This window comes from Nicotiana sylvestris, chromosome 3, assembly GCF_000393655.2.
Source record: "Nicotiana sylvestris chromosome 3, ASM39365v2, whole genome shotgun sequence".
Classification (NCBI taxonomy): Eukaryota; Viridiplantae; Streptophyta; class Magnoliopsida; order Solanales; family Solanaceae; genus Nicotiana; species Nicotiana sylvestris.
Window position 1 is genome coordinate 9,055,950 of NC_091059.1, and position 126,737 is coordinate 9,182,686.

The 126,737-nt window shown below is 38.2% G+C and overlaps 5 protein-coding genes across 7 annotated transcripts; 3 read left to right on the forward strand and 2 right to left on the reverse strand.

Moving 5' to 3' along the window:
• The first annotated feature begins 41,551 nt into the window (after nt 1-41,551).
• On the forward strand, nt 41,552-42,658 carry LOC104224927 (NAC domain-containing protein 40-like). The gene has a single exon (XM_009776656.1). It carries the CDS (start codon nt 41,552-41,554, stop codon nt 42,656-42,658), a length of 1,107 nt encoding a protein of 368 aa, XP_009774958.1.
• A 692-nt stretch (nt 42,659-43,350) lies between these two features.
• Nucleotides 43,351-49,947, reverse strand: LOC104224859 (putative methylesterase 14, chloroplastic). Its single transcript, XM_009776576.2, has 5 exons — nt 49,217-49,947; nt 46,642-46,881; nt 46,414-46,557; nt 45,056-45,190; nt 43,351-43,975 (listed from the first exon to the last, which is right to left on the reverse strand). The coding sequence occupies exons 1-5, from the start codon at nt 49,472-49,474 to the stop codon at nt 43,703-43,705; spliced, it is 1,050 nt and encodes a 349-aa protein (XP_009774878.1). The 5' UTR covers nt 49,475-49,947; the 3' UTR covers nt 43,351-43,702.
• A 13,644-nt stretch (nt 49,948-63,591) lies between these two features.
• On the forward strand, nt 63,592-65,885 carry LOC104224867 (cytochrome P450 714C2-like). The gene is made up of 5 exons (XM_009776589.2): nt 63,592-63,982; nt 64,098-64,321; nt 64,412-64,665; nt 64,741-65,095; nt 65,197-65,885. Exons 1-5 carry the CDS (start codon nt 63,688-63,690, stop codon nt 65,620-65,622), a joined length of 1,554 nt encoding a protein of 517 aa, XP_009774891.1. The 5' UTR covers nt 63,592-63,687; the 3' UTR covers nt 65,623-65,885.
• Nucleotides 65,886-78,143: 12,258 nt separating this feature from the next.
• On the forward strand, nt 78,144-84,084 carry LOC104224876 (immune-associated nucleotide-binding protein 9). Of its 2 annotated transcripts, none has more exons than XM_009776600.2 (6): nt 78,144-78,338; nt 80,463-80,688; nt 81,423-81,700; nt 82,498-82,662; nt 82,742-82,876; nt 83,615-84,084. In XM_009776600.2, exons 2-6 carry the CDS (start codon nt 80,463-80,465, stop codon nt 83,828-83,830), a joined length of 1,020 nt encoding a protein of 339 aa, XP_009774902.1. In that variant the 5' UTR covers nt 78,144-78,338; the 3' UTR covers nt 83,831-84,084. The 2 variants fall into 2 exon arrangements, with proteins under 2 accessions (XP_009774902.1, XP_009774901.1); XM_009776599.2 differs by having other exon boundaries at nt 78,173-78,338; nt 80,458-80,688.
• Nucleotides 84,085-87,177: 3,093 nt separating this feature from the next.
• Nucleotides 87,178-103,362, reverse strand: LOC104224893 (agamous-like MADS-box protein AGL11). Of its 2 annotated transcripts, none has more exons than XM_009776620.2 (9): nt 102,506-102,734; nt 102,238-102,420; nt 97,409-97,490; nt 96,964-97,025; nt 96,699-96,798; nt 90,219-90,260; nt 89,048-89,089; nt 87,789-87,982; nt 87,178-87,445 (listed from the first exon to the last, which is right to left on the reverse strand). In XM_009776620.2, the coding sequence occupies exons 2-8, from the start codon at nt 102,417-102,419 to the stop codon at nt 87,794-87,796; spliced, it is 699 nt and encodes a 232-aa protein (XP_009774922.1). In that variant the 5' UTR covers nt 102,420; nt 102,506-102,734; the 3' UTR covers nt 87,178-87,445; nt 87,789-87,793. The 2 variants fall into 2 exon arrangements, with proteins under 2 accessions (XP_009774922.1, XP_009774915.1); XM_009776613.2 differs by lacking the exon at nt 102,506-102,734 and adding an exon at nt 103,174-103,362 and having other exon boundaries at nt 87,179-87,445.
• Between the last annotated feature and the right edge of the window lie 23,375 nt (nt 103,363-126,737).

Consider the following 126,737-nt stretch of genomic DNA (forward strand, 5'->3'; position numbering starts at 1 on the left):
CTGAATTAATCTTCTATCATATTCTGCCTTGTGCGTGTTTGCCTTGGCTCCATAGGTGCAGGTGCAATTGCATTGAGCCTCTGCATTTAGGGTACTAAGTTCTTCCCAAAGTTTCTTCATTTTGGTAAAGTAGCCAGTGATATCGAGAGTTCCCTGGCTTAAGTCACTGATTTCCTTCTAAAGCTGATATAGCTTAGTACCGTTAGTTTGGTCATATATATCTTCCAATTCCCGCCACAATTACTTCATATCCCTAACATATTGCAGACTATCAGCCAAATCCTTCGACAGTGAGTTGAGAATCAACAAAGTAATCATATTATCACATCGTTCCCATAGTGTGACTCGCATCTGGTTTTTTAACCTTTCCGGTGATAAATCCAACCTTGTTCTTCACTGAAAATGCCCTAATTACTCCTCTCCTTCGGGATCTATAACCTGTGCCATTGAAGCCACCGGTACCAACATCGTTCAGGCGTTCTATGACGGATGCATGTATAGAGGGCTAGTCGAATCCAAAGTTTCTTTGTCTCCTGCCATGAATCGAAATGTAGAAATCTAATCGCAATCGAATAGAGATCAAAATTAGTGGAAATGATTTTTCCTCATACGATCCCTGCCCTAATTGAACTAAATCAGTAATTTGTGAAGAGAAAAAAAAGAGAGGATTAATTGAAGCAAATATCGAGGATCGGAGCCTATGCTCTGATACCATGACAAAATACTGGGGATTGACAGTGTAATTGAGCTCAAATTGAGCTCCAATGGAGGAAAGGGGAGAGTAATCCAACTCTGGGAAGCTTCGAGAAGAAGACTCAAGCAAAAATGAAACATACTTACTTTCCAAAATATTTGTACAATGTATTTATACACGTGCACAACTGTCACCAGCTCTAACCTCCACTACTCTAACTACCTTATTACATTATAGACTAAATATTTACAGAAATGGCCTATGTAAAATGAATACAAGATAACTAACTATTAAATAATCTCAACGAAATGATTAAAACTATTTATATTTCTAAATTTATTATATTTCTTGTCTAACATCTTTTACAATTCCTGGAGAGATGGTTCATTAATAGATCGAGGGATAAGTCATTCGACTTATTCACATTCGGATCGTAAATATTTGGAATCCATATCATGCAAGGAGACATTAAACACCTCAAACCTACCATCTTTCAAGGGGACAATAGATTTCTAGATGAGGGGAGGAAGAATTATTTGTTAAGCAAAGAAAGTTGCAAGTCTTTAAGAAGGAACGCGGAAGTGATATGTACAAGAATTTCTTCCGGCATATAGGAGCTGTCTATTGAGAATAAATGTAGGTATGAGAAATTAACTTGACCCTGAAATTTCACTTTGCAAGTAGAAAAAGGGCAGTCTGGTACACCAGCGCGAGATCCGAGAAAGGGCTGAAGCACAAGGGTCTATTGTACGCAACATTACCCTGCATTTCTGCAACATGTTATTTTCACGGCTCGAACCCATGACCTCCTGGTCACATGACAACTACGGATTTACTAGTTTTACTTTGCAAGCAAAAAAGATAGGAAATACAACTTACCTTCATCTACAAAGTGACATCAACGAGATCCAATTTTAATGCATATCCGTACTCATCTTCGTACATTTCTTCTAAGTTGATAAAGGAATATATGTGGATACAAGATGCAAATAAGCAAAACAAGGTAAACAATGAAAAAACTTTCCATTTGCATCCTAGAATCAAGGGCATTAATGTCTTCAACCATTAAGGAGGAGAATTTGTTAGGAATATGAATGTACTCATTTTCCTTTAATGTAGGAACTGGGCCCAAATTTATGCCCGTCGGCGAGAGGTTGTCAGAGGAGTAAATAGTTATTAGGTCTTGAGAAGATGAAACATTAGAGGTATCAATTATTCTTAGGTCTTAGAGGAAACATTAAATGGGTCATGTTTTTTAGCTTTATAAAATAATTTTTGAGTGTTGATATACTTACATGATGCCGCAATTCTACGCAAAGTCTCGCGTATCGACCCCTTAGTGTGGCACTGGTACATACATTATTTTTAAGAAGTTTCACAATAGAGTTACTAATTTTTCGTAGGATTATGCCATCGTAGAACTCAGTAGGTAATTGCGGAAGGTGTACCCAAATAGTCGTATGCACTTGTTTTGCTTTTCCGACTATAAAATTTGGTTCCTATTGTTTAATGGATAGCAAGTAACCATTAATGAACCATGGTCCATTTTGAAGGGCTTCTGTGATATTCCTTCTTTGGTGAATTTGATAACAAAATAGTCGTGATCCAGATCGATTAAAGGGAAGGGTTATGTGGGTTTTCAAAGTTGGGTAATTTTTTCTTTTAGATATTGGTGTAAGATACGTTTGCCAATAAGCTTGATTATAGGGAATATTTCCATGGGGAGTACATATGATTTCGATCTTCCTTCATTAATTAAATTTCTTTGATACCTTTGGTATTACTGGTTGTGTTGGTACCATGGATCACTTCTTTGGTGAATTTGTTAACAAACACAATAACAGAGGGAGTGTAGAGTCAAATAGAAAATAGCTTAATTTTCTAATCATTCATCGCAACAAAAATGATTAATAACAGTGAAAAGTGTTGCTTAATAAAAATTAGCAAAAATCAGAGTTTACAATTTCATAAATACTCATACGAAGTAACAAAGGAAAAAATTTCCTAGTAAATCTGCAAATTTGTAGTCATCATTTATCTTTTAATAGGATCCAAATTAATTAACCAACTTCACTGTGCATTTATTCTAGTAGGAATTGAAAATGCTTAGGTGGTGATTAAGAAATTCATTTCAATTTTCACATTTTATAGCCATCATTTACTCTTTAATAGGATCCTAAATTAATTAAGCAACTTTATCGTGCATAAACAGATAGACTACACTAAATTCTCGGTAGATAGATACATAGAACTTCATGCCATTTCCAATTGGAATTGTGCATTCTTAGCCTCCGTTACTGCTAACTTCGCCTCCTTCCTAGCCTTCTTATACCCTGCTCTATTCTCCCTCCTCTCCTCCTCGTCGGTTCTCTCTACTAATTTCAAGTACGCCGCTTTCTTTGTTTCTACTTTTCCTTGGACCCCTTCATTCCACCATCAGTCTCATCTGTGCCCGTCAGAGTAACCCTTTGAGACCCTTAACACCTCTCTCGCAACCTTCCTAGCTAATATAGTTCGTCGTCATTGATCACATAACACTTGTGTCCCCCCTACTCATCCAAGACCCCATAGCCATCAACTTCCTCTCAAACTCCTGCGCTTTATCCTTAGACAAGGCTCCCCACCTGATCTTCGGGCGGCCCTTAGCGACCCGCTTCTTACTTTTTATCATGATGCCGACGTCCAGCACCAAGGGCCTATGATGTGTTGCGAGGGACTCATTCAGGATAACCTTGCAATTCTTGCACAGATCTTTATCACATCTCTTGAGGAGGAGATAATCAATCTGCACCATGTAGGAAATTCTAGTAATAAATAAACTCACAACCCGCTTCTTCCTTTATATATATAACACAATAGGAATTACTCAAAATATTGATAATTTTTTTATAAAAAATAAAAGGTTTATCTCTTATACTTTTGATGAATTTAAAATTATAATATAGTAAGAAAATTATATCATTAATTAATTTTGTAGTAAAATACAAAATGAGAAAACTAATCAAATATTACAATAGAGAAGACCGTACAAAGAGAGGGGGATAAATATAATTTTATGATATTTATAATGTAAGTTAATTAAAAAATAAAAATAAGTAAATAACACTCAACTTTTTTTAGTTGATAAATTTAGACAATTAAATAATTTTGATCAGTATAACATAAGTTTTAAAAAAAATATTTTCAGAGTAATAAAATATATATCTATGTTATATTAAAAGAGAAGTAGTATCAAAATATTAAGTCAATATAATTGACAAGTTAATAAAAAGTCACATTAGTAAGTGTATCGTATTAAGTACTTGCTAATTTAATAAAGAATAAATAAGGAACATACAATCTATTTGATCAACTTTTGTATGGATTTTGTTATATATATGCACACTACATTAAAAAATAATATAACAACTAATGTTTATTAAAATACTATGATATATTGGATCATAATTTTATAAAATTAATATTCTGTCAAATTAACACTAGTTTCTACATTAATACTTAACTCTATAATTAAGGAAGTAAAACTACTACTTCTCTTATTATCAGATATATACAAAGGTTTACATCTTAATAGCTATATGTGTTGCTTTGGTTGGGAAAAAAGGGTTTCTTTTATTTTTTCAATATTAAAAAAGGATTTTCACATCAAAACTTTCTATATGTGTTGCTTTGGTTGGAAGACATTCTTCAGAAAGCTGTATAAATTTTTTTCAGAAAGTTGTATAAATTTTTTAAGTCCTTTCCTTCCTTTAAGTTGGTTTTTCATCAAATTTATGTACTTATTAATGCAGAAGCATTACACCAAGGTATGAGGGCTAAGCGTTATAGAGAAAATCGCAATACCAATGAACAGTTTTGAACAATCATTTGGGAAATTATTTTTAGTTCAGAATGGAAAATTTTCCTATTATTAATATCTGCATGCAGCACTTGTATTCTCGAGTTGTTGTTTCTTTTTCTTTTTCGTTTTCCTTTGTATCATAAATATTTTGCTGCTTCTGTTTTTGCTTCCTATATATAGTGTTGTCTGTGTTAAAATAGGTGCTTAATTTTCTCTTGATGTTCTGCTTTGGTCTTTTCTTTGTTTAAAGAATATTCTTCTTCACTATTTTGTGTTGTTGTGTATAGCTTATTTTGTGTTCTAGTAGATGAAGGGTTGAGCATTTAGTAATGTATAAGATTGTATTTGTTTTAGTTTTTTAATAAAAGGCCAACTCAGAGAAACTCAGAGATCACATAATAGCAGGAGAGTTTAGAACTGCACTGACTTTTCGTCAGTATGATCCTTAACATAAAGACCAGAACCAATGATTACAATGTTAGTCAATCATCTGTTAATTATGACAACAGAATGATTAGTGTCAATTGCCATTGTCACCTGTGTTAATAGAGCAACTAATAATAGAAGAAAATTACAAGTTGGATAGCTATAACCAAATGTTTTTCATTCTTTAAAAAAAAAAATGAAACTAATTGAGTATGAAACTGGATATGGAACATGACAACCACCCTCTCTCCAAGTCCCTCGCAAAGAAAGGGAAAGGTGTTTGTTGTGTGTGTGTTGGGGGGGGGGGGGGGTGAGTTGATGCATCTGCAGTTCTTTTTAGTACTAATAGACTCCTGCATGAAAAGCTCTGCAGACCCAAGCTGCAAAGTAAACACATCATGATGGAGGATAGATATATAACAATAATTGACACTATAATAGTAATAGCATTTTAGAATTATTCTGGGGAGTGAATGATTCCTCTTTTGAGATATTCAATTGATCGGTTGTAATGAATGAGGCTTACGAACCAACCAGTGGTTTAATGATACATATACTGTCCTCTTTATCCCATAAAGACGATCACATAAATATTGATCTAATCGGATTACTAATGTCCAAATTAATAATCCTACGATCAAGAACAAATTTAGATTAAATTATAAGAAACTTCACTCTCATTATCATGATCTCCATCACAATGTCAAGTCTCAAAATTTAATCAAGGACCTTATCAAATTAATCAAGCAATTAATAACAATGATAAAAGAATATCAAATGCCATATATATTTTATAAAAATATGTTCAAAACATCAAATGTGATATTGGATCTAGGGCATATCTACTATATCCCTAACAATCTCCCACTTGCACTAGAGCCAATCGCTCTTGTACTTCATTCCCAATTTCCACTTGTGCTTGTCAAACTCCTTTGCGCCAAGAGCTTTAGTGAATGGGTCTGCAGCATTTTCTTTTCCATCAACCTTTTGAATCTCGACGTCTCCACGTTCAATGATCTCTCTTATCAAGTGATACCTTCGCAGAACGTGTTTGGACTTTTGGTGTGATCTTGGTTCTTTTGCTTAAGCAATGGCTCCAGTATTGTCACACAACAGTGGAACCGCACCTTCTATTGAAGGAACCACACCAAGTTTAGTTAAGAACTTTTTCATCCATACAGCTTCCTTAGCAGTTTCACTAGCTGCTATATATTCTGCTTCAGTCACTGAATCAGCTACTGTAGCTTGTTTGGAACTTTTCCAACTCACTGCACCACCATTTAAGGTGAATACATAACCAGAAATAGATTTGCTATCATCTCTATCTGAAGAGAAACTTGCATCAGTATAACCTTCAAGTTTCAACTCAGAATCTCCATAGATGAGGAATTGGTATTTAGTCCTTCTTAAGTACTTAAGAATGGTCTTCACCACCTTCCAATGTTTCTCACCAGGATCTGCCTGATAGCGGCTAGTCACTCCAAGTTCATAAGCCACATCAGGACGTGTACATGTCATGGTATACATGATAGCTCCCACTGCACTAACGTATGGGATCCTACTCATGCGTTCTCTGTCTTTAGGTGTTTTAGGACAATCCTCCCTACTGAGAGTAATTCCAGTGCCTATCGGTAGATAGCCTCTTTTGGAATTATCCATATTATACCTCTTTAAGATGGTATCAATGTACAAAGACTGGGAAAGTCCAAGCAGCTTCCTAGATCTATCTCTATAGATCTTTATTCCTAATATATAAGCTGCTTCTCCCAAGTCTTTCATGGAGAACTGTTCAGATAGCCAAATTTTGGTACTTTGCAATGCCGGTATATCATTTCCTATGAGCAATATATCATCAACATACAACACTAAGAATATAATTGTGCTCCCACTAAACTTTTTGTACACACAAGGTTCTTCTACGCATCTAACAAAATTGAACTTTTCAATTGTCTTGTTAAATCGAATATTCCAACTTCGAGAAGCTTGCTTTAATCCATAAATGGATCTTTGTAGCTTACAAATTTTAATATGATCAGACGGAGATGTGAAACCTTCAGGTTGTGTCATGTACACATCCTCTTCTAGCTCACCATTAAGGAAAGCTGTTTTCACATCCATTTGCCATATTTCATAATCATAGTATGCTGCTATAGCAAGCAAAATCCGAATTGATTTGAGCGTTGCCACGGGAGAGAAAGTCTCGTCATAGTCGACTCCTTCTTTCTGATGATATCCCTTGGCAACAAGACGGGCTTTATAGGTCTCCACCTTTCCGTCTGCTCCAATCTTTTTCTTAAAAACCCATTTACAACCTATAGGTTTTATATCCTTTGAAGGTTCAACTAAAGTCCATACTTTATTTTCGTTCATAGATTCCATTTCGGATTCCATGGCCTTTTGCCACTTTTCATAATCAGAACTTTGTATAGCCTCTTCATAGGTCTTAGGGTCATCATCATTATGATCAACCTCATTTGATACATCATCTTGTACCAATAAATTTAATCTAGTTGGTACATGACGTTCTCGTGTAGACCTTCTAAGAGGTACTTGTACAACCTCTTCACCTTGTGCTGGATTTGGTTGTTGTTCAATTTGGTTTAGAACTGGTTCATTAACCTGTTCTTGAACTTCAGTTAGTTCTTGAACTTCAACCGTTGAAGATGGCAACTTCCTTGGCAACTTTAAAACATCCAATAAAGGTTCTTCAACTTGGGTCTCATGATCTTTATATTGTGTTGATTCATTAGTTTCTTGAACTTCATCAAGTTCTATTTCTCCATTATAATTTCCTTCTAAAAGAAATTCCCTTTCCAAAAAGGTTGCTCCTCTGGCAACAAACACTTTATGGTCAGAAGGGTGATAGAAATAATATCCCATTGTTTCCTTGGGATACCCAATGAACCTACACTTATCTGATCTTGAGTCAAGTTTATCAGACTGTAGTCTCTTAACATAAGCTGGACAACCCCAAACTTTAATATGTTTAAGGTTAGGCTTACATCTTTTCCATATCTCATATGGTGTTGTAGAGACTGACTTAGTGGGAACTTTATTAAGTACGTATGTTGCTGCTTCCAAAGCATATCCCCATAAAATTTATTGGAAGATCAGTGAACCCCATCATAGATCTCACCATATCTAATAAGGTTCGATTTCTCCTTTCAGACACACCATTGTGTTGTGGGGTACCTGGAGGTGTCCACTGTGAGAGAATCCCATTCTCTCTGAGATATCTGGTAAAATCTTCACTAATATATTCTCCTCCTCTATCAGACCTTAGTACTTTGATACTTGTACCAGTCTGCTTCTCAACTTCACTACGGAACTTTTTGAACATTTCAAAAGATTCAAACTTGTGTTTCATAAGATACACAAATCCATATCTTGACATATCATCAGTGAAGGTGATGAAGTAAGAATATCCACCTCTAGCTTGAATTTTCATGGGTCCACAAACATCTGTATATATTAGTCCCAATAATTCAGAAGCTCTTTCTCCACTTCCAATAAATGGAGATTTGGTCATTTTTCCTTTGAGACAAGATTCACAAGTTGGATATGATTCAAAATCATATTTGTCAAGGTACCCTTCCTTGTACAACTTGTTAATTATTTTCTCTCCAATATGACCAAGCCTACAATGCCAAAGGTATGCATGATTTACTTGATCATCTCTTTTCCTCTTAAGACTTGAAACATGCATAATCGAATTAGCATTCACATTAGGTAAGACATAAACGTCATGTTGGAGATAGCCATTCACATATAAATTATCACTATAATAAATAGAGCAAATACCATTGCCTATATTAATGCAAAAACCACGTTTGTCTAACATAGAAGCTGAAATTATGTTCGAAACAAATTTAGGAACGTAATAACAATCATCCAACATAAGTACTTTGCCCGTAGGCATTATTAAAGAAATCGATCCTACAGCTACGGCCGCAACTTTTGCACCATTTCCAACTTGTAGATTAACTTCTCCTTTCTTTAGCCTCCTACTTATCTTAAACCCTTGATTCATATTACAGATGTTATAACCACTGCCAGTATCTAATACCCACAGTGAAGAATTAGTAGTAGCTAAAGAGATCTTGAAAATATTTTTCATTAATATCTCACCTTGTTTCTTGTCTTTTAGAGTTGCAAGATACTCCTTGCAATTTCTCTTCCAATGCCTTTTCTTCTTATAGTGAAAACATTCAGCATCATATACTGACTGCAAGATCAAATCTTCAGAAAGCTCTTTACCAAGCTTGTACCCCAACTTCTCATGTTCTTCTATAAGAACAATCATATAATTGACAAGGGGTATAACTGGAGAGTTTTCAATGTCCAATTGTGTATCAACCATCTTCTTAAGATATTCAATGATTGCAATTGGATCCATATTCTGATGTTTCCTCTGGAGTTCAGAACTCATAGAAGCGAGAATGATGTGTTTAATAGCAAGGCATTCTTCCAAGTATTTCTGATAAACCTTGGTGCCTTGAACATCATTCTCTGGTGGGATTATCTTTGCAGGCTTATCGATCACATCAATGAGCTTTTCATGCATGAGAACAATTCTCAAATTTCTATACCAGTCATCAAAGTTTGGTCCTACCAACTTGTTGGTCTCAAGTATTTCGCGCAGTGATATAACAGACATATTGAGAAATCTAAAATATAGAAAAGAAAAGGCAATAATATAAGAACATATTTGCATATATCATAAAGACATGGACTTTTATCTAAATGATATTTCCACTAATTATTTTAAACTATTTACCCTCATTATAGTTTACGAAATCTTTATTTCTATTAGTGGAGTAAAGGAATCCTTTAACAATATGTATGAGCCCCTTGGAAGTCAAGTCGTTTCTCACATATATTTTAAAGGTAGGTACTCTTACCAATTGTATCCCCATACAATTTCCTTAAATAGCTCTATGTCAAATAGCCCCCTGGTAGTCAGGTCGATCCTATTGGCATAGTTGAGTTCAACCATCATGATAGCAAAGAACTTATTAAATTTTATACTCCCCCGGGTGGTCCAGGCGTTTAGTGTAAAATTGAATAATTCTTTCAATCCATACATCTAATGCAACAAATAATTTTAACATATTCTCAAACTATAAGTCTCCTGGTAGTCAGGACGCTCCTTATAAACAAGAAATAAGTAAAATTATTTACCTTGATGGATAGCTCCAGAATAAAATATCTTATATTTTATTATTTAAGAACTCAAATTTTAGTAAGAGGGAATTGTTACTAAAATAATTTTTAATAACATGAAGATTAAATCTTTTATAGCGTGTGAATTTAGTTCAAGTTGTCTACACGCTTAGTCCTTAATTAATCTACATCACATGTAATAAATAATTCAAAATTATGTAATGAACAAGCACATGACATAAAAACGAAATTCAACATCCTCAAACATGTTTATCTTATATATCACATAAAAGAATGCATGCCAGAATATTATTATTAATTAACATCTCATGAATTAATAACAATTAAAATAACAATAGAATCATGTAACCGATTATAGATTCCCATCGTATCTAATACATAATTTCAAATTCAAGTTATGAACTATCTCAATAGTTATATGAATACATATTTTATCTACAATAAAATAATATTCAACATTCAAACGATTTGACTATCGCACAAGACACATGTATTATGGTTTGAACTTTTCAAATATGATATTAAAATATTTCGTAAATAAATTTTAGACACAATAAACCACTGCTCTGATACCACTGAAGGATTGCGTATAGGTGTTCGTAACACGCAGCGGAAGACAATAACAATCCTAGGCAGATCTTTTCATGTTTAAAATTTATTTACATATCAATAGATCGGATCTAAGACGTACCTGGTGAAGAAAGTCTTGTTTCAAATTCTTCGATAGTGCGAGACTCTATGTGTATCCACACTGAGACTAATCCTTGCTATCAACTCTTTGATCAACGAAACCCACGAACAAATTGAACGGAAAACTTGTGCTGAAAGTTTTCTCAAAAATCTCAACTCAAAGATAGAAGAACAAGAAACACTTTTCTTGTAATTGTATTTTCTCTCTTGGCTTTGTATTGCACTCTCACTTTCACAAAGTGTTTTTCTTCTCAAGAATAATAATATGCCGGCAAATTTTCTCCATCACCCTTTATGTAGCATCACCTATAAACCCTTTTCCTATTTGGGTGAGGTAATGATTTACTTAGGGTAAATTTATTCCAAAAATAAACTTTGTATAATTTTCCACAGAAATTCGAATCCCATTCAAATGGGTTTTGCCGAACAGTCACGTGATTGTTCCAACTCAAAATTGGAATCAGTTGTTTTCATATTTACAAAATATTAATCCCATTCCAAATGGGATTAATTGCACGTGAAATAATCCAATTCCAAATTGGAATTACTTACCAAGCCATTTATTAATATTATATTTTATATACATCTTATACAAAATAATACTGGGTCGTTGTTGTTGTTGTTGTTGTTTTTGCTTATACAAAATAAATATTAATTATATATATATATATATATATATATATATATATATATATATATATATATCATATTATATATATATATATATTTCAACCAAGAGATATAATTCAATTTCTATTCCAAATAGAAAATTTCAATTTGTTCACAATATTAATTATATCTTCTGTGCTAGCAAAGATTATAATAATATTTTATTTGGACTAATAATTTATTTGACTAATTAAATTCTATAATTTAATCATCAAATAACAAAATAATAAATCCTTTAGCAAAGATCAGAACACTCGTTAGTGTGCGACCCCATAGGTTCAATACTAAACCGGTAGTAAATTGATCACATCAATATACTAATCAAGGGTGGCGTCTAGCAACACTCCTTAACGACCGGATAGAATGAAGTATATAATTTGCTCTCAAGAACCAGTAGAAGAATAATGTAGTAATTCCTTCTGTCCTTATAACTCTGGATCACCCTAGGATTTGGTTCAACTGTCAAATCCTAATAGGCGACCAACTATGTGTCCATGTCAAATATATTCGACCATTGAATGATCTAAGAAACTCTTTTCTTCTTTCATTCAATTGCCCTGGCCAAGGTCTTAGTTTGGTCGTTTATAATTCAAGACAACATGGAGCTTAAACTCATTACCAAGAGCTGACAGATTTCATCTTGATCAATCACTAATTCTACAAGCATTTAATCATACCCAATATCATTTCAACTATCGTCCTAGGGCCATAGGTGTCTAGTATCAAAGCACAATAAATAACTTGTCAATATGATGATCTCATGTCAAAGGAAACGGTTACGTCACATTCTTCAAGAGAATATGCTATTGACAGTTTATGGTAATTCTAACCATTAGGAATTATCCAATGAGTCGGTTCAATGATCATATCTCGATATGCATCATCTATCTATGTAATTTAGTTAATGAGATCAACTAATCTTTATCCCATAAAGACGATCACATAAATATTGATCTAATCGGATTACTAATGTCCAAATTAATAATCCTACGATCAAGAACAAATTTAGATTAAATTATAAGAAACTTCACTCTCATTATCATGATCTCCATCACAATGTCAAGTCTCAAAATTTAATCAAGGACCTTATCAAATTAATCAAGCAATTAATAACAATGATAAAAAAATATCAAATGCCATATATATTTTATAAAAATATGTTCAAAACATCAAATGTAATATTGGATCTAGGGCATATCTACTATATCCATAACAATGTACCTCTTTGGAAAACACATCAAAAGGCCTCTGTCCATCAGATATCATCGTAGCACATATCAATACTGCTTTGGCAATTTTCTGTGGGTAAAGCTCCAAAGCATAGGAAACACAAGCACCTCCAACACTATGACCTTACCATGATGTGTCAGCACATGATCCAATCCAACGCTTGAAGCGTCACAATAAATAATATAACCATCGGTCCCTTCTAGGAGCAGTAGAACCCGTGCTGAAGTTAATCTGTCCTTCAATGCCCGAAAACTTCGTTCGCAAGGATTGGTCCATTGAAACTTAGTTCCCTTCTGAGTTAACTTACATGGGTATCCTAGTCTTTTACAATTAATGAAATTCCCCTCTTCGAAGGCCCAAATTTTATCCTTTATCCATCACAATTACGCCCTTATCCCACTATTAGGGCAGCATTTCATGTATTCTAAACGTTACTAGTCTTAGACTCATTTGAGTTCATTTGGGCTATACTAAACTTTCTATAAATTAAATAAACCACCATCTCTCTTATGAACTTATTCCCAAGGACTTATCCATTCTCGTCACCTTTTCACTCATCTTTTCTTATCCTTCCTCCTGTCTTCCTAAAACCTTGCCGCTTTACCCTACTTTAGCTTGCGAACTACACATATCTATTTATACTTATTTGCAACATTTATTCAACTTACTTGCATCATAGATTTCCTTATGTTATTCCGGAACATTAAGCGAGACACCACATACCACTTTGGTCGAAAGTGCTTAGAAGAGAAGAAAATTTCGTTACAAGTTTCCTGTAATAACCTGCCAAACGGAGAAGCTACGAACCTCCGTCGGTGTTGTGGGCCTAGGCCAAGTCTTCAATGCCTCACTCTTTTGTGTATCCACCCGGATGCCTTCACCCGAAATGATATGCCCAAGGAAAGCTACAGAGTTCAACCAGAATTTATATTTAGAGAATTTTGCATACAACTTCCCTTTTTGTAGAACTCTGAGCACGGTATGCAAGTGATCTGCATGCTCACCCCCTGAACGAGCATATACCGATATATATCATCGATAAATACGATTATGAACAGATCTTAAAAAGGGCCTGAACACACGGTTCATCGAATCCATGAATACTATTGGGGCATTGGTCAAACCAAACAACATAACATGAAACTCAAAATGCCCGTATCTGGTCTTGAATGTTGTCTTCGGAATATCTTCCTCCTTAACACTTACCTGATGGTAATCGGACCTCAAGTCTATCTTTAAAAAACACTTGGCACCTTGTAACTGATAAAATAAATCATCAATCCTTGGGAGCGGGTACTTATTCTTGATCGTCACCTTATTCAACTGCCTATAATCAATACACATTCGTAAGGAACCATCCTTCTTTCTCACAAACAACACAGATGCTCCCCACGGTGACGTATTAGGTCTGATAAAACCTTTTTCAAGCAAGCCCCTTAGTTGTTCCTTTAATTCTTTCAGCTCTGCGAGGTCCATTCTATATGGAGGAATAGATATAGGATGCGTATCTTGTAGTAGGTCAATAACAACTCAATTTCTTGCTCTGGCGGAATACCCTAATGTTCATCGGGAAAAACATCGGGAAGACTCATTAACTACAGGGAAGGAATGAATGGTTGGTAACTCTACTTTTACATCTCAAACCCAAACTCAGTGATAAATATAGTCCTTTCTGATCATCTTTCTTGCCTTGAGGTAGGAGATAAATTTACCTCTAGGCGATTACCGTATTACCTTTCCATTCTAAAACAGGTTCTCCTGGGAACTGAAATCAAACCATTCTTTGATCTACACTTGATGTTAGCATAATAAAAGGCCAACCAATCCATACCCATTATAATATCAAGTTCTACCCAACTGAACATCATGTACCTTATACTTGTTTATTATCAAATCTATCACGGGCCATTTTGGGCCACATCCATATATATAGATACCAATATTAAAACATAACTTGCACAACTAACTTACAAAAAGGTTTATATACATGAGGGTCGACTAGGTCGTAGACATGTCATACCCAAAACTATACACAAGGTAATATTTGTAAAACCTTTAAGTATGCATAACCATAATATACGGGGCTCCCTACGTCCTGATAAAACAACCTAACACATTTAGAATCCTGAATTGGTAATATTCCAAGAAGAGGTGAAACTCACCAACCAAAAGCTGACACCTGGAGGAAGTCTACAGTAGAGGGTCATTGCCTCGTCCTATATAAGAACCTCGATCAGACACACTTCGAAGCAGAACCTTCATATCCTTATCGGTTACTTTCCTCCTCTTGGCCCGACTACTATCCTCTTCCTTTGCATATCCCATAACATACACTGGCGAACCTTGATTAATGGACTCCCAAGATTGTGGACTATCTAGAATCTCAGAAGAGCTGGTGTCCGCAAATGGTTTGACATAGTTTTGAGCCTGAGGGAAACCCGGTTGTGCCAATCCATGCACTACTCCCCTCATACCCTGATCAACGGCCTGTGATAATGAAACTATGGCCCTTGGCGAGGTAGGAATTCCTCTCACCCCATCTGTCACACCTCCTTTTTACATACCCGAGAGGGTACAAGGGAGTTTTTTTCAGTTAAAGGACAATCGAAACGGGATTTATTTATTTATTTCAGAGTCGCCACTTGGGAGATTTAGGGTGTCCCAAGTCACCAATTTTAATCTCGAATCGAGGAAAAGAATGACTCCATATTACAGTCTGCGTACCAGAAATCCGGATAAGGAATTCTGTTAACCCGGGAGAAGGTGTTAGGCATTCCCGAGTTCCGTGGTTCTAGCACGGTTGCTCAACTGTTATATTTGGCTTGATTATCTGATTATATACAAATATGAACTTATGTGCAAATTTGAACTTTTACCGCTTTTATTATATTTTAAAAGTAATGTGAACATTGTTTAAAAACATGTCTTTGGATTGCGTCACATGAAATACACCCGCGATCCGGAACGTATTTTTATTCAATGTTTTAGGATTTGGATTTGGGTCGCATGAAATGCACACCCGAGTTTAAGAAGGTAAGATTATTAAAATACGCGCCTAAAGCGATTAGCGTATTATGATTTCTGGGTGAGGCCGTGGAACTTTGCTAAACGGCCGATCCCGAGTAGCTGTATTGATGTTTAGACTACAAAACTCTATATGCCCTTATTCAGCTCCAAACTCATCATTACATCAGTGAATTTAGAATGTGTACCTGGATATTAGGACAATAAGAAGAGGAAGAGAAAGAGTAGCAGCAGCAGGCAACTAACAACAACAACAACTTAGTCACAACACAGCAACAACAATGCAGCCCACAGATGATCGAGCATCAAACAGTCAAATCCCAGAAACAGAGTAGAAAAACAACAGCGGGAAGCCCAGAATATTGAATGTAACAGCACCAACAGTTTAACAATCACACACAGTTCGGCAAATAACCAACAGCAATTGGCCAAGACAGCTTGGCCAGCTTAAATTCTTATGTTGTTTTCAGACAGTCTTTGTTACAATGTTCTGAGATTTCTTTTTTGTTTCTTTCTTTCAGCTTTTTAAGAAAACCTCCTCTCCAGGCTCCAAAATCCTCTTCTTTTCTAATGGAAGGTCTGCCTCTTTTATAGCCTAAACTCAATACTTTACAGTCTGTTTGACAACTCAGAATTTCCCCCTCCCTGCTGTTTTTCCCACTCAGCTATTTAAACTAAACAAAAACTCCCACGAGATTCCCTGACAGCTCCTCTCTATTTGGTTATTAAAGTGGCCTAATCTCTTATTCATTTAGTAAAGCATGGGCAGCAGGAATATAATCTGACAGCACATGCTGTCCAATTATTTAAATTCCTTAATCAGCTGACCAAGCACATGCTGCCCAAAATCTGAACCAAGTAAACATGCCATCCATTTAAGACCAAAGTCTGAACTGCCATTATAACTTACCCCCTAAATGTTTTTTGATTCAAATTGAACAAAATTAATAGGCAACACACTTCAATTCCTAATGGAATACAAATACGATCACAGCAGAAACAAACAGCATGAATCAAATTGTTACCATTTAATGGCTGAAACTAATTGACGACATACATCAACTCGACTATATTAATCGTGATATATGACAATTAATCAACCCAACAAAACAACACAAAACAAAGTGTACCAACTCTCTTGGCAATTTGCAATGATACAGGAAAACAGACGGACATTATCGGTTTGACGAATACCAACTGAATTGAAATAAACACACTACCACATGAACTTAACATAACAGAATAAACTAAACGAAAGGTCTTGTATAGATGGGGAGACAAACTGCTAACAGAAATCCTAGAACTAGACAAACAACTAAACATGCTAACAAATTAATCCGAATAACAAAATGGATGATAAAAGGGACACATGAACAAACCTGAAAAACTTTAAACATAGCTGAACCCAGGCCCGAGCTTGATTTGTTCGTTTAAAGTCGAACAAATCCTAACCAAGGTGTTCTCGACCAAGAACACTTCGATTAGGGTTTACTAGACTACAAACTTGTCTAAATTCAAACAGACCCCACAAAATCTTTATGTTATAAGATTTGACTTTTCCAGATTTGGTTTTTTGGATTTATGGGTGGATTCGAACCAAACCAAACATGGTTTGGTCACGAGGGATGTTAGGGGAGTATCTAGTGTGAATCTGGGGTAGATTGGTGTAGATCGAGTTTTGTCTCGAATCTTCCAATGAAGATTCGAGAAGGTGGAGGAGGATTTGAGGCTAGGGGATAACAGATTTGGGTTCGGGGTGGTGAGATGCATCAAGGGTGTTAAGGTGGTGGTCACCGGCATCCTTGCCCCGGGTTCTGGTGAAAGGGAAGCCATGGCGGCTGCTAGGGTTTCGGGGGTTTGGGATCCCTTCTGAGAGAGACGAAGGAACGGGGGTGGGTGTTTGGATAGGGGCGGGGTAGAAGGGTTAGGTTTATATATGCCTTGGAGGTTTAGATCCTGGCCGTTGGATCAAATAAGATCTAAGGCCAGGATCTATTCACTTAGGAAAGACGGTGTCATTTGGGTGTGATGGTGGGTGAGATCGGGTAAGGCTGGATCGGGTCAAAATTTGACGGGTTTAGGGGAAAGCCTGGGTCCGTTGGATCAAAGGGGCTGGACGGCTCATATCAACTTGCCTGAAATGGCGTCGTTGAGGTGAAGTGAGCAACCTGATCAGGACCGTTCGTTTGAGTCAGATCAACGGCTCCAATAGGGACGCTGATACGGCGTCGTTTGAGTCAGTGCTTGGGCAGGCCTGACTTGGACTGGACCTGTGTGCTGGTTTTGGGCCTCATTTTGGGGCCCAATCTGATTTTCCACAACCATTTTTCTTTAAGGACCAAATTTAAACAAAATTCTTAAGTAAATTGTAAAACTTAGAAAAATTAACAAATAAAATTACACACATATTGGTTAACCCCTATAACAATTATCACAAGATTTAACATTAAGTACGACTCACTAAATGACAAGACATATATTTTTTGATTTTCTTTTCTTTTGGAGTAATTCCCGTGAAGCAAAAATCACGTGCTTACAGCTGCCCCTCTTTGCTCAAAGACACGAAGGGTTTTCGCGCAAAGATAAAGCGGGCAATTTTTGCTCGTCCGAGTACTCCGTGTGAAGCATTTTTCGAAAAAGATTTGACCGAACCTTTGCTTCAGAGGTTTCCTACATATCCTGGGCTGAACAGGAATCAGGTCAATGTAGTTCGGGAAATTTTGGTAGCTGGGACTACCGTATGACTGTAGTGTTCGCTGCTGTTGTGCGCTGTTGCATGCCGCTGTAGGATGCTACCACTCACCGATCTCCTTGTTACATCGTTCTAAAAGGAAAAACAAGAAGCTAGGCTAGACTGTGGATCATAAGATCTCATCCATCTTCAACTTGTTCTTGCCGCCTTGCTTTCTTGTCGGCTAGCGCTTTCCTCCGATGCCTTTATTTTATGAACTTGGGGGATGATACTGGTCTTTCGCCTTTTTTCTGAATGCCAGTTTTCATCACTTCGCCTGGTCTCCTGACATGGCACTCTTCCTTAAGCCTTTCAATGGTTTCTTCAGTGGTATGGCTTTCTTCATCAAAATTTTTATGCTGGGCATGCTATAGCGTTCCCAAGCTGCTTCTTTCAAGATGCGTCCCTTCTTCCTTTTGAATCGCGCGCTTGCCTTTGCAGCCTTCTGCTTCTTGGTGCTGGGGATTTTATTGTTTCCTGCTCTGGGATCTCTGTTGTAACCTTCCGCCTTCTGGTGGGGTTACTAATTCCAAAATCTGTAATATAAGACCAAAAGTTGTTTAAATGCAAAATTATGAAATGCATGCCCGCATTTTACTGGTGGGCGGCCTAGAACTGAAATGTATTCCCGCATTTTGCTGGTGGGCGACCTAGAATTGAAAAGTATTCCCGTATTTTACTGGTGGGCGACCTAGAATTGAAAAGTATTCCCGCATTTTACTGGTGGGCGACCTAGAACTGAAATGTATTCCCGCATTTTACTGGTGGGCGACCTAGAGCTGAAAAGTATTCCCGCATTTTACTGGTGGGCGACCTAGAACTGAAAAGTATTCCCGCATTTTACTGGTGGGCGACCTAGAACTGAAATGTATTCCCGCATTTTACTGGGCGACCTAGAACTGAAATGTATTCCCGCATTTTACTGGTGGGCGACCTAGAGCTGAAAAGTATTCCCGCATTTTACTGGTGGGCGACCTAGAGCTGAAAAGTATTCCCGCATTTTACTGGTGGGCGACCTAGAACTGAAAAGTATTCCCGCATTTTACTGGTGGGCGACCTAGAGCTGAAAAGTATTCCCACATTTTACTGGTGGGCGACCTAGAGCTGAAAAGTATTCCCGCATTTTACTGGTGGGCGACCTAGAACTGAAAGTATTCCCGCATTTTACTGGTGAGCGACCTAGAACTGAAAGTATTCCCGCATTTTACTGGTGGGCGACCTAGAGCTGAAAGTATTCCCGCATTTTACTGGTGGGCGACCTAGAACTGAAATGTATTCCCACATTTTACTGGTGGACGACCTAGAACTGAAATGTATTCCCACATTTTACTGGTGGGCAACCTAGAACTGAAATGTATTCCCGCATTTTACTGGTGGGCGACCTAGAACTGAAAGTATTCCCACATTTTACTGGTGGGCGACCTAGAACTGAAAGTATTCCCGCATTTTACTGGTGGGCGACCTAGAACTAAAAGTATTCCCGCATTTTACTGGTGGGCGACCTAGAGCTGAAAGTATTAAAATTGTTTCCTCGTTCTTCTTGAGAAAATTTTTGACAATCGACAGAAAATTTTCTGCCCCGGTTTTGGTGATTTCCCTGGCATCGCGTCCTGCTGCCATCATCAATCCTTTGTTTTCTTGCAGCAGACAAAAAGGATTTAGTTAGTTTTAATCATGGTGGGAGGAGGTGCCTTTCCGGTGGATGATTTTTCCTCTCTTTCCCTTTTCTTGCTCTGTGCCCCCATAACTGGTTGGTGGACAAAGTTGCTTGCTGGGGGTTTCCGGCCTGCTGGGGATTGGTTTTCAATTTATCCCCTTTTCTGCTTTCTCTTTACAGTACATGCTGTGGGAGTCTGCTTTTACTCCCGAAACCTCTCCCTTTAAGAGTTTACTTCTTCCAAAACTGCAGGGCACAACATTGCATTGCCTGGGGCTAGCCTTTAGGACTGTTGGGGTTACCCTGCATCGGATGAATTCCTCTTCGGTCTCTGGTAGTAAGCTTTGAAAAATCCTTTTCAAGACAAATTTTTAGAAAGAGAAATAAAAAGATAGAAAAAGAGAAAATCTTTCTGAACCAATACTTGGTGGGAAAAGAAATTCAAAAGAACTTATCTGGATGACATGACTGGTCCCCGTGATTATGACGTGCACTATAGATTCCCGACCCAGTCTATTTGTATCAATCGACTTGCCCGATGGTCTGACTTGCTGGGGATAAATGAGTGTCCATTTCTTTGCGAATGTGGACGCTTTTGTTGATCTGTCTTGTCGCCTCATAGTGCCCTTCGAGGGGTTTTCACTAATGGGACTCTCTCTTTTCTCTCAGCTCCCGGTGTCTTATGGTGCCTGTGAAAGTTTTCACCGATAAGGCTCTCTCATTTCATATCTCTCATCTTTCGTCGTCTTGTGGTGCCTGCGAAGGTTTTCACCGCCAAGACTCTCTCATTTTATTTCTTCATCGAGGAATCGGGGTGTTGTCGATACGACCCTCTCTTCTGGAGATCCCTTTTGACCATCAATTTATTCTCAGTCTTATGATCCTCTTCTTTGCTGGGGATCAGTGTATTATTCTCGGTTTTATTTGCCTGACTTGGCATCTCTTGGATATTGATCGGGAGGTCTTTTGGACGTCGATGTTGGTTTTGGTATGGGGCTAAAAGAAAGGCTATCAAAAAAATGAAATAACTTTGATGGGGGATCCGCTACAACTTTTGGAATCAAACCTTGGTTGGAATTTTAAAACATAACCTCAGCCCCAATTTTCTTGCTTGGGGGATTCTATTTTTTTGCTCTATGTTGAGCTGTGTGCGTTACGCACACTGTGCCTATTACACACACTTATGGGCGTTATACCCCCCTATGACCGAGCCGTGAGGTGCCTACGTATCCTCTTTGAGGAATCAGGTCAAACGTAGTTCCCACGGTTTTGTATTTCTTATGATTTTTATCTTCTTTTTCTTTTCTTTCTCCTTTTTTTTTCATTTTCCTTTAAAGATTTTTTTTCTCTTTTTTTTTCTTTTTCTTTCATATCTTTTCCATTAGTGATTCCAAAAGAGGGGTATGAAAGAATAACTTAAGGCTCAAAAGGGGGAAACAAGGGTTAAAAGTGTTTGGATAGAAGAAAGAACTGCCTCTGTCATTTCATTATCCAATAAGCACCAAGTACAAACAAACGAACCGATAATTGCCATAATTAAAGAAATTACGCATAATATCGCTTGACTGCATCAGAATTGATAGCCATGTCGACACATCTCCCCTCGACATCTGTCAAACACAAAGCAGCGTTGGACAACACTCTGGTCACAATATAAGGCCCTTGCCAATTTGGGGCGAACTTGCCTTTTGCCTCAACCTGATGCGGGAGGATTCTCTTTAACACCTGCTGCCCTACTTCGAACTTCCTGAGACGTACCTTCTTATTATATGTTCTCGCCATTCTCTTCTGATACAGCTGACCATGGCACACTGCTGCCAATCTTTTCTCGTCTATCAAGCTCAATTGTTCCAATGGAGCTTTGACCCATTCATTGTCATCAATCTCGGCTTCAGCGACAATCCGGAGGGATGGAATTTCGACCTCCGCTGGTATTACAACCTCAGTTCCGTACACCAACAAATAAGGCGTTGCACCTACGGAAGTCCGGACGGTAGTGCGGTAACCCAACAAAGCAAAGGGTAATCTCTCGTGCCATTGTCTATATCCTTCCACCATCTTTCGCAGTATCTTCTTGATGTTCTTATTGGCTGCTTCGACCGCTCCATTCGCCTTGGACGATATGGGGTGGAATTGCGGTGTGTAATCTTGAATTGTTGGCATACTTCTCTCATCAGGCTGCTGTTAAGATTCGCACCGTTATCCGTGATGATCACTTTTGGGATCCCAAATCTGCAGATGATATGGGAGTGCACAAAATCCACCACTGCCTTTTTAGTTACCGACTTGAAGGTTTTAGCCTCAACCCATTTGGTGAAGTAGTCAATGGTTACTAGAATGAACCTATGACCGTTGGATGCTGCTGGCTCGATAGGTCCAATGACATCCATGCCCCAGGCCACAAACGGCCAGGGTGCTGACATCGTGTGTAACTCTGTTGGCGGGGAATGAATCATATCTCCATGTATCTGACACTGATGGCACTTTCTTACGAAAGAGATACAGTCATGCTCCATGGTAAGACAATAATACCCTGCTCGAAGGATCTTCCTTGCCAATACATATCCGCTCATATGTGGCCCGCAAACTCCAGCGTGTACCTCTGCCATAACCGTCATGGCTTGATCGGCATCTATGCATTTCAACAATCCCAAATCCGGGGTTCTTCTGTACAAAACTCCTGCGCTGAGGAAGAAACCATTTGACAAACGCCGAAGGGCTCTTTTTTGGTCTCCGGTGGCATGTTCCGGATATATCCCCATTCTGAGGTATTCCTTGATATCATGAAACCAGGGCTCGCCATCTGGTTCCTCTTCTACGGCGTTGCAATAAGCGTGCTGATCACGGACCTGGATGTGCAGAGGATCAACATACATTTTGTCAGGGTGGTGCAGCATTGATGCTAAGGTAGCCAATGCATCCGCAACCTCGTTATGAACTTTTGGATATGTTTGAACTTCACCGATCGAAATCGCTTGCTCAGATCATGCAAGCATTGTCGATATGGTATGAGCTTTAGATCCCGCGTTTCCCATTCACCCTGAATCTGATGTACCAAGAGGTCCGAGTCTCCTAAGACCAAGACGTCTTGGACATCCATGTCCGCAGCCAATCGCAGACCCAAAATGCAAGCTTCATATTCGGCCATATTGTTGGTGCAATAGAAGCGTAGTTGAGCCGTAACAGGATAATGGTGTCTTGTTTCAGAAATGAGTACTGCTCCTATTCCAACCCCTTTCGCGTTTGCAGCTCCATCGAAGAAAAGCTTCCAACCCGGTTCCTCGGGTAACTCCAACTCATTTTTATGCATTACCTTTTCGTCGGGAAAATACGTTCTTAAGGGTTCGTATTTTTCATCAACGGGATTCTCTTCCAAATGGTCGGCCAGCGCCTGGGCTTTCATGGCTGTCCTCGTCACATAGACGATATCGAACTCTGTGAGCAGAATTTGCCATTTTGCCAACCTCCACGTGGGCATAGGTTTCTGAAAGATATACTTCAATGGGTCCAAACGGGATATGAGATAAGTAGTATACGAAGACAGGTAGTGTTTCAACTTCTGAGCTACCCAAGTTAGGGCGCAACATGTTTTCTCGAGTTGAGTGTACTTGACCTCATGTACTGTGAATTTCTTGCTAAGATAGTAGATGGCTTGCTCCTTCCTTCCTGTGTCATCATGTTGCCCCAATACACAACCAAATGAATTTTCCAAGACCGTCAGGTAAAGAATTAGGGGCTTCCCGGGCTTAGGCGGGACCAATACGGGTGGATTAGACAGATACCCTTTGATTTGGTCGAAAGCCTCCTGACACTCTGCCGTCCAACCTACCGCAGCATCCTTTCTCAGCAGCCGAAATATGGGCTCACAAGTTGCTGTGAGTTGAGCGATGAACCTGCTGATGTAATTGAGTCTACCCAGCAAACTCATTACCTCTGTTTTGTTCTTTGGCGGTGGCAAATCTCGGATGGATTCAATTTTGGATGGGTCTAACTCAATCCCCCGTCGACTGACGATGAATCCTAGCAGCTTTCCTGATGGAACCCCGAATGCGCATTTGGCCGGGTTGAGCTTGATATCATACCTTCGAGTCTTTGGAAAAATCTCCTTATGTCTGCTACATGATCTTCCTGATGCCAAGACTTTATGATCACATCATCTACGTACACCTCAATTTCTTTGTGTATCATATCGTGAAACACAGCAGTCATTGCTCGCATGTACGTTGCCCCGGCGTTCTTCAATCCGAACGGCATTACCCGATAGCAGTAAGTTCCCCATGGCGTAATAAATGTTGTCTTTTCCGCATCTTCCTCGTCCATCAGGATCTGATGATAACCCACATAACAATCCACAAATGATCCGATCTCGCGCCCAGCGCAATTATCGATCAGGATATGGATGTTGGGTAACGGAAAATTGTCCTTGGGACTTGCTTTGTTGAGATTGCGGTAGTCGACGCACACCCTGATTTTTCCATCCTTCTTTGGGACTGGTACCACATTGGCCAACCACTCGGGATATCGAGTGACCCGAATGACCTTCGCCTGCAACTGCTTAATAACCTCTTCTTTGATCTTTACACTCATTTCTGTTTTAAATTTCCTTAGCTTTTGCTTGACCGGAGGGTATGCCGGGTCGGTGGACAATTTGTGAACCACTAAATTGGTGCTTAATCCCGGCATATCATCATATGACCATGCAAAAACATCTTTCAATTCCACGAGGGTTTTGATCAATTCTTCCCTGACATTCGGTTCAATATGGATGCTAATTTTGGTTTCTCGGATATTATCGGCGTCCCCTAGATTCACAGCCTCAGTGTCAGTTAGGTTAGGTTTGGGTTTTTCTTCGAATTGGCACAGTTCTCGGTTTATCTCTTCGAAGGCTTTATCCTCGTCATATTCGGATTCATCGTCACAAACAACCTTTTGTATCATTGAGTCAGATTCAGATTGATTTATTAGACTAGGTCGAAGATCCGTTGTGCATGCCATGTCATTAGAACCAGTAAAAAGAGAACTGTTCAGAAAGAAAAAAAACAAAACAAAATTAAAATGGGACCAAAGAAGAGAACTTTATTAAACTTGCGGGATAAAAGGGTTCACACTTTTTACAAAAAGTAAACTTTGGATTACACCCTGGAATAATCCGAACAAAACAAAACATAAATCAAAGCCTACTACCAAGACTCCCTCGGACAGGAAGAGGAGTAACTGTCCAATTGTTGGTTTTGGCCTCAGGCCCCACAAACTATATCTCTGCTCTGCTGGAACCTTCTCCAGCTTCTACCATACTGACATCAGCGAATAGCTTCTCGAAACTCTGATTCAGGTCCCCATCCTTACCAATCAATGGTCCTAGAATCTTCGGGACTGGCGACCCCTTGGCACTTGCTCTGACAAAAGACCTTGAGAGACGTGGCACCGGTTTGGGTAGAAACCAAACCCTCTTCTTCATTTTTCGCGCTTGCTTCATATCTGCTACGGTTGGTTTGAACCCCAATCCGAAAGTTTCCAGATTTTTAGGCAAGGAGACAGGTTGGACAATCCCCTGAAGCTCGACTCCCAGGCCCTTTCCCGGCACGAATCCATTACCCAGCATTTCCGAGATCATCATGACTGTTGCGGCAGCGATCCTAGGGTGCGGGATGATTTCTCCTTCAGAAATTTTGTTTGCCGACACTGTATCAAAAATCTGGTAGACCCAAGGACCTTTGTCATCAGTGGTCTCTATGAAAGGTACAATGGCGCCACTCATGGTGCATGACGTATCCTCGCCGTGTAGCACGACCTCTTGTCTTTCCCACTCGAACTTTACCATCTGATGTAGGGTGGAGGGGACTGCTTTGGCTGCATGAATCCACGGTCGTCCTAACAGAAGGTTGTAAGAAACTATGGCATCTAACACCTGGAACTCCATGGTGAATAGGACTGGACCGATGGTCAATTCAAGTACAACATCCCCTACAGTGGCTGTTCCATTTCCGTCAAACCCTCGGACGCAGATGCTATTCTTGTGGATTCTTCCGTGGTCGATCTTTAACTGGTTCAGAGTGGATAATGGACAGATATTGGCACTTGAACCGTTATCTACCAATACCCGAGTAACTACCGAGTTTTCACATTTGACAGTTAGGTAGAGAGCTTTATTGTGCTCCGTACCTTCCATCGGCAGGTCATCATCTGAGAATGTTACCCTGTTCACCTCGAAAATCTTGTTGGCAACGGTTTCCAGGTGGTTTATAGAAATCTCGTTGGGCACATGAGCTTCGTTCAAGATCTTCATCAGGGCCCGACGATGCTCCTCAGAATGGATCAGTAATGATAGTAGCGAGATCTGGGCCGGTGTTTTCCTCAGCTGTTCGACCACGGAGTAGTCATGTACCTTCATCTTTCTCAGGAACTCCTCAGCCTCTTCTTCGGATACAGGTTTCTTGGTTGCAGTTGGGTTGGTTCTTCTTAACTTCACCGGAACAAAACACCGACCTGATCGAGTCAGCCCTTGCGCTTCGCAACTAACTTCCTCTACCTGTTTTCTTTTGTACATCACCACTGCCTTCTCGTATTTCCAAGGCACAGCCTTGCTATCAATCATCGGTAGCTGGACTACAGGCTTTATAGTGACCAGTTCCCTGTACACCCCTTTCAACACAACTGCAGGCGTGGGTGGAGTCCCTGATATTACCAACTTGTTTGGCTCGGGTTTTCTTGTTATGGCGGACGGACTCTTTCCTAATATCACCACTGGCTTGACGCCTTCTTTCTGCGATTTTACCCCGGTTCCTCCACTGGTTGAACCTTCTTTCGGGGCGGCCTGGATCATCATCACTGTTTGTGAGGGTTTTCTCAACTCTCCTCCTTCATACACCAACTCAATCATGTGAGCCTCGTGGTGCGCTGGCAGTGGGTTCTGGTTGATGTTAGGAGCCTCCGGTGTCTGGACCTCGATCTTATTGGTGTCAATAAGATCCTGTATGGCATGCCTCAATTTCCAACACTTTTCAGTATCATGCCCCAGCATCCCTGATCAGTATTCACAACTTATTGATCGATCCAAATTCTGGGGTAGGGGATTTGGTTCTCGAGTCTGGACAGGACTAACCAAACCCAGATGCCTCAATTTGTGGAACAAAGCGGTGTAGGTTTCTCCCAACTCCGTGAAAGTTCTGTGTTTCCGCAGCCTGTCATTCCAAGCATCTGGATTTCCCCGAAAGCCTGCCCCTGGCGGGTTTCTATACGCCTTCGGTGGAGGATAGGTGTTTGGTGGTGGTGCATACGTGTTCTGGGGAGCCGGCGCACGCCATTGCGGGCGAACCGGAGGCTGAGTGTATGTCTGGGCCTGGTGTACGGAACAATGTGGTTCTCGAGGTGGATAGCAATGTTGTGGTGGGTTGTATGGGTAGTTTGGCCTGTGAGGTCTGGGTTGGTTGTAGTGTGGCTTGCCAGCCCTGGACCAACTGTCTGCCTCAATCGTGGCAATTTCTTCTTTCTTTCTTCTTCCTAACGCACCTCCGGTGCCGCTCTGAATAGCTTGGGTCGTGGCCTTGAGTGCCGAATAATTCATGATTTTGTCAGACCTCAGCCCTTCTTCTATCATGACCCCTATCTTGACCACCTCGTTGAAGGATTTTCCAACCGTTGTCACCAAGTGACCAAAGTAGGTTGGATCCAATGTTTGTAAGAAATAATCCACCATCTCTCCCTCTCTCATGGGAGGATCGAATCTGGCTGTTTGCTCTTTCCAGCGGAACCCGAACTCGCGAAAGCTTTCCCCAGGTTTCTTCCCAGTTCTCAATAATGTGAGACGGTCAGGGACTATCTCGAGATTGTATTGGAAATGACCCACGAAAGCCTGCGCCAGATCATCCCAAGTGTACCATCTACTGGAATCCTGCCTGGTATACCATTCTAGTGCAGGTCCGCTCAGACTTTGGCCGAAATAAGCTATCAGCATCTCATCTTTGCCGCCTGCCCCTCTCATTTTGCTACAGAATCCCCGCAAATGTGCCATGGGATCACCGTGCCCTTCGTACAAATCAAACTTAGGCATCTTGAACCCAGCCGGGAGTTGGACGTCCGGGAAAGGGCATAGATCTTTGTAAGCTACGCTGACTTGGTTGCCCAATCCGTGCAGGTTCCTGAAGGACTGCTCCAGGCTTTTGAACTTTCTCAATACCTCATCCTGTTCAGGGGCTTTAACCGGCTATTCAATCTCTGCCGGTACCTCCAAGTGTGGATTGTAGGCCTGTGGTTCGGGGGCATGGAATGTAGGCTCAGGGGGATAGTATTGCGTATCGTGATCCTGAAACAATGGCTCACTGGTCGTTCTTTGCAGGGTGGCTGATGTGGGTCCCACAAAAATGGGAATATTTGGTGTTGGGAGAGGTTGATGGGGTGGTGGAGCTTGGGAATCATGTGGGCTTCTTTCCTGATGATAACGGGGATTCGGAAGGCTTGTTGAAGGGCCGGAATGAGGGTATTCCGGCATGTGCCCCAGTGGCTCAGGGCTCTTTTGTGCTTTGGCTAGAGCTAGCTGCATTGCATTCATCTCTAGTCCCATCCTTTCAATCTTTTCCATCGCTTCTTTTAACAACTCGCTCATCGGCCTTTCTTCCTCATTACTATTTTTTGAAGTAGTCATGCTTGTTGCTACCGGTCCTTTGGATCTGGTTTGGTAAGAGTGTGTTTCCAGAATTCTTTAACAACTAACTGTTTGGATTCAGACAACAACAAACTTTGTTAGCGTTAGAGCTTAACAGATTTGATCATAACACATAGAGGATGCAATGCTCCTAGGCAGTTAACTATTTCTACATGCTTTGCTTCAAACAACATGCGTCATCCCGGCTTGCTCATTTGTCCTTTTTTAAAGTACTTTGGGAAACCCTGTGTTTTATTTTATTTTTGTATTTTCTTTTCTTTCTTTATTAAAAGCGGTCGAATCTTATGGGGATTGCCTATGTATCACGTCCCCACGCGAATCAGACCAGGCGTAGTTCTGCCACAAAGTAAAGACACATAAAAAATTCTTCTGGAGTCACTTAATTTCATTATCAAAATTTGCTATTACACATTACTTCAAACAAAAATAGCAACAGTACAGACTCCACAGTTTTTAACTTGGTTCGACTAAAAGAAAAGAAAACAACATACAGGAAAGCAACAAAGCCAAATAAACAGGACTCGACCAAAGATTAATTTTCCAACTTAAGGGCCCGCGAGGCATCATTCGGCCTTTTCGCGGCTCTATGTGTGAGGTCTCTCTGCAAGCTTTTCAATTCATTCATGATCCGGTGGACGCAGCCCATGATGGAATCAAGGAGGGTTTTCCGAGGCATTTGCTCGCATGTTAGGCATCTCATGTAGATGTAGTGTCCAATCTCGTCGATCCTTCCTCGAATGTTGTCCCTTTCAGCCAATAATTGCTCTATTTGCCGGTTCTTTAATCCCAGTGCTTGAGCATTGTTGGCAAGTCGATCCTGGAACAACTCCATTTGTCTTTCCATGCAGGCCATTGCATCGTAACAATGTCTTCTGTCGGTCTGGGCATCTCGTGTTTGTTTGATGATCCGATCATGTAAAGTGGAGTTCGTTTTCCTTAATATCCCGACGCTCATTTCATAATCCCTTATGACCTGTTACAGACGCTGCCTCCGGGCCATTGTGCATTTTGCCCATCTGTCCTTTATCCTGGCTACGCGAGCTTCTGATTGCTCTAATTCTTCTTGGCTTTGGACGACCTGATTTTTCAAACCTGCTATCAACCTTTCGTCGGAGCGACGTCTCTGTTGGTCCATGTTACTTTTGCTGGCTTGGCGTAGGCGGGCCTTTAGTGTCTGGTTATCTTGGGCTAGCTTGTTTCTTTCAGCCTGTTCCGAGGCGACTTGCACGTTGTTCTCAAATACAAGCCTTTCAACTTGTTGCTTTAGCTTCCCGATTTCAACCCGGTAACCTTCTTCCCTTTTTAACCATCCCCATTGCTCCTGTGAATCATCCGTGAATTGTTGGATGTGAGCTCTTTTAGCAGGTCTCTGTCGAATCTGGAATCTTCTTTCGAACCAAGCATCGTACTTTGGCTCTACCTCACCTTTAGCTAGTTCTCGCACCATGGTCTTGGGTTCCAAGAATCTACACTCGTGCCACAGCTTTCTAATCTTTCCCTCGGGAAATATGACTCTCGGGCTTAGCTCAATGGCGTGCTTGCTCAGATCTTCATCAGTAGGGATTACCTGAAACCTGCCCAGCTGTCGTAATACCCGATGAGGAGCATATGGCTGGATGCTGCGAAGTCCCATTAAGAGAACATGACATTCTTCAGCCGACATGTAGATCACCTCAGTATCAATTAACCAACCGAATGCCCATTCAATTTGGTCAGCTGTTGTTGACCTTAACCGTGTAAACCATGCTTCGACACCTTCAAGAAATCTGGCGCCTGTTATGCACTTCTCGAAACCGCTGATACAATTCCTATCGGTCAACCCGTGGTTCATGTATCCTACTCGGTGATGGAGGTGTTCTTGCATCCATAACTGAACTAACAGATTGTAACCCTGGAAGAACTTGCCTCCTTCTCGGCATATAGTCAAAGCTCAATAAATTTCGGACAAAATCAAAGGAACCACAGTACTGTCGGCTCTTTTGATTGCGACGTCGGCCATCCCTACAAGGCCTATCTCTACCTTTTTATCCTTCCTAGGACAGACCATGACTCCCAAGAATGCTGTGATGAAAGCCAAATTACGTCTTGCTTCCCATTTGTTTCTGTTCCCGCCATGAGTTAGTCCCAGGTTTGGTTCCTTGAAACCTTGCAGAGTTCCGTACCATTGATACAAAAAATGGAGATCACAACATCCTTTCGATAAATCATCATGTTGTATCTTTCGACTGATGCTTAGCAGATCCAGAAACGCATGCGGAGATACCAGCCTTGGCGAAAGTAGGTATTGCCCTCTTAACCTCCCATTCAATCCTGCATATCCGGCGACTTCCTCCAGTGTTGGTGAAAGTTCACAGTCAACGAAACGGAATACATTGCGGGTTGGGTCCCAAAATGGTATTAGAGCTTCAAGAATATCTGTCCTTGGCCTAACACTCAGCAAATCGACAAATCCTCCCAATACTCTTCCCGCTATTTCTTTGCTATCGGCTTCCAAGTCATTCCACTACATGTGGAGTTGTAGAGGGACCTCGCTGAGGGCCGAGAATGGTTCATTTTGCCCTGTGCTCATCCTGCACGTTTATTAAGGTGTTTTTTTTAGGCGAAAGCAAAAATCTTTATTTTGATTCCAAACAAAAAAAAATCTTTGAAAAAACAATATACGTGCATATATACACGTGTATATATATATATATATATATATATATATATATATATATATATATATATATATATATACATATATACTTTATTATGTATCATTATTGGTAAAAATGAAAACAAGGAGTTGGACCTGATGAGGGTTACCTACGTATCCCACATCCGGTGAGAATCAAACCGACGTAGTTCGGGTAATAAACTAACTAGTTTATTCGAAAATAAAGCACATATGGGAATTCCAAGACTTCTTGGATTCCACAAATGTTCCCCATGTGTTTTCCCAAAAAGCAAGCGTGGGGGACATAGGGAATTCCAAGGCTTCTTGGATTCCACAAATGTTCCCCATGCTTTGATTAAAATAACATCATGCTGGAAATGACCAAATGACCCATTCGCCCTTGACTGAATACAACATGTAGCACATAGGATGCCATAAGATGGTCTATTATTTTCAGGTTGCTTGTCCTAGACGGACCCAACCCCTGTGTTGAGTCCCCTAAGTCAAATGCACATGATGCAAATAAACGTTCCTACTAGGGATCCGGCATGTGGCTTTGTTATACTAGGTTCAGAACCTGGGTGTTTGTTCTAGACCTGGCTTACCCGAGCGGACAGCTCGAGCCGAGGGGGGGCAGCGTACCGGGAATACAGAAGCTTCACCGGCTTAGCAACTTGTCCGAACCTCGTTCTAAATTGGGATTTGACACTATACAGAAAAGAAGTCGTACGAAGTACACCCTTCTTCATGATTCAGAAGACTCAGAGAGGATATGGGTTTCGGCACAATTTATATACAGTTCACAAAATATCAAAGCGGTAAGAGCAGTTAGTTAGCACATTGAGCATAGATCATGTAACAAAATCAGATAAAGCTGAATATAACAATTTATTTAAGCTCGAATTTCTAACCCTGAACCAGTGGTTCTGGGTTCCGATAATCCCCAGCAGAGTCGCCAGAGCTGTCACACCTCCTTTTTACATACCCGAGAGGGTACAAGGGAGTTTTTTTCAATTAAAGGACAATCGAAACGGGATTTATTTATTTATTTCAGAGTCGCCACTTGGGAGATTTAGGGTGTCCCAAGTCACCAATTTTAATCCCGAATCGAGGAAAAGAATGACTCCATATTACAGTCTGCGTACCAGAAATTCGGATAAGGAATTCTGTTAACCCGGGAGAAGGTGTTAGGCATTCCCGAGTTCCGTGGTTCTAGCACGGTCGCTCAACTGTTATATTCGGCTTGATTATCTGATTTTATACAAATATGAACTTATGTGCAAATTTTAACTTTTACCGCTTTTATTATATTTTAAAAGTAATGTGAACATTGTTTAAAACATGTCTTTGGATTGCGTCACATGAAATGCACCTGTGATCCGGAACGTATTTTTATTCAATGTTTTAGGATTTGGATTTGGGTCGCATGAAATGCACACCCGAGTTTAAGAAGGTAAGATTATTAAAATACGCGCCTAAAGCGATTAGCGTATTATTATTTCTGGGTGAGGCCGTGGAACTTTGCTAAACGGCCGATCCCGAGTTCTAAGTAATTAAAGCACACATTTTTTTTAGGGCCCCGCAATCTGTGCATTTTATTTGGCGAGGCTCGTCTCATTTTATTTAAAAGGATAAACCTATAGTAACTACACTTCTTATATTAAGTTTGTCTCTAAAAATAAAAGAAAACTTTCTTAATTATTTACATGCTAAAAAACGTAGCTTATTAATTATTGATTTACGGTTGATACAAATGGAGAATCGCAACGGAGTTTGTACAAAGAAATGTTGTTTTTGTTCTATATTCTATTATTCAAGGAAAATTGAAACACGAGATTAACGTACAATGATATCGAAGCAGATTATTTTATGTGAGGAGGTTAGACATATTCGGCCTTGTTCATCATACGGACGGGGTTCAGTTAATTACTCCTTACATGCTTGATGCTTGAAAAACGAGGCATTTGAAACGAACCTATCTAACTTAATGTAATATTACTACATGTTTGACTACACGATTTTTCCTTTTTGCTTTAACCCAAATTGCTTCGTGCATTCGAATTGTGCATTACCAACTGATGAGTTAAGGTGAAGCTAATGTGCTTAATGCATTTCCAATTCAACAGACTCTATGTGAAACCACTGTTGCCCGATAATCGTTACTATCCAACTAGCTTCTTCCTGATTTATATACAACCATAGATTACCAGACTAAATTCCTTAATGAACACTGTTTTATTACATGGTTTAAAAGCCAGTCTCTACCTGTTGAACACACAAATATTCTACACTACCAGCAGCAGAATAAAGGCAACTGTATTGATGTTTAGACTACAAAACTCTATATGCCCTTATTTAGCTCCAAACTCATCATTACATCAGTGAATTTAGAATGTGTACCTGGATATTAGGACAATAAGAAGAGGAAGAGAAAGAGTATCAGCAGCAGGCAACTAATAGCAACAACAACTTAGTCACAACACAGCAACAACAATACAGCCCACAGATGATCGAGCATCAAACAGTCAAATCCCAGAAACAGAGTAGAAAAACAACAGTGAGAAGCCCAGAATATTGAATGTAACAGCACCAAAAGTTTAACAATCACACACAGTTCGGCAAATAACCAACAACAATTGGCCAAGACAGCTTGGCCAGCTTAAATTCTTATGCTGTTTTCAGACAGTCTTTGTTACAATGTTCTGAGATTTCTTTTTGTTTCTTTCTTTCAGCTTTTTAAGAAAACCTCCTCTCCAGGCTCCAAAATCCTCTCCTTTTCTAATGAAAGGTCTGCCTCTTTTATAGCCTAAACTCAACACTTTACAGTCTGTTTGACAACTCAGAATTTCCCCCTCCCTGCTGTTTTTCCCACTCAGCTATTTAAACTAAACAAAAACTCCCACGAGATTCCCTGACAGCTCCTCTCTTTTTGGTTGTTAAATTGGCCTAATCTCTTATTCATTTAGTAAAGCATGGGCAGCAGGAATATAATCTGACAGCACATGCTGTCCAATTATTTAAATTCCTTAATCAGCTGACCAAGCACATGCTGCCCAAAATCTGAACCAAGTAAACATGCCATCCATTTAAGACCAAAGTCTCAACTGCCATTATCACTTACCCCCTAAATATTTTTTGATTCAAATTGAACAAAATCAATAGGCAACACACTTCAATTCCTAATGGAATTCAAATACGATCACAGCATGAATCAAATTGTTACCATTTAATGGCTGAAACTAATTGACGACATACATCAACTCGACTATATTAATCGTGATATATGACAATTAATCAACCCAACAAAACAACACAAAACAAAGTGTACCAACTCTCTTGGCAATTTGCAACGATACAGGAAAACAGACGGACATTATCGGTTTGACGAATACCAACTGAATTGAAATAAACACACTACCACATGAACTTAACATAACAGAATAAACTAAACGAAAGGTCTTGTATAGATGGGGAGACAAACTGCTAACAGAAATCCCAGAACTAGACAAACAACTAAACATGCTAACAAATTAATCCGAATAACAAAATGGACGATAAAAGGGACACATGAACAAACCTGAAAAACTTTAAACATAGCTGAACCCAGGCCCGAGCTTGATTTGTTCGTTTAAAGTCGAACAAATCCTAGCCGAGGTGTTCTCGACCAAGAACACTTCGATTAGGGTTTACTAGACTACAAACTTGTCTAAATTCAAACAGACCCCACAAAATCTTTATGTTCTAAGATTTGACTTTTCCAGATTTGGTTTTTTTGGATTTATGGGTGGATTCGGACCAAACCAAACATGGTTTGGTCACGAGGGATGTTAGGGGAGTATCTAGTGTGAATCTGGGGTAGATTGGTGTAGATCGAGTTTTGTCTCGAATCTTCCAATGAAAATTCGAGAAGGTGGAGGAGGATTCGAGGCTAGGGGATAACAGATTTGGGTTCGGGGTGGTGAGATGCATCAAGGGTGTTAAGGGGGTGGTCACCAGCATCCTTGCCGCCGGGTTCTGGTGAAAGGGAAGCCATGGCGGCTGCTAGGGTTTCGGGGGTTTGGGATCCCTTCTGAGAGAGACGAAGGAACGGAGGTGGGTGTTTGGATAGGGGGCGGGGTAGAAGGGTTAGGTTTATATATGCCTTGGAGGTTTAGATCCTGGCCGTTGGATCAAATAAGATCTAAGGCCAGGATCTATTCACTTAGGAGAGACGGTGTCGTTTGGGTGTGATGGTGGGTGAGACCGGGTAAGGCTGGATCGGGTCAAAATTTGACGGGTTTAGGGGAAAACCTGGGTCCGTTGGATCAAAGGGGTTGGATGGCTCAGATCAACTTGCCTGAAACGGCGTCGTTGAGGTGAAGTGAGCAACCTGATCAGGACCGTTCGTTTGAGTCAGATCAACGGCTCCAATAGGGACGCTGATACGGCGTCGTTTGAGTCAGTGCTTGGGCAGGCCTGACTTGGACTGGACCTGTGTGCCGGTTTTGGGCCTCAATTTGGGGCCCAATCTGATTTTCCACAACCATTTTTCTTTAAGGACCAAATTTAAACAAAATTCTTAAGTAAATTGTACAACTTAGAAAAATTAACAAATAAAATTACACATATATTGGTTAACCCCTATTACAATTATCACAAGATTTAACATTAAGTACGACTCACTATAAGTGTGGTGCACAACACACCCATAAACAACACTCCACTAGATATGGTCTGTAGAAAATCCTAGAATAGAACTGCTCTAATACCACTTTTGTCACGACACAAACTGATGGGCCGCGACAGGTGCCTGAGTCCTACCTGTATAATATCTGTTGAATTATGAAGGTAACATACATGAAGGAAACCTTCCAACAAGGCATATGTACGTATACATGCAGAATACAGTGGGCGAGCCGACAAGGCTACAATAGACAACTATACATACAATAACTGAAAGCCGACAAGGACACATACAACCCAACTAGACATAATGTCTACAAACCTCTAATAGAAACATAATTGTACAAAGACGGGACTAAGCCACGTCATCCCCATATATATATACAAATGTATCGCACCAAAATCAAAAGTAGCTCCGGATCAAGTGGAGCACTCCAACTCTCGCTGATTAGGGATCCTAAGAAGGGAGACCGTCAGCTTGCCTACCTACACCTGCGGGCATGAAACGCAGGCCCCTACAAAAAATGTACTGATTATGTAAGGCATGAAAATTAGTACGTAAAAGACATAGATGAAATGTGGAATAAAGAAACACGTCTTTAAATATGAATAACTTTGTAAATTCTGAAACATATATAATGTCATGCACGTGCGTAAAAAAAACCATGTCATGCATAGGTATGAGTGTACATAACATCATCAAGCCACTGAGGGTATCCCATCATATCGTCTCGGCCACTATGGGCAACATCATCAACATATACTAGCTGATCAGGTGGTGATGCGTATATAACGTCGTAGCCTTTTCCCATATCCCATATACACATATTTACATATATACGCGAATATAATGTCATCTGGTCATGGGCCAATGCACATGTATAAATGGGTGAAATGCATGAAAAATATGTAATAATCTCAATTTTTCTTCTGGATAAACTTTTTCAACTGCGTACTATTTTGAGACCCATGAACAGAAGATAATAATAATCCTCATAGGGGATCAAGAATATAGACACCCCTAGTATTTCTATGAATATAGTAATTTATGAAAACTGTACTTTTTCTCGTTTCTTCTGTATAATTTGGACCGTGCCAAAACAAAGAAGGGATGGCCTTAACATACCTGGAGTAGGAAAAACTCCGTATAATATTCTTGGCAAAGATTGCACCGTATTCTTTTAGAACAGCAAAATTTGGATGGAATTAAGCTTCTGCTCGTTGAAGTGTTTGAACGATTGAGCTTTAGTTCTTGGCGTTAAAATGTTTGAACGATTATGCTCCTGTTCTTGGCATTGAAATGTTTGAACAATTATGCTCTTGTTCTTGGCATTAAAATGTTTGATCCAAGAATGAAAGGTCCTTGCTTTAGGAATTTTTTGGTCATTTCTTGGTAGTGGCAGCGTTAGACATATTGTTTGAAAGCCATTTTTTAGTCTTTTAATTGTAGTAAGTATGACTCTATTTTTGGATGATATATAAATACAAGTATGAGATGTCTTTTGCTTTGATCCTTGGTTGCCACATATTGAATAACTAAGGAGTCATTGTGGCCAACTGTCACATTTTTGGAGGATAGGTTTTATAAATTTTTATCTACTCATTAATTAATCGGGTATTGTCCCGTTACCCGGTAATTAACCAATTACCCGCATATTTAAAAATTACCACAAATTACTTAAAATTCTACTTACTTTTAATATACTTCGTATATACTTTATACATTATACTACCATGGTCATATGGTACCTTGCGTGGTACTAGTCCATAATTAACGGGTATTATCGCTCGACCCGTATTTTATCCCAAATTGGCCACTTTTAACGAAACTTGTTTTCTTTAATTCGTGTACCATTTATCCTTCATGACACTTCTTTATCTCTTGTTATAAATAGTATAAATACGTTAACGTCAAGATGATCTCATCCCCGAGTCTACGTCAATTAACTGAAGACGAAACTTTTAACGTACGAAAATATGAGATGTAACACCTGGCTTCTCCTTTGTGTTTCCTATTTTAAGCTTTTCCAGAATTCTGAGAAGATGTCCATAATGTTCTTGAAATAGGTGCTGCATAATCCTTCCCTGTTCATGAGGACCTCCTTCGATTTCTGGAACACTAGGCCCTCCATTTGGTGCCCTAAATACATTTGATGCAACTCTATACCTTTTATTATTGTTGTCGTAACTAGGATACTTTGAATTCTGAGGGTACCCATAGAGTTTGAAGTACTTGTCTTTAGTATGTCTTCGATTCTTGCAATACTCACAAAATAGACGAGATTTGTTTGATGATATCCTCCCCTATTTGCATTGTTCCCGGTATTATATCCACTGTACTATAATTGGTCTTGAAATTGTTATTTCCAGCACTTGCATTAGGAGATGCATATTCCATCACAAATTGATTGTGTGGCTTAACTTATCTTTGTTTTTCCTCTTGAATGAGTATAGAAAATGCTTGTGCAGTGCAAGGTAGCGGGTTTATCATTAAAATACTACCTCTTACCACAATGTATACCTCATTCAGCCCCATTAAGAACTGAATTAATCTTCTATCATATTCTGCCTTGTGCGTGTTTGCCTTGGATCCAGAGGTGCAGGTGCAATTGCATTGAGCCTCTGCATTTAGGGTATTAAGTTCTTCCCAAAGTTTCTTCATTTTGGTATAGTAGCCAGTGATATCGAGAGTTCCCTAGGTTAAGTAATTGATTTCCTTCTAAAGTTGATATAGCTTAGCACCGTTAGTTTGGTCATATATATCTTCCAATTCCTGCCACAATTACTTCGCATCCCTAACATATTGCAGACTATCAGCCAAATCCTTCGACAGTGAGTTGAGAATCAACAAAGTAATCATATTATCACAGCGTTCCCATAGTATGACTCGCATCTGGTTTCTTAACCTTTCCGGTGATAAATCTGACCTTGTTCTTCGCTGAAAATGCCTTAATTACTCCTCTCCTTCGGGATATAACCCGTGCCATTGAAAGCCACCGGTACCAACATCGTTCAAGCGTTCTATGACGGATGCATGTATAGAGGGCTAGTCGAATCCAAAGTTTCTTTGTCTCCTGCCATGAATCGAAATGTGGAAATCTAATCGCAATCGAATAGAGATCAAAATTAGTGGAAGTGATTTTTCCTCCTACGATCCCTACCCTAATTGAACTAAATCGGTAATTTGTGAAGAAAAAAAGAGATGATTGATTGAAGCAAATATCGAGGATCGGAGCCTATGCTCTGATACCATGACAAAATTCTGGGGATTGACAGTGTAATTGAGCTCAAATTGAGCTCCAATGGAGGAAAGGGGAGAGTAATCCCACTCTGGAAAGCTTCGAGAAGCAGACTGAAGCAAAAATGAAACTTACTTACTTTCCAAAATATTTGTACAATGTATTTATACACGTGCACAACTGTCACCAGCTCTAACCTCCACTAACTACTACTCTAACTGCCTTATTACATTATAGCCTAAATGTTTACAGAAATGGCCTATGTAAAATGAATACAAGATGACTAACTATTAAATAATCTCAACGAAATGATTAAAACTATTTATATTTCTAAATTTATTACATATCTAGTCTAACATCTTTTACAATCCCTTGAGAGATGGTTCACTAATAGATCGAGGGATAAGTCATTTGACTTATTCACATTCGGATCATGAATATTTGAAATCCATATCATGCGAGGAGACATTAAACACCTCAAACCTACCATATTTCAAGGGGACAATAGATTTCCAGATGAGGGGAGGAAGAATTATTTGTTAAGCAAAGAAAGTTGCAAGTCTTTAAGAAGGAACGCCGAAGTGATATGTACAAGAATTTCTTCTGGCATATAGGAGCTATATATTGAGAATAAATGTAGGTATGAGAAATTAACTTGACCCTTAAATTTTACTTTGCAAGTAGAAAAAGGGCAGTCCGGTGCACCAGCGCGGGATTCGAGAAAGGGCTGGAGCACAAGGGTCTATTGTACGCAACCTTACCCTGCATTTCTGCAACATTTTGTTTTCACGGCTCGAACCCATGACCTCCTGGTCACATGGAAGCTACGGATTTACTAGTTTTACTTTGCAAGCAAAAAAGATAGGAAATACAACTTACCTTCATCTACAAAGTGACATCAACGAGATCCAATTTTAATGCATATCCGAACTCATCTTCGTACATTTCTTCTAAGTTGATAAAGGAATATACGTGGATACAAGATGCACATAAGCAAAACAAGGTAAGCAATGAAAAAACTTTCCATTTGCATCCTAGAATCAAGGGCATTAATGTCTTCAACCATTAAGGAGGTGAATTTGTTAGGAATATGCCCGTCGGCGAGAGGTTGTCAGAGGAGTAAATAGTTATTAGGTCTTGAGACGATGAAACATTAGAGGTATCAATTATTCTTAGGTCTTGAGAAGAGGAAACATTAAATGGGTCATGTTTTTTAGCTTTATAAAATAATTTTTGAGTGTTGATATACTTACATGATGCCGCAATTCTACACAAAGTCTCGCGTATCGACCCCTTAGTGTGGCACTGGTACATACATTAATTTTAAGAAGTTTCACAATAGAGTTACTAATTTTTCGTAGGATTATGCCATCGTAAAACTCAGTAGGTAATTGCGGAAGGTGTACCCAAATAGTCGTATGCACTTGTTTTGCTTTTCCGACTATAAAATTTGGTTCCTATTGTTTAATGGATAGCAAGTAACCATTAATGAACCATGGTCCATATATATATATATATATAACACAATAGGAATTACTCAAAATATTGATAATTTTTTTATAAAAAATAAAAATTTTATCTCTTATACTTTTGATGAATTTAAAATTATAATATAGTAAGAAAATTACATCATTAATTAATTTTGTAGTAAAATACAAAATGAGAAAACTAATCAAATATTACAATAGAGAAGACCGTACAAAGAGAGGGGGATAAATATAATTTTATGATATTTATAATTTAAGTTAATTAAAAAATAAAAATAAGTAAATAACACTCAATTTTTTTTAGTTTCCATGTATATTTGGTGGGAAAAAAGGGTTTCTTTTATTTTTTCAATATTAAAAAAGGATTTTCACATCAAAACTTTCTATATGTGTTGCTTTGGTTGGAAGAAATTAAATTAACTTTGTGCCAAGTAATTAGTTAATTTCTTAAATGGAAACTGAGCACCCTGGCATCAAAATTCACGTGAACACTCACAAATTTTCCATATATATGTTCTTTGTTTAAGAATGTTTCTATATATATATTTGTAAAAATATAAAGGAAGTTTCCATATAATTAACCAACGAAACTTGTTGCCCACTTAATCTCCTAAGGAAACCTATAAAACCTCATTAATCCTTCCTTCCTTACTGCCTCTCCGCAAGTTATTGTGTTGTTTCACTTGTTGAGATTATTCCATGGAACACTTAAAGTTCGAGGAGGGATTTCGTTTTCGCCCCACAGATTCAGAAGGACTTACGTTCTTGTTGAGATTCGTCGCTGGACAAGAGATGCATGATTCTGGATTTATTACCACTAACGTTGATGTCTATGGCAAACAAGAACCTTGGGAGATTTACGACAGCGGAGTACCCTGTGGTGATGATGAGGACAACAGTAGTTATCGCTACTTTATCACAAAGTTGAAGAAGAAAAGCAACGCGAGGTATCATCGTTCTGTCGGAAACAAGGGAACTTGGAAACAGGACAACAAGGGCAAACCAGTTCACTACAAAAATATGGGGAACTCATCTTCAGTGGTTAATATTGGATCCAAGACGAGTTTGTCTTACAAGAATAAAAAGTTTTACCCTGAAGATCAGAAAGACGGACATTGGCTGATGAAGGAGTACGAGCTTTCTAAGGTTATTCTTCACAAGTTCGACCAAGACCGTAGAGATTATGTTCTCTGCGCCATCAAGAAGCTGAAGCACGTTAACAGTTCATCCGAAACTTCCACAATCACGACGTTGAATAATGTTTCCGAAGGAACTGATGAGGTAACGAGTTCTGTTGATGACCTGTTGGCTACTAATAATTGCAAGGGTTATTATAATCTGGAACACTCTGAAACGTTGGCTTTTCAAGAATCAATGGTGATGAATAATAGTGTTTTTGAACCATTACAAGTAGTGGCCGAACCAGCTGAATTTCCTGATTACTTGTATCAATGGGATGGACCGGAATTAAATCAGATATTAGATGGTGTACCCGAGGTTGATGTAGCAGTGGATATTGTTGAGCCATTACCAGCAGCAGCGGAACCTACAGAGGCGACTTATACTTATGGGCAACATTCTGTTGAAGCCACAGCCAGATATGATCCTTCGATGCCAGATATGAGCATCAATTCAGCGCATATTGAACATTCAAAAGTGGCTAATATGTCTCAAATGAATTTGATGAGCTTTGATCAGTCAGTGCCCGAAGATGTGCTTGGCTTGGATCCATGGGATATAATGGACTCGAATGAGTTAAATCGGATGTTAGAAGATGTATCTGAGTGTTGTCCAGATGGATGCTGAGGATCAACAACAACATGTACACGACGACAAGGTTGTGCTGCAAAGGATGACCAGCTATTTTTTGTTGGAGCCAAAGACCACTATTATTAATGTTAAGCTGTATTTGTAGACATTCTTCAGAAAGCTGTATAAATTTTTTTCAGAAAGTTGTATAAACTTTTTAAGTCCTTTCCTTCCTTTAAGTTGGTTTTTCATCAAATTTATGTACTTATTAATGCAGAAGCATTACACCAAGGTATGAGGGCTAAGCGTTAGAGAAAATGGCAATACCAATGAACAGTGTTGAACAATCATTTGGGAAATTATTTTTAGTTCAGAGTGGAAAATTTTCCTATTATTAATATCTGCATGCAGCACTTGTATTCTCGAGTTGTTGTTTCTTTATCGTTTTCCAGTGTACTTATTTTGTGTTCTAGTAGATGAAGGATTGAGCATTTAGTAATGTATAAGATTGTATTCGTTTTAGTTTTTTAATAAAGGCCAACTCAGAGAAACTCAGAGATCACATAATAGCAGGAGAGTTTAGAACTGCAAGCCAAAAGTCAGTATGATCCTTAACATAAAGAGCAGAACCAATGATTACAATGTTAGTCAATCATCTGTTAATTATGACAAGAGAATGATTAGTGTCAATTGCCATTGTCACCTGTGTTAATAGAGCAACTAATAATAGAAGAAAATTACAAGTTGGATAGCTATAACCAAATGTATTTCATTCTTTAAAAAAAATAAATGAAACTAATTGAGTATGAAACTGGATATGGAACATGACAACCTAACTAAATTTCTTCTATACAACCAACAGCCTCATGGAACAGATTCTACAGCCTCTAAAAGAACCAACAAAAGCTATTTTCCCTAAGAAGTAAAAGCTCTCCTCTGGTTTCTTTTTCTTTTTTTTTTTCTTTTTTGATAACCGTGGTGCCCGGACCAGCTTGAGCGCACCTCGACTAATTCCACGGATACCTGCCACCTCCCATCAGCAACAGGTACTAGGTAACTCTATCCACCAAGCTCCTCTGGTTTCTTTTCTTATGTACAATCCTATGGAATCTGAGCAATCTCAACCAAAATTTTATGCAGCGACTGTGGCTTCGAAAAGAAGGGACAATGGTCACTGCCTTTGATCTTGAAGACACCTTCAGGAGGGTTTTCCCTCACAAGCTTTTCTTGGACATCTGGTGAAAGAGCACGATCATCCAATGTCTGGATATAAAATCTACGACTTGTTCCATATTTTTCAGGTGTCAACGATAGCTTCTCCATTATTGGACCAAGAGGAATTGGTCTCATCGATACCATCGCCAGAGCAACATCCTACAGAAAATGACAGCATCATAAACATCTGGAGAAACATCAAATACTTTCCACACCTTTCTTCATAATAATTTAGTTTCCAAAGTAGTGTTATTTGACTGTGGGAAGATTAAGTCAGCAATCAGACAAGAGACTGTCCCGCTTCTCTATAGTTTTATCACAAGGGACCAAAATTGAAAAGTTCAGTTATCTAAGCATATCCTTCAGTAGAGACAAAGCTATTTCCTCCCTCTCTTTTTTATGCTTTACTATATAGTCAGCTAGGTGCTTTTAGTATCACTTCTATGATATTGTGCTTGAAACCAGCGCAAAAATAAAATCTCACTCATACTCTCAGATAAGTTGCTTTGGAAGTAGTTGTGCATACTTTTATGGAAACACTACTTCCTATTGGAACTGCTTATGTCAACAAGCATAAACAACATTGTCATACAATTCAGAACAACGAGAACACACTCTAATATAATTTTTTGTTAAATAAGCATGAAATAAAAATTATGTACCCCCTTGATCAAAAATATTTTCTCCATTTTGACTACTCAAAAGCCAAATTAAAATTCGGCCAAGGGCATCTTTAAATAGATGATGCAACTTTAGAAAATTCTAAGCCAATTACATTTCTGTGTTAGTTTATTACTTTTATTTTTCATCCTACAATTTTTTTATACTTAGTCCTAAAGCTGAATGCCGAGTTGATCTTTGAAAGTCCGAATCTGGGGCAAACATTTTGGGACGGAAGGAGTGCTTCACCCACACTGAATGTTGGAAGTGCTTCTATTACTTTACTATTATTTTTCTTCTATTCTTTTGACATGGAATTGCGTTAATGTCCATGACCCCAGAAATGCTTATGCCATCACCAAAAATATTCTGCCCTACTACCACCCTCTCTCCCAGTCCCTCGCAAAGAAAGGGAAAGGTGTTTGTTGTGTGTGTGTTGGGGGGGGGGGGAGTGAGTTGATGCATCTGCAGTTCTTTTTAGTACTAATAGCATAGCTTAACACATTAGAAAGCAAGTGCATTTGCAGCGCACTGGGAATGATAAACTAGCATGGTTTGCTGATTGTATAATGGAAGTACCTTTGCAGGAGATTGATTGAAATATAGTCCATGCATCTGCTCCTTCTTAAACATGAAGCCAGTAGGAGGCTTCTCTTTACCGTTTCCATAAATTAAAAACTTAGACTCCTGCATGAAAAGCTCTGCAGACCCAAGCTGCAAAGTAAACACATCATGATGGAGGATAGATATATAACGATAATTGACACTATAATAGTAATAGCATTTTAGAATTATTCTGGGGAGTGAATGATTCCTCTTTTGAGATATTCAATTGATCGGTTGTAATGAACGAGGCTTACGAACCAACCAGTGGTTTAATGATACATATACTGTCCTCTTTGACCTCATCAATTTTGCATGATGCATATTAAGACATGGATGAACTGAGATTTTCATTCAGTGTTCAAACTCATTCGTTCCTATTCCACTTTGCAAAAGATTTAAATTCCAACTTTCAACACATTATAATAGATCGCTGAAGAACATGAACAGGTCAGTATGAGGCTGGATTGTGACGTGAACAGTTTAAATGCTGAGAATTCTGATCAAAAGCTTACACCACTCATGTTACCATTTTCAGTTGTTTTGCTTTTTCTTCCCATGTTCCGGGGTTTATTCTCTTGTAGAGGCCTCTATATATTTGTGTGTTTATACGTCATCAAGATAAGATGATCTATCAAAAGTACAATCAATGTCTGTCTCATTAAAACAAGGACAAAATTTTAGGAAAGGGAAATAACTTTTGTAAAAGCTTGAACAGGCTTTCAGCCAAGAAAACTTGGTAAGGCTCAAGGTAGAGAAGAAGCACCACAGCAACTTGTCGCCAAAAAGAAAAGAATCAATTTTTTATTACATTGGCTCTCTGATATTATTAGCTCTACTTCAACAACAAATAAAAAGTCCCAATGTTGTATGGAGCTGACTACTCATACAAAGAATTTGCTTAAAATGAAGTGTTCTGGAGCCGGTGCTAATGTGTAACATATTTAAGAAAAACTAAAATGTTTTAAAAGGGGATCAGTGAACTCTTAATCCCTCCCCCCCCCCCTCCTTTACGCACACACAAAAAAAAAAGATCTAGTATACCAACTCTATGAAATCTCAACCAAAATGAAATGGTGCTTTCAGGAACCATGACTGCAAACTCGGGACCAATCTCATGGTGTGGTATCTGTATCTTTTTCCACATACACAACTGGAGCAATTTTTATTCTGCTCAAAGTACTTCTAGACGACTACATCTAAAAAAAAATCTTTTAAAAAAGCTATGATTTGCAATAAAACAAAATCGTTCAACAGGTTAGCAAATCAGGAACAAGTTGCCAACAATCGTTTTTCTAGTATTTTTTACGTTTTTGGTCGTACGGGATATGTACCTCTTCGGAAAACACATCAAAAGGCCTCTGTCCATCAGATATCATTGTAGCACATATAAATACTGCTTTGGCAATTTTCTGTGGGTAAAGCTCCAAAGCATAGGAAACACAAGCACCTCCAACACTGTGACCTACCAAAATTACCTAAAGGAGGACACAAATCATTTTTAGGTAAACATACAAAGTTAATCTTTCATAGTAAAAAATCAAAAAGAATTCTGCTCATACCTTTTCATCCTCCGGCAAGTTCTCCAGATAATCAATCAATGGTTTGGAGTATTCCGCCAGTGTTGTAACATTTTTTGTATCTGTTAGCTCGATCCCAGATCCAGTGAGATCTATGGCCGTGGGCAGCAATCCAGTTTCCTCCAATAGAGCAATATTTTTGTACCAACACCAAGCTCCAAATCCTTCTCCGTGTACCAAAACGAACTTCTTTGTCTTGATGCTCTCCAAAAATTCTGGTAACTTTACAGCATAAATATTTGTAAGGCAACTAATAGCGACACATGATATTTTACAAATAAATAAAAAGGAGTGACACGGGAACATTGTCTGGAGTTTTTCTAAAAGATGTTGAAGGTTCTTGTATCATCAATCTGATGAAAGTGTAGTCCCGCCACTTCCTCATCAATTTACATGAAATTCTAAACGTGTACTGTTTTTTCATTACCTCTGGTTAAGCACAATAAACACATTATGCAGTGCCAAGATTTCCCATTTTCCACAACCAATTAGCCTTCAGCTACAGCAAAACTATTTCTACTTTAAATAAACAAATTGAGTATTCTATTTTTTATCAAGTCAAGTTTTGATTGCTGAACACCAAGCAGTATCAAAAGTATGTACAAGTTGTTTTTGTGTCTAAAAGATATACATATTCAGTATTTTCTTTTTATCTTTTCACAACAACTGCTGTGTAAAAGCCCATAAAAAGTTGTCTCGACTAGAGCTAATTTATATTCTTCCTGTAAGTTGTTTTTATTACATCACATAATTTAGGTCAGCGAAAATAGAGAACGCGGAACAATAATCTAAGAATTAACAAATAAAAGAGGAACCTTGTACAGGATAGGATAGCAACTATATCAAGGTATAAACTAGAAATCGATGAGTGAGCTACTCTGGAACAGTCCAACCTAGATATCCTGAATGGCATATAATATATAAGCTCTGCACTGAAATCTGAAGTAATTTTGTTACTGTTTAACCATTGCAGTAGATTAATGACAAAGCAAGGTGCAATTATATATAAAGGTGAATCGCTGCTACTCACATAATCTGCACCGGGTATACTGATGGTGCTACTATTTCTTGTGACAAAGCAAGAATAAAGGGACATTGCTTTTGCTTTTGGTTCCTCATATCAAACATACACAAAGAAAAACTACTGTATAACAATAACAACCCAGGTTTGAGGAAGTAGAGTGTACACGGACCTTGGTCCTACCCCGGAGAGCAGAGAGGCGGTTTCGTAAAATAATATAATATAATATAATATAATATGTAATAAAAAGAAAAAGAAAAGAAAAGTAAAAAGAAACTGTTCAAACATTTTTCAGGCCCCGGGAATATTCACCTAACACTAGTTATATGAGACAACCTTTTTGTCTCACCGTTTTGTGGACCTAGAAGTATAAGATTGAGATCCACAAATTTGTGAGACAAAAAGGAGTCTCATACAACTAGTGTCAGTTGTACGGGACACAAAATAAAACTTCTCAGCAAATACTTAATTAAGAATCTTAGAGACATGACTCTTACCAAAAAACAAGAAAAAAAAAACAAAGAAAAACGTGGGTTTTCAGAATTTGTTTTGTTCTTTCTTTTCAACTCCACCTTTCTAAAGAAGATTTCAAAAAAGGGAAAAAGGTGAAAGGGGATAAAGTTTTTAACTTTTGCAACAAAAAGTACCTTTCTCTTCTTTGCCTTTTTTAGTTTACACTTCCCCACACTATGAAAAAGAGAATCAATCATTTCTACCACCAATTCCACAAAATAAAAAGAGAAAAACTCAGTGTTCCACACCTCTAGCCCATCAAACCCATCACACCAAAAAATGAAATAGACCAACATTATAAATTGGGAGGGGTAAAAATAAAAAATAATAAAAAATAATAATAATAAAAAATAGACCAACATTATCAAGAAGCTAAAAAGAGAAACATCATTTGTACCATCAATTCCACTAAATAACAACAGCAACAGATAATACATTGTAATCCCACAAATAGGGTTGTGACCTTACTCATATCTTATAAAGGTAAAAGAGGTTATTTCCGATAAACCTTCAGCTCAAAGCACAATTCCAATAAATACAAAAAGAAAAAAGAAAAAGCATATAAAAGCAAACTTTTCCACCTCTACCCCATCGAACTCATCATAGCAGAACTAAAATAGACCCAATAAATAAAATAAAAAAAGTTTCCACCCAGATCCCTCTCAGACCCAGTCTTACAATACATCCATAGATCTCAACAACTGATTCGAAACTAAACAAACATAAAATAACCAAAACAAGTCCACCAAAGACTATGACTTAAACAGATATCTCGGGTCGGAGTCCCACGTACCATTGAGGGACTTTCAGCAGATTAGTCGGGGTCTGAAGTGATATATGAAACAGTCTCTCTACCTTTATTAAGTAGAGAAAAGGTCGCATACACACTATACTACCTCACTCCACTTATGAAATTATATTGGATTTGTTGTTGTTATAGTCGAGCTCTAAAGCCGGTACTAAAAAAGAACATAAAAGCAAAAGCAACTGTATAAAAGAAAAAAAGCTTGAGAAATGATATACCTGCTGCGTAGAATTGGGTGCGGGATCAGAAGAATCAGTGCGACGGCGAGAACTAGTGGATCCAATACGTCTAGACATTGACCCCTCAAATCTTTGAGACAATTGATGCTGCTGAATCGCCATTGCCAAAGCTTGTCTATGCAATAACTCTTCTTCTACTAATGATCTCCTCTTTGATCTCTCCATTCTTTTACTCCTTGACCCTACTCCATTCCTTTCATTTTCCTTTTTCGCCATGCAAATAAATCGATTTCCCATATCTTTTCAAAATTCAATTTTTCCTCAAAACCCAGAAAATGTTTTACTTAAAATTCGTGAAATTGGTCTCAAAGTTGAATTTTGTGCACAACCCAGATACTAGTTTGCTTTACTCAACTGCAAAATGGAATTTTGTGCAAAACCCAGATTACTGTTTCGCTAAAAAATATGTGAAATTGGTTTGACAACTGAATTTTGAGCACAACCCAGATACTATTTTGCTTTAAAGTTCAAGAATATGTGAATTTTGATAGCAAAATGGAATTTTATGCAAAACCCAGATACTGTTTTGCTTTAAAAAAATATGTGAAAGTGATCTGACAACTGAATTTTGAGCAGAACCCAGATACTATTTTGCTTTGAAGTTCAAGAATATGTGAATTTTCATAGCAAAAGGAAGCTTTGTGCAAAACCCAGATACTGTTTTATCCTCAGATACGTGAATTCTGACTGCAAAATTGAGAAATTATTTTGACAAAAATTCACTGGAATTGGACTATAAAATGGGAGTAGCAGAGTGCTGGAAAACTGGAAGAACGACGGCGTTTTAGAGGAGTAGGTGGTGGTGGTGGATTTTTAATTGATCATGGATTTGATTGTGAAAGGAAATTCTGGAACCTTTTTAACTTCAACTGCATATCCAAGCAATTTAATGCTGTTTTCTCTTCTTTCTTTCTTTTTCTTTTTCTTTATAATTATAATTATAATGTTTAAAATTGAAAATTCTCACTCTCCCTCTATTAGTTTCCCCTATAGTATGACTTTTTTGCTGAAATGTTTGACTGAAAGTTGGAATCTGTATATTCGTTAGACTTTAGGGGGTCTTTTTTTCTTATTTGGGCAGTTGTCATTTTTGTCTCTAATGGAGAAAAGTTAATTTTAGCTAGCGTTTTAGATTCCCAAATTTATTTTTAAAAATTTGATTTGGGTGAAATTTAATTTGAAGATGAAAATATATTTGAACATTAGTTTTCAAAATTTATTTCTCAACTTTATTTTAAAAAAATATGTGTATTATTAATGTTTCTGAATATTTTGGCCCAAAATCAACTATCGAGCTGGTTTTGAGATTTGAAATTTTATTAAAATATAGGTAAAATCTATGGTCAAACATGTATTTGTCAAATATAATCCAAATTTATTTTGATAAAATTTATGACCAAACGGTCCTTAAAGAGATTTCCTCAATGACACGTATAGCATGTCTAGTCAAGTTTCTTTAAGGTCAAATATTACTTTTTAAAGTTGAAATGTTTGTCAAGCTTTCCTAGAAGAAAAAGTATTTTATAGTAGAAACAAATATTATTTTTGAGAAACTGAAAAGAATAATTTCTCCGTATAAGTATTTTTTTGAAAAGCACTTTTAAAATAATTCACTTATAAAAGTTCTTTTTAAAATTTTGATCAAATACTCGTTACTTTTCGAAATATTTTAAAGGCATGTTATTAAGGAAAAATAAAAAAAATTAGAGTAAATTATTGTTAAATATAAAACAAGATATTTTCTTTAAATAAACTAATAAGCAAATAATAGCACCAAATTGGACGGAATAGTAATTACAAACACCGAACATGATGATACTTATAAATTTAAGATTTGTGTTTGGGCTATATGTTAATTAATGTTGGGATATGGTTACATTATAATAATGAAGAATTAATGAGGAGATTAAGGGTGAGATTGTCTTGTTCTAATTATTTTTTGCTTTTGTTTGCCAAAAGGTGAGATTCTCTATTTATTAGACTATAATTCTAAAGATGGACGGTGTGAGGATCAGTGTATCTTATTATTGTGAATTCTCAGATATACATAAAATACTAATTCCATCATCTTAATTTGTTTGACACTACTAGACTTGACATAGAGTTAAGAAGGAAATGAGGATCTTTTGACACATAAATTCATATGTACACTGTTCGTTTTAATTTACGTAGTTTAACTAGTCATGGAGTTTAAAAAATTAAAAAATTTAAAATTTATGGTCTTAAACATATTATAATATTTGTGTATCTTGAAACCTTTTGAAACTTGTAATTTTTAACAAGCCAAAACGCATGTATGATTATAAAAACTTCTTACTATATGAAAATTTTAAAGTTAAATTATTTTCAAATATAAAACTATATTATTATTTTATTTAGACTACACTAATGAAAAAAGGATGATTACATAAATTAAGAGGGAGAGATAAAATATCAAATTACCATTTTAGTATATTTTTTGTTTTCCGTCCGTTATCCGATCGATACCTCTTTTGGAGTCTTGATTAATTAGAATTTGCGTTGTTGCATAAGGCCTCTTTAAGGAAAAGTTGCTTCTACCTAGGTTTTTTATTCTCAATGCTCAAACCAAAATATTTGATCAGAAATGAAGGATCTTAGTCATCTTACTATAAAACCCTTAAAGGTAAAGTACCATTCTAGTGGGTCCATACAAATCATGTAAACCTCCGTAATAACATTTCATTATTGGTTCTTACCGGTAGTACTAGTGTTATTCTCGTATTTCCTAGTATTAGATCTCTGTTAGTCGTATGTGTTTATGTGTTTTGGTTCTATTATTTTTTCTCGCAGATGTTACTGTTTCTCTTTCCGTAGTTCTTTAACATTAATGTTGTGATTATATTTTTTTTAAACCGAGGATCTATCGAAAATAATTTCTCTATCTTTATAAGGTAGGAGTAAGGTCTGCATACATACTATCTTCCCTGACTCCACTTGTGAAAATATACTCGTTATTTTTTTGTTGTTGTTATTATTGTTGTTAAAGGCGAAATTTGGAAGGTAGTAAGGAGATTCTAAAAATATAAAGGTGTCCATTCTTTTAAGACGGACAAAAAATAAAATGATGAGAAACAAATTAGGACAGAGTGAGTACTAACTGTATGAGGAAGTTATGAGAAAGTTATGTCTATTCTCTCCGCTATGAGGAAGGCCCATCCAGGCCGAGAACGGGGACTCACCGGAGCGAGAGAGGTATGCCCCCTTATTATCTGCTCACAATATTTGTGTATCACCTACAGAAATAGTCTATGCCCTGGAGAAATTGGAAACGAAGGTGAAGTGACCGCCAAAGATGAGGTCTGATCCGAGCACCAGAAAATCTGACGCCCTCCGCAAGTTCCACTAGGAGCGCAAACACAAAACAGAAGATTGCATCGCCATCAGGCAAGAAGTCATAAACATGTTGCAGTAGAGACACCTCAAAGAGATGCTAAGTGACAAGGGGAGAAATAACTTCGCCAGAGGACGTGAACACCAAGGAATGCCGAAGCCCGTCACAAGCTCGTACTATCAACATGATCATCAGTGGAAATGACGGCGCCTCTATCAACGACGTTAAATTCACCACCACTCACAAACTTAAATGATCTATTACCCACAAACGGTATGACAGACTCGAAGAAAGTATCATCTTCGACGAGTCAGATGCCGACGTTTGACTTTCCCTCGTAATGATGCTCTCGTCATCACTTTGCGCATTTTAGATACTGATGTCAAATGTATCATGGTAGACGATGGAAGTGGAGCGTGCATTATCCATCCCCGAGTCCTTACCCAGATGTGACTCGAGGATAAGATGTGCCACGCTGCATCACACTATCCGATTTTAATTATGCAGTTGAACGAACATCGGGAGAAATTACACTCCCCATCTTGGACGGTGGCGTAATGCTGGAGATGATATTCCACATCATGGACCAGGCCACCGCGAACAATGCCATTGAAGGATGACTATGGATACATCCCATGAGAGCCTTTTTCCTCCAGCATATACCAAGTAATCAAATTTCCAATACCTTGGGGGATATCCAGCATATGGGGAGAACAACGCATGTCCCGGGAATGCTATCGCATCGCCTTAGACAACACGACAACCAAACATATAAAAGATAAGGAAAAAGAGGCATAACAATCAACAGGGTCAGGTCGACACAAGAAGAGACTAGGGACGTCATCATGGATCCCGAAATAGTCAAAGCCGCAAACTCGACTGCAGAGGACCTCTACCCCGTTCAATTAGATCCCAGTGACTGCACCAAAAAGGCCTACACCAGCTGCAAACTTCAAAAAATCAGGTAAATTTAGTCGATTCTTAATAACTAATGCAGATTTGTTTGCCTTCAGGCATGCAGATATGTCAAGCATCCCTAAGGAGATCGCCACATACAAATAAACTTCGATCCGTTCTACCCTCTACCCACCCCCACCCCCACCCGTCAACAATGTTGTCCTCGAGGAGGTGGAGAAACTATTAGAAAATGGCTCCATTAGGGAGTCGAAGTACCCTAAATGGATAGCTAACATAGTGATGGTCAAAAAGAAAAATGAAAAATGACGGATGTGCGTAGACTTTACAGACTTGAACAAAGCATGCTCGAAGGATTCATTCACATTACCACATATCGACCAACTCATCGACGCAATGGCCGAGAACGAGTTGTTAAGTTTTTTGGATGCGTACTCAGGCTATAAACAGAGACTTATGGAAGAAGAGGACCAGGAGAAAACCACGTTCATCACCTACCGAGGAACATATTATTAAACGGTCATGACGTTTGGGCTGACGAACGTAGGGGCTACATATCAAATATTGGTCACAAAAATGTTCAAAGATCAGCTTAGCAAGACCATGGAGGTTTATATTGACGACATAATAGTCAAATCCGTAAAGGCAGAGGACCATATCGACCATTTGAAAGAAGTTTTCGACATACTAAGACAGTACGGAATGAAATTAAACTCGGAGAAATGCGCGTTTGACGTAGCCTATGGAAAGTTCTTGGGCTTCTTACTGTCACAACGGGGGATCGAGGTCAACCCAGACCAAATCAAAGCTATCGAAGGGATATTGGAGCTCCTTACTACTAAGAAGCAAGTCCAAAGGTTGACTGGTCGAATCGCCGCCTTATCAAGATTCATCACGCGGTCATCTGACAAATGTCACAAATTTTTCGGCATACTAAAAAACAATAACACCCTCGAGTGGACACCTGAGTGCATACAAGCTATACGAGAACTGAAAGTATATCCATCATAACTACCTTTACTCTTAAAGCCCGAACCTGGGGAACATCTCCTTGTCTACCTGGCCGTCTCTGAAGTAGCAGTAAGTGCAGTCCTGATTCGAGAAAGCAAAGGTACACAATATCCTATTTATTACATTAGCAAAACACTTGTCGATGCCAAGACGAGGTACCCGTACCTCGAGAAACTATCCCTGTCACTAGTCATAGCTTCACGAAAACTTAGACCATATTTCCAGTGCCACATATCTCGATCGTTACTGCCTTTCCCCTAAGAGGCATTTTGCATAAATCCGAGCTATCAAGAAGGCTGGCCAAGTGGGCCATCGAGCTAAGCGAGCATGATATCACATATCAGCCACAAACGGCGATAAAGTCGCAAGTGCCCGCCGACATCATCTCAGACTTCAGTGCAAAGATAATGTCCGAAGTCGAGAAGGAAGCCATCCAATCTTCTCTCCAAACACGAGACCTCTAGGTCCTACACACTTACGATGCATCCAACACTTTCGGATCCGGTTTGGGACTCGTACTCGAGGTCCTTATAGGCGAAGTGATTTGCCAGTCCATAAGATGCCCAGATATGACTAACAACGAGGCTGAGTATGAGGCTGTAATTGCCGTATTGAGGCTAGCAGTCGAGTATAGGACGAAGCGGTTGAAACTCCACTATGATTCCCAGCTCGTAGTCAACCAAGTCACAAGGACTTTCCAAATCAAAGAACAAAGGTTGCAAAAATATCAGATCGAGATCTATAAGTTGCTGCCCGAGATCGATGAATGCCAGCTCGACCAGATCCCACATGCGCAGAATGTTGAAGCAGACGACCTCGTCAAATTGGTCGCCGCTACCAAAAGTATCAAGACCGGAGATAAAGTGTAGTCCACCTCCTCCACTCATCGCAATACCAAATTGAGGTAAGATCTGTAAGCTTAACTTGGGATTGGCGCAATCATATTATCACCTATTTGCAGGACGTCACACTCCTAGACGACAAAAAGGAAGTCAAGAAACTAAGAATGAAAACAGCCAGGTACAATCTCCTCCATAACGACCTATACAAGAGGATATACGACGACCTTCTAGTGAAATGTTAAGGCGCAAACCAAACCCAGCGCGTCCTCAAAGAAGTCCATGAAGGCCACTACGGTGCTCACTCCGACAATCGAGTACTCGTGAGGTGTCTCAAACGGGCAGGATACTATTAGCTCACCATGAAAAAGGACGCCCCAGAATTCATGAAGAACATTATCAGAAATACGCCCCAATAATTCACCAAGGAGACGAACATCTCCACTCAGTCACCTGTATGTGGCCGTTCATTAAGTGGGGAATAGACATCGTGGGCCCTTTCCCAGCAGGGTGAGGTAATGTACGATTCCTTTTGGTTTTAATTGACTATTTCTCCAAATGGGTGGAAGCAGGAGCGTTTACCCAAATACGTGAACAAGAGGTAATCACCTTTATATAAAGAAACGTCATCTGCCGATTCGTCCTATCCAAGGAGATCAGCTGCGACACCGGACCCCAGTTCACGGGAAAGAAAACCGTCAAATTCTTTGAGAAATGACATATTAAGAGGATACTTTCGACCCCGTATCACCCGGTGGGTAATAGAAAGGCAAAATCCTCCAACAAGTCCATATTAAATATCATGAGAAAAATCTCGAAGATGCCAAGGGACTGTGGCCGGAGACTCTTCTAGAAGTATTATGGGCGTATAGAACTACCCCAAAGACGATCACAGGACAGACACCCTACTCTTTGGTCTATGGGACCGAGGCAGCATACCAATCGAAGTCGGAGAACCCAGCCTAAGGTACTCCCACGAAAGCGGTACTAGTAATGATGAGAGTAGAAGGCAGGAACTCGATGAAATCGACGAACTAAGAGATATGGTGTAGATAAGGATGGTCGGCCAAAAGCAGCAAGCATAATTTTATTATAAAAAGAAAGCAAAGATTTGGCCGCTCAAAGTCGGGGACTACGTACTCAAAGCCAAAACTCAAGCGAGAAATGACCCGCGCGAAGGCAAGCTGGGAACAAACTAGGACGACCCGCACCAAATTACAACCAAAAAAAACAAGGGTTTGTTCCAATTAGAGACAATGGAAGGAAAGCAATTAGCGAACAATTGGAACATCAGCCACCTACTTCAACTTCTAAAAAGGTAGAAGTATCTGAAGTCGTACTCTTTTTCCCTCACTTAAGTTTTGTCCCATTAGGGTTTTCTCAAGGAAGTTTTTAACGAGGCGACAAAGGAGACACTTCGAGTCTAAGTATGCGAGGGAGGGACTGTTTTTCTCTTTCATTGCCCAATTCCTCGATACTCTCAAAGTCAAGCAATAAAGGGACTAGATAGACTAGGACTGGAACGTCAGCCAACGCCTAAAATTTGTATCATTCTCCAATCATGTAATCAGAGCAACAACGTTAAAGTAATAAGAAACTTACGTTTATTCATAAACATACATCGTCCCTCGGGGGCGATTAACAAAAGGTTATGTTTGACCTCGCTCAAATAATACCTATCGGCCCCGGCCGCGACTAACAAAAGGTTATGTTCCGCTCGAACAACACCAATCGTCCCTTGGCCATGACTAACAAAAGGTTAAGTTCGACCCCGCTCGAACAACACTTATTGGCCCTCGGCTGTGACTAACAAAAGGTTAAGTTCGACCCCGCTCGAACAACGCCTATCGGCCATCGATTGTGACTAACAAAAGGTTAAGTTCGACCCAGCTCGAACAACATCAATCAGCCCTCAGCCATAATTTAAAGAGGTTATAATTTGACCAAATTTGAATGACACCTATCGGCCCTCGGCCGCACCCTAGCGAAGGTTAGAATTTGACAAAGTTCGAACAATACCTACTGGCCCTCGACCACAATTTAAAGAGGTTAAAATTCGACCAAGTTCAAATGACACCTATCGGCCATCGGCCGCACCCTAACGAAGGTTAGAATTCGACCAAGTTCAAACAACACCTACCAGCCCTCGATCGCGATATAAAGAGGTTAAAATTCGACCAAGTTCGAATGACATCTATCGACCCTCAGCCATATTTCAATAAACTTTGATATATACAAGAACGACGACAAAAGTATGAAGGAGCAAAACACGCAAAGTACAGAAATAAACCACAACAAATAAGAAAGGTTTCTTACAAAGGCTCTTGAAGATGCCAGAAAAAATACTCAAAAAAGTTATAGAAACAAACTACTACTGGCCATCGCCATCACGACCCACGATATCATTGCTAGCCTGATCTCAACGCCCTCTCCCTCTTCGCCCGGAGGGTACATAGAATCATACCAGGCCTCATCCTCAAGGCAATCTACATCATCCACACCATCCTCATCTTCCTCGCCAGGACGAGGCATAGTCGGCTCGTAACCACAAGTAACCAGAGCCTCACAAGCCTTGACCCAAGCATCCTCAAAGTCCGTGGCAGGAATGAGACCCGCCACATGCAACTCACGATGCACACCCAATCGGACCTCGATGTGAATCCACTCTTCATACAACTCACAAGGAACGTTGGGGAAACCAGAAGTCGTAGATAAAGAAGGTCGTGCAAGTAGTTTGGCCTTCTCGGCCTCTAGAGTGGCAAATTGATCATAAAGATCAGAGGTCTCTTTCTCCAACTCCCCAATCCTTTCATCGAGTCGTTCTTCTTTAAGACTCATCGTAAATAAGTTATTTTCTCGCTCAGAATGAAGGGTTCCATTTTCCACATAAAGGAACTCTACTCTCCTCTAAGCTTCTGACCGAGCAGACTCTACCTTGTCAAGCTCCTCCTATTTCTCGGTGACCTCGCCACTAAGAGCCTCTGCCCTAAATTGGAATTCTTTGAGTTGGACTCGCAGTAGGACCACTTGGGCTTAGAGATCAGGGCCTCTACGCCCTTGCTAAGCTCAAGCTCCTCCGCTTTGCTCCTCAATGTCCCTTCAAGGATGCTGCATTTCTCCATAACTCATATCAGCTCCCCATCCCTCTTCTTCAAGTCCTCCCTCAGTTGGCGCACATTGCCGCCTTTGTGAAGCCAACACCGGAGCTCCCAATACTTCTTAAGGCACGTTGTATACTTGTCCTTAAGCTCCACGTAATTTTTTTTACGTCTCTTCTCTTGACGAGCACTCTCAATCTCCAGAATAACTGTTGCAAAACTAAGAAAAGGAATTAGATCTTACAAAAGAAATCAAAGCATAAGGGGACGTCCACTGCGACCCTAGAAGATGAGTCCTCCTCTTGCCTCGAAAGTGTAAGGCCGTCATCATGTATCCCACCTTTGACCGCCTCCCCTGCGGGACGTATCAATGTATTCGTGTTCATCTCATCCAAGTGCGAGACCTCGGAGCCCACCTTGATGCTCTCTCCAACATGTACTGTGGCCATCTCTTAGAAAACAAAGTCACTTTCTTCCAAGTCGACGACTACCGACCTTTCTCCTCCTGAATCCACGGCTCTCCTCTTACGAGGCATCAGACTACCATCCTTAGGAGAGACATCATCGTCCTCATCAATCAGTCAAAGGAGTTGAGGAGCAGAAGCAAAAGACAGAACGGGGGCGGGCTCTTGGATTACGGTGGCTGAGGAAGGGGTCGGCACAGAAGCGACAGTAATCACAATAGGGGCAGAAACTGAAGGGGCATCAGCTTTCCTCCGAAAGGATGGCGCCGGAGATCGGCTCCTTCTAGAAGATCCCCTACTTGAGAAAGAAACAAACGTCGACTTTAGCAAATGAGTCGGCATATAAAGAAAAATGGAACAACCACGAGCAATAAGGAAAGTTACCTATCGAAGGAAGAACCGGTCTGAACTTCTTAATAAAGCTCGGCCAGTTGTGGATTCCTATGACGTGGGGGATGATTTGCTCGACCTACTCAAAAATGCGCGTGACTAGAAAGGGAGGCTGAGTGTTGGCTACAAAGAAAGAAAAAGTCCTTCAACTAACTTTAGGTAAGTAAAAGAATGCGAACAAGAAAAAGAATTGAGCACTTACGTGTGTAATTCCAAGCCTTTGGAAAGCCATCAGTGTTAGCCACAACTTTCTCGGTCCTAACGTAGAAAAAATTGAGCCATAATTGGCGACTAGCCTTATCATCTGGCTTTACTACCAAATACATGCCTCTACGATAGCGAAGATTTAGCATTGTCCCGCTATAGAAGCCAGGAGCAAAAAGATGAACCAAATACTGCAACGTCAGCTTAACCCTGGCCAGCTTGGCAAATTTGGTCAGCATCCTAAAGTGACGACAGAATTCCTCCACGAACGGAAGGAGGGGGAACGGATAACCGATGAGAAAAGGATTAACGTACAAAGCGCAGTATTAGGGGCGATGAACCTGTACCACGTCCCCACCATCCGGGATCAGTTCGACATGGTTTGGAAGACTGAATTTGGCTTTGAGTTCCGCTAATTCCTTAGGCGTGATCGTCGATTTAAAGACTCCAAACGTGGCGTCAGGTAATTGGGTGAGGTCGGGCCTAAAGTCAGGATTGCGGGGGATTATTTCCTCCACTGACGGAAACTCTTCGTCATCGACAATGGTAGGAGCACCCTCCCCATGAAGGGGGAAACACAACTGCTAAAGGAGGAATACGACTCCCTTCACCAACATTTGATGGTAAGTCAGACATAGTGCAAAGTAGTAAAGAAGAATAATGAATGGGAAATATTGGAGATGGAGTAAGGCAGTAGAGTGAGGAGTGAAGTTTAGAGAAGAAAATGGCAAGAAGGATAAAGCCCTGGAAAGTCAGGTGAAGCAAACTTCAAACTCAAGTCCAAAAACCTCAATTTATAGATATCATGGCACTAAACCCAAAAATGGCTCGTCATAATTGGCACCGGAATCAAAACGGCAGATCCAATCAAGGGTCACACATGAATCGAGGCAACACATCGGAAATATACGTCATAATGATGCCTGATGCCATGGCACCATTATGTTCCTTGGACAGGATAACTCCAACAAATCGCCTAGAAAACTAGAGGTATTTGAATTTTGCGGCCCATAGAGGGCCACGTGTCCTGCTCGACACAACGATTACGACTCTTGCAGCTTACTCAATAAGTTCGACCGAAAACGACATTATCCGCCCATTAAGCTCACCTGCGAGGCGACCTCAATAAGCAGAGGAACTAACTGTATGGGTCAAAAATTATCGCTAATATGATTAAGTCATGTTAGCATTAAGGAGGCATTCACAGGTTGTTGTGTCACTAATACGACTCCAATAAAGGCCTGCCTAAGGTTGAAGTGGTTCTAGAAACAATAATGGTTACGGTCGAAGAGTCAACAAGGGTCAAGGTCGAGGAGTCATCAAAAGGTCAAGGTCGAGGTCGAGCATCCTTGACCGAGTTATAACGGCTAGTTCCAAGATGGGACACTAAAGAGAATATTCTAGTAGATATTCTCTGCACCTGTACTATTAAGGTTTCCAGGAATATGTTCCTTATAAATAAAAAGAGACACAATGATAGAGGACATGAGATATTCATTTGTAAAAAAATACATTAACTTTATAGAGAGAATCTGGTCCTATTACAAGCATATAAAAATAAAACTTTTTACTAAGATTCTTGTCTAGCATTTCCACTAGATCCAAGGACAATCTAAGTATTCAAAAACTTATCAATCACTCATTATTGTCAGAGAGAATATCCACAGATCTCACCCCTTTTCAGGTGACTCACACGCTTTTTATTTACTTAAATGCCATTTATTTCTATTTATTACTATTTAATGTCATATTCCATCTTTTTGGATCATTGAACATTGTTATTATTGCTTACATTCATTACCATCCGGGTATATATAAGTTATTTTTTATAAAACCGATAGCTTTGTCTTTAGGATATTATTATTAGCTAAGATTGACTCCTCTTCATTTAAATCTAATTGGTTGAACCAGGATCTATATTTTTGTTCAAACACTAACTCGTCATATTTTATAATTAAGAATTGTTTAAGAAATATTTCAAGAAATGGTGGTGAAAGCTAAAACTATTAGTAACTCCTAAAATAGTAAAATCGCCATTATTTTTTTTTTTCTTGAAACGGGCAAAACATTTATATCTTCGATTATGAAGTTTAGGGTTTAGTTCACTCATATCTGATGGTAGTATTATGTTTTCTGAAATTTTCCTGTGAATTTGGTTTTGATCAACAACGGCTATCAACAACATTCTCAAAAGCAATAATTCCTGGCAATGGTATAGTGGCTATACTATTTGGAAATATATGCTCTTGTTTTTCCTTTTGATGCTGCTATATATTTCCTTGCTATTTGTATGATCATCATACTGTCTATCTTGGACTGAAAATTACGGTGACACCCTTCAGACAGCAAAGACTTACGCAGCAATTACTTCTGGTAATTTTCAAACTTTTAGGTTTGCTCTCTTCTTCTGACCTTAATCTCTGCAGAGAAGTATATCATATGGTCATATAATGGCTGCTTAACTCACTGTCTTAGGGGTCGTTTGGTTGGGAAACAAGTTATCCCGAGATTATTATCCCACCCTCCCATAGGGATAAAAATAACACTACAATCCCGGGATAACTAACGGCTTGTTTGGATGATTGTTACCTATTGTATTGTATTGTATTGTATTGTATTGTATTGTATTGTTACTTTAAATACAATATTTGTTTTGATTGTTACTTAAATTTTATTGCATCGTATTGTTAAATTCGTCGTTATATTGTATTGTATTGTTACTTTAAATACAATATTTGTTTTGATTGTTACTTAAATTTTATTGCATCGTATTGTTAAATCCGTCGTTACATAACGACGAAAAGTGTCATTTTATGGGACAACCTATCTGGTGTGGTCGCGTCGTTTTCTTATTTTTTTTCTCTCATTTTGCTCTCTTTTATTATTACAAAAATTCTATTTTATCCTTTATCATACCTTTTTGTATAATAATATTACCTAATACCTTATTTTTTCTTTATAATATTGGAAACTTATTCTTCATATTGTTGGTGCATGACTTCATGAAACGGCGGCAAACAATACAATCTATCGAAACATTGTATACATCAAAACGATACAGTATAATACAATACAATGCTATACGATAAATTATGAAACAACACATAACAATCTTGTAATTTTGGGATTAGTTATACCGCGATTATATCTCAACCAAACGTGAGATAAACTCATCTCAAATTTAATCTCAGGATTAATTCTCCCTTATCCCTTGTACCAAACGAGCTCTAAGGAAGTAGCTGAGAACAAAGAACTAAGCGGGGTCCGAGGTCAAGGTTCGTGTCAGGTTCAGGGTCGGGGACCATGGTCGAGTACGGGTTCAGGTTTGGGGTTAAGGTCGAAGTCGAGGTGTGTAGTCAGGGAAAATGGTCAGGTTCGGGTTCGGGGCTCGGTGTCAAAATTCGGGTCCTGGGTCATGGTCGGGGTCGAGTGTTGATGCAGCGTCAGGGTCGAGGTTCAGGATCGTGTGTCAAGGTTTAGGGTCTATGTCTAGAATTATAGTGTTTGCTTAAATTATATTAAAATGCTCTTGGGAGTTGGGACACTATTTTTTTCCTTAATGACCAAACATCGTAAAATAAGTAAGAAATCACTTGTTTTCCAAGAAAATATTTTCTAAGAAAACAATTTCCATCATCCTAACAAAAGTAGTACAGATGGAAAATCTTTTTTTGCTTTATGTATATTTGGGAAGCTTCTCTAACAGTTCTTCTCATATGTATAAGCAGAGAAAAAGTAGAGGAAGACTAATTACCATTTAGTTTGATGCTAGCTTTCCAGCTGTTTTTGTCTCATAGAAACATTAAAAGCCTAGATCTTCAAATAAATGCACAATCCATACTATAACAACAAGACTCAGAAAAAGAGAAACAATGGTCAACAAATTTGAGATTGCTTATCAGTTTTACTGTATATAATTGTTCCCTTACTCAAAAAGAAGATAGCCAGCTAAGAAAGTGTAAACACGAGTCACTACAATTTCTTAAATAGGAAACTGCAATTAATTTCATATCTTTGTACATGCCTCTGCCCATGATGCAGTGATGTTATGTTTCACCTTACATGATTCTACACATTTCTCATACTTAGCAGTAGTACATTATAAATTTTTCCTGTTAGACTATCCACTAGTTATATTAAAAGGACGAAAGGCGAGATTGATTATTAAGTGTTAACAATGGAGATCAATTCTTTCGTCAAAGTGCTATTGTCCCTGATGTTGATATTGTTATTTGGATTGTTTGTTAAGTTATACAACACGTTGGTAGCTAAGCGTTTGAAGCTCCGATTAGCTCTGCAAAAGCAGGGTATTCGGGGGCCTCCAGGTACACTCGTATTAGGGAACCTCTTGGAGATCCATAACGCTTTTAGTCATGCATCAGTAGCGAGTGGCACGAGCAATGATTTCCCAGTTTCTCACAATATTCAATCAATTCTTTTTCCATTTGTTGATCGATGGCTTGAAAAATATGGTAACTATATATATGTGTTCAAGAATCATAATTATATCGCCTTCTTTCCTTTCTTTTTTCTTGTCAAAAATTACTGCTAGCAGTTCTGAAACTTTATTGTACCTTGAATTAATAGGTGAAATTTTCATGATATCGATTGGGAGTACGCAAATTTTAGGAGTGACTAAACCTGAGATGGTGAGAGAGATCATGAACACTTCAACAAATTTTGACAAACCCCCTTATCATATGGAATTACTTAAGCCTTTGTTTGGTGATGGTGTGATAACTTCGTCTGGTGCTAAATGGAATTCCCAGAGGAAGATTCTTGCCCCTGAATTCCACTTGGAGAAACTTAAGGTATGAAATAGTAACGAATACTCGAATAGTATAAAGTTATCACCCGTTGTATATATATGACGTGTTGTTTTGAGTTAACCTTCTTCCTAGGGAATGATCAAATTGATTCAAGAAGCTGCAGTTACGGTAGTAGAGCAATGGAAAGCCGAGATAGAGAAGGCCGCTCAAGGTGGAATTGCAGAAATACACATCGACGAATACATGAGAAGGTTTTCGGCTGAGGTGATATCTAGGACTTGCTTTGGAAGCAGCTACATTGAGGGTGAAGAAATCTTCTCTAAGCTTACTACTCTATGGTTGACAGTATCCAAGAATCTTGTGTTTTACGCGATTCCAGGAATGAGGTGCACTTCAACTTTATTCAATTGATAATAATGATTCTTATGCTAAGAATATTTAATTGGCCTTGAATGTAACAGGCATATCCCTACAAAGAGAAACAGGAAGATTAAGGCACTGGAAAAAGAAATTCAAACGTCCATCTTAAAAGTGATCGAGGAACGAAAGCAAGCTGGAATCGAGAAAAATTTGCTACAAACTATTCTTGAAGCTGCCAAGAGTAGTGGGTTGAGAAAAGATTCTGCAAATAAATTTATTGTAGATAACTGTAAAAACATTTATTTAGCTGGATATGAAACTACTGCTGTTTCCGCACAATGGTGTCTCGTATTACTATCTGTCTATCCAGAATGGCAAAATCGCGTTCGTGCTGAGGTAATTGAAGTTTGTAAAGGACAACTTCCTGATCATGATATGATTTCCAGAATGAAGCAGGTATTACCTATTACTAATTTGTTTATATATCCTGCAAAAAATGGTATCAAGTGAAAATATATTTTCAGCTAATTAATACTTCGAATCATATCTTATGACAGTTGACAAAGGTGATTAATGAGACATTGCGACTATATACTCCAGTACCAGTACTTCCAAGAGAAGCATTTGCTGACTTGAAGTTCGGGGACATTTGCATACCAAAGGGCGTAAATATTTGGTTACTGGCAACGACGTTACACACAGATCCAAACGTATGGGGACCCGATGCCAACGAATTCAATCCAGATAGGTTTGAGAATGGAGTGACCGGGGCATGTACACATCCATACCTGTACATGCCTTTTGGATCTGGAGTAAGAGTATGTGTTGGACAGAACTTTGCCTTACTCGAACTGAAGATGCTTATTTCACTTCTTTTATCTCACTTTTCTTTCTCCCTCTCGCCCAAATACGTTCATTCGCCTACCTATCGTGTGGTTATTGAGCCTCAATATGGAGTTCATCTTCTTGTTAAGAAATTATGATCAGATCATGACTGATAATTTAGTGTTGCAAGCATTTAGTGTTTTGGATATGTAAGTCCTTATTTGTTAGAGTGCTATTATTATTTTTACCTTGTGTAGAAATCAACTCAACTCCTTATATTCACCACAGCTAGAATCTTTTCTTATAGTAATTGTTGTCTATGGATCTGTATTGTACCATTTGTATTAGGATTTAGTGTCTGTTGTAAACGAAAACTATTTAAAAAAAAAAAAAAGAATAATCAAGCACTGAATTTTCTGAATGCCTGTCTGATTGGGTTTAAGCTTTGTTTAGCTTTCTAATGAAGTGAATGGGAAATGGAGGGAAAAAATGAAATATTTGAATTTTCCTCTTTGACAAAGGGACGTTGTCCCATATTGGAGAAGGAAAAGAGTTTTGATGGGTATATATACAATTGCACTTTTTAGCTCTTAAAGAGTTTAGAAGAAGGCAAGCATCACGTCGTCACTTAGCTTTGGCTTCGAATTTGGTCAAATGATTGATTGATTAATTTTTTGGACCAAATTTATTTGTTAATATTAAGATTAAAGCAATATTATTTTATCAAAATTAGCCGTTTCTGTAATAGTAATTTAATTTTTTCTCCGTTTTAATTTTTCCCGCTATAATTTAAATTTGGCGGTTTGCATAAATGACAGTTCTCCTCTTCCTTTCTGCATTGTTTTCTTACAAAACAAACAACGTCAGCGTGATTGCTGCCGTCGTTTGTGTTCGTTGTAACACTACGGTTTGAAGTACCGCTACACCATTGTGTAATCCGTTCTATCCTAGGAGGAAATAATCCATAACCTCGGGTGCTAGGATGAGATTAAGTTCCTTAAGGAAACACTGTGAATTCAGTGGACTCGAATTAATTTCTACTTCTTCTACAGTTCTGTTTTTATGTTATTTTTCTTCTTCGGAATTATTTTACAAATACAGTATACTACATGTCTTCCTTTATAAAAAGTACTAAAAACAGACTATGTTTGCATAAAGATACCAATAACTGAGAAAGTTAAGACGCCGCTTTTTGGTAATATAGAAATTAATAATAGCGTTTAATTTAGCATATTCAAAATTAAAACAGCTAAATATAGATTAAGAAACTGGTAACTATTGTCTAATAACTTGTCATGCCCCAAAATTGGAGAGTTTGTAACGACCTAACCCCACCAAACAAATCCTCAATTCCCCGGTGGAGTTCTGGGAGATTCACATGCAAGTGGATCTCGTACCACCAGGCAGCAGGGCTTTATAATCGGAGAACGAAAAAGGGCATGGTTGGTGCGTTAATGGGTCGGTGGGAGAACTCCTACGAAAGGAGGACAACCCACCAACTTTACATCAGAAATTGTCAACATGAACACAAACGAAATCTTTAGTATAAAAACAAAATGAACCACTATATAATGTATAAACTTATCATACAAGGACACAAAGGCCGCATATAACCATATTATTTAGGCCTAGAATAAAATGAACCCAACGTCATTAACTTTAATTTTAGTAAGAGCAAATTAAGATTTTGAATCAATATCGTTGTACCAATTATTGTTATTCATGACAATTGTTAGACTCCATTATTGGAGTCGGTTGAGAGAAATTAAAATTGAAAAGAGGAAAACCCTAAGTCGAGCAATAGGAGAGAGAAGAGAGTTGTTTTCTTTTATTTCATATAATGTGTCTTTGTTCCAAAAGAATCTATGTATATATCTTACATTTTGGATTTTGTTACAAATGGGGGGCGGGTATTTAACAATAGGCCCAAGTAATGTGTAAGTAAAATAACTACTCTATTGGGCTCTTTCTGAGACTTTAGGCAGCCCAACATCCCCCCTCAAGCTGGAGGGGGAAGCCACTCCAAGCTTGCCAAGCAAATGATGGTGAAGAGCCATCAGATTTCTCAATAGAGCCATCAGATTTCTGTTTAATCTTGTAAACACATTTGCAGGGAATAGGCTTCTTGTGAGGAGAAAGAGGAACAATCACCTAAGTATGTTTTGCCTCTAGGGCTTGAAATTCCTGTAGCATGGCCTTTTGCCAAGCAGGATGAGAGGCAGCATGCTAGTAAAACTGAGGTTCATGTATTTGTAGCTCAGCAGGAGAAACCTTGGATGTCCCAAGCACAGGAATGGAGAGGAAAGAGGAGCAAACATAGTCTTTAAGATTGGAAGGAGTGTGGCAGACCCTGCTAGACTTCCTAAGCAAAGGAGAAGTTGGCAATGAAGTGACAGAAGGAGAATCAGAGGTAGGAAAGACAAATGTAGAAGGAGAAGGAGGAGGAATAGGAGATGTAGGAGAAGGTGTAGGTAAAAAGGAAGAAGGTACAGAGGAAAGTGAAGGAGGAGAAGGAGTGGAGGAACAATCCACAAAAGGAACATGAGGAACAGGATGTACTGGGAAAGAATGTAAAGAATAAGGAAAAATATGTTCATGGAATATCACATATCTGGAGAAAAAAAATAGAATGATTGGTGAGATTAAGAGTTTATAATCCTTTTTATCACAAGGATATCCCAGAAAGATACATTTAATGGCCCTAGATTGGAATTTATCCCCATTAGGTTTGGGTTGGTAGCATAACATAAATAACCAAAAGATTAGAGATGGTCATAGGAATGAGAGACCCCATGTAACCTTTGAAAAGGAGATAGATTCCCCAAGACAGAAGAGGGCATCCTATTTATTAGATAAGTAGCAGTCAATACACATTCACTCCAATACTTGACAGGAAGGTAATATTGAAAAAGTAAGGCTCTATAAGTCTCTAATAGGTGTTTATGTTTCCTTTCAACTACCTTATTTTGTTATGGGGTATGTGGAATAGTGATTTGGTAAAGGATCCCATTTTTAGAGAAAAATGACTGTGCTTCAGAACTACTGCCTAACTCAAAGGCATTATCATCTCTGAAAGTTTGAACAAAGGAATTAAAATGAATCTAAACCATTTAGTGAAAGCTTTGATAATGAAGAATGCATTACTCTTACAGGACAGAAGATGTGTCCATGTAACTCTAGAAAAATCATCAACAATGGTAAGAAAGTATCTAAATGCATTGTATGTCCTGGTGTGGTAAGGACCCCAGAGATCTAAGTGGACAAGTTGGAAAGGAGAAGTGGACTTGATATGGCCTTCAGGAAAGGAAAGTCTCTGTTGCCTAGCCATAGGGCAAACATGACAGGAAAATGACTGCTTAGCAGAAACTATATTAGATAAAAATAAAATAGACTTCATTTTATGAAAAGGCATGTGACCCTATCTTTGATGCCAAAACAGTTCCAATTTATTAACACTAGTGGAAGAAATACAAAAGGAGCAGGGAGAAAGGGAAACATAATTAGAAGGAAGAACATTACAAGCAGTATCAAAAGAAAGAGTAGAAACAGAAGGTGAATACTCAGGCATATCAGGGAGCAGAAAGTACACACCATGAGAAGCTCTACCAATTTTCAATGGCCTCTTTAGATAAGGGCCCTGTAGAAAATAAGAGTGGTTGTTTAATAATGCTAAGCATTGTCATTGAGAAAGAAGTTGGTATACAGAAATAAGGTTGAATTGAAAAGAAGGAACTAAAAGTACATTGTGTAAAACAATGTCTCTTCTAAGTTGTAAGGAACCAATAGATATTACTTTGACTTTATAACTATTTGGTAAAGTTATTAAGTTAGGTTTTGGTAAATATCGTAAATTGTGTAAGAATTATTTATTGGAGGTCATATGATTGGTGGCACCTGAATCTAGTATCCAAGGTATTTTTCCTAACCGAGCGCACAAAAAATGTACTATAAAATTAACTATAGTGAATTGATCAACAGAAAGATGATACACACCTGCAAAGTTGGCATAACAACCATTTTCATCAAAAGATGAAGAATGGATGCCAAGAGAGATGTGAGCATGCTGAAATAGAGACATGAGATGCTGATACTGTTCTTTGCAGAAATCATAAGTTGTGGAGTCACTGGACTTGATACTAGGACCAACATCAGTAGCAGCTTCTTCTACTTGAACACAAGAGGCAGATCTATTGTTTTTGGTGAATTTAAAATCAGCAGAAAAGCCATGGAGTCTATAATATTTATCTACTGTGTGACCAGGCTTTTTGAAGTACTTGCAAGACACAGAAAATGAGTTCCTTTTTGGATCAAATTAATTTTTTGGTTATAAGATCTGTTATTGTGTTGAGGATTCATTGGATTGGCATGTGCTGAATTAGATGTGCTGGCAGAAAAAGATGTTGAATCGCAAGAAAAACCCAAGGCTGGAGATTGATTCTCCTTTTGACTTTCATCATGTTGGAGTAGAGAATAAGCCTTACTAATGGATGGGAGTGGGGACATGAGCATGATGATACTGTTTACAGTTGAATATGACTCATTCAATCCACTTAAGAATTGAAAAAGGTGTTGGTCTTCTATAATTTGGGTAGGGCCCCACAGGAACAAGTAGGACTAACATTGTGATGACCCAAAAGGTCATCTTTTATTTTAGAATTTGTTTCTGTGTTCTGATGCTTTGAAAACCTCCTTTTATCTCTCCTTGATTAGCATGCATAGTTCGGGCGTGATACCGGAAAGCTTTTGTGTGAAAAATTTGAGAAGTAATGATTTTTGGCTTTAAAAGATGATTTTAGTTGACTTCGGTCAATATTTTGGGTAAACAGACTCGGACCCATATTCCGACGATCCTAGAGGGTTCGTAGTAAAATATGGGACTTGAGCGTATGTCCGGAATCGAATTCCGACGTCCCTATCCCGAGAAATGAATTTTTGAAGAAAATTTTTTAACTGAAAATATAATGGTTTTTGGAAAATTAATAGGATTTAATCTTGTTGGTATCGGGCCCGTATTTTGGTTTCGAAGCTCGGTACAAGTTTAATATGGTATTTAAGCCTTATCTGTGAAATTTGGTGAAAAATAGAGGTGATTTGACGTGATTCGGACCTTTAGTTGAAAAGTTAGAAATATTGAACTATCTTGAAATTTTCATGAGTTTTGGTGTTGAATTCATAGTTCTAGATATTATTTTGGCGATTTGATCATGCGAGCAAGGTTGTAAGATATTTTAAGACTTGTGTGCATGTTTGTTTTGGAGAGTGAGTTTTGGATAGGCTACGGAGTGTTTTGGACTTGAAAAAAGAATGTTGTAGGTGTTCAGTTCTGTTGCAGGCCTCTGATCTCGCAATTGCGAGATCAAGCTTCGCAAATGCGAGCACATCAGGCATGGCAATTACAAGGGCCTTGTTGCAATTGTGAAGAAGGCCTGGGCTAACAGAGTTTGCAAATGCGAACAAATCTTCGCAATTGCGAAAGAAGTCTGGGAATGGGTGTGATCGCAAATGCGATCCTTTTGTCGCATTTGCGGAGGTCCCTGATCGCAATTGCGATGGCAACAGAAGTGTAGGGAACTTCACATTTGTGATGGTTCTTCGCATTGGCGAGCTTCACAAGTCGCAATTGCGACATCTGCAGCTGTTAAGTTGGGACTTAGACGGGATTTTCACCCATTTTCACATCTCTCAAATCCTAAAACCCTAGAGGAGATTCTCCCAAGACCAAATCTTCCCCAAAACTTTGGTAAGTGATCTTAATCCACTTTTTTCTACTTTTCCATCACATTTCATGAGTTTCCAACCAAAAATCTAAGATTTCTATGGTAAAAATTGGGGGTTTGGGTATAATTAGGGATTTTTATAAAATTGGGGATTTAGACTTTGATTTGGGGTCGGATTTTAAAACCAATTGTATATCCGGGCTCGGAGGTGAATGGGTAATCGGGTTTTGGTCCAAATTTCGAGTTTGGACCAAACAGGCCCGGGGTCGGGTTTTTGATTTTTTGGAAAAAATATTAGAAAACCTATAATTATGCATTGGAGTTGAGTTATTTAGCATTTATTGATGTTATTAAGTTAATTATGACTAGATACGAGTGAATTGGTGGTGGAATCAAGCGGCAGCGGTGATTGAACTTTGAAATACCCGTTGGCTTGAGGTAAGTGTTTGGTCTAACCTTGACTAGAGGGATTAGGGATCCCCAACTTATTTGCTATGTGAAATTCCATGTGTGTGGCGTATAGGTGTGGTGACGAGTACCTATGCGCCACCAAATTATCATTTTAGTTTGTTCCTTTCCCCGTTTCCCTATATATTGCTCTCCTGCCTTAATTGCTACTTGCTCATAAATGTTTCCATGTCTAATTGCTTCATATTAACTGTTGTTCTCTTTATTGAAGTGTTTAATTATTTCATGGTTTCGTTTTATTACCCTGTTAGCTTATATTGGTTTATTTGTGCCTTATGGTATACCTTGGTTGGTCTTGCTGAGTAGTTTACACTAGCTAAGTTTCATAATCGTAGTGATATTCCATTGTGTGGATTGAGGTATAAGTGTTGTGGAGGATTTGAGTTGACTTGTGAAACACTTGTTTTTATTTTTGTGATTGGTGCTTATATATATATTAGGATCGTGTTGCACGCCACAACAGGAGGAGTAAGGGTGAATGTGATTATCTAGTGGGATCGGGTTGTACACCGAAACAAAGAGTAATAAGGGTGGACAGGTGGGATCGGGTTGCAAGCTGCAACAGGAGGAATAAGGGTGATATATGATGAGGAGTAATAAGGGTGGACTGGTGGGATCGGGTTGCACGCCGCAACAAGGAGTAATAAGGATGAATATTGATACTGTTATTGTTTATATGGTGGGATCGGGATGCACGCCACATCAGTTATTGTTTTAGCATTCATTTTTGTTGGAGTTCATTATTGAAATGTGATTGGTTATAGCTGAGTATTGGTAGAACGGATGGTTTCAGTATTCATTTAAATGCAAATTTCTGTTATATTTCATTCCATATTTCCTTTCCACTTTAGTATAAACTTTTGCAGGTTGTATATGTTGCGATGCCCCGCCGTAACCTCATCACTACTTCATCGAGGTTAGGCTCGGCACTTACCAGTACATGGGGTTGGTTGTACTGATATTTCACTCTGCACTTCCTGTGCAGATTTTGGAGCTAGTGGCTAATCAGAGTTCGAGGTTGCTACCTTCAGTCAATAGGAGACCCAAGGTAGTCCTACAGACGTCCGCAGGCCCTAGCATCCCCTTCTATCTTTATTGTTTTCTATTTTACTTTTCCTCCGAGACAAATGCATATTTTTCTTTCAAACCAATACTTGTAGTATTCGTAGACTGTTCGTGAGTTGTGACACTAATTCTGGGTGAAATTTATTACGGTATTCGTTATTAGCATAAAGATAATCTTTTAAACTATATTCTTTCGCATTTATTTCCGTTGATTTACTTTTGTTAAGTTCTAATTAGTAAAAGATAAAGGAAAAAGGTGAACTATTCTATAACGTTGGCTTGCCTAGCTAGTATAATGTTAGGCGCCATTGCAGTCCCGACGGTGGGAAATTCGGATCGTGACAAACATAGGCAGAGTTTAATTCATCCCAAAGAGCCCTCATTTTAGTAAAATAAGTGGCAATATTAGAAGACCCTTGTGAGGTAAAACTAATTTCTCTTTGGATTTGAATGTATTTGGATCCATTAGATTGTCCAAACCTTTCATTTATCACTCCATACTTCCCTGGCAGTGTTGAGACACATGACACTAACTGCTATCTCCCTAGTCAATAAAATGGTATTCCAAGCCTTTACCATATCATTACATCGTTCTCAGTAAGAGTAATAGGGAGAATTGGGTGGAGGTTGAGAAACTTTGCCAGTAACTAACCCTAGCTTGTTCTTAGCAGAAAGTGAGGTGAGCATACTACTACGCCAATGTACAAAAATAGTCCCACTGAAATGGATAGCAACTAACTGACTACCAGGACTATCGGATGAGTGAACATAGAAAGGGTAAGCTGAGTCCAAAGTACACTCAACAAAACCATCAGTAATGGAGGAAGGACTTCCCCTATTCAAAAAATCTAATAATAGTTTTGGTTGATAACAACTCTCAAATGAACGAGATAACACAGATATCACTACATCACAGTCAAAATCGGGCAGACAAAACCCTAATCGCACATTAATTTTGACATGCAGATGAAAGACATAATTTTTATCCTCCTTTTTCGCACACCTGAAGAAGCTAAGGTCTTCTATATGTAGAAATAGAATAAGAACTCGAAGAACTCCAAAAAACTTGAAGAAGTACTCAAAGAACTCCGAAAAACTTGAAGAAGTCCCAAATTGCTCAGATCGAAAACTTTAGTACCGGACCAAAACCATTTAACCAAATTCAACGGGTACCATCGGATGAAAGATCGCAACAAGGCGGACCGATTGTTATGATATGATACCATGTTAGACTCCATTATTGGAGTCGATTGAGAGAAATTAAAATTGAAAAGAAGAAAATCCAAAGTTGGGCAATAGGAGAGAGAAGAGATGTTTTTTATTTTATTTTATTTCATGTAATGTGTCTTTGTTCTAGAAGAATCTATGTATATATCTATTACATTTTAGCTTTTGTTACAAATATGGGCCGGGTATCTAACAATGGACCCAAGTAATGTGTAAGTAAAATAACTACTCTAGTGGGCTCTTTTACGAGACTTTAGGCAACCCAACAACAATGGGTATTAATTTGGGGGCATTTGCATCTATGGCGAGGTGCATGGTGGATTTGGCCTTGGGGATAGGAACGGAGGAGGTACTTCGCTAAGGATTTCGAGCTGGTGCTTGCGAACTCAACTTTTCCGAAGAGGGATGAGCATCTGGTTACTTTCCGAAGTTCAGCGGCGAAGACTCAGATCGATTACCTTCTACTCAGAAGGTGTGATAGAGGGTTGTGCAAGGATTGCAAGGTTATCCCGGGAGAGACCCTCGCGACTCAGCATAGGCTCTTAGTGATGGACATCGGCATTATGATGAAGAGGAAGAAGAAGTATGCTCGTGGCCGACCAAGGATTAGATGGGGAGCTTTAACCAAGGATAAAGCCTAGGAATTGGAGGGGAGGTTATCTGCTATGGGAGCTTGGAGGAGTAGTGGAGACGCGAGCACTATGTGGTCAACTACGGCGAACTATGTGAGGAAGGCGGCGAGAGAGGTGCTAGGTGTATCGAAGGGTTTTTCTGGCAGGCACCAAGGAGACTGGTGGTGGAATGACATAGTCCAAGGTAAAGTGGAGGCGAAGAAGGTAGCATACACAAAGTTGGCAGGGAGATCAAGCGAGGATGAGAGGAGAGCGAATAGAGAGAGGTACAAAGTGGCTAGGAAGGAGGCGAAGCTGGCGGTCACGGAGGCTAAGAATGCAGTGTTTAGCCGTATATACGAGGAATTAGGGAAGAAAGGAGGGGACATGAAGTTGTTTCGGCTGGCTAAATCGAGGGAGAGGAAGGCCCGAGATCTGGACCAAGTGAGGTGCATCAAAGATGAGGATGGTAGAGTATTGATGGGAGATCCCCAGATTAAACAAAGATGGCAGACGTACTTCTATGGTCTTCTAAATGAGGAGGGGGACCGGGATATAGTGCTAGGGGACTTGGGGCATTCGGAGAGTCTCCGAGATTTTAGGTATTGCAGGCGCATTAGGGTCGACGAGGTCGTGAGGGCTTTGCGTAAGATGAGCAGGGGTAGAGCGACCGGGACAGATGAAATTCTAGTTGAGTTTTAGAAGTATGTAGGTAGAGCAGGATTGGAATGGCTGACTGGGTTGTTCAATATAATTTTTCGGATGAAAAGGATGCCGGAGGAATGGAGGTCGAGTACAATGGTATCGTTGTACAAGAACAAAGGTGATATCCAATGTTGTAACAATTATAGGGGTATCAAGTTACTTAGCCATACCATGAAAGTCTGGGAGAGAGTGGTGGAGGTGAGGGTGAGGAAGACGACGTCTATATCCGACAATCAGTTTGGGTTCATGCCGGGCCGCTCCACTACGGAAGCTATCCACCTTATTAGGAGGTTGGTGGAACAGTACAGGGATAAGAAGAAGGATCTGCATATGGTGTTTATTGACTTGGAGAAAGCGTATGACAAGGTTCCTAGGGAGGTGCTCTGGAGATGTCTTGAGGCGAAGGGCGTGCTGGTAACCTACATAAGAGCGATCAAGGATATGTATGATGGAGCTAAGACTAAGGTTAGGACTATGTGAGGCGACTCAGAGCATTTCCCGGTTGTTATGGGATTACACCAAGGCTCTGCGCTTAGCCCATTTTTATTTGCCTTGGTGATGGATGCTTTGACACATCATATTCAAGGGGAGGTGCCATGGTGTATGCTATTTGCTGATGACATTGTTCTAATTGACGAGACGAGGGCAGGTGTTAACGAGAGATTGGAGGTTTGGAGACAGACTCTCGAGTCTAAGAGTTTGAAATTGAGCAGGTCTAAGACAGAGTATCTGGAGTGCAAGTTTAGCACTGAGTCGAGGGATGTAGGTGGGGACGTGAGGCTTGGGTCACAGGTCATCCCCAAGAGAGACAGCTTCAAGTACCTTGGGTCGGTGATTCAGGGAGACGCAGAGAACGACGAGGACGTCACTCACCGCATAGGGGCGGGCTGGATGAAATGGAGGCTTGCATCTGGAGTCTTGTGTGACAAGAAAGTGCCACCGATACTCAAAGGTAAGTTTTATAGAGCAGTGATTAGACCGACAATATTGTATGGGGCAGAGTGCTGGCCGGTTAAGAACTCCCATATCCAGAGGTTGAAAGTAGCAGAGATGCAGATGCTGAGGTGGATGTGAGTGCACACTAGGATAGACAAGATCAGGAATGAAGATATTCGGAGGAAGGTGGGCGTCGCCCCTGTGGATGACAAGATACGGGAAGCGAGGCTCAAATGGTTCGGGCACGTGCAGAGGATAAACATCGATGCTCCGGTGAGGAGGTGTGAGCGGTTGGCCGTGGTGGGCACGAGAAGAGGTATAGGGAGACCTAAGAAGTATTGGGGAGAGGTGATCAGGCAGGACATGGTTCGTCTGTAGATTTTCGAAGACATGGCTCTTTATAGGAAGGCCTGGAGGACTAGCATTAGAGTTGTAGGATAGGGGTAGTGGAGCTTTCCTTACTGCATGCCGGGGGTGAGGCGGGGTTGGATTGGGGTTGATCTTAGATTCCTTAGACTTTGGTTACTGTTATTGCATGTCATTCATCTTTTGATTTTTATGCTTCTGTTACTATAATGGTTTTTACTGGAGTTACTAATGAATTCTCTTTTCTTTTCTTGTTTTCCTAGTTTTTCTTTATTTCCGTCGTTTTGAGCCGAGGGTCTATCGAAAACAGCCTCTCTGTCCTACCGGGACAGGGGTAAGGTCTGCGTACACATTACCCTCCCCAGACCCCACCATGTGAGAGTTTACTGGGTAGTAGTTGTTGTTGTTGTTGTTGCATCTATACCCGTTTTTTGTGTCACATTTTAACTTGTGCCCGCTTTGCAAAAAAAATTGCAAGCATACCCGCTTTTTCGCATAACTTCAGCATACGGGGTTGAAGTAGCAAAGGCAATCACGCAAAACTTCAGCATTCTAGTAGCGGAGCCTGAAGTTCAGCTCTAGAGCTGAAGTTTTTGTGTTGTAACTGGGAAACTTCAGCTCTAGAGCTGAAGTTTTTTTACCAATAGTACATCTGATTTAGTTATCCAATCAAATACTGAAGATTTGCTTATGAGCAAAGGTGGTTGATCCATTATATCAGAATTCAATAGTGAAGAATATAGGAGAAATAATGCAGTACCCAACACTATGAGTGCTTCGGACATGGTGATTCCTATCACTTGCATTGAGCATATCATAATTAGGATGGATAGCAGGTCCTTTGACTATTCTCTTCTGTGCAACAGTTACTCTTTTTGCAATATCCATACTTTGTGATTGCTATAAATATCCAGATTCTGCAACACAGATTTATAGGAAGACAGGTCCTTTGTTTGCATATTTCAGAAGAAGAAGAAAACGAAGGAGGAGAAGAAGAAGGAGAAAGGGGGCTGAAGTTATTTAAGAAGTGGATATAAGTTAAAAGTTTTTTAAAAAATGGGTATAGATTAAATGGGGGCGACCAATTTGGACGCCCGTGCAATTTTTACATTAATTTGGTATGATTATCTAATTTTAGAACACTTCAATTATAAATATATGCTTACTGCTCAAGTCGATAGCTATGTTGAGTTTTCACCCATTTTCCACTGGGTACATACATTAAGCAATATCTTTTCAGTTTTAGAAGATATAATTTTAAGTTTTGATTTTCATTAATAAAATTGGAGTATCAAATATATTTGATTAATATCTATTTACTTTTCTATTCCATAAATAACAAACTATCTTCTATACTAGTGAATCTAATAGCATAAATTAAAAAAAAAATGAAAAGAAAAATAGTTTCATAATCTTAAAAGATTTAAAGAGATTACCAACCTAGATTACAGAGAGTCTAAAATTAAGTTAAGTTAATTTCTCAAATTGATTTTGGCCTTCATAAACTTAAAAGTCAATCTGAATATAATAATGAGAAATATTTTTTTTTATCTAAATAATAAAGTATGATGGAGTAACACTCCTATTTGTGATTTCTATTCCTTTTGTATTTTATGTTGACAAGTATTCTGCAACTTCTTGGCAATTACTTATCGATAAAGTAATAGAGTTATCTTAGATTTTGTCTCTCTGCTTTTTATACTGATTTTGATTTGGTTATTATTTCTTTTTCTATTCTGAAAACACAGCTTCTTCGTTCTCTCTCTAGCAACTCTCAAGGTAAGCAAAATATAATCTTATTTTCTTTTTTCACATAAAGATTTTAAACCATGAATTGGGATTTTGTTTTTCTCTTTGATTAAAGCTTTTTTAATGATCTAATGAAAAGGGTAAAATCAAGAAATTGGAATGAAGTGATTGATTGAATTGGGATATTCAATTGATAATAGGGTTTAATACTATTAGGGCTGCATTGAAACTTGTTTCATGTTTTGAAGTATACAAGTTTGATCAGATGTATGGGGTATGGAAAGATGCTAAGTTATTTTGTAGTATTTCTCTGCTTTCTATCTCAATTGTACTACAAAAGATCAGTATGTAAGAGTGAGCAGGGTCCAGTTGGAATTGCTTTGGATCAGCCCCTTTCAGTGCTGTTTTAGTCAAAGCTGATTTTATAGTTATATTTTTGGAGGGTTTTTTTTGGGCGTTGTTTATTACTAATATTTTGATCTATTGGCATTGTTTTTTATCAATTCTGGTTGACTATATAGAGAGAATGATGGTGTTTTAGTACTAACACTATAGTAGTTATTTGGGGGTAGGGAGGGAGTAGAAATTGGGCATGGCAGTCGATACTGCCGATTGTTATCTTTGTCTAGGGTGTTTGAGTTGGATTCTAGTATGTTATTACTACTATTTCTTGTAACTGCACACACCTTAACTCCCTCCATATGGTACTTGCTATCTCCAACCAGTACAAGTATTGGAATCTCGGTATAACTTTGTTACCTTAGCCTGGAAAACAACCTAGGAAACTAGGCCTCTTTCTATCCCAATATTGAGCCAAGCCCGGCACCCCTGATTGTGTTACGGATTCAGTTTCCCAAGAACAATCAAACAGTTCGTAACTCTAATTGCGTGACATGATCGGCTGTTAGGACGATGGGGACGATAGAGAGTCCTCTAGCCCGGTCTCGTCCTTGTGTCCTTGTATTCTGATTGTTCTTACCGAGCTAGCGAATCTAAAGTCTTTCATTCTGTGGTTAGGCCTCTTTCTCTGTTGTCTCTTTGTTTCATAAGGATTGAAGCTTTCCTGGCCCCGGGCTCTCTTAGGCATTTTAGCTATATGCTTTTATTCCTCTTCTAGTAGCTAGTATCTAAATTTAGTATCATATCATTTCCAAAGAAAGAGAGTATGCTAAAATAGATTATTGGATAACTCTGCCCACAAAGGCTTAGGCAGATAGGAAAAGATTGCCTAGCGTCTTTTTTTTTCTCTGTTGGGATTTGAATTGTGGTCTCCAAGGTTTTCATTCACACAATTGACCCTAGGCCACACATTTGGGTGTTAGCCTGGCGTTATTTTTGAGTGTTTAACCTGGTGTTGATTGAGGTCTTGGGACTTCAGCGGATTTACGTTCAAGTCTATCGCCCTATCTCACTTTATCAAGCTATTCCTAGATATGTCTCTCACCAGTATGATGGTTTGTTGAACCACTATTCAAGATTTCTGTGACTTTTCTCTACAGATTCTATCCGCATAATAAGCTTTTTTATGCAGATATTAATAGTCAAAAGGTTTTCAAACAAGTTGATTTTTTTTTAGTCATTAGTAGATTGATTGGACCTAATTGTAGGGTTGTCAAGTGAAATTCTAAAGTCTTTCTTCTCTTACTTTGTTTTAGAGTTCAACTTCATCCCTTTAGTTTGCTTATTGGAATTTTCAGGACCATGCCTCAAACTCCGTCTAGATCCAATAATCTCGGCTTATACAAACCACCAAGAAGACAGTCGAAAAAATAATTAGGGATCCTATAGTATTGCATGAAAACCTTGAATAGTCCCTTAAACTGCCTGGGTTCTCATTCTTCTATTTCCTTACCTCTTTTCATCCACTAACCATTCCGAAACTATTATAGTTAGACATAATTTATTTCACCTCCATAGGAAAAAAAGCATAGCTTTGATGGAACCTACTATTTAAGATTTTACTTTCACATGCATTATGTAAACCTCATTATTCAGGTTTTGCAATTGCTTAAGAAAAGTTTGTTTTGTTTATAATGTTTATATCATATAGCTATCAGTGTTGTACTCTTTGAACAGCAGCATCTTTTGACCCTACTGTTTCACCATTTACCCAACTGCTCCTTCATTTTATGTTCTTTGATTCAATAAGATAAGATGGGGGGAAGTGCAATAAGTGATGATTGGGAATTCGCTGCAAATGGAGCTCGGACTCTGGTTCTGGTTGGGCGTACAGGTAATGGTAAAAGTGCTACAGGCAATAGCATTCTTGGAAGAAAGGCATTCAGGTCAATGTCTAGCTCGGCTGGTGTTACGAGTACTTGTGAGCTACAGAGGACTGTACTAGAAGATGGCCAAATACTCGATGTGATTGATACCCCTGGTATAAGATGCATGTCCTTTCATTTCCTTCTTTACTGCAGTAAGCTACTATATTAGTATTACAAATATTTTTTCTTAGTATTATAAATATGGTATCTAATAATTGATAAGAGTTCAAGTAAGTCATGTACTACTCTGTCTAATGTTTATAACTAATGATTTTTAGAACAATTGTTTTGTGGCTAAGTAAAGATGGAGTTTTGTGCAGATTTCTTTATGAAATGTTGGTATCTATATTTGTATTGTGTTTGACTGGCTCGTAGTGTACTTTTTATATACAGTGATATGCTTTGACGACAGATGTGTTCTAAAAGAATTAAAATGCTGAAACAAGTCAATCCAAATTTTAGCAGACATAAAAAGGCATGAAAAGAGTTCTCTAAGAATTCACGATTGGTCATTGTGTAATCTCGGAACTGTCAGTGTATGATGTATCTTGTTTTGTTAAAGTATGTGAACTTATTAATGGGATATCCTTCTTTACAGATCATAAATTACTTGGAGAAACAATCTTACTGTGTTTTCTTTCACTCCTCATATGGTATTAACTGTTCCCGAGTTATCTAAAGAGACTGATAAAGCACGCTGCACCAGATTTGCAAATGGAATGTGTGAACTATGGAACAATGGGGCCTCAACACTAGAAAATTCCCCATATATAGATTCTCTTTTATTGGATCTTAATCTGTTGTTTGACTGCATCAAGTCGAAAGTAGCTGACTATTGGAATTGCAGGATTATTTGATTTTTCTGCTGAGCCTGAATTCATTGGAAATGAAATTGTTAAGTGCATCAACATGGCCAAGGATGGGATTCATGCTGTTCTTGTAGTTTTATCTGTGCGGACTCGCTTTTCAAGAGAAGAACAAGCTGCTGTTCAGAGTCTGAGGGAGTTCTTTGGGGGCAAAATTAGTGATTACATGGTTTTGGTTTTTACTGGTGGGGATGATCTTGAAGACAATGAAGAAACTTTGGAGGATTACCTAGGTCGTGACTGCCCTGAGCCTTTAAAGGTATAATGTGCTTAGAGATAATCTCACTTTTGCAACCTAACTTTCAGTAAGCTAACTGATTTAATTTGTCAAATGATTATGTATTTAGAAAATTTTCTGTTCAAGAATTTTTTATTTTCCAGCACTTTGGAGATTTGTACATCTTGATAGTTGCGAACATTAGCTTGTGGGATGAATCTAGTACAAGATGTGGGGAAAAAAGGCAAAAGTTTTTTTCGGTTGGGTTGGGGTGTGGGTGGGTGGGTGGGTGTGGGGGGGTGGCGGAAGAAGCAAGAGTTGGTAGTAATGGTTGCTCTGTGTGATTGGATGGTAATAGGAAAAAGATTATGATCCAATCATCTGACTTTACTTATGAAATAATAACCAAAAAAAATAAGGAACTACGAAAAACGAGAAAGAATGAAGTTCTTCTACTAACATAGCTAGGTACTTTGATTGCCTTCTTTTCTCTTTTCAAAGTCTTGGAATTACATAAGCTAGCTTGAACTCTATTTGTGTTGATAATCTAGCAAAGTCAGCACCGGTTAATAGTTTTATGTTGCAGTCAGGGTTTGAAGGGTTTAAGGACAAGAAAATGGGGAGAAAAATTACAATGCATCTTGAACTTTTGAGATCCACAGACTTTTTTTTCCCCTTTCAAAAAGTCAGGAAAAAGAAGTTTTTCCACTAATAGAGCTATATGTAGTTAGTATTCAATCGTCAAACTTTAGTGGGCTTTGTTAGTTCTTGTTTTCCTCTTCAAACTTGTGAAAGTATGAGATATATTCAACTTAAAGTATTTTGTATTTATGATCTAGGATATCCTCGCCATGTGTGGAAATAGGCGAGTGCTTTTCGATAACAAGTCTAAAGATCATTTGAAGAAAGCCGACCAATTGAAACAACTACTTTCCCTGGTAAATGTGGTCGTAGAAAATAATGGTGGAAAACCATATACAGATGACTTGTTCAAGGAATTAAAGGTATGTGTTATCAATTCAATTGACCTCTGTACTTATCCAGCAACTGGGCCACTTATTAATTGTAATGTTACATTTATAGAAAGGAGCCATTAAACTTCGAAATCAAGCAACTGAGGTTAATAACTTGGTGGGATATTCGAAGCAAGAGATATTAGAGTTGAAGGAACAAATGCAGAAGTCATATGAAGAGCAACTGAGGCGAATAACTGAAGTGGTATGTTTGATCTTTATTGAACTCTTTTTACTACTAGAAATTAATTCATCAGTCATTGATCAACTTCTATATTATATTGCCAAATGTTTGCCTCTGCTAATTATGCAATACATTTTTAGTAATAGCAAGGGATTGAGCTGGTGGCTACCTCCCACTAATCTGTTTGAGTAATACAATTCTGTAGTTATAGTAGGTTTCGTCAAAGAAACTTTTAATTGGCACTGCTTTTTCACTGGGAAATCATGGTAGATATTAGACTTTGCCGAAGGCTCCAGAGAAAAAAAGTTTGGACAATCTTCCTTAGCTTTCTAGATTTTCATGTTTCTAGACTTTATTCGGCATGTTTGGAACATCACATCGCTTACAAGCAGTGAAAAAAGTAATTTAGCTGTCTTGTTCCCTCTACCTAGAGTATCTTACTTCACTACTTCTGCATTTGTAAGTCATTTCTGCTACACATTGTACTCTGTCCCTCTCAACTTCGTAAATGAATTAATTCAACTTTGGAAAAAATAGATGTGGAAACTATTCTCTAAACATCTCCTAAAAACATAACTATAGAATGATAGGATGAAAAAGATTATTTGAAAAGTCACGATACAAATACAACTTTGTTAAATTGTATGTAGTATTTTGGTGCTAAGGAAGAACGTTTATAATCTATGAATTAGGTCTGCAATCTTATAGCTAGGTAGTGCCTTTGAGCTTTTTATATAGCTGTTGTTACATCTTTGACAGGTTGAGTCAAAGCTGAAGGATACAACACACAGGCTTGAAGAGCAATTGGCGAAAGAGCAAGCTGCTCGGTTGGAGGCAGAACTAAGTGCAAAAGAAGCTCAGAAGAAGTCAGATAACGAGATTCGCAAGTTGAGAGAATATTTGGAGAGAGCTCAAAGGGAGACTGAGGAGCTTCGAGGTCGTTCTGCAGATCGTGGCGTGTGTAATATTTTATGACAAAGTTATCGATATATAGACATATATATATATACTCTTTTCGAAAGAATCTGCCACTAAAATGAATTTACTCTGCTTTTGACTCTTTTTCACCCTCTTCTATCATGCAAAAGAGAGTGATATTTTAATATGTTGATTATATATTGCGATATAACATTTGTGTATGGTCATGAATATCAATCAGATCAAACTGAAGGATCAAGGAATCTAAGAAGTGGACTCTCTACATGGAGGGATGGTGAGATTAGCTTTTATTGTTTGTTTTGTATTTCTCCTTTTGTTGATATTTCTTTCTTCTTTTATTGCATTATCTATTTGTTTAAACCAACTCGGTGGCTGGTTATTCGTATGATATGAAGTTATTGCTATTTTCCCGAAAGAAATGATTTCGTAGAGGCTTCTAATTGCAACCAAATGGTCTGTATGTCAGGCCGAATAATTTAATAATGGGCTATTTATGCAAATACCTGATCAGATTCACTGGTTAAGAATCTATGTGCAGTATTTGATTACTAGGGTGTGCTTTTACAGACTAATTGCCTGTTTGACCACAAGTACTTTTTTGTTTGAAAGTGTTTTTTTCCTAAAATTAACGTGTTTGACCAAGCTTTCGGAAGGAAAAACTCTATTTTTAAATAGAAGCATAAGTAATTTTTGAGAAGCGCAAAAAAAAAATGTAGTTTCTTCCCAAAAATACTTTTTTTAAAAATACACTTTCGAGAAAAAAAACATTTTTTCTCAGAAGTACTTTTTAAATTAATTAGCCAAATAAAAATTATTTCTCACCAATTTTTTTTTTTTTTTAAAAAGACTTTTCAAAATAAACTGATGTTAAAAGCTTGGCCAAATAGGCTTAAAATGTCTTATAATGACAAATAAGTTGGAAATAAGGTCAGAGGCACGGAGTTGTGGTCTTGTTACTACGAGGTGGAGTCAAATGATCCCTGCGAATATTGATAACAATCGATCCACGAAGATTAATCAAGGAACGAGTTATGAATGTAACAACACCATGAACACTATTAACATCGAAGAGAAAAACAAATAAAGGATGATGTGAAATAGAAATTACTCAATTAGGGTTAGAAACTAACAAGCAAACAACTATGAATTAGTTGGACACTTGATAATTCAAACAATAATCTCTAACCGGATAGCAAGAAAGAAGAGATAATTCAAGTAATTAAAGCACAATCAATTAATATCAAGAACAATCAAAGACGACAACAACAACAACAACAACAATTCAGTTACTAGTGGGGTTTGGGGAGGGTAGTGTGTACGCAGACCTTATCCCTACCCTAGGATAAAGAGGTTGTTTCCAATAGACCCTCAGCATCCATCCCTCCAAGAACTCCCCACCTTGCTCTTGGACTGACTCGAACTCACAACCTCTTGATTGGAAGTGGAGGGTGCTTACCATCAGGCTGTATACTAATTTAGATTATACTCAATCAACAGAACACAATCCCTAAGATAAACTAAATGACAGTAAGCATAAACTAAAATAAAGGCTCTCCATGAGCACCAATGCATCATTCATCGAATTCTACCCTAAAAATAAAAATAAGAGACTATTTATACTAGTATGTATTTGGGCTAACAATGACCCGAATACCATTAAGCTAGTAAGAGACCTAGGGGCTAAATGCATTGGTAACCACTTTTAAGTCTGTTGTTTAAAATATATCCATAGTTTACAATGTATTTAAAGATTAGTTAATTCACCCATACTTCAAGATTAAGTATCCTGAATTTGGAGTTTAGGACTTAGGGTCTGTTTGGAAAGCCACCTGATAATCGAAATTGATGTAATTACTAGGATAGCAATTACACAGCCTAGTAATTATAATGTATTGTAATTACAATGACCTGTTTGTTTGTCATAATATAATTACAGTGTAATTACAAGTTTATTGTTTGGTTGCACAAATGTGATTACACAGGTAGATTAAATTTTAAATATAAAATTAATTGTCAAAAATAAAAAAGTTAAGATTTAACAAATATATGCATTTATAAATAATATTAAATTTTAGATTTAAAATAAATATTGCTTCTTGAAAATATATTAGTTACTTATCATATATTTGTAACTAATATTGTAAAAATAATTGATATATTTTAAATTAATAATATTTTACTTTAATGTAGGAACATCATGGACTGCATGCTTGATAAAATAATTAATATTTATAAATATAATATCATAACATTACTCAAATATTTTACGAAAAAATAATCTACCAACTTTAACTGAAAAATGAATGGCATGCGATCTGGATTAATAAGTGGATATATACTACTAAAGGTCTAAAGCAAATAAAATGAAAGCAAAAATATAACATAAAATCCAAAATCCAAATTTTTTTTAACGTAATACTCTTATGTAATATTACAACATAACATACAATAAGTTTCAACATAATTTAAGTAAATATAATTGAAAAGAAAAGAAAAACATAAGTCTATAACCTCATTCATCATATTTTAATGACATTACTCATTATAAGCTAGGTTTATTAATGATTCATTATTTCTAATATCAGGAGGAGTAATTTCAAAACTAGAATAATAGCACAATTATGCTAAATGAAGAAGAAAAAGTATGAGCAACTACATGTAATCACAAAAAATAAAGGTTGAAAAATGAGAATATTACTTAAATACTAAAAAGTAATATATCATTTTAACATAGTTAAATTTGCATAGAACCTCATCCAATAATAAAGTTTAACTTTAATGGCATCACTCATTATAAGTCAAGTTTATGGACGACTTATTCTTTTTAAGATTACGAGGTATAACTTGTTAGGAAAATTAGAATAATAACATACCTAAATCTAATAAAAAATAAAGAAAAACAATTAAGAAATAAATAAAATATGAGAAATTATATAGAAACACGTGAAGTAAAGATTGGGAAATGAGAAATAAGGAAATAAAAACTTTAAAAAAATTAAAAATTAAAAAGAATAGAAACCAAAAAGTAAATTAAAAAGAAAAGATATCCAAAAATAACCTGGTAATTACACCATGTAATTACTAGCAATTCTCAGCTCTCCCTTGAGAATTGTAAAGTGTAATTACACCCCCTCAATTACACCCAATTACATGCTGATCAAGTAATTACTTGGTCAGCCAAACATGTCAAAACTGTGTAATCAATTACACCCAAATCCAATTACAGGATGACTTTCCAAACATGCTCTTAGCGTCCTGAATTTTTGAGCTGCTAATTTGAAATTCAGGACTTAGTGTATTGAATTCATTTTTTCTTAAATTACACAAGTAACGGGAAATTTAGTAAAACTCTTTTCTCCGGCTCCAAAATTTAACAGAAAATACTTGAACTTACGTGCTTACACCAAATCAAATTAGTTTAACACCGTTAACTAGTTCATTCCATCTAATCTCAAAAATAAACCCAAAATATTTTAAGAAGTTGCAAAGTCTATTGGAAAATAAACTGACACGTCCATTCAATTACACGTAATAATAGCAAAGAATTCAAAAACACCAAAAACAAGGTACTAAAGCAAAAGCACAGAGATTAAAGATTATTTATATGTTCCAACAGACCAAATTTCTTTCTCCACAGCCAAATGGATTAACCTGCATGAAAAGAAACCAAATGATTATAGTAAAAAAGATGTGGTTTCACTTTTATATTTCAAATAAACTCTTCAACTTCAGCATTGTTTTTCATGCAAATTTTTGTCTAAATTCTTATTTTCCTTATGGTACAATTAAATATGTTATTCAATATTCAAAGTTAGGAGACTGTCTAGTTAATTTTCATGCAGGTAAAACCAGTGCTTAGTTGAGCTTTATATATTTAGGGTGCGGCCCTTTTTCGAACCCCTACATTAACGCGGAATGCCTTGTGCACGGAGCTGCCTTTTTCTTATTATTAAATTTGGAAATTTATACATAAGTGTTTGAGAGAAAGGCATACTGAGTTCAGTGAAGGTGGAGAGACTTCTTGTCAGCAGACAATAATGGATCATAATTATTAGAAGGCTGCATTCCTTCCATCATATTGAGTTGAAGCATATTTCTTGCATAATATTGCTGAAATGCATTGTAATCTTGCTCTTGCCCTGCTGCTGGCATCATGCTTAGTTCCTGCAACCTCTCATTTTCTGCTATCTGCAAAAAAAAAAAAAAAAAAAAAGGAATACCAAATTCAGTCTATATATGAATTAATTCTATTTGACTCTGCCTTATTCTTTTCTAAGGTCAATATGATTTAATATTTCGAGTGGCATTTAAAAAGTACTACTATATTTTTTGGAATAAAAAGGGTAGCCCGGTGCACAAAGCATCTCGCGTTCATGCAATATCTGGGGAAGGACTACAGCCCAAGGGAAAAAGAGGGATGCAACACAAGGACTTCCCATGAGGTTACTCATCCTAGTACTATTCTCGCCCAAACACATCTAACTTCAGAGTTCTGATGGAATCCAATACGTTAGTGCTAGTACATAATTAGAATGGCAAGTAAAATAAACTAGAATAGCAAGTTACACCCAGGGGCGGATTCACGCTTGTCGAAGCGGTGACTCGGAAAATTTTACTCAATATATGTATTAATACTATACGGAAATGGATAAGTAGGAAAAAATGACACCACTTGATATAAATTGTATCTTGGTGTGTTGTATAGGTGCTTGATTTTCCTTTAAGAGGTCAAAGGTTCAAACCTCAATTAGAACATTTTTCTTTTGCAAATATTTGACAGAGCCTTCGTGGTTAAAAATTATGATGAAGTAGAATTGAACTCGGGATCTTTTCCAATTTAAGACTCAACAAAACCAATAAACTATGGTTATTTCTTGTTTAAAAATATGATACACAAAGTTATATTTCAATTCTTCTATAAATTTCGACGCCGCTTACAAAATTTCCTGCGTACGCCCCTGGACTTACACCAACATTACTAATTACAATGGCAAGAAGGAAAACAAGAGTTAATTCTTTTTTTTTTTTGTGGTTATGTTATTCTTAGATCTAATGGACAGCTTTGGCCAGTGAAATTCGAGAAAGACTTATTTCTTCAGTTAAAAGACCCCCCAAAAAAAACCTCACGTTCATGCAGAGTTCGAGGAAGGGTCGCATCCTAAGGGTATAATATAGGCAGCCTACCCTGAAGCACAAAACAAAAAAGAAATAATAATAATAATATAGCCATAAGCGAAGAAAGGGAGTACATACCTTTGATCTAAGAAATGCATTCTCCTGTTCCAGTTGAATTTCCTATATGAAGAACATACATGTTCAAGGATGCAAATGAGTGAATATTTATCAATAATAAAGCATAATCAGAAACATTAAGGGTGTGTTTGGTATGAAGGAAAACATTTTCCGGAAAATGTTTTTCAATTTTATATTTGGTTGGCTTAGATATTTTGGAAAAAATTTCTTCCAATTGGAGGAAAATGTTTTCCCTATCAAGATAAGGGAAAATATTTTCCAAAACTTTTTTCCAATCCCATTCCCTATCCTCACCAACCCCTACCAACCCACCCCTACACCCCCACCCCACCCCAACTCCACCCACTCCAATCCCAACCCCCACCCTAAATAGAAATATTGTTAATAGTACTTTCTTTTCATGTTATAGATAGAGTATTTTTTTTCATTTCATATAAATGAGTATTTTCTTTTCAAGATATAATTTTTTTTTCATTTTAACAAAAAAGTACTTTCTTTTCATAATGTAGAAAAAATATTTTCTTTCATTTCAACAAAAATAATGTAGTAAAAAGTATTTTCTTTTATTGCAACAAAAAGAGTAGTTTCTTTTCATGATGTAGAAAAAATAAGTTCTTTCATTTCAACAAAAAGAGCACTTTATTTTTATGTTGTAGAAATAATACTTTCTTTTTCAACCAAAAAGAGAGTATTTATTTTTTAATTATGGAGCACAAATTTCAACATTGTTGTTATGTAAAAAGGTAAAGCAACGCATTAGTTTCTTTGAGTTTGTGTGGATTTTTAGAGGAATAACTAAATTCTTGAAGAAAATAAAGTCATGAAAATGTTGGGTATTTGGCAGGAGGGGGGGGGGGGCACAATAAACATAGGGACTTGGGGGAAGAGAGGTGAGGAGAGTAACATAAAAAAATAATTTCCTAAAAAAGAAAATTCTACTCTCTAACCAAACACTAGATAATATTTTTTGCAAAAAATAATTTCACTCACCAACCAAACAAGGGAAAATAAATAATATAACTACTCATTTTCCATGAAAACATTTTCTAGAAAAATATTTTCCATGAAAACATTTTCTAGGAAAATATTTTCCATCGAAAACATTTTCCTTCATACCAAACACACCCTAAGAGTCTACTAGGAAAAAGCAAACAAGTTTCAAGAAAATTACCCTCTTCTGCAAATTCTCAGTCTCAGCTAGTATCATTTCATGCTGCTCAAGAAAAAACAAGTAATATGTATAAGATCATTAAATTTTGTACTCCATAATCAGGGAAAAGTATTTGATATAACTGCAAATGCATAAAATTCTGGTACACTTATAAGAAACATAAGATTTCTTCAAATCAAGAAGCACTAGGGTGTGACATGTTGAAGTGAATAAATAGTATGGGAGATCAGAATTCAAATATCAAAATAGATAAAAAGAAATTCTAGGTAATTTTTTCTTATTTATTTAATCTTTAATTGGTTGAGATGCATACACTATACTACATGGTTATTAGGAAAAAAAGGTCTTCAAGAAGATAGAGTGGAAGCATCTTATTTTTGAGCTTTTTTATTTTCTTTCCATTTAATCTATACTATATTAAAAGCACGAAGGCATTTAGCGAAATGTCGTTCGTCTTTTTTACCCTTTTAAAATAAAGTTCACACTAGATAAAATAGTCATTTAATTATTTCCCTAATATTTAGTATTTTGAAGTCAACTAAAACTTTACTTATTAAAGTTTTCCTTATTTGAACGATTACACAAAAAAAATCTAAGTATATATCAAAATCACTTACATTTACCATATACAATATTATAATATTATAATACTAAAAGTATGAATGTTTACGTACTGTATTTTCTAAGAGGATCTGCAATAATTAATGGAAGGAAACAACCAAACTTATAATAGAATAGCCCGACCATAATTTGAAATCAACTACTGGTTATGTGTTTACTTTTGCAAAGGCACCAGTTAGTTGGAAGTCTACTTTGCAGTCAACAGTTGCTTTGTCTACAACAGAGGCAGAGTACATGGCTATTACAGATGCTGTGAAAGAGGCAATTTGGCTTCAAGGATTGCTAAAGGAGCTTGGTGTTGAACAAAAAGGTATCACAATTTTTTGTGATAGTCAAAGTGCTATTCAATTAGCGAAGAACCAAGTTTATCATGCAAGGACGAAGCACATTGATGTTCGGTATCATTTCGTACGAGAAATCATAGAAGAAGGTGGAGTCACGGTGAAGAAAATTCATACTACAGAGAATCCTGCTGATATGCTGACAAAGGTGGTGACTGCGGTCAAGTTTCAACATTGTTTGGATTTGATCAACATTGTTGAACACTGAAGATTGAAGATGAAGACACAACCAAAATTTGTTATTGAGAGAGAATTGAAAATGTGGAATTTTGCCAAGGTGGAGATTTGTTGAAGTTTGGCAAAATGCCAAAGTCCCACATTGGTTGGGAGTTAAGTTTGGAGGGGATTTTTCCCCTATAAAAGAAGGCCTAATGTTTAGGATTGAGACACACCTCTCATTTGCCTTCTCATCTGTTTAAGGCATTTGTATCTTCTCTCTTTAGTATTATTTCACTTGTATTTTTGGAGTGGAATAAAATATTGGTTGTGTCCGAGGAGTAGGCAAAATTAGCCGAACCTCGTAAATTCTGGTGTTTCCTTTATTGTTGTTTTATTGTCTTATTTATTATTTGGTGGCTGTCATAATTTTTGGTATAGTAGTTGTGACTTATTCACACTATATACATTTGGCTTCCGCAACAATTGGTATCAGAGCCAAGGTACTGTCTAAGTATGCTCTGTGGTTGCAGCATAGTCTGATCTTCCACATCAGAAAAGATTTATCTTGGTAACTGAGTCAAGGTTCTGTCTGAGTATGCTCTGTAGTTGCAGCTTAGTCTGATCTTCTACATCAGAAAGGAAATAATCTTGATTTGTGTCGTCAGCTATTAAATAATATTTGTGTCAAATATGGGAGACAATAAACAAGAAGAATCTACATCAAGTGTCAACAATACGTCATCATTGGCATCTTCGCTTATGACAAGAATTGTGTCAAATGCGAAATTTGCGGTAGAAATTTTTGACGGGTCCGGACATTTTGGGATGTGGCAAGGCGAGGTTCTAGATGTCCTTTTTCAACAAGGGCTAGATCTGGCCATTGAAGAAAAGAAACCAGATGTTATTGGAGAAGAAGATTGGAGAATTATCAACCGTGTTGCTTGCGGTACCATTCGATCCTACCTTGCTAGAGAGCAGAAATATCCATACACAAAGGAAACTTCTGCAAGTAAATTATGGAAAGCACTGGAGGATAAATTTTTGAAGAAAAACAGTCAAAATAAATTGTACATGAAGAAGAGACTGTTTCACTTCACCTATGTTCCTGGTACCACGATGAATGAACATATCACCAGTTTCAATAAGTTGGTCACAGATTTGCAAAATATGGATACAACTTATGATGATGGTGACTTGGCCTTAATGTTGTTGGCGTCACTTCCTGATGAGTACGAGCACCTTGAAACTACTCTACTCCATGGAAATGACGAAATTTCTCTCAGAGAAGTTTGTTCAGCTTTGTACAGCTATGAACAAAGAAAGCGAGAAAAACAGAAGGGCGGAGAAGGAGAAGCACTGTTTGTGAGGGGTCGTCCTCAAAATCAAACGAGGACAAAGAAGGGAAGATCCAAGTCAAGATCCAGACCCAGCAAAGATGAATGTGCCTTTTGTCGAGAAAAAGGGCACTGGAAGAAAGACTGTCCGAAGTTGAAGAATAAGGCCAAACATAACAATGGAAAGGCTATTATGGATTCAAATGTAGCTGATTGTGATGATTCAGACTTCTCATTAGTTACAACAGAGTCATCAACATCATCAGACATATGGTTGATGGACTCGGCTTGTAGCTATCATATGTGTCCCAACAGGGACTGGTTCGTGGAATTTCAAGAAGGAGAATATGGAGTCATCCACACAGCGGATAACAGCCCTCTTACCTCATATGGCATTGGTTCAATACGATTAAGGAACCATGATGGAATGATCAGAACATTGATAGATGTTCGATATGTACCGGATTTGAAGAAGAATCTCATCTCTGTGGGAGCCCTAGAATCAAAAGGGTTCAAAATCATTGCAGAAAATGGAGTGATGAGAGTATGCTCCGGTGCACTAGTGGTAATGAAGGCTAATCGGAAGAATAATAATATGTACCGCTATCGTGGCAGTACAGTTATTGGGACAGCGACAGTAACATCCAGTGACGACAAAGAGGCAGAAGCAACCAAGCTATGGCACATGCGCTTGGGACATGCTGGAGGAAAATCCTTGAAAACTCTATCAGATCAAGGATTGTTAAAAGGAGTAAAGGCTTGCAACTTGGAGTTTTGTGAGCATTGTGTTAAAGGGAAACAGACAAGGGTTAAATTTGGTACAGCGATCCATAATACTAAAGGCATTTTGGATTATGTACACTCTGATGTTTGGGGTCCTTCCAAAACACCTTCATTGGGTGGGAAGCACTATTTTGTAACCTTTGTTGATGATTTTTCCCGAAGAGTATGGGTGTATACAATGAAGAGCAAAGATGAAGTGTTGGGAATTTTTCTCAAATGGAAGATGATGGTGGAGAATCAGACAGGCAGGAGAATCAAGTGTATTCGCACAGACAATGGAGGTGAATACAAAAATGATCATTTCAATAAGGTCTGTGAAAATGATGGCATCATCCGACACTTCACTGTTAGACATACACCACAACAGAATGGAGTGGCAGAACGTATGAACCGGACCTTGCTGGAGAAGGTACGGTGTATGTTGTCCAATGCTGGCTTGGGCAAAGAATTTTGGGCTGAGGCAATTACATATGCATGCCACCTCATTAATCGTCTACCATCTGCTGCTATTGATGGCAAAACACCATTTGAAAAATGGTACGGAAAACCTGCTGTAGATTATAACTCTTTGCACGTGTTTGGCTCAACTGCATATTATCATGTGACGGAGTCAAAATTGGATCCAAGGGCAAAGAAGGCTATTTTTATGGGAATTACTTCTGGAGTCAAAGGATATCGCTTATGGTGTCCTATGACAAAGAAAGTAATGTTCAGCAGAGATGTTACCTTTGATGAATTTGCTATGGTAAATAAGGTAACAGAAGATACCAAACAAAATGAAGGTGCTTCTAAGCAGGTGGAGTTTGAGGGAAAATTTATTTTTCCTACACAAGAAGCAGAGGAGGAAACAAATGAAAATTACCCTCTGGAAGGAGAGCCAGTAGAGGAGATTCCAACTCAGGAATCTCAACAACAACTTGAATCAATAGCAACCAGCAGGCCAAAAAGAACAATAACGAAACCTGTTCGTCTCATAGAGACGGTTGCTTGTGCAACCTCAATTGTAGCTGATGATGTTCCTACTACTTACAAAGACGCTGTCCAAAGTTCAGAAGAAGATAAGTGGAGGATTGCCATGAATGATGAAATACAGTCCCTTCATCAGAATCATACATGGAGATTGGCCAATCTCCCGAAGGGAAAGAAAGCAATTGGGTGCAAATGGGTATTTGCAAAGAAAGAAGGATTTCCTAACCAATTAGATGTTCGCTACAAAGCAAGATTGGTGGCCAAAGGATATGCTCAAAAGGAGGGAATTGATTACAATGAAGTGTTTTCTCCAGTTGTAAAACATTCCTCCATTAGAATTATGTTGGCTTTGGTAGCACAATTGGATTTGGAACTAGTTCAGATGGATGTAAAAACTGCGTTTTTACATGGAAACTTGGAGGAGGAAATCTACATGACTCAGCCAGAAGGATTCAAAGTTGCTGGAAAAGAAAATATGGTGTGCAAACTTGAAAAATCGTTGTACGGATTGAAACAATCTTCTAGACAATGGTACAAGCGATTTGACGAGTTTATGTTGTGGCAAGGGTACAAGAGAAGCAAATACGATCATTGTGTGTATTTGCACAAGCTTAAAGATGGTTCCTTTGTATATCTTCTCCTATATGTTGATGATATGTTGATAGCTTCCAAGAATTTGGAAGAAATTGATAAGTTGAAGATTCAACTGAAGAAGGAGTTCGAGATGAAGGATTTGGGTGAGGCAAAGAAAATTCTTGGCATGGAGATAATTAGAGATAGACGTTCAAAGAAACTCTGTTTATCTCAAAAGGAATATTTGAAGAGAGTACTTCAACGTTTTGGCATAGATGACAAGACTAAGCCAGTTAGTACTCCACTTGCTTCCCATTTTAAGCTAAGTACTACTATGTCGCCAATGGATGAAGCTGAACGAGAGTATATGTCAAAGGTACCATACGCAAATGTTGTTGGTAGCTTGATGTATGCAATGGTTTGCACAAGGCCTGACATTTCACAAGCTGTTGGAGTTATTAGCAGATATATGCACAATCCAGGGAAGGAGCATTGGCAAGCTGTGAAGTGGATTCTACGGTATATTCATAATACTGTAGATGTCGGGTTAGTTTTTGAGCAGGAAGACAATCAGTCTGTAGTTGGATATTGTGACTCAGATTTTGCGGGTGATATGGACAAACGAAGATCAACTACTGGTTATGTGTTTACTTTTGCAAAGGCACCAGTTAGTTGGAAGTCTACTTTGCAGTCAACAGTTGCTTTGTCTACAACAGAGGCAGAGTACATGGCTATTACAGATGCTGTGAAAGAGGCAATTTGGCTTCAAGGATTGCTAAAGGAGCTTGGTGTTGAACAAAAAGGTATCACAATTTTTTGTGATAGTCAAAGTGCTATTCAATTAGCGAAGAACCAAGTTTATCATGCAAGGACGAAGCACATTGATGTTCGGTATCATTTCGTACGAGAAATCATAGAAGAAGGTGGAGTCACGGTGAAGAAAATTCATACTACAGAGAATCCTGCTGATATGCTGACAAAGGTGGTGACTGCGGTCAAGTTTCAACATTGTTTGGATTTGATCAACATTGTTGAACACTGAAGATTGAAGATGAAGACACAACCAAAATTTGTTATTGAGAGAGAATTGAAAATGTGGAATTTTGCCAAGGTGGAGATTTGTTGAAGTTTGGCAAAATGCCAAAGTCCCACATTGGTTGGGAGTTAAGTTTGGAGGGGATTTTTCCCCTATAAAAGAAGGCCTAATGTTTAGGATTGAGACACACCTCTCATTTGCCTTCTCATCTGTTTAAGGCATTTGTATCTTCTCTCTTTAGTATTATTTCACTTGTATTTTTGGAGTGGAATAAAATATTGGTTGTGTCCGAGGAGTAGGCAAAATTAGCCGAACCTCGTAAATTCTGGTGTTTCCTTTATTGTTGTTTTATTGTCTTATTTATTATTTGGTGGCTGTCATAATTTTTGGTATAGTAGTTGTGACTTATTCACACTATATACATTTGGCTTCCGCAACATATAGAGTACACGCGCAAAGCGCGTACCCTATGACTAGTTAACAAAAAAGGCCTAGCTATAATTTATTTGATGGTCACCCGCTACAATTATTAGGGAGGAGTGGTTTCCATAATTAATGTATACATTAACCTTGAAAGTTGAAAGACCTAATATTATTATTTTTTATTTAAAAAAGGAGACACTGAAGTTGGAGCAAATAATTTGACAAATTAAAGCCATTATACCTTTTTTGACCTAATTCTTGTAAGGCCTCGTTCAAGTCTGTTCTCCAACTGCTTCAGTTCCCTCACATTCAACGAGCTCACTCCTTCACCTACCAAATGCCTGGACTTGAAAAAATGTTTTTATATTAAAATTATTTTTAGTAAAGACACTGTTTGACAATATTTATTTTCTTCTTGTGATGTTCATAGAAAAACAATATATTTGGAAGATATAAATATATAGTTGTAAAATCTGCTCCAAGCTATTGAGTCATGAAATGATCACCTGTTTGTGTTTTGCATCAATTGTATCTGTTGGCGCAGCTTCTTTGATTCTTGTTGGTAAAACTGAAAACATATTAAACGGAAAAAAATAAATGAAAACATTCAAAAATTAATTAGTTTCGACGGACTATTTTCAGTGATACAAAGCTTTGGTTATGAAAAAAGGAACCGAGAGAAAGTGGAGTTAAAAGATTTCAAAATGGGAGAACGAGCTCTTTTGCTCGCTCTTATCTCTAAAGGGGCGTAAGCACTTCACTCGCTAAGGGATGAGATCTATTGATTTGTATTCCTGCTAGCACTACAAAAAGCTCTGGTACTACTATTAAGGTTCTACCCTTAGGACCGACTACAAAAAACCCGCAGCTATAACATAAAACGTTTTTTGTGACAATGTTTTAGTAATTAAACGGTGTAAAAGGCATATTATGACATGTTTTTGTAGTTACCTGTGCATTGAGCTCTTGAGTAGTGTATGCACTAGAGGTTTCTGCAGTTGCCTTTTTGTACCGTTCTATTGTTGCCTTTATGCTGTAAATATATCAAACATTTTTAGCAGTTTTATATGATAACTAGCAGTTAATCTCTACTACAAAAATAAAACAAATTGATATACTCACACATCAAAAGAAAAAATTTGCAGGAGTTTATCGTATCCGTCAATAATACAAGACATTTTATTTATTTATTTATTAAAAAAAGGTTAGAAAATCTACCTAGTAGTGGTATTCTCTTTACTGCAAAACTAATAAGCTTGAACATTATTTATATTTCTCTACATATCGTTAATATTCAGTTGAGACGGCTTAAAGAGGATGCTGTGGATAGTGAGAATTCATTGAACTGGCCCCAATAGCTTGTTTGAAACTGAGGCATGTCAAAATTCTCCAATGTCGTTCGTCTAATATGGCATCAAAGCAGGCCGAGGTTCTGGGTTCAAGTTTCATTGTCGCCCAAAATAAAAAAGAATCAAACTCGCACGTGAGAAGGTATATTGAAGATATAATTAAGTAAATAAAAGTATTCTCTCTAAGAACTTAAGCATTTAGAGATGATCGCACATTTCAACCGTACATAATATATTTTTGTACGTAACTTGATGAGTATTTATTGAATAAGTGAATATATTATTATGTCTTTCAAAATCATATGGAGTTATGGTAAGGATCATAAAATGCTGCTCTACCTTCATAATTCTTACTATCCCTTTATTTCATTACTTTTCAATGTAAAAACTATATTACTTTTCAATCTAAAATATGCAGTCAACCCAATGTGATGGATTGATCCCTTATACGACGAAACCCTTTCCCATAAGGTGCAAGTCTTATCTCGGAATATCACAAAATTAAGAGAATAGAGGAAGGAAAATATCATACGTTTTTTTAGAAATCTTAATTATTCGTGATATTAAATAGCACATAAAACTCTAAAAGAATTGGAAAGTAGTTGTAAAACTGGATTAAACGAAAAAACTTAATATAGTAACTTAGTAAATTAAACATGCGGATTATCATGATTCTCTTCTTAAACAGAAAGAAAAATGACAAATATATGGATGTGAAGACCAAGTATTATATATATATATATATATAGGAATAACAAACTCAAACAAGAAGGAATCATGTATAGTGGGAATTGAATTGACAAAAAGGTGCATTATTTCAAGTCCTTATCAATGATGGAAAGAAGACATTTCTTTATTTTCTTCTCCATTAATTCAAATTCACTTTTGTTTTAGTCTCTGTTGCATGGACTCTTCAAAATATTATCTCATCCATATCAAATTCTTCGAAAATAAACTTCTTTTGGAGGATCCAACACGTATCCGGTGACAATTTCGGAGAGTCCAAGCAAGATAGCTTTTAGTTAGTATTATTTATTTATTGGTTAATGCATATACTATATAAAAGGAGCCCAAGTACCAAAATTTGCCATATACATGCAAGGAAAAACCCTAGAGAAATACGCCATGCATCATTTTCTCTTTATCACAAATATAGGTCAAAAACCTGAACTTAGCTAGTGAAATAATTATCTTTCACCAAAAAGGAAAAACCAAAGCTAAAGAAGCTTTTACAGAAATAAGCTACAAATGGAAACTAAACAACCCCTGGAACCAGAAGTTAGCAAACAATGAAAGTGGAAAGAAATCAGAAGGCATTGCAAAGGTAAACTGTAGTTTTTGATATACTTCTTTATGCTATGCTCTTTGTCTTTTATATTTATATTGATAGATGACTTACATTTTCTTGTTAGAATCTGTAGGGGTGGGGTGGGGTGGGGTGGGGTGGGGTGGGGGGGGGAATTTGCATATTATTTAACTTTACAGCCTATGATAATATGATATGATGATTTAATTAACAGCTTATCCTTATCTTTTACAGCTTATTACTATTTTGTTATCTAGTGGTTCATTTCTGCTGATTGATAACCTAAACATCTAATATTTATTAGCCTATAAAAATGTAAGCTTTAATGTAAACCATCTTGAATTAAATCATCATAAATTTTTTCTATAAATTAAGCTTTATGCTTTAGTTTGCTTATTTTAAGAGGGCATGTTTACTCTTAAAAAGTAAGTGAATTATCCTTGCAAACAGCCAATCAAGGTACGTAGCTTCTTTTTCAGCTATTTTGTCATAGTTGGGTTCCTAATATAGAGCAGTGGTTAGGCCTGCCATGTTATATGGAACTGAATGTTGGCCGGTAAAGAACTAACACATCCAGAAGATGAAAGTAGCAGAGATGAGGATGTTGAGGTGGATGTGCGGGCATACAAGGATGGATAAGATTAGGAATGAAGATATTCGAGAGAAGGTGGGTGTGGCCCCCATGGAGGACAAGATGCGGGAAGTAAGACTCAGATGGTTCGGGCACATTCAGAGGAGGAGCACTGATGCACCGGTGAGGAGGTGTGAGCGACTGGCTGTAGTGGGCACGCGGAGAGGTAGAGGAAGACCTAAGAAGTATTGGGGAGAGGTGATCAGACAGGACATGGCGCGACTTAGGATTACTGAGGACATGGCCCTTGATAGGGAATTATGGAGGTCGAGCATTAAGGTTGTAGGTTAGGGGAGAGTGTGAATATTTCTACAGCACAATAGAGTGAGACTATCCAGTTAGGAGTTAGACTAGGAATGTCATTGGTCGTCTATTGATGCAGGGCTTTCCCTTCTAGTTGTACTATACCAGCCATCTATTTCGTATTTCGTATTTTGTATCCTGTATTTCATATTTCATATCTCTTATATATTGTTGTTGTTATTTTTATTACGCATTTTTATGGTACTAATATATCATCTCCTATTGCTTTTTTGAGCCGAGAGTCTCCTGGAAACAGCCTCTCTACCCTTCGGGGTAGGGGTAAGGTCTGCGTACATATTACCCTCCCCAGACCCCACTTGTGGGATTATACTGGGTTGTTGTTGTTGTTGTTGTTGTTGTTTGGGTTCCTAATATAACCTGATTAATATTGGCAAGCCTCTAATGTTCCAGTGCCACGTAATCTAAAAGATAACTATAAAATATGGTTGAAACTAGTAACATAAAAATAAAAATAAAAAGGCAGATACCATAATGGTGTAAAATTTCTTCACAAAACTTACCCCGAAAAGTAAGCAAATCTTAATAACCTAGTCCAAACACAGCTTTCAAACAACAATTTTTGGTTACAAAACTATTAGGGAACTCTATCCTTCTTTTTTCTTGATGCAGTAGTACATCAAATCCAAGTACTTGAGACTATCTGAAACAATTTATTAATGTGATTTAGGAAAACAAGTTTGATTATATTTTTAAAAAGAAAATCAATTGACCTGATTCTACAAAGTCCAACCCCTTTCTTTTATTTATTAAGGTTGCAAGTTAGTAATTATATATGCAAAGGAATAATTCTATAATGATGACGTTAACAACAACAATAACATACTCAGTATTATCCCATACCATGGGGTCTGGGGAGGGTAGTGTGTACACAGACCTTACCCCTACTTTGTGAGGATGGAGATGTTGTTTTGGCTCAGGAAAGCATAAACACCACATTAATGAAAATATAGACAAGAAGAGACAGTACCAAAAAACCATATAAAAGCAGAATAAAAATAAAAGATAGTAAGGAAATCAACAATGAAAGAAAATAATTGTTAGTCATAAAAACCTACTACCAACAGAAAGCAAGATTGCGTATCAATACTATTATTTTGAATTTAATTCTACCAACAATAATGAGGATGTTTAATTCTAAAAATTATAAATTTACAAGCTCCTTTAACCTGAAGCATTTTGGAGGAATTACCGCTCAAAAGTTACAGATTATACCATTCTTTTGAGTATTTCATCATCAACAACACATAAACACTTCATTGTTGTACAGAGATTTTCTTGTAATTTCTTTTCTTTTAGTAATTACTATTATAATTTTTTTAAAGTATTATGAATCCATTTAGAGTTGAAGCATCTTAAACTTGTGAGCAGAGAATTCCTTGGAATCAGTGTATATATCATTCTATCATGCTTTGTTGTCTCGGTTTCTGGTAGCTAGCTACTATGACTCACTCTCACTTTATGTGACAAGGTTATTATTTGAAGAGTTAAAAGAAGTTTTTTTTATCTCGATTTTTTCACACGCCTTAGCTTTTCACCGTCCAAGAATTTCCATCTGCTCTAAGTGGGCGCGAGCTAGAATTTTTATCTCAGTTGTTAATTATTGTAATTTATTGTAATTTTTAGATAGTTTTTAAATATGTACATTTTATTTGAAAAATATTGAAAATTCTATGTCCAATTCAAATAAAATTAGATAGTTTAAAACCTCCTACTCCGAATTGTGTCACGTAAATGAGGACTGAGGAAGCAAGTTTTCCTTTCTTTTTTGTGCCCTATCCCTTAACTCCGAAAAAGTTGAATTCATTTGAACCCAGTACTTTTGATGTGATGCATAAATTTGAGCGTAAAAATCTGGTAAAATTATAAGAAATAGTAGATATAAACCCATAACTTTAAAAATTTAATGGGTCTTATAGAGCTTAAGTTATGAACCCGCCTCTATAACAGACGTTCAATATAATAGGATTTCATTATAACGGTAAAATTATAAGAAGCTTTTATAACCACACAATTACACTGGGCCCCTTTTTCACTTGTTTAGAACCACAAATTCCAAAAGTCTTCATTTTTTCTTAAACTCCGTGCCAAGTAAAACAGGTTCACATAAATTCGAACGGAGGGAGTAATATATATTATAATAGCACTTCATTATAAGAGAAAGAAAATTTACTTGGTGTTAGAGTATTCATAGACGCGGCCACGAGTAGAGAAAACAATGAGAGCAATCTCAGCATCACAGAGAACTGAGAGTTCGTAAGCTTTCTTCAGCAGTCCATTTCTCCTTTTGCAGAATGTCACTTGCCTGTTTGTGTTGTTCTCTATCCGCTTTATCTCTATCTTTCCTCTCCCCATCCTATACAAAATTAATAACAACATTTTTGAGACTTATAATATGGAAGATAAAGAGGAAATCAAAATAGTATTCATTGCAAGAATACCTCCATTTTCGATGTAATAACAATTACTACCATCCAAATGATGACAAAGAAATATTCATGTAGAAGTTCCAATTAGAAGAACAAAAGTAGGGTTTCTCTAAACATATCAAATATGACCTAGTGTGGACTTTCCAAAATGTTGTGTAAGATCCTCCGAAATACACTACTTTTGAAGGATCCGACACACACCCGACGATATTTTCGGAGAATCCAAGCGACATAGAACGTGACTATATGCAATTGAAAAAATATGGCCACACAAGAGAAGAATTTTAATTTGTCAGGAAACTTATTTGCTATATAAATTTATTAAGAAGATAAAGATGAATGATTTTCGTCAGGCAAAACTCCTACAAGTGGGAGAAAATTTAAAAGTATGCAAATCAAAAAAAAAAAAAAAATGTTTGAGTTTTCTTGTAAGAAAATTCAACAATTTCTGGAAATATAGAAGCAGATCTAAAGATTGACAAAAGTGCTACACGATACTTGAATTTTCCATAAAGAACAGAGATAAAAACGTTTCAGACACTGCATAAAATGTAAGGAAATTAATGGGATAAACAAAGTAAAACTATATATACGTATAATTTTCCATTTTCCTATAATATAAATTTTGTAGTTTTTCATTGGGAAGATGAGAACATATGCTAAGAAAAACATAAACAGACCTGACTATCTTCAATGGAAAATATTGCTATTTTCCGGCGAATTTCAAAGCTCTTTCCGAAAGTCACACGAATTCCAAAAACTAAAGCTAGTCTTGATCCTTCTTTTTAAACACCATAGGAATGAGAAAAGAAATTCATTACTAAATATCTTTGTATATAGTCTTATTTTAACTTAGATATGACTTCAAAATGTGAAAGGAAATGAGATTATGAGAGGGCAGCTGGCAAAGAAAATGACATTGAAAGCAAAATTTTCTAGTTATAAACTAGACGTGATGTTATGGTCTGTTTCTTATTACCAGCTTTGCAGACCAAAAATAGTATAGGGTTTTGCTCTTTTTTCAGCTTCACTTACTTGCCCTACGTTGCTTTTTCTCTACATAAATAAAGAATTTAAATTCTATGTACAAATTTAGCAGCTCTTTGTCTTAAGCATATATCTAAATTCTATGCACTGATACTGACACTGTAAAATACGATGCACTGAATTTAAATTTTGTGCATTAATACTGTAAAATGTATTTGTATACATCAAAATCGTATGCCTCCGATTTATAAGCTCCAGGGTCCATCCTAGGCCCGAGTCGGGGTGAGGTCGAGTTCGAAACCGGCATACCGTATTTGAGCTCGAAGACAGAGTGCAGTATCCAGATATGGGAGTTCGAGGAATACTGGGGCCAAGTATGCTCGGCCCCGAAATAGTACCATTATGGATTTGTACTAGAATGAGCTAGATTCTTGCCACGTCCCCAAAGTCTTGGCACAAATCCCGGAATAAAGTTGTACGATTCCGTACTAGGCGGATAGACAGCTGTACCAAGAATATTCCTTATTGTAAATAGAAATATTTCTTATTTAGGGTTCCCCTATTATATAAAGTTGACCCCAATCATTTGTAACATCATCTAATCATTGAGCAAAGAATATACTCTCTACTTTTTGGCCTACTATTTGTCTTTAGCTCTACCGTTCTTACTTCAATTTTCTTACTTCATTGTTCTTACTGTTCTAAGCCCACCTCGAGGTCGCTGCTGTAGAGTAACACTGGTCTAATTCACTTGTCTCATTCATTTTTACTTCATATTTCTTGATTATTAATTGATATTGAATTAAATCACATATCTTTAAAACCACAAATCAAGTTTAATTGTTACTCGTATTTTTGAGGTAAACAGTTTGACGCTCACCGTGGGGCTAAAGATAATAGCGATTATTTCTCTACTAATTCTCATTACACACGTTGTTTTTACACCTTTTATTGTCAAGATTTTTTGATTCTTAGGCTGAAACATGTCTAGAATACAAAACGCACATGTTAATGACAATAAAGATCTTGGAGAAAACAACAGTATAGGGGTCGGTGCACCACCAATAAATCCTGAGGAAGTGACAAATATGGAGCTAGTTGATATCAATTTACATAATGCTCTAAGCGCGCATTCAGGCACAGACCCCGTAGGGAATAAACGTAGGGAAGCCCGATATGGTGGCCAAGGAGAACGAGAAGTGGGAGATGGGGGAATTAGCCTCCAAGTAATATTCGAGATGCTGCAAGCTCAGCAAATCACCATCGCTCAACTTCAAAGTCAGAATAAGACTCCGCGCGTAGCTGAACATGAAAATACTCGACATGCTAAACCAGAATCGGAGAGATCGAACGGAAATAACTCGGGGACTGACCCCACCATTATGAGGATGCTCGAAGAGATCGCCAAGAGGATCGAGTTCAGAGAAAAGAAGATTGAGAAAAATGACAAAAAGGTGGAGACTTACAACTCCCGTGTTCATCAAATACCAGGGGAACCTCCGGTCTTGAAAGGCTTAAACGCCAAGAAGTTCATACAAAAATCATTCCCCCCCCCCGAGTGTGGTTCTAATGCACATTCCCAAGAAGTTTTGCATGCCCGATATACAAAAATATAACAGGAACCGACCCTAACGAACATATTACTTTATACACTTGTGGGATCAAAGGAAATGACTTGAATGACGATGAAATCGAGTTAGTGTTATTGAAAAAGTTTGGAGAAACACTATCTAAAGAAGCTATGATCTGGTATCACAACTTAGCTCCTAACTCCATTGATTCATTTGCTATGTTAGCAGATTCCTTCGTGAAAGCCCACACCGGGGCCATAAAAGTGTCCACGAGAAAATCAGATGTCTTCAAGATAAAACAAAAGAACGACGAGATGCTAAGGGAGTTCGTGTCCCGATTTCAAATGGAAAGAATGGAATTACCACCGGTCTTCGATGGCTGGGCAGTACAAGCCTTTATGCAGGTTCTGAATGAAAGGAACTCGATCGCGTCTCAACAATTGAAACAGAACTTGATCGAATATCCAGTCGTGACATGGTCGGATGTGCACAATCGTTACCAGTCAAAAATCAGGGTCAAGGACGAGCAGTTGGGAGCCCTCTTAGGTTCAATTCATCCTAACAGATTCGCAACCAAGCCTCCGAGGGACACAGACTAGGAATCGAGATTCAACAAAGAACGGTATCAGCCATATGCCAATCGAAGGAACAACGGCCCCAACTGCAACTCTCCTCGGAGCGATCGGAGAAATGATCGAGGTCAAAGTTCTCGCGAACTCATGTGTAAAAGCGGGTTCGATAAGCGCACCGACCCAGCCGAGGCCCCTCGATTATCAGAGTACAACTTCAGCATAGATGCATCAGGGATTGTCTCAGCTATTGGGAGAATCAAAGACACTAAGTGGCCCAGGCCAATACAGACCGATCCTTCTCAAAGGAACCCAAACTTGATGTGCAAGTATCATGGCACACATGGTCATAGAACAAAAGATTACATGCAACTAAAGGAATAAGTGGCTCGGTTGTTAAACGAGGGCCACCTTCGATATTTCTAAGTGGTCAAGCTAAGAATCACTTCAGGGAAAGGGATGCAAGGGAAACTGAGCAAGAAGAATCACAACACGTAATCCATATAATCATTGGCAGAGTCGATGTCCCTCAATGACCTATGTTCAAGCGCACTAAAGTATCAATCACTAGAGAAAAATGGACTCAGAGCTATGTGCCCAAGGACGTCCTATCATTCTGTGACGAGAAAGCAGAAGGCATATCTCAGCCTCACAATGATGCCCTGGTAATCTCTATCATTTTAAATAAAATTCAAGTTAAATGTATTTTAGTGTATCCAGGCAGCTCAACAAACATAATTAGATCGAGGGTCGTGGAACAACTCGGCCTACAAAATCGGATTGTACCTGCGTCCCGGGTCCTCAATGGCTTCAACATGGCAAGTGAAACAACAAAGGGAGAGATTATCTTACTAGTAAACTTAGCCAGCACCATGCAAGACACTAGATTCCATGTCATCGAAGGTGACATGAGGTATAACGCACTCCTTGGAAGACCATGGATACACAACATGAGGGCAGTGCCTTCAACTCTTCACCAGATAATGAAGTTTCCAACAGAGGAAAGAGTGAAAATAGCATATGGAGAGCAACATGCTGCCAAATGGATGTTTGCAATCGAGGAAGTGGTGCCGATACCAGAGCCTCCAACCTCAGAGAAATCGAGCACCAAAGATAAGCAGGCGGCCAAATAGCAATCACAACCCTCAGCCTCGATGGAGTCGGAGCAACAGGTACTCGAAGACGAAGAAGAGGATTTTCTTACTCCTCGAACCTTCGTAGTTCCCAAAAAATCTAATGCAACCAAATCAACTATCGAGGAGCTGGAGCAGGTCATCTTGATCGAATACATGCCCAAGAAAAAGATATGACAAGGATTCCAACGGAAATCACCATGCATTGGCTAAGCACTTATCTCGGGTTCAAAGCAGTAAAACAAAAAAGGAGGCCTCAGTCTGAGGTAAAGCATGCTTTCATAAAGTACGAGGTAACCAATCTTCTTAAAATAGGATCTATATGAGAGGTAAAGTACCCCGAGTGGTTAGCCAATGTAGTTGTAGTTCCTAAAAAAGGAAACAAACTTAGAATGTGTGTAGACTATAAAGACTTGAACAAAGCATGTCCAAAAGATTCTTTTCCACTGTCCAACATCGATCGTTTGATCGATGACAAGGCCGGCCATGAGATCCTAACTTTTCTCGACACTTACTCCGGGTATAGTCAGATTCAGATGAGCCTGGAGGACCAGGAAAAGACTTCATTTATTACTAAATTTGGGACTTATTGTTATAATGTAATGCCCTTCGGGCTAAAAAATGCAGGAGCTACATACCAACGCCTAGTTAACAAAATATTTGAAGAACAAATAGGTAAAACAATTGAAGTTTACATTGATGATATGTTGGTTAAATCCCTGCGCGCAGAGGACCATTTGACTCATTTGCAGGAAACATTCAAAATCTTGAGAAAATACAACATGAAGCTCAACCCCAAGAAATGTGCCTTCGGAGTCGGTTCGGGTAAGTTCCTCGGCTTTATGGTGTCGAATCGGGGCATTGAAATTAACCTAAATAAGATTAAGGCCATCGAGGACATCACGATCGTGGACAGTGTGAAGGTCGTGCAAAGGTTGACAGGTCGAACAACTGCTTTGGGTCGATTCATTTCGAGGTCATCAGATCGGAGTCACCGGTTCTTTTCCTTGCTCAAAAAGAAAAAAGACTTCGCATGGACCCCTGAATGTCAGCAGGCCTTAGAAGAATTAAAGTGTTATCTGTCAAGCCTGCCTTTGATTCACACCCCGAAGGTAGATAATAAACTTATCTATACTTGGCAGTGTCTAAGATAGCGGTAAGTGGGGTACTAGTTCGAGAAGAGCAAGGTATGCAATTTCCTGTTTATTACATAAGTCGAACTCTAAGAGATGCTAAAACTAGGTACCCTCACTTAAAAAAATTAGCAGTTGCATTGATAAGCGCATCTAGAAAGTTAAAACCATATTTTCAATGTCATCCTATATGTGTATTAACCACCTACCCCCTTCAAAATGTTTTGCATAAGCCCGAGTTATCGGGCCGATTTGCCAAATGGGTTGTCGAACTTAGCGAGTACGATATCAAATATCAACCCCGAACGACCATCAAGTCTCAAATCCTAGCTGACTTCCTGGCCGATTTTACACCGACCCTCGTACCCGAAGTAGAGAAAGAACTCCTGCTAAGCTTGGGTACAACATCGGGGCATAGACCCTCTTTACGAATAATGCCTCAAATGTGAAGAGGTCCGGGCTCGGCATTGTCTTAAAACCACCCACGAGTGATACCATTAGGCAATCTATCAAAACTCTAAGATTAACTAACAATGAGGCCGAGTAAGAGGCCATGATTGCAGGTCTCGAGTTAGCTAAAAGCTTGGGAGTAGAGGTCATCGAGGCCAAATGCGATTCTCTATTGGTGGTAAACCAAGTAATAAAAGTTTCGAGGTTCGAGAAGATAGAATACAACAATACCTGGACAAGATACATGTAACTTTTCACTGCTTAAAGGAGTGGACTCTGGATCATGTTCCTCGAGAATAAAATAGCGAGGCTAATGCACTTGCTAACCTGGGATCCTCGGTCGAAGAAGCTAACATCGTCTCGGGGACTGTCGTCTAATTATTGAGGTCTGTGGTTGAAGAGGGTCATGCTGAAATAAATTCAACGAGTTTAACATGGGACTGGAGGAATAAGTATATTGACTATTTGAGGAGTGAAAAATTCCCATCGGACCACAAAGAATCGAGGGCCTTACGAGCCAAGGCTACTAGGTTTGCATTAGATGAAGATGGAATATTATACCGAAAAACTTTTGATGGACCATTGGCGGTATTCTTGGGGCCAGGGGACACCGATTATGTCCTTCGAGAAATCCACGAAGTCACTTGCGAAAACCATTCCGATGCCGAGTCTCTGGTCCGCAAAATTATCAGAGCAGGTTACTACTGGGATAGTATGGAAAAAATACTAAGGAATTTGTCAGAAAATCTGATAAGTGTCAACGATTTGCACCGATGATCCATCAACCAGGAGAGCAACTCCATTCAGTCCTATTCCCGTGGCCTTTCATGAAATGGGGATGGATATAGTTGGACCCTTACCAACGGGCCCAGGTAAAGCTAAGGTTATTTTATTTATAACTAATTATTTTTCTAAGTGGGTGGAAGCATATGCCTTTGAGATGGTCCGAGAAAAGGAAGTTATTGACTTTATATGGGACCACATCATATGTCGATTCAAGATATCTGCCGAGATTGTATGTGACAATGGAAAGCAATTCATCGGCAGCAAGGTAACGGAGTTCTTCAAAGCACATAAAATAAAAAGGATTTTATCAACACCATACCATCCGACTGGAAATGGGCATACCGAGTGAATAAACAAAACTATCATTCAAAACCTAAAGAAAAGGTTAGACGATGCAAAGTGAAAATGGAGAGAAGTTTTACCCGAGGTCCTTTGGGCATATTGGACAACATCAAAGTCTAGCACGGGGGCCACCCCGTTTTCTCTAGTAATGATTTCGAGGCCCTCACTCCCGTCGAGGTTGGGGAACACATCGCTAGGTTTCGACATGCATCGGAGGAGTCAAACCACGAGGCCATAAATGCTAGCCTCGAGTTGTTTTATGAAAAGAGAGAAACAACGCTTGTTTGGATGGCCACGCAGAAGCAAAGGATCGAAAGATACTACAATAGAAGAACCAACCTTTGACATTTTGGAATCGGGGACTTAGTCCTACGGAAAGTCACCCTCAATACTCGAGACCCAAATGAAGGGAAACTAGGCCCGAATTAGGAAGGACCGTACCGAGTCCTCAGAGTTCTCAGTAAAATATCTTACAAATTAGCATAATGGAAGGTCAACAACTGCCAAACAATTGGAACATATCATTGCTCAAATGATACTACTGCTAAGGTACGACTTTATCCTTTTTGTCCATTTGAGTTTAAAACTAACTAATTACAGATTTTTGATCGAAGGCATACGATCTCGAAGGCATCGTTTTTTACACGAAGGCCTTAGGTTTTAAAGCATGCATTGCACTCTTTTTCCCTTAGATCGGATTTTTTGCCAAATGGGTTTTACCGGCAATGTTTTTAACGAGGCAACAACTATGTGCTACCTAAGAAAAACTCAATAGTATCCAAGGCTTCTTTTCAATCAAACTTGAATACTGGGGGCATCACCTCGGAGGTTATATTTTTTGAGAAAAATACTTCACGCCTAAGTGGGCCTCGATAAGGGAAATTTGTAATGGGCCAAACGGTCAAATGAACTGTGTCTATATAGAATAGTCGACCACCGACGACAAAACATGTACGCATGTATCAATAATTTGAAGAAGCATTCTGGTTATTTCAAAAACATTTTGTGTCTCAAAGAAGTTTACTATCATACGAGCTTTACACTTACAATCCTACAGGAAGCGGCTCAAGAGCCAAAACACAAATGCACCCCGAAATACTCGGGGACTGTCATCGACTGTCAATACGTCTGAATCATCAAAAATTAGGACTTATAAAACCTCAAAGATGCATTCCCTCGAAACAAAGGCCAAGGCCAATATACTCGGGGACTAACTTTTTGGACAAGTTCGAAAAATTATCGGGAAACAAGTCCAAGTGACATACCCGAAGGCTACGACCATATTAAAGACTACGACCAAAATAATGCGGCTCGGAAACGTCCGACTTCCACCATAAATTAAAGGCATTCGAACATTGAAAAATTAGTTAAGTCAGGCTACCCTCTACAAAAGCAAAATATAAAGGGCTTCGATAGATTCAGCCCTCGAAAAATCTAAGGGCTTCGATAAATTCGGCCCTCGAATAATCCAAAGGCTTCGATAACATCAGCCTTCGGAAAAACCTCAAGAGGTATTCGATTATGTTTACACAAACAAATTACTAATAAGGTTCCGATATGACGAACCTTCAAAAAACCCAAATGGGTACAAAAAATACATGCTAAAGCATACAAAAAAAATTACTAAGTCTTTTAGCCGGAAAGAGGAAAAAATTATAGCCATTTTAAAGGCCGAAACGGCCCAACTTAAAGAGCCTAAGGGCTGATGTATAAGAGCCTAAGGGCCAACTTATAGAGCCTAAGGGCCGATATATAAGAGCCTAAGGGCCAACTTAAAAAGGCCCAAGGGCCAAAACATATAGAGGTCGAGATCCCATTCTCACTCAAATCAAACTCGAGAACTCCGATGTCCCGAGCTCACATCAAATCGATTTAAATTTAGCTCGATGATTAACAAAACCCTATGGGGTATTATATTGATCAATTAAAAATCTAAAAGTTTATTACGTTCTGAGTCCAAACCGATACACGAGCTGATTATTTGAATTATCGAAATCTTCCACAAATGAGAACAAAATAAAATTCAACACAAGTTGAGGATAAAACAAAGTGATACCTTATATTTATAAGGGAACTTTTACAAAAAATATTTACAATACCCAAGAGGGGTCCTTACACAAAAACAAAATAAAGAAACCTAAAACTACTCTGGGGCCGCATCTTCGGTAGCTGCATCTCCGGGAGCTGCACCTTCAAGAGCCTCATCTTCGGGGTCTTATTCTTCGTATCCCCTACTATCAGAGCCACTGGTTGAATCCTCGTCATTAGAAAGCAAAGCGGCGGTCTCTTCTTCCAAAGACTTTACCTTTTCAATGTCGGCAGAGAAGTCGAAGCCGCGAGCATGCACCTCCTCGAGGGTTCTCTATGGGACTGTCACCTGGAGTGGTTGAGTGCACATGATAACTTGACTTCAGTCGTAGCAGAGATCTCACTTGACTGGGTGTTAGCTGCCTCGACGTCAACTCGGTACGAATATGCAACTGCCTCAGCGTTAGATTTGGCCTTGGCCAGCTCAGCAGCAGATTTAGCTTTAATCTCCTCGATTTCGCAGCATCGAGCTAGGATCTCCTCATTCACGATTTAAAACTGGCATTCGAGTGAAGCCAACTGCTATTGAAGAGTTTTTTTCTCAGAGGCGAGACTGTCCATGCCTTGCCTCCACCCCAGAGTCTCGGCCTCCTTCACTTTGAGCTCCTCCCGAAATTGCTCTACCAACTCGTCCTTTTGCTGAAACTGCATAACTGAAGTATTAGTTGTCAAAACAAACACGTACACTGCAGACCACCAAATGATATATTACCTTTTCAACGAGTTCGGTCCATTCTTGACAAGCCTTCGTCAACTCAACTCGGAGATTGTTGATCTCCCCTTCTTTCTTGGCATAGAGGATTTTAAGAATGTCCCTCTCTTCCGAGATCTTCTTAAGCTCAGCCTCATATTGAGCAAGCTCAGCTCGAGACTTGGAGAATTCTTTCTTATGAAGCACGACGACCTTTAGAAAAAGGGATAAGTTAGATTCAGAACAACAAGGATGAAGTACAAGCATGATTTCAAAGGACAAATACTAACTTGTTTGAAGAGGTGTCGGGCCTCACCAAAAATTAAAGAAGCATCTGGGTCGGGTCCATCCTCGATCCCAATAAGGTATTCTCGAAAGATATCATGCCCTTCATGGATCGTTCCCACATCGGGAGTCTCTATGGCCTGAGCATCTCGGAATTGCCCCTCGGGAAAGACCGGGCCTTGCGGTGAATCGTCTATGTTGATTACCCCAAGCGGTTTACTTGGGATATTATATTGTCTTTGAAGAGCCTCGAGGTTAGTCTCTTCTAGCTCATCCACCAAGTGTCCCCCGAGGTGAGGCACCCCCTTTTCACCTGATGTCCTGGGGACTTTGCTCGAGCTCCCCTAAAAAATTTCTTCGGTTCGAGGTCGAACCGTCTATGCCACTACAAGTTCAGTGGCCTTTGAAGTGTCAGAGCTTCCTCTTTTACGAGCTACCAACAGGCAGTCATCCTTTTCTTCTTCTTCTTCCTGGTCCCAGAGATGTTAGGCCGTTTCTGGAGATAAGGCCACAATATCGGCCTTAGGCTTTCAAACCGTGCTTTTCTTCCGCTTCGGTGTGTTTACAAGCGACCCCCTCTTTCTTCACTAGGTGGAGGCGACCGCATTTCGGCATCTTCTCCGAGGCCTGTATAAAAATAAAGTAACTATTGCGTTGAGGAACACAAGTAAGTAAACAAGAAAACTTACCGTGGTTTTTTGCCTCCCATCAGCCCTTGGCTAAATCTCACCAGCAGCGCTCCGCATATGAAGTAGTAGAGGCCACTTTGCGGACCCAACCCTCGAGGTCCGGGACCTCCCCAGGAACGACAGCTGCACCATCGGAGAAGGGTTATATGGAGAAAAAGATAAAATCATGACAAAAAAAGGGAAGCAAGTTATAAAGTCGCTATGTACTTACGTTTCATATTCCATTCCTCGGGGAATAGCATCATCTCGGCAGGAATCAAGTCGGAGGTCCTGACTCAAACAAACTGACTCATCCATCCCCGATTTTTGTCCTCATCGATGCTGGAGAAGAGAGTTTTCGAGGATTGGTGTTGCAGTTTTATCAACCCACCTCGGTATAGTTGAGGACTGTACAACCTGATTAGATGGCCAAGAGTGAAAGGCATCCCCTTAACTTGGCTCGAAAAGAATCTGATCAAATGAATAATTCGCCAGAATAAAGGGTAGATCTGGCCAAAAGTCACTTGGTACCGTTTGTAGAAGTCGAGAATAGTTGGATCTATAGGACCTAGAGTTGGATTTACGGGGCCTAGCGGGAATGGGTAGGTGTACACGCTTAAGTACCTCGCTTTATGAGTAGTGATATCCTCTTCTGGGGAAGGGATCACCACATCTTTATCACCCAAGTTGCAATCTTTCTTTACTTGCTCAAGCTCATCCTTGGTTATCAAACAGATGTATGGAGACATAGGCTCACATTGGCCTAGTGTCGATACGGGTTTTTCAATTTTAAAATCGAATATTATTTCACATGGCGGGGGAATGCACTCCTCGATACGAGGTGGCACCACTGAGTTACTTCTGGATGGCTGATCGCAGCAGACTCAACCTAAGGATGAGTGGGCGCTAATACTTTTACCCAATAGCGATATCGGGGTCGATTTTCCACAGGGAACTTCAAATTGGAGTCGAGTATTTGTATGGTCTAGGATAGTGTTTTAGCTCATAATTGATCTTCTAACATTTTTGGTTTTCTTTTGTTTAAGAGCTACAATTTATCAACTACAGTTGTAAAACTAGGTTATGCTAAAATTATGATTCTAAATTGTATGCAAGATAGATAAAAGCACTAGGGATGCAGCATTTACCTAGGTGGTCCACTAACGGGTAGAAATTCCTAATGCAAGAATGACGAATATGGGGCTTATGCTATAACCGTTGCACCTTTTACACCCACTCTCACACCTCTCGGTAGAGAGAGTGATTTTGCCCAATTGACTCTCTCGAGACCAATTGGGTAGGCTAATTTGCCCAAGCAACTTATGGTTCAAGTTGGGTAATTACTCTCTCGAGGTTTAACCCGTTAATTGGGACTACCATTCTCATGGGTCCATCCCGATTCCTTGTTGGAGTTAATCTTGAGGTCATAGACTCTCTTTCTCAAGAAGAGTCAAGACCCACTAAGCTAGACTTAGTGTTTGCAACCACCAAATCTTAGTGAAAACTTAAGATTAATCCAAATAGCAAACACCCAACATCATTCATGCACTAAACAATCACACCCATCAATTTCCCACACTAGGGTTGAGCCACAACCCTAGCTAATGGGTTTAGCTAGACATAGTAGTAACAAAAATCAAAGAAATAATAGATGAAATTGACATAATAGTTAACTACAATGTTAATCTACTTGATTCCACTTTAAAACTAGAAGAAATGGCCCAAAATAGGCTGATAATAGGGTAACACGAGTTCAGCTGCTCTCTGCTCTCGAACCGCCTTAAAAAAAAACAGCTGCTAAAAAGTAAAATGTTCTATTTATACTACACAGGAAAAACCGGACAAAAATACCCCTGAGGATCTGGCGCGGACTGCGCACAAATGACGCGCGGCCGCGTAGGGCTCTGGGTCTTCATTACTTGCATCTGGTACTGGGGGCGCGGACCGCACAAAAGTGACGTGCGGCCGCATGAACTTCATCCACGCGGACCGCACTGATTAGGTGCGTGGTCGCATGGGCTTTTGTCTCGAGTGATTGCTTCTCTGATTCTCTTAGGCGCGGACCGCACAAAAAGGGACGCGGACCGCGTTGGAACTGGGCGCGGACCGCGCGAGAAGAGGCGCGGACCGCGCAACTTATCTTAAAAATATCATGGGCTCTGAACTTTCCTGCGCGGCCGCGTGGCAAAACAGTGCGGTCAGCGCAGGTTGAACTTGGATATGCCCAGCTTCTGAACTCTCCTGCGCGGCCGCGTGACAGAACAGTGCGGACCGCGCAGTGCCTTTTGATCCCCCCCTTTCAGTTGTCTCTTGACACTTGGCAGATTTCACTCCTTTTTGAGCTGATCTTTAGTATTTGTCATCTTGTCGCTCAAACCTGCAATCAAGTGTCATTTGTAAGCATTTTGGGACTATTATATGGCAATAAATGCACAAAGCTCAGGTAAGAATGGGTATAAAAAACATGCAGAAATCGCAGTTATCAATGGCCTTGATGACGAAGAGGCTTTTTCTTATTGGGGAACAGTTTTGGATGTTTTAGCCATTGTGATTCGAATGAAGAAGGAAAGGTTAATGATGGAGTAAAGAACAAATTGAGAAGAATATGATCTCAGGAAAGTTGAAGGAACTAACAAGATTTGGGAACGAATTGAGAAGTAAAGTTTGCAAAATCATGAAGTTAGCCTATTTATAAAAGTCACTTAAGCGTATTGGGGAAGGCAAAAGGCCGACCATCAACCACCTCAATTAATGACCTAGGAAGCTGCGCAAACTCAACCTTTCAATCACTTCAGACGCTGACGTCACAAGACTGGCATCATGATTGAGACATCGAGGAAATTGAGATTCAAGTCGTTTCTTATCATCCTATTCTAAGAAACGTGGGGAGTGTCTGTATACAGTCAATATCGCGTGCCTCTGATTTATAGGCTCAAGGGTCCATCATAGGCCCGAGTCCGGGTAAGGTCGAGTTCGAAACCGGCATACCGGACTTGAGCTCGAAGACAAAGTGCAGTATCCGGATATAGGAGTTCGACGAATACCGGGGCCAAGTATGTTCGGTCCCGAAATAGTACCGTTATCGATTTGTACCAGAATGAGCTAGATTCTTGCCACGTCCCCAAAGTCATAGCACAAATCCCAGAATAAGGTTGTACGATTCCGTACTAGGCGGTTAGACAGTTGTACCAAGAATATTACTTACTGTAAATAGAAATATTCCTTATTTAGGGGTCCCCTATTATATAAAGGGGACCCCAATCATTTGTAACATCATCTATTCATTAAGCAAAGAATATACTCTCTACTTTTTGGCGTACTGTTCATCAGAATTGTCTTTAGCTCTACTGTTCTTACTTCAATTTTCTTACTTAATTGTTCTTAGTGTTCTAAGTCTACCTCGAGGTCTCTAAGTTTGAGGTCACTGTTGTAGAGTAACACTGATCTGATTCACTTGTCTCATTCATTTCTACTTCATATTTCTTGATTATTAATTGGTATTGAACTAAATCACATATCTTTAAAACCAAAAATCAAGTTTAAGTAAACAATAGTTACATAATTAAATCACTTTGTAAATTAATTACAAGTAATTAATCTCTATGCTAGACATCAAGTTGAAACCTGATAAAAATGGTAACTAATACGTTATATATGTTACATCAATCGATAGTGTTAGAAAATCTTTACATTGTTAATGTATTTCATCCTTAACGAATTACTCCTTCCGTCTCATTTTAACTGTCGTTTTAGCTAAAAAAAATATCCCAAAATAACTGTCACTTTAGGATTTCAAGACTAGATTTGTTAATTGTTTCCGGATATAACCATAATATTAAAGAAGCAGTAGTTCTTGACTTTTTCTTACTACTACTCAATTCTCAAAAAGCATTATATTTAATATATGTAACTTAGTAAACTAGAATTTGTATTTATTATTTTTCTTAATAAATATGTAAAGAGCTAAAGCAACAGTTAAAATGAGACAGATGGAGGAAGTAAGATTAGATAAGATAAGATATTTGGTGGACTCTATGTAGAAGTCACCAAGTATATGCTTAAGACAAAGAGTTGCTAATATTCTCCTCTTTAACTTGTTTTAGGGGGATGGTGTTGGAGAGAATAAAGATTTCCAAAAACAAGAACTCTACACACTATATATTTCTGGTTTTCTTTTGGGGCAGGGGTGTGTGAGATGAGGAGAATGTTGCTTTGCATGTTCAAATTCTGTATGTATAAATCGTGGACGACGACATTTCAACTATTATTTGGACAAACTGAAAACATTTATCACAATTTTGTTATATTTTATATATCGTGCGTTTTCTATTTTTCTTACCTTGGGTGTTAATTAATCACCATCGAAAACATGTAGCTTCTTGTTTCTTTTTCTTTTTGGATTTTCCTCTATCTATGGTGCTCGATATCCAGTACTTATATAGGGTCCCGACTAATTCAGATTCGTGTTGCGTAAGATCCATTAAAGGTGAAAGTACTCCTTATTTTTCATTCTCAGGCTCGAACACGTAATCTGTAGTTAAGGGTGGAGGAATCTCGTCCATCACACCATAATTCTTGGTGGTATAGCTCTTGTTTTAATTAATTACAGACGATCAAAGACTGCCGTAAATTGCATCTCGAGTCTTTAAGTTGGATCCCTTAGCACCTGAATCACATTGCAAATAGTTCACGATCGTATCGCAGGCAAATACAAGAATTGCTATGTTCATTTGATGGTTTAGACCGCATTTCAGTAATTTCATACTATTAATTAAATCTTTACACTGCCTATGTTATAAACTAAATCCTATTTGTACTATAAATACTCATGAGCTCTACGTAAGTATTACGTCTAATTTAAAAACTTTTAAATAGTAGTTCTAATTCTAGCATTCAAAAAAATCTTATAGCATTGAACTGTTGGTCCTCGACTCAATTTTCCTCTAACTGGTAAACTTTTACTTTTGATTTTAGAAGGGTAAATTTGGGACAGTAAAATCTCCAAAAAAAACACAAAGGAAAGCGAAAGAAAGAGGTAAATCCACCACACAAAATCTAAGAAAGATGCTTCTCATGGTTTAAACGAAGGTAAAAATCTATGAATTGATTCATAGTAAAATGACATCAAATGAGAATTAAATGTCGAATCAGTATCTTTCTTTTGTCGCATCTGACCTCGCAATCTGAAGTATATCTATGTTAAATTTCCTTCCATTTTCCTTTTTACTATTTTACTGTCATTTTTGGCTTCTTAAGAATTATTATGTGATGTCGCATTAAAGGGTCGTTTGGGAGGGTGTATAAAAATAGTAATATTGGAATTAGTAATGTTAGAATTAGTTATATTGGGATTATTTCTTATCCATTATTTGATTTGGTATATTAAAAATAATATGCATTGCATAATGATATATACATGCTTATCCATGTATTAAAATTCATGGTATTATTAATGTCATTATTTGCTGTGTATTAGTTTTATATAGAATTAAACCAAATAGGATGTGTAGGTTGAAAAACACTATCAATTAAATAAGGGATTAATAATATCAAAGCTTTGTATTATTTTCCTTTGATACATCCTACCAAACGAGTAGGAAAAGAATACAATACATCCCATCTGTTAGTTCCTTTCGGTTTCGCTAAATTTTGATTTGATCTTTTTTCTTTCAGTTTTCTAAAATTAAAAATAAATCTTTATATAAATTGTTGGCCGAATTTGCTATTTACTTTTCTTAGTTGATATACATAAACTATACATATATTATATATTTAGCGAAGATTTTTGTTTAAGCGGTTGTATTTTCGTTTAAGCGGTTGAATGGACGACTAGACTAACTTTTAAATAAAAATAGATCGAACTGAAGTTTTATAAAGTTAGTTTGGTTTATTTCAATATGGCTTGATTGGGCCTTCTCGACTTGAGCGTAGATTCTACTATGTAAAACATATTTATACAATTTAATCACTTGTTAGATAATTACAAATAAATTTTTTGGTAAGTGTTAATTGATGATCAGGTAAAAATAGTAACTAACTTACTACATATCAGATTAAAATATGTTGATCGTATAAAAATATTTATATCTTTAGTGTATATGACTTAAATCCTTTAAAATAATACTTTTTTTAAAAAATAAATTCCCAAATTATCTGATGGTGTTGTATTAGCAAAAATAGGAAGTTTGTTTATACAACACGAGGGCAGAGTACACCCTTCAAAAAAAAAATGAGGCATAGGCGATTATAATTAGATCACCTCCTCTAAATAACAAATTACAAAACTAGCTAACAAAAAAGTTGGCTTTGTCATATTTGTTCCTTATACAAGGAACCTATTCTTTGTCCAGCAAAAAGGGGCTCTTAGCCCGACTAGGCAGCTGGTGGTTGGAATAGGAGTAAGCAGGCTGTTGATTGGCACTGCCATTTTAGCCAAACAGTCCGCTAATTGATTCGCCTAGCTCTCTATAGAGTGATTAATCTGAATATTGGAAGTGTTGATTGCCTCTCTAATCTGGTTCATAATTTGGCAAAGCTTATGGTTAGTTGCACTCTCTTTGCGAAGGATCTCTACAATGTAAAGAGAGTCCAATTCAAGTGTGACTCGAGAGAAACCATTTTGTATGCACCAATTAATACCAATCCAAGCTGCCTGAGCCTTTGCAATGTTATGGTTTTCAGCATTTATTGGAATTGAGAAGGCCATGATTGTATCCCCATGCTCGTCTTTGATAGCTCCTCCTAAACCTGCTTTTTCTTCCGCTTAGAGATAGCTCCCATTAGTGTTGATCTTGAACCAGCCCCTATTTGTGACGACCCAAAGGGTCATCACCTATTATTAATTGAATTCTATGCCTCCGAGGCCCTGGAAACCTCATTCAGAGTAGCTTCGATTTGCGTGCGCAGTCCGGGCGCGTAGACGAAAAGCTTAAATATAAAATTATGTGAAAAATGTTAAGTTTTGACTTTAAAATGAGTTAATTTGACTTCGGTCAACTTTTTAGGTAAACAGACCCGGATCCGTATTTTGACGGTCCCAAAGGGTCCGTAGGAAAATATGGGACTTGGGCGTATGCCAGGAATCGAATTCCGAGGTCCCAAGCCCGAGAAATGAATTTTTAAGTGAAATTGTTTAAGGAAATTTGAAATGAAAACTGATTAGAAAGCAATGGTATCGGGATCGTATTTTGGTTTTGGCACCCGGTACAGGTCTTATATATGACTTGAGTCATTCCTATGAAATTTGGTTAAAAACGGACATCGTTTGACGTGATCCGGACTTTAATTGAGAAATTTAATGTTTAAAAGAGTTTTGAGAAATTTTATTGATCTCGAGGTTTAATTCGATGCTCGTGATGTTATTTTGGTAATTTGATTACACAAATATGTTTGTAGGATGTTTTTGAGGTTGTGTGTATACTCGGGTGAGTTTCGAGTGGGTTCCGGGATGCCTTAGGCTTAGAAAGTCAGATGTTGCAGGTTCAGGAAGTTGCAGTCTCTGAACCCTCTAGTGCGGTCCGCGAGAAATCGCGTGCGACCGCGGAGAGGCCAGCGCGGCCGGGGTCGAATTTGTGCGGTCCCCGGTGGAGGCTGTGCAGCCGCAGTCGCCTTTGTGCGGTCCGCACAGGGTGCTGAACTGCAGGTCTTCACGGAGGCCTGTGCGGCCGCGGTCCATTTGATGCGGTCCGCACAGGGGGTCTGAGAGGGGTATAAGTAAACGGGAATTTTAGTTATTTTTCACTTTTCAAAACCCCAAAAACATAAGAGGTGATTTTTCAAACAACCTTTCTTCTCCAAAAACATTGGTAAGTGAGCTAACTCATTTTCTTCACTCATTAACATCTTTTAACATGATTTCAACTTCAAATCAAAAAAATTCATGGGGGAAATTGGATGTTTTGGGTAGAACCTAAGTTTCTTCAATTGGGGATTTGGACCTCAATTTGAGGTCCGATTTCAAAATAAATTATATATTTGGATTTGTGGGGGAATGAGTAATCGGGTTTTGGTCTGAACCCGGGTGTCGACCACGTGGACTCGGGGGTGATTTTTGACTTTTGGGTAAAACTTTAGAAAACTCATTTTCATGCATTGGGGTTGATTCATTTAGCACTTATTGATGTAATTAAGTAACTTGTGACTAGATTCGAGCGGATTGGTGGTGGAATCAAGGGGTAAAGCTATAGTTGAGACTTGAGTGGTGATCAAGGCATCAAGGTAAGTGTTTGGTCTAACCCTAGCTTGAAGGATTAGGAGTTGAGTCATATTTGCTACTTGCTTCTTGTTGAGTACGACGTATAGGAGTGGTGACGAATATCTATACGTTGGTGTCAAACATGACCGTGAATCTTAAATTGAAAGTTGGTGTGTTCTTAAATGACACTTGGGTGCTTTACTTAATGACCTTCTATGATTAAGCATTTTCAATAATTGAACTGAGTACAAGCTAAGTTGAGATTGGTTATAGCTGATTCTCCCTTGCCAGAATGACTATTTCAATATTGTTGTTCCCTTGTCGGGAAAATTATTACATTATTGTGTTCCTTTGCCGGAAAGTTATTATATTGATTATTTTCCCTTGCCGGGATTCCTTGAAATTGTGAGATATTATGAAATGGGAGCGGGCGGTACGCCTACCACAAGATATTATGAAATGGGAGGGTTTGTGCGCCTACCACAAGATATTATGAAAGGGGAGCGGGTGGTACGCCTACCATAAGATATGAGAAATGGGATCGGGTTGCACGCCTGCAACAAGATGGAAACTAAAAGTGAAAGTTATCTTTACTTTTCCTTATCTGTGCTAGAAGTTATATTGTCAGCTTCCTTATTTATTCCTTGCTATTTTGCTTTATCAGCTATCCTCGAGGCATATTCCCCTTCCCCAGCTTTAATTGCTTATTATCTGTTTACTTTTCCACCATATATTATAGAACTGCACAGGTTTATCTGGAGTCTGGTCCTAGCTTCATCACTACCTCGCCGGGGTTAGGCCAGGCATTTACCAGTACATGGGGTCGGTTGTGCTGATACTACACTCTGCACTGTGTGCAAATCCCGGAGCAGCTTTCAGACAATAGTTGGAGGGCTTCCTTCAGTCCACTCGGAGACCCAAGGTAGACCTGTAGGTGTCCGCAGGCCCTGGCGTCTCCCTCTATCTCTATTTCCTGTTTCATTTCCTTTGTTTAGAAACAGTGTATTGCATTTCTTCAGACCTTGTATGTAGAAACTCTTAGACAGTCTGTAATACTGTGACACCAGGTTTTGGGGTATTTGAGGTTTTAAAAGTTGTAATAGACGTAGCCTTCAGACATTTCATGGTTATCTTCCGCTTAATTATTTAAGGTTCTGCTGTTTTTATGTTATTGCTCGTAATTGTTAAAAGGAAGTAATTTGGTAAGGAATTAGATAGTTAAGGGTTGACTTGCCTAGCTCTCATTAGTAGGCGCCATCACGACTCCCGAGGGGGGAAAATACGGGTCGTGACAAGTTGGTATCAGAGCACTAGGTTACATGGGTCTCACAGTTCACAAACAAACTTAGTAGAGTCTGAGGGATCGGTACGAAGACGTCTGTATTTATCCCCCGAGGCTACAAAGTTAGGAAAACTTCACATTTGTTCTTTCTTGTCGTGCGCTTCTGTTTCCCAATACTGATTGAATTTCTACTCTGTTCCTTTGCAGATGGTGAGAACACGCACAGGGACTCGTAACTCCTATCAGAGCTCGCTATCACGACCCGTAACTCCTGGATATGCACACAAGGTGTAGGGAGTAATGTGAGTACGCCAACTTAGTAAGTAATAAAAGTAAATAAGGACTAAGCAGTAAGAAAACACATAATCCACGTCATAACACTACAGTAAGTACAATATATTTCTAAAATAGTATATAAATCAAATCATCTCATTAAAATCCAATTTCAGTAAAAATCCTTTGAAAAACGTCTTTCTAACAGTTTCAACAGAGATTCAATGAAGTTTAGAATAAAAATGATGAAAATCATAAACAGCCCCTCGGGCAAAGAATGTATCATAAACCGCCCCTCGGGCGTAACATCACTCAGAATCAGCCCCTCGGGCAACCTCACACGGGCCGGGCTCGGGCCTAAACGAGCCTTACGGGCCGGTTCTATGCGGGCCCGAGCTTCATGGGCCGGACTTAAACGGTCCCGGGCTTCATGGGCCGGACTTAAACGGTCCCAGGCTTCGTGGTCTTTTGGAGGTAACCGGACCGGGACCATGAACTAATGGTCCCGGGCCTATATGGACCTGGCCTATTCTTTTTAAATTTTTTTTTTTAATCTAAGGCAATTTCTTGTATAGATATATATATGTGGGGGGGGGGCTAAGTGGGCCTGGATTTGTTTTAAATTTTTTTTATCTAAGGCAATTTCTTGTAAATTATATTATATAGTTGTGACTTAAAAATTTTTAATTCAAATTTAAAAGATAAAATATTGTATAAAGATATTCAAAGGAATACGTTATAATTTTTATTATTATGACATTAATAAAATATGGTCCAATCTTTCTTAGTCCCCCCCCCCCCTTATGGAATGAGCACAACCAAGGTACTAATACCACCATTGAGAAGAAAAAGAAACTAATCAAGATGTGCCAAAATACAAGTTACATATTAATTTTACATGGTATCGCTTCCGAGCGAAGCTACATCCTCCGCAAGTTCAGCTAGCATTTCTTCGTAAGCTTCGTCTACCTCTAGTTGTGATTCAGCAAGTCCGAAATTTCTTCATTCCGAACGGATCTAGTCTCTGAAAAGTACTGATTTTTCCAAGCTCTCCCTCATAGACGCTCTATAATCACCGAGTTGAAGTCTTGCTTGACTGAAAGCGCTCTCTGATGCCACTGTTGAAGCTTAAATGGTTAAAATGTCTCGGGCCATCCTTGAAAGGATTGGAAAGTATTTTTCTTTGTCCTTCCACCATTCCAAAGATTAAATGAGCCGTCGGAATTAACTTCCTCAAGTCCCTGTGACAAATAAACTTCAAGCTCATTTAATTGTGAACAATCACTAGTGCTACAACCTTGAGAGCCCCTGAACTCGGCCCAAGATGTAAGTGATCTTACTCCTGTAGTTCTTTTAGATGATTGAGAACTAGAAGAAGAAGGAGTTGGAACATTTGGTCTAGCATTATATATTGCAATTTGATAAGCACTATAAATAGTTTGAGCATTTATTTTAATTGAGGCTTTTGCGTTCGAAAGTGTAGACAACTCCTCATCTTCAAGTGTTAAACCATTATAAATAGATTGATACCAATATTGAGGACCTCCTAATTTTATAGTAGGATTTATCAAGGCAGCAACGCCATAAATAGGGGGAATAGGGAAAAAAATAATTTTTAAAATTTCTTTCTCATAGAATCAATAGCTTCTTTATAAATTTCTCCACCCTCTGAAAAATAAGCAAACAAATTTGCAAGTTCTACAAGATAAACTAAACAGTTTGAAATAGCAGGATAATATTGCCCAAAAAATTTATTTGTGGCAACATGAAATCTTTCTAAAAAATATACAAGTATTTTAACATTAGTCCAATCTGCATTTATAAGGTGCTCATCATCATCACTTACATGAGCATTAAACGTTGAGTTAATGGGGTTTCTATATTCATATGCAATAACTAAATATTCATATATGTAATTCCATCTAGTTGGACAAGGTTTAGGAACCTTTCTTTCTCTTAGGCCAAATTCATCACGTCTTTTAAAATACTCTTTAAGTTTATTTCTACGGTTTGAATAAAAAAGCCTGTGAAGAGCCATTTTAACCTTTTTAATTTTAACATTTAATATTCTCATACCATCACCCTCAATTAAATGGTAAATATGACACATACATCTAACATGAAAAATGTTACTAAATGCAGGATTTAGTGTAGTGGTAAGCAAGGCTACAGGATTAGTGTTATTAGTAGCATTATCCATTGAAATTGACATTATTTTATTACTAATGCAAAAATATCTACAAATATCTGTCACCGTGCTAGAAATAAACTGCCCTATGTGACGTGAATTAATTATTCTATAAGCAATAATGCGTTTTTGCATTATCCAGTCCTCATCAATCCAATGTCTTGTAACAGTAATGATAGGTTACAAGTACCTTGGGCATAAGTACTTTACTTTATATTTTGATGATCTAACAAACTTACCATCCAGAACCAGATAAGGAACCTGTTACAAATTTACAAGACCTTGAGATCACAAAGTTCCAAGTTAGGATCCAGCGTGGGATATAACTCAACTCTTCAGAGTGGAAGGAACAGCTGAGGGAACAGGTCACTACCAATTCCTGAGGAGAATGTATGAAGCCAACTCTCCAGCAGTAAAGTTGTTGCCTCCACACGCTACTGCATAGGAACAGTGCAACAATCAACTTTATGTGGAAGGTTTTTTACCTATCTTGCTTACATAGTTGTAAGTGATGTCACACATGTATAAATACAATCAAGGAAGGTAAAACAACTTACTTCATGAGAGAACTAGATAAAGGACTTGAAACATGCCTGGTACAATCATTCAAGTTAATCGACTCAAAATAATCTAGGCAGTGTGCCTTTAGATTCACAAGAACCAAATTAGGGACATGATCCTTTGGTGTTCCCCTGACAGAAGTATAAGTCAACTCTACAGCTGGAAAGCAACTGTAGAAAGTGATCGCCTGCAACTGTACACGCGACAGTGCAGCAGACAGTGCAGCAGTCACTTCCCATTGGGAAGAGCATGTACTAACCAAGAAATGACATCATCATTGTGAATTGACATCACCATGGTGATGTCTTTTGTAGTATAAACCTGGTCCAAGGCACAATACATTCCTGCTAACACTTGTAACATCAAAAGAAAATATTCTCTCAAGTGTTTGCCACAACCTCTCTCAAAAACAAAGTTGCTGCAACCTCAAGGACCAGATCCAAAGATTGAAGATATCTTAAGTCCTTAGGTTTGTTAAGTCTTTGTTATTTGTTCTTCATTTGTAACTCCTACTTAGCTTAGTTAGAAGCATTGTGTAGGAAACCTTTTGTAAATCATAAACCCTTGTGTTTGTGTCTTGGCTAGAGTTAGTCGAGTTGTGAAGCCTTTGTAATAGAGTTATTACAAAGTGGCTTGTAATAGTGTTATTACAAGTTAGAGTGATTGAAGTCTTTGTAATAGAGTTATTACAAAGTGGCTTGTAATAGTGTTATTACAAGTTAGAGTGATTGAAGTCTTTGTAACTAGAGAGTGACAAAGTGGCTTGTGGTAAGAGTATCACAAGTTAGTTGAGTTGAAATCTTTGTAATAGAGTCATGACAAAGTGGCTTGTAATAGATGTTTACAAGTTAGTGAAGTTGAAAGCCTTCAAGTGTAGGTCGTAGTTTTTGTCCCCTTGAGTTGAGATTTTTCTACATAAAATTCCTCTATGTTCTTTATTTACTGCCGAGCTACTGTGGGTACAATTAGAGAACCTGATTCTTTATATTGGTTGATTTTACAGTCTGTTGCTTACAGTGGGAACTGATAGTGAATCTGGTTCT

Excerpts from the sequence above, each read along its gene's own strand:
- LOC104224893 (XM_009776620.2), bottom strand. The coding sequence starts at position 102,419 with ATGGGGAGAGGAAAGATAGAGATAAAGCGGATAGAGAACAACACAAAC. Across the intron at positions 97,026-97,408 it reads CTCAAGAGCTCAATGCACAG|TTTTACCAACAAGAATCAAA; the intron begins GTAACTACAAAA and ends ATATGTTTTCAG. Across the intron at positions 89,090-90,218 it reads CTGAGAATTTGCAGAAGAGG|GAAATTCAACTGGAACAGGA; the intron begins GTAATTTTCTTG and ends TTCTTCATATAG.
- LOC104224867 (XM_009776589.2), top strand. The coding sequence starts at position 63,688 with ATGGAGATCAATTCTTTCGTCAAAGTGCTATTGTCCCTGATGTTGATA. Across the intron at positions 64,322-64,411 it reads TCCACTTGGAGAAACTTAAG|GGAATGATCAAATTGATTCA; the intron begins GTATGAAATAGT and ends CCTTCTTCCTAG. Across the intron at positions 64,666-64,740 it reads TACGCGATTCCAGGAATGAG|GCATATCCCTACAAAGAGAA; the intron begins GTGCACTTCAAC and ends TGAATGTAACAG.
- LOC104224876 (XM_009776600.2), top strand. The coding sequence starts at position 80,463 with ATGGGGGGAAGTGCAATAAGTGATGATTGGGAATTCGCTGCAAATGGA. Across the intron at positions 81,701-82,497 it reads ACTGCCCTGAGCCTTTAAAG|GATATCCTCGCCATGTGTGG; the intron begins GTATAATGTGCT and ends TTTATGATCTAG. Across the intron at positions 82,663-82,741 it reads ACTTGTTCAAGGAATTAAAG|AAAGGAGCCATTAAACTTCG; the intron begins GTATGTGTTATC and ends TTACATTTATAG.
- LOC104224859 (XM_009776576.2), bottom strand. The coding sequence starts at position 49,474 with ATGGGAAATCGATTTATTTGCATGGCGAAAAAGGAAAATGAAAGGAAT. Across the intron at positions 45,191-46,413 it reads TTGATGTGTTTTCCGAAGAG|CTTGGGTCTGCAGAGCTTTT; the intron begins GTACATATCCCG and ends TTTACTTTGCAG. Across the intron at positions 43,976-45,055 it reads TCAATCAATCTCCTGCAAAG|GATGTTGCTCTGGCGATGGT; the intron begins GTACTTCCATTA and ends CATTTTCTGTAG.
- LOC104224927 (XM_009776656.1), top strand. The coding sequence starts at position 41,552 with ATGGAACACTTAAAGTTCGAGGAGGGATTTCGTTTTCGCCCCACAGAT.